General features: G+C 41.0%; 6 protein-coding genes and 1 pseudogene across 6 annotated transcripts; 2 read left to right on the top strand and 5 right to left on the bottom strand.

Annotated features, from left to right (window-relative positions):
- Positions 1-70,024: 70,024 nt before the first annotated feature.
- On the bottom strand, positions 70,025-72,400 carry LOC122012626. Its single transcript, XM_042569231.1, has 6 exons — positions 72,123-72,400; positions 71,856-72,047; positions 71,018-71,184; positions 70,691-70,772; positions 70,504-70,572; positions 70,025-70,315 (listed from the first exon to the last, which is right to left on the bottom strand). The coding sequence occupies exons 1-6, from the start codon at positions 72,228-72,230 to the stop codon at positions 70,145-70,147; spliced, it is 789 nt and encodes a 262-aa protein (XP_042425165.1). The 5' UTR covers positions 72,231-72,400; the 3' UTR covers positions 70,025-70,144.
- A 388-nt stretch (positions 72,401-72,788) lies between these two features.
- Positions 72,789-76,024, top strand: LOC122012361 (heat stress transcription factor A-1-like). Its single transcript, XM_042568880.1, has 2 exons — positions 72,789-73,199; positions 74,504-76,024. Exons 1-2 carry the CDS (start codon positions 72,936-72,938, stop codon positions 75,653-75,655), a joined length of 1,416 nt encoding a protein of 471 aa, XP_042424814.1. The 5' UTR covers positions 72,789-72,935; the 3' UTR covers positions 75,656-76,024.
- Positions 76,025-78,516: 2,492 nt separating this feature from the next.
- On the bottom strand, positions 78,517-84,947 carry LOC122012360 (GTP-binding protein 4-like). Its single transcript, XM_042568879.1, has 14 exons — positions 84,783-84,947; positions 84,200-84,291; positions 83,502-83,622; positions 83,329-83,393; positions 83,122-83,235; positions 81,953-82,027; positions 80,503-80,541; positions 80,327-80,398; positions 79,975-80,088; positions 79,747-79,818; positions 79,630-79,666; positions 79,232-79,344; positions 78,827-79,015; positions 78,517-78,722 (listed from the first exon to the last, which is right to left on the bottom strand). The coding sequence occupies exons 1-14, from the start codon at positions 84,886-84,888 to the stop codon at positions 78,654-78,656; spliced, it is 1,278 nt and encodes a 425-aa protein (XP_042424813.1). The 5' UTR covers positions 84,889-84,947; the 3' UTR covers positions 78,517-78,653.
- Positions 84,948-85,337: 390 nt separating this feature from the next.
- Positions 85,338-91,123, bottom strand: LOC122012359 (stomatin-like protein 2, mitochondrial). The gene is made up of 9 exons (XM_042568878.1): positions 90,909-91,123; positions 90,520-90,766; positions 90,263-90,412; positions 89,539-89,596; positions 89,355-89,447; positions 89,075-89,173; positions 86,108-86,199; positions 85,924-85,983; positions 85,338-85,838 (listed from the first exon to the last, which is right to left on the bottom strand). Exons 1-9 carry the CDS (start codon positions 91,082-91,084, stop codon positions 85,575-85,577), a joined length of 1,239 nt encoding a protein of 412 aa, XP_042424812.1. The 5' UTR covers positions 91,085-91,123; the 3' UTR covers positions 85,338-85,574.
- A 666-nt stretch (positions 91,124-91,789) lies between these two features.
- On the bottom strand, positions 91,790-94,265 carry LOC122010496 (annotated as a pseudogene).
- Positions 94,266-105,822: 11,557 nt separating this feature from the next.
- Positions 105,823-106,794, top strand: LOC122011515 (dehydration-responsive element-binding protein 2C-like). The gene has a single exon (XM_042567909.1). It carries the CDS (start codon positions 106,116-106,118, stop codon positions 106,698-106,700), a length of 585 nt encoding a protein of 194 aa, XP_042423843.1. The 5' UTR covers positions 105,823-106,115; the 3' UTR covers positions 106,701-106,794.
- A 658-nt stretch (positions 106,795-107,452) lies between these two features.
- Positions 107,453-111,052, bottom strand: LOC122012358 (probable pectate lyase 8). The gene is made up of 7 exons (XM_042568877.1): positions 110,874-111,052; positions 110,625-110,702; positions 110,203-110,268; positions 108,780-109,422; positions 108,342-108,445; positions 108,123-108,261; positions 107,453-108,024 (listed from the first exon to the last, which is right to left on the bottom strand). Exons 1-7 carry the CDS (start codon positions 110,999-111,001, stop codon positions 107,803-107,805), a joined length of 1,380 nt encoding a protein of 459 aa, XP_042424811.1. The 5' UTR covers positions 111,002-111,052; the 3' UTR covers positions 107,453-107,802.
- Between the last annotated feature and the right edge of the window lie 33,127 nt (positions 111,053-144,179).

Genomic DNA, 144,179 nt, shown 5'->3' with positions numbered 1-144,179 from the left:
GTGGGCAACGATCTTCCGAGATGAGAAACCACCAACCACCTTCTTCTCCTCCAAGCAAGGTTCGGCCACAAAGGAAAAACTTCACCAAGAAGGAAAACCAAAATACTAACCAAGCTCCAAGAGATGCTAGCTTTCTCTCCTTCTTCTTCTTCTTCTCCGAGTAGTATCCGACCACCACAAGAGCTCCAATGGAAGAGAAGGGTTCGGCCACCACAAGAGGAAGAGAGGGAGAGGATGGTGGCCACACCAAGGAACAAAAGAGGGAGAGGAATAATAGATGTTGTATCTCATGAAGGCACCCCTACCCCTTCTTTTATATTCCTTGGCCTAGGCAAATTAGGAAATTTAATTACAATAAAATTTCCTCAATTTCCTTGACATGATTTAATTGAGAAAAATAAAATAAAATTTCCCAAATTACAATCTCATGGCCGGCCACATCATTGGAGAACAAATTGGACAAGTTTTAATCAACAATTAAAACTTCCTAATTTGTTTCCGGAAATTTTAAAAAATAAAATTTCTCTTTAAAATCTCTTCATGGTTGATAAAGGAAATTTCTATAATTTTAATTTTATCAACATGTGAATAATTTTTAAAGAGAAAATAAAACATCTCTCCAATCTACAAATAAGGAAAGAGATCTAATCTCTTTCTTTAATCTTTTGTAGATCTTTTACAAGAGAGATATTTTAATTTTAATTCTCTTTAAATTATATCTTCCACATAATAATAAAAATTAAAATTAAATTTCTTTTTTAATTTAATTTGGCCGGCCCTACTAGCTTGGGTTCAAGCTAGGGCCGGCCACCCAAATTCATACCTAGGCCGGCCCTAGCTTGTTCCCAAGCTAGCTTGGCCGGCCCCTATTGGGTGGGTATAGAAGGTGGGTATAGGTGGGTATAGAACTCTATAAATAAGAGGCTACGATAGGGACCGAGAGGAGGAATTGGTTTTGGTCTCCCGATAAAATTAAGCATCCCGTGTTCGCCCCGAACACACAACTTAATTTTATCAATGATAATTCATTCCACTAGAGAACTATCATTGAACTACCGCACCAATCCCAAATTATATTTTTGGGCTCCTTCTTATTATGAGTGTGTTAGTCTTCCTGTGTTTAAGATATCAAATGTCCACTAATTAAGTGAGTTACTGACAACTCATTTAATTAATATCTAAGTCCAAGAGTAGTACCACTCAACCTTATCGTCATGTCGGACTAAGTCCACCTGCAGGGTTTAACATGACAATCCTTATGAGCTCCTCTTGGGGACATTATCAACCTAGTATCTCTAGGACACAGTTTCCTTCTATAATCAACAACACACACTATAAGTGATACCATTTCCCAACTTATCGGGCTTATTGATTCATCGAACTAAATCTCACCCTTTGATAAATTAAAGAAATAAATATCAAATATATGTGCTTGTTATTATATTAGGATTAAGAGCACACACTTCCATAATAACCGAGGTCTTTGTCTCTTTATAAAATCAGTATAAAAGAAACGACCTCAAATGGTCCTACTCAATACACTCTAAGTGTACTAGTGTAATTATACAGTCAAGATAAACTGATACCTAATTACACTACGACCTTCTAATGGTTTGTTCCTTTCCATTTTGGTCGTGAGCTATTGTTTATAATTTATAAGGAACCGATAACATAATCTTCTGTATGTGACACCACACACCATGTTATCTACAATATAAATTAATTGAGCAACTACATTTATCATAAATTTAGACATTTGACCAATGTGATTCTTATTTCTAGATAAATGTTTATACCAAAAGCTAGGCTTTTAGTATACACTCTAACAAAGACAGCATTCTTTAATGGAAGTCTTGAAGAAAGCATTCATATAAAGCAACCAGAAGGGTTCATTGCAAAGGGCTAAGAGCATCTTGTGTGTAAGCTCAATCAGTCTATGGACTGAGGCAAAGCTTCAAGGTCTTGGAATATCCGGTTTATCAAAGTAATCCAGATCTATGGATTTAGTAACCGGATAAGTCTTGTGTATACAAAAGATGTGATGGAAACGTGGTGGTATTTTTTGTACTATACTTAGATAACATTTTTGGTAGTTGGAAACAATATCAAAATGTTGTCAGAAGTAAGGGTATGGTTGCCCAAACAATTCGATATAAAGGACTTGGGAGAATGTATATATTCCTGAGATCAAAGTAATAAGGGATCGCAAGAAAAGAATATTTTACTTATCCCAAGCTTCATACATCGGAAAAATCCTTGTTCGTTTTAAGCATACAAAACTCCAAGAAAGGTTTCTTACCTTTTCAGGATGGAGTAACTTTATCTAAAGATATGTCTCTGTAGACATCAAAGGAGATAAAGGAAATATAGGCAGTTCTTTATGCTACGGCTGTTGAAAGCCTAATGTATGCTTTGCCAAAGGCATAGTTAGCAGATATCAAAGTAACCCTGGACAAGGACAGTGGACTGCAGTAAAGCATATATTGTAGTACCTTAGAGGCACTAGAGATTATATGCTAGCTTACAAGACAGTTAATTTGGTCCTTGTGGGTTGCATGGATTTTGACTTCCAATCGGATAGGGACAATAATAAGTCAACCTCGGGGTTTTGTGTTTACTTTAGGAGGTAAAGTCATAACTATGGAAGAGTGATAAGCATAGGTGTTTTTCTGGACTCCACCATAGAAGCTTAGTATATGGCAAGCCTCTGAGGTAGCTATAAAAGCTGAATGACTCAATAATCTCAAGATAGACTTAGATATGATTTCTGGTTTGTCCAAAGATTATTACAATTTATTGTAATAATATTGGTGCAGTAGCAAACTCGAAGAAACCATAAGTCTATAAAGGCAAGTAAACACAAAAGAGCGCAAGTACCACCCAATACGAGAAATCGTATAAACGAGGAGAAGTTGTTGCTGCCTAGATTGCATCAGGTGATGACCTATAGATCCTTCCACCGAGGTCCTTAAGGCAAGAGCTTTTGATGGACATGTTGAAGGGTTAGGAATCAGCAGCAGATATAACAGCTTAGTCTTTTAGTATAAGTGGGAGATTGTTAGAGTGTATACTAAAAGCCTAGCTTTTGGTATAAACATTTATCTAGAAATAAGAATCACATTGGTCAAATGTCTACATTTGTGATAAATGTAGTTGTTCAATTAATTTATATTATAGATAACATGGTGTGTGGTGTCACACACAGAGGATCATGTTATCAGTACCTTATAAATTATAAACAGTAGCTCACAACCAAAATGGAAAGGAACAAACCATTAGAAGGTCGTAGTGTAATTAGGTATCAGTTTATCTTGACTGTATAATTACACTAGTACACTTAGAGTGTATTGACCATTTGAGGTCGTTTCTTTTATACTGATTTTATAAAGAGACAAAGACCTCGGTTATTATGGAAGTGTGTGCTCTTAATCCTAATATAATAACAAGCACATATATTTGATATTTATTTCTTTAATTTATCAAAGGGTGAGATTTAGTTCGATGAATCAATAAACCCGATAAGTTGGGAAATGGTATCACTTATAGTGTGTGTTGTTGATTATAGAAGGAAACTGTGTCCTAGAGATACTAGGTTGATAATGTCCTCAAGAGGAGCTCATAAGGATTGTCATGTTAAACCCTGCAGGTGGACCTAGTCCGACATGATGATAAGGTTGAATGGTACTACTCTTGGACTAAGATATTAATTAAATGAGTTGTCAGTAACTCACTTAATTAGTGGACATTCGATATCTTAAACACAGGGAGACTAACACACTCATGATAAGAAGGAGCCCAAAATGTAATTTGGGATTGGTGCGGTAGTTCAATAATAGTTCTCTAGTGGAATGAATTATTATTGATAAAATTAAGTTGTGTGTTCGGGGCGAGCACGGGATGCTTAATTTTATCGGGAGACCAAAACCAATTCCTCCTCTCGGTCCCTATCGTAGCCTCTTGTATATAGAGATTTATACCCACCACATACCCACCTTCTTACCCAACCAATAGGGGCCGGCCAAGCTAAGCTTGAAGCTCAAGCTTAGGGCCGGCCAAGCCTAAAGGTTGGCCTTAAGGTGGCCGGCCAATAGCTTGGAGCCCAAGCTTAGGTGGCCGCAATATTTTTTATTAAAATTATTTCTTATGTGGATATCATAGTTTTAAAAGAGAGTTTAAAAATTAAATCTTTCCTTTTAAAGCTTTCTACAAAAGATTAAGAAAAGATTTGAAATCTTTCCTTATTTGTAGATTGAAAGGAGATTTTATTTTTAAGAAAAACTTTCCTTTTTAACCATGATAATAATTTAAAAGAGAAGTTTAAAAATTAAATATTCTCTTTTATTAGTTTCTACAAAAGATTAAGAAAAGATTTGATATCTTTCCTTATTTGTAGATTGAAAAGAGATTTTAATTTTTAGAAATAACTTTCCTTTTGGAAATTATCCACATGTTTAAAAGAAGAATTTTAATTTATAAAATTTCCTTTTTATTAACCACCATGAAAGGAAAATTATTGGAGAAATTTTTTATAAATTTCTGGAGACAAATTAGGAAGTTTTAATTAATTAAAACTCTCCTTGTTTATAGCTTGATGGTGGCCGGCCATGTAAATTGAGAATAGGAAAATTGTTTTTAATTAAATAAATTTTTCTTTTTCATGGCAAAAGAATTAAGGAAGTTTTTAATTAAATTTCCTTATTTGCCAAGACCAAGGATTATAAAAGAGGGGGTAGAGGTGTCTTCATGGGTGATCAACTCTATTATTCTTCTCCTCTCTTTTCCTCCTTGGTGGTCGGCCCTAGCTTCTTCCTCTTCTCTTCTTCTTATGGCCGGCGGCAACCTCTCTTGGAGCTCTTGATGGTGGCCGGTTCTAGCTAGGAGAAGAAGGAGAGAAAGGTGGTTTTGTTTCTTGCATCCCTTGGAGCTTGGTGGTGGTGGTCGGACCTCTACTTCTCTTGGAGAATTGTGGTGGCCGAAACTTGTAAGGAAGAAGAAGGTGCTTGGTGGTTCTCATCTCGGAATATCGTTGCCCACACAACGTCCGAGGTTAGAAGAGGAATACGGTAGAAGATCAAGAGGTCTTTTAGAAGGTATAACTAGTAATTTTTCCTTTCCGCATCATGCTAGTTATTTATGGAAATAATACTAAATACAAGAGGCATACGATTCTAGAGTTTCGAATTTGTTTTCGATATAGTGTTCTTTTGTTTTTCTTTTCCTTGTGATTTGATTGTTCTTTTCGGTTAACCTAAAGTTATTTTAGGAAATTAAATATTAGCTTTCTATAAAAGGTTTTGTCTAGTCGGTGGTGGTTGCTCCCATATCCAAGAAGGCCATGTGCCTCGCCACGTCAGTACTGGGAACCGATTATGGAAATTAATATTTAATGGAATTAATAACTTAAGGTGACTTGGGTCGAACGTGTTAAGTTCCGCAGGAGATCCAAGTCAAAACCTAAAAGAACAAATAGATTAAGTTTTGGATCAAACGTGTTAAGTTCCGCAGGCGATCCAAAATTTAATTTAAAAGAACACATGGTAGCTAGGAAAAGGTTCAGACCTTTGTACAAAATTTTTGTACAGTGGAACCTCTAGGCTTTCTGAGTAGCAACCATCAACCTTATCCTGATCGGTCTGTAGACCGATCAGTGTTTGATACTGAAATTTCTCCAGTAATTTCAGTAACTGAAATTCGTAGAGGTGTTCGATAATTCGTAGAAGTTTCTCCAGTAAAACTTTCAAATTCAGTACCTAGTCCCTGAAGAATCTACATGCATAACTATTTCCTAAAGATTATGGTCTGAGATTGTTTATAGCCTGAGAGTTTCAGACATTTCGAAAAACAGACAACTCAAAGCTTGAGAATTGAAATTTTCGACCTTGTTATGTTCAGTTTCAAGTTTGTCAAAATACAACTAAATTGCTATCATTACCTCAATAGCTGGTCTTATTTTCAATCAAAATCATGAAAGGTATCGATCAAAAATATCAATCAACACATTAACCAAAGTTAGATAAAATCTAGGTAAAGGCCCAACCAAGTTTCCTTGGTTGGAATATATGAGTAAGATCTAGGAACCAAATACACATGAATTATGTAATGGTCTTCCCCATGTTGGTTGCTACTCGGAAAGCCTAGAGGTTCCACTGTACAAAAATTTTGTACAAAAGTCTGAACCTTTTCCTAGCTACCATGTGTTCTTTTAAATTAAATTTTGGATCGCCTGCGGAACTTAACACGTTTGATCCAAAACTTAATCTATTTGTTCTTTTAGGTTTTGACTTGGATCTCCTGCGGAACTTAACACGTTCGACCCAAATCACCTTAAGTTATTAATTCCATTAAATATTAATTTCCATAATCGGTTCCCAGTACTGACGTGGCGAGGCACATGACCTTCTTGGATATGGGAGCAACCACCACCGACTAGACAAAACCTTTTATAGAAATCTAATATTTAATTTCCTAAAATAACTTTGGGTTAACCGAAAAGAACAATCAAATCACAAGGAAAAATAAAACAAAAGAACACAACTTCGAAAAAACATATTCGAAATACTAGAACGTATGCCTCTTGTATTTGGTATTATTTCCATAAATAACTAGTATGATGCGGAAAAGGAAAAACTACTAGTTATACCTTCTAGAAAGACCTCTTGATCTTCTACCGTATTCCTCTTCTAACCTCGGACGTTGTGTGGGCAACGATCTTCCAAGATGAGAAACCACCAATCACCTTCTTCTCCTCCTAGCTAGGTTCGGCCAAAACAAAAGAGCTTCACCAAGGAAGAAGAAAAACACCAACCAAACTCCAAGGGATGCAAGCTTTCTCTCCTTCTTCTTCTTCTTCTCCAAGTAGTATCCGGCCAACACAAGAACTCCAAGCAAGAGGGAAGTTTCGGCCACCACAAAGAGGAAGAGAGGGAGAGGATGTTGGCCGGCCACACCAAGGAATAGGAGAGGGAGAATAATAGAGGTTATCACCCATGAAGGCATCCCTACCCCTTCTTTTATATTCCTTGGCTTTAGCAAATAAGGAAATTTATTTATAATAAAATTTCCTTAACTTTCTTTGACAAAAATTAATTAAGAAAAATTTAATGAAATTTCTTAATCAACTAATCATGGCCGGCCACCTCAAATAGAAAAATTAGGAGAGTTTCAATCAACAATTAAAACTTCCTTATTTGTCTTTGGAAATTTTAAAAAATAAAATTTCCTTTTAAAATCCCTTCATGGTTGATAAAAAGAAATTTCTATAATTTTAATTTTCTACATGTGAATAATTTTCAAAGAGAAAAAATAAAATATTTTTCCAATCTACAAATAAGGAAAGAGATCTAATCTCTTTCTTTTAATCTTTTGTAAATCTTTTAAAGAGAGATATTTTAATTTTAATTCTCTGTAATAAATTATATCTTCCACATAATAAAAATTAAAATTAAAATTCTTTTTAAATTTAATGTGGCCGGCCCCTTCTAGCTTGGGTTCAAGCTAGGGCCGGCCACCCTAAACCATGCTTAGGCCGGCCCTAGCTTGGTTCCCAAGCTAGCTTGGCCGACCCCTTTAGGTGGGTATAGAAGGTGGGTATAGGTGAGTATAGTACTCTATAAATAAGAGGCTACGATAGGGACCGAGAGGAGGAATTGGTTTTGGTCTCCCGATAAAATTATGCATCCCGTGTTCGCCCCGAACACACAACTTAATTTTATCAATAATAATTCATTCCACTAGAGAACTATTATTGAACTACCGCACCAATCCCAAATTACATTTTTGGGCTCCTTCTTATTATGAGTGTGTTAGTCTCCCTGTGTTTAAGATGTCGAATGCCCACTAATTAAGTGAGTTACTGACAACTCATTTAATTAATATCTTAATCCAAGAGTAGTACCACTCAACCTTATCATCATGTCGGACTAAGTCCACCTGCAGGGTTTAACATGACAATCCTTATGAGCTCCTCTTGGGGACATTATCAACCTAGTATCTCTAGGACACAGTTTCCTTCTATAATCAACAACACACACTATAAGTGATATCATTTCCCAACTTATCGGGCTTATTGATTCATCGAACTAAATCTCACCCATTGATAAATTAAAGAAATAAATATCAAATATATGTGCTTGTTATTATATTAGGATTAAGAGCACACACTTCCATAATAACTGAGGTCTTTGTTTTGTTATAAAGTCAGTATAAAAGAAACGACCTTTAATGGTCCTACTCAATACACTCTAAGTGTACTAGTGTAATTATATAGTTAAGATAAACTAATTCCTAATTACACTACGACCTTACAATGGTTTGTTCTTTTCCATTTTGGTCGTGAGCTACTGTTTATAATTTATAAGGTACTGATAACATGATCCTCTGTGTGTGACACCACACATCATGTTATCTACAATATAAATTAATTGAACAACTACATTTATCATAAATGTAGACATTTGACCAATGTGATTCTTATTTCTAGATAAATGTTTATACCAAAAGCTAGGCTTTTAGTATACATCCTAACAATCTCCCACTTATACTAAAAGACTAAGCTGCCATATCTGCTACCATACATCTGATTCCCAACCCTTCAACATGCCCATCAAAAGCTCTTGCCTTAAGGACCTTAGTGAAAGGATCTATAGATCATCACCTGATGCAATCTAGGCGGCAACAACTTCTCCTCGTTTATACGATTTCTCGTATTGGGTGGTACTTGCGCTCTATTGTGTTTACTTGCCTTATAGACTTATGGTTTCTTCGAGTTTGCTACTGCACCAATATCATTACAATAAATTGTAATAATCTTTGGACAAACCAGAAATCATATCTAAGTCTATCTTGAGGTTATTGAGTCATTCAGCTTTTATGGCTACCTCAGAGGCTTGCCATATACTAAACTTCTATGGTAGAGTCCAGAAAAACACCTATGCTTATCACTCTTCCATAGTTATGACTTTACCTCCTAAAGTAAACACAAAACCCCGAGGTTGACTTACTATTGTCCCTTTCCGATTGGATGTTAAAATCCATGCAACCCACAGGAAACAAATTATCTGCCTTATAAGCTAGCATATAATCTCTAGTGCCTATAAGGTACTTCAATATATGCTTTACCGCAGATCAATGTCCTTGTCCAGAGTTGCTTTGATATCTACTAACTATGCCCGTAAATAGAATTGCATACATTAGGCTTCCCATAGCCGAAGTATAAGGAACTGCCTTCATGTCCTTTATCTCCTTTGATGTCTACGGAGACATTTCTTTAGATAAAGTTACTCCATGCTAAAAAGGTAAGAAACCTTTCTTGGAGTTTTGCATGCTTAAAACGAGCAAGGATTTTTTTCCAATATATGAAGCTAGGGATAAGTAAAATATTATTTTCTTGCGATCCCTTATTACTTTGATCTCAAAAATATATACATTCTCCCAAGTCCTTTATATCAAATTATTTGGACAACCATACCCTTACTTCTGACAATATTTTGATATTGTTTCCAACTACCAAAAATGTTATCTACGTATAGTACAAGAAATACCACCACGTTTCCATCACACCTTTTATATACACAAGACTTATCCGTTTACTCAATAATTTCAAAGGTCTGGATTACTTTGATAAACCGGATGTTCCAAGACCTTGAAGCTTTGCCTCAGTCCATAGACTGATTGAGCTTGCACACAAGATGCTCTTAGCCCTTTGCAATGAACCCTTCTGGTTGCTTTATATGGATGCTTTCATCAAGACTTCCATTAAGGAATGTTGTCTTGACATCCACTTGCCAAATAGATAAAAGAATCCGGATAGATTTAAGCATGGCTACCAGTGAAAAAGTTTCCTTTTTCATCAAGCCTTGCTTTGAAAGTTACTACCTTCCTTTCTATCCCTCTTTTCCTATTATAGACCTTTTTACACCCAAAGGCTTTTACACCATTTGGTGGTTCTACAAGCTTCCAGATTTTATTAGAATACATATATTCTAATTCTGTTATTCATTACTCTTTGCCAAGATGTTGCATCTTTATCTTGGAGTGTTTCGTCATATGTCCGGAGATCAGGTTCATGTCCTCCAGGGATCGAGTCCAAAAACTCTCCCAAAACATGAATCTTTTTAGGTTGCATAACAACCCTCCCACTACGACAAGACACTTTCTGCAATTGTGTATCATTTGTGATACGTGTTGCAGTTTCCTTATGGTATCTTATCTTGTGCAGTTGGTACTAGATTAGACATGCCTTTTATTATTTCCTTAAGAACAAATTTTCTTATGGGCACATGGTTTATTACATAGTCCTTTTCTAAAAATCGGTCATTGATGCTAACAATGACTTTTTAATTTTTAAGACTATAAACCTACTTTCATTTTACTAGGATAACCCACAAACAAGTGAATTCCTGTCCAACTTATCATTGTCTCTCTTCTGTATATGTGCTGGACTACCCGAATCCGAATATGCTTCGAAATAGGCTTCCGCCTATTCAGCAATTCTATATGAGTAGAGAGTTCTGACTTTAGAAGGTACTATATTCACTCCCGTTTCCAGAGTATATCCTTAAAATGATTTTGATAATATTCTTAATAACTCATCAATCTACTTATTTCCATAAGAGTCCTATACCCTCCTTTTCCTACACCATTCTGTTGGAGTGTACCAGGTGCAGTTAGTTTGGATTGAATCCCTACTTCTGATAAATGACTCCTAAATTCTCCCAAGAGGTACTTGCCACTACGATCTTACCGTAGTATCTTGATACTTTTACTTTGTCGTTTCTCCACATCAGCCTCGTATTCTTTGAACTAATCAAAGCACTTAGACTTGCGACACATCAAGTAAATATATCCGTATCTCAAATAGTTGTCTATAAAATAGATGAAATATTTGAAACAACCTCTTGCCTGGATGCTCATAGGATCACACAAATCAGAATGAACCAATTCCAATATATCTTTGTCTCCATACCCCTTAGACTTAAAAGCTTTTTGGTTATTTTTCCTTCTAAGTAAGACTCGTAGGTTGGAAAGATTTCCACTACTAATGAACCCAAAAGTTCATCAGCTACCAATGAATCCTACTTAAGTTAATATAACCTAGCTTTAGATGCCAAAGATATAATTGGATCATTTTCGAAGGTTGCTTTCTCTTAAAGTTAGAAGATGTGTTACTAATTTCTATTTGTTGCATCGTGGGAGTTATTGGATTATAAATTTTCAACCAACATACCAGAATAGATAACTTCCCTATTTTTCTTGATAACAACTTTGTTATCAAAATAGACACAATATCTATTCTATAATAGTTTAGAAACTGAAATCAGGTTCTTTCTAAACTTAGTATGTAAAGATAATTTCTAATAATCCATATTTTATTCCTATTAGAGAATAAACCTCTCCCACTGCAACAGCTGCTATTTTTGCAGTAATGCCCATGTGGACGGTGTTTTTATTTTCATTTAGTTGTCGGGTTTCCTGGAACCCTGCAATGAATTGCAGATATGATTAATGACATCTGTATCTACACTCCAGGTTCTGGTAGATAACACCACTAGACATGTTTCAACTAATGAATTAAATACACCTAAATTGTTCTTAGTTCTAAGAGGACAGTCTACCTTAATGTCCAAATCCTATTTCCAATCAATTATTATTGGGACCACTAAGTCTATCCTAAAGTATATCAGCTAGGGATTGACCATCATCCTAAGAATCACAAAAATATTTGGTTAAGACCAACTCCTTAAAAATCCCCATGAATTTTGTATGCCACGTTAGTGTGGACGTATACAAATTCAAAGAGGAAATTTTATCATTTAATTTTATTATCTCGTCAACCTTACTTTATGACAAATAAAATTAATAGTTGGTCTATCTTTAATCAAATATTTGGTCAAGACTCTAAATTTAAAATAATATTGATTCCTCTAACAATACTATTTAAATTTATCAACACCTCAAAACTCCGTGAATTTTGCATGCCACGTTAGTGTGGACGTATACAAAATCAACATTTGTAAGAGGAGGGTTTTACCCATTAACTATCTTGTCAACGTAACTTTATGACAAATAAAATTATCTCAAACACCGTTAATTTTGTATGCCACGTTAGTGTGGACGTATACAAAATCAATCATTTGTAAGAGGGGTTTTAACCCTTTAATTTTATTATCTTGTCAACCTAGTTTTATGACAAATTAATAGTTGGTTTCATTTGGTCACACAAATAATAGCAGTGACTCCGATGGGGAGGATACTATTAGATGTGTCTAAGTGTATACCATTACTTGACACTAAGTCCATTAATAAGATTATGCCCCTTCCGTTGGGGAAGATCACACGCTCTTAATTAACTTCCTATAGTCATCCAAAAATGGAAGTCTGTTCTAGTGATCTGCAAACAAGCTCATCCGTTATGGAGGAAGGCACTCAGAGCCAACGCGCAAACTTGTTTACATCACTTACAAACCAGTAATGGAGACCATGGGATTTACTTAAAAATCCCTCTCCCACTTAGTTATTTATTAATGAGGAATTTTAACTATGCTAGCCTACTAAACTTGTAAACTAACATGCACACACAGCATAATATAAAAGCAATAAATAGAAAATCTAATTTTCAACTATTATGGCTTTTATCTCTAGTTGTCCTCCGTGTGTTGTCATCCCAAGCTGCTGTCATATTTGGCCACCGCCACCGGGTCTAGCTGTCGCCTCTATCTTGCTCCTAGTTCCGCTGCGCCTCTGGTCCTTAGAAGATTCCACGCTTTGCAAGATTCGATCCGCGACATAAATAGAATTTTACATTTTTGATCCTATATTCCATAAAAGGAATGTACATATATCTAGATCAAAAATAAAATCCTAATAAAACTAAATACAGCTCCTGCTGTATTTTAATACAATCATGCACACACATATAAATGCCCTTGACATGTCCAAGGGTCCAATCACACACATAATAATTAAAAGCCATAATAGTTGGATCCTGCATCCACAAAGTTAGCACATCCTACTATTAACCTGCCTAAATTATGTATGACATGTGTATAATTAACCTAATACCAAATACACAGAGGCAAAACCCTAGCTCTGATACCAATTGTTGGTTGCTACTCGGAAAACCTATAGGTTCCTGCAAAAATTTTGTACAAAGGTCGAACCTTTCCTAGCTACCATGTGTTCTTTTAAATTAAATTTTGGATCACCTGCGGAACTTAACACGTTTGATCCAAAACTTAATCTATTTGTTCTTTTAGGTTTTGACTTGGATCTCCTGCGGAACTTAACACGTTCGACCCAAATCACCTTAAGTTATTAATTCCATTAAATATTAATTTCCATAATCGGTTCCCAGTACTGACGTGGCGAGGCACATGGCCTTCTTGGATATGGGAGCAACCACCACCGACTAGACAAAACCTTTTATAGAAATCTAATATTTAATTTCCTAAAATAACTTTGGGTTAACCGAAAAGAACAATCAAATCACAAGGAAAAATAAAACAAAAGAACACAACTTCGAAAAAACATATTCGAAATACTAGAACGTATGCATCTTGTATTTGGTATTATTTCCATAAATAATTAGTATGATGCGGAAAAGGAAAAACTACTAGTTATACCTTCTAGAAAGACCTCTTGATCTTCTACCGTATTCCTCTTCTAACCTCGGACGTTGTGTGGGCAACGATCTTCCAAGATGAGAAACCACCAATCACCTTCTTCTCCTCCTAGCTAGGTTCGGCCAAAACAAAAGAGCTTCACCAAGGAAGAAGAAAAACACCAACCAAACTCCAAGGGATGCAAGCTTTCTCTCCTTCTTCTTCTTCTTCTTCTCCAAGTAGTATCCGGCCAACACAAGAACTCCAAGCAAGAGGGAAGTTTCGGCCACCACAAAGAGGAAGAGAGGGAGAGGATGTTGGCCGGCCACACCAAGGAATAGGAGAGGGAGAATAATAGAGGTTATCACCCATGAAGGCATCCCTACCCCTTCTTTTATATTCCTTGGCTTTAGCAAATAAGGAAATTTATTTATAATAAAATTTCCTTAACTTTCTTTGACAAAAATTAATTAAGAAAAATTTAATGAAATTTCTTAATCAACTAATCATGGCCGGCCACCTCAAATAGAAAAATTAGGAGAGTTTCAATCAACAATTAAAACTTCCTTATTTGTCTTTGGAAATTTTAAAAAATAAAATTTCCTTTTAAAATCCCTTCATGGTTGATAAAAAGAAATTTCTATAATTTTAATTTTCTACATGTGAATAATTTTCAAAGAGAAAAAATAAAATATTTTTCCAATCTACAAATAAGGAAAGAGATCTAATCTCTTTCTTTTAATCTTTTGTAAATATTTTAAAGAGAGATATTTTAATTTTAATTCTCTGTAATAAATTATATCTTCCACATAATAAAAATTAAAATTAAAATTCTTTTTAAATTTAATGTGGCCGGCCCCTTCTAGCTTGGGTTCAAGCTAGGGCCGGGCACCCTAAACCATGCTTAGGCCGACCCTAGCTTGGTTCCCAAGCTAGCTTGGCCGGCCCCTTTAGGTGGGTATAGAAAGTGGGTATAGGTGAGTATAGTACTCTATAAATAAGAGGCTACGATAGGGACCGAGAGGAGGAATTGGTTTTGGTCTCCCGATAAAATTATGCATCCCGTGTTCGCCCCGAACACACAACTTAATTTTATCAATAATAATTCATTCCACTAGAGAACTATTATTGAACTACCGCACCAATCCCAAATTACATTTTTGGGCTCCTTCTTATTATGAGTGTGTTAGTCTCCCTGTGTTTAAGATGTCGAATGCCCACTAATTAAGTGAGTTACTGACAACTCATTTAATTAATATCTTAATCCAAGAGTAGTACCACTCAACCTTATCATCATGTCGGACTAAGTCCACCTGCAGGGTTTAACATGACAATCCTTATGAGCTCCTCTTGGGGACATTATCAACCTAGTATCTCTAGGACACAGTTTCCTTCTATAATCAACAACACACACTATAAGTGATATCATTTCCCAACTTATCGGGCTTATTGATTCATCGAACTAAATCTCACCCATTGATAAATTAAAGAAATAAATATCAAATATATGTGCTTGTTATTATATTAGGATTAAGAGCACACACTTCCATAATAACTGAGGTCTTTGTTTTGTTATAAAGTCAGTATAAAAGAAACGACCTTTAATGGTCCTACTCAATACACTCTAAGTGTACTAGTGTAATTATATAGTTAAGATAAACTAATTCCTAATTACACTACGACCTTACAATGGTTTGTTCCTTTCCATTTTGGTCGTGAGCTACTGTTTATAATTTATAAGGTACTGATAACATGATCCTCTGTATGTGACACCACACACCATGTTATCTACAATATAAATTAATTGAACAACTACATTTATCATAAATGTAGACATTTGACCAATGTGATTCTTATTTCTAAATAAATGTTTATACCAAAAGCTAGGCTTTTAGTATACATCCTAACACCCCATACTCAATTTATGTCTCTTCAACCTTATTATTCAAGGGATGCATAATATATTTTAAATAATTCGGCTGATCCTAGCATCTCACCCCATTTCTAGCAAACAAAAATCATTTGTTAAACCTTATAGTTTGTGTGAGATGTTCCCAAGTTGCCCAAATTAATTTTCCAATTTCTCTTGTTGTTTTAATTGTCCTAATTGATCATAATGGGGTCCTAATGGCCTATTGAGTCAAACACATTCCCAATTCTCTCCTCAAATGACTAAATTCATTTTCCGGAAGAGGTTTGGTGAAAATATCGGCTAGGTTTGACTTTGACTCAACATATGTGAGTGCAATGTCTCCCCTAGCTACGTGATCTCTAATAAAGTGATGACGCACTTTAATATGTTTGGTCCTTGAATGATGGACTGGATTTTTCGTTAGGTTTATTGTGCTGATGTTGTCACACAACACTTGCACTCCCTTATACGAAAGTCCATAATCTTCTAGGGTGTGGATCATCCACAACAATTGTGATACACTCTCTCCCATGGCAATGTATTCAGCCTCGGTTGTGGAGAGAGCAACGCAATGTTGCTTCCGACTTGACCAACTAACCAATGATGAACCTAAAAATTGACAACCCCCACTAGTGCTTTTCCGATCCAATTTGCACCCAGCATAATCGGAGTCGGTATAACCTATCAAATCAAAAGACTCAGTACGAGGGTACTAGAGACCTACACTAATTGTGCCCTTAAGATATCTCAGAATCCTTTTAACTGCAATTAAATGAGATTCCTTGGCACATACTTGATATCTAGCACACATACCCACAGCAAAAAGTATGTCCGGTCGACTAGCTGTGAGATATAGAAGACTACCAATCATGCTTCTATATTGCGTTAGATTAACTGGTTTTCCATTCTCATCATTGTCAAGGCGAGTGTTAGTCGCCATTGGAGTGGATACTTCCTTAGAGTCACTCATTTTGAATTTCTTGAGCATCTCTTGAGTGTATTTTGTCTGATGGACATAAATGTCATCTCGAGTTTGTTTGATTTCAAGTCCAAGGAAGAATGTCAATTCTCCCACCAGACTCATCTCAAACTCACTTTCCATGTGAGTGATAAATTCATTCAAATAGCCCTTGTTATTTGAGCCATAAATTATGTCATCGACATACACCTGGGCTACAAATATGTTTTCATCATCTCTACGCAGAAATACTGTTGGGTCTATTTGACCTCTTACAAAACCCTTTTCTAGTAAGTAAGTTGACAACCTTTCGTACCAAACTCGAGGTGCTTGTTTAAGCCCATAAAGAGCTTTCTTGAGCTTGTACACGTGGTTTGGAGCTTCGGTATTCACAAACCCCGGTGGTTGTTCAACATAGACCTCTTCTTTAATGAAACCATTTAAGAAGGCCGATTTAACGTCCATTTGATAGAGCTTGAAGCCTCTATGTGCAGCAAAAGCTAGCATTAAACGAATTGACTCTAATCGGACCACGGGAGCATAGGTCTCATCATAATCGAGGCCTTCGACTTGACTATAGCCCTTGGCTACAAGTCTTGCCTTATTTCTTACGACTTCTCCCTTTTGATTTAACTTATTTTTGAAGACCCATTTGGTTCCAATAATGGTGGTCTTCTTAGGCCTAGGAACTAAGTCTCACACTTGGCTCCTTTCAAATTGACCTAACTCATCTTGCATAGCTATGATCCAATCAGGATCGTGCAATGCCTCATCAACTAATTTTGGTTTGATTTCTGAGATCAAGGCGACCTCATTAGACTCATTTCTAAAGAATGATCTAGTCCTAACCCCTTGTTGAATGTCTCCCACAATCTAGTCTTGGGGATGACTAGAGGCTATCCTAGATTGCCTTGGTGTTGGCGGTGCCTCATGAGTGGTCTCACTAGACACGGGCAAGGGCTCAGTAACAGTCATAGGATCAGACTGAGCCCTCTCTTGCCTTTGCTCATCATCATCGGAGTCAATTTCGACTCTTTCTATGTTTTGATCATTTAAACTTAGATTTCTAAGTTCAAATTGAATTTCTCCTATATCCCTTGATCTATCATTTGATTTAGGAATTTCTTCAAACGCTACATCCGAGGATTCTTCAATCAATTTAGTCATATTGTTGTAGACTCGATAGGCTTTGCTGGTGAGAGAGTACCCGACCAGTATCCCTTCATCAGCCTTAGCTGTGAACTTTCCAAGATGATCCTTGGTGTTCAAGATAAACACCTTACAACCAAACACCCTAAGATGTTTAATTGTAGGGGGTTTCCCAAACCAAAGTTCATGGGGAGTCTTTCCTAAAAACCTATGTATCAAGACTCGGTTTTGCACATAGCAAGCGGTATTTACAGCTTCAGCCCATAAGTAGCTCGGTAGTGAGTACTCATTGAGCATGCTTCGTGCAGCCTCTTGCAAGACTCGGTTCTTTCTCTCCACAACCCCATTTTGTTGTGGGGTCCTTGGAGTAGAGAACTCATGCCTATATCCTTTTTCTTGACAAAACTCTAAAAATCTATGATTTTGAAATTCTCCACCATAATCACTTCTAATTGTCTTAATTGTTGTTGATTTTTCATTTTCAGTTCTTCTACAAAAAGAAACAAAAACATCTATGGTTTGATCCTTATTTTTCAAAAAGAAGGTCCATGTATATCTAATAAAATCATCAATGATTACTAAGCAGTATCTACTTCCATTCAATGAAATAACATTGCTGCAATCAAACAAATCCATATGTAATAAATCTAAAGCAGTAGATGTACTTACAGCGCTTTTACCTTTATGAGACGCTTTTGTTTGCTTATCCTTTTGACATGCATCACATAATTTTGTCTTTTGGTACTTGATGCTTGGTAAGTCTCGCACTAATCCTTTGTTGACTAGTTTTCGAATATTCTTCATGTTCACATGGGCCAACCTCCTATGCCACAGCCATGATTCTTCTTCTTTTGACATGAAACACTTAGCAGAGGCATTAGTAGCACTTTTAAAAGATACTTGGTAAATGTTATCTACCTTTGTGCCTACTAGTACCGTGTCAAGTGTGTCAATGTGTTTGACCAGACATTGACTTGAATGAAACTCAATTGTGTAACCCGTATCACACAATTGGCTGACACTTAGGAGATTAAAGGTCATCCCCTTGACTAGAAGGACATTTTTGATTTGGAGACATTCGGATATATGGATATCTCCAACTCCTATAACCTTAAGGCTACCATTATTACCAAAGGACACATTACCTCTATTTTTGTTTTGAAGGGTAGTAAAGAGTGACTTGTCCCCGTTCATGTGCTTGGAGCATCCACTATCAACAAACCAAGTTGATAGATGCTCCCCCTTGACAAATGCCTACAAGACACGAAAGATAGATGTTTTAGGTACCCAAATCTTGGGACCTAATGCATCTACAATGAAAGACCTAGGAACCCATGCCTTGGTCACACCCTTCCTAGTCTCATGAACCCTAGAAGCATGTGATCTATGAAATTGGGTTCTAGACACTAAGGAAATGAAACTAGACTCCTTAGGTTGATATCCTAACCCAGCCTTGTTGTAGACTGCCCTTTGGGCATTTAGAATCATATCTAAGGTCTTAGAGCTAGTTGAGAATTTCTCAAGCATTTTCTTGAGTTTCTCAACTTCACTCTTTAAGGCTTTGTTTTCATCCTCAAGAAGCTCTTGATGTAGGTCATCAACCTCATCTTCCCTAAGAGTCTTCAATTGTTCTACTTCATCTTTTAATGATTTAATTTCAGTTTTTGATTTCTTAAGCAAAGTAGATAAATGTGCAATAGTTTTATAGCATTTTTCTAAGTGAGGAGAAGTTACCTCTTCATCATCCGAAGATGATGAAGCCGAGGCTGATGTATCACTTCCGGAATCCGATTCCTCCCTTGCCATGAGTGCTAACTGACGGGTGCTTTTCTCCTTCTTCTCTTCCTCCGCTGAGCTTGAAGAGGATTCATCCCAAGTAGATTTTAGAGCTTTCTTCTTCTTGGCCCTTTCCTCCTTCTTCTTGAGTTTCGGACACTCGCTCCGATAGTGTCCTTTCTTGCTACACTCATAACATGTAATATTAGTCTTATCAACATTTTGATCAATAGACTTACCCTTCCCTTTGTATCTCCGGCTCCTTCTCATGATTCTCCTTACGAAGTTGGTCATCTCGCTTGATGATGATCCACCTTCATCATCGGACTCGAAGGAGGATGAGGATGTAGGAACCTCCTTTTCCTTCTTCTTTTCTTTCTTCCTTCTTCCATCCTTGCTCTTTTCTCCTGCAACTAAGGCAATACCTTTCTCTTTTTGACCCTTGTTAGCAAGTTCATGAAGTTCCATTTCACAAAAGAATTCATCTAATTTAACAATTGAAAGGTCCTTGGAGACCTTGTAGGCATCTACCATAGATGACCACAAGGTATTCCTCGGAAAGGCTTTGAGAGCGTACCTTACGAGATCGCGATTCTCTACGCGTTCATCTACGGAATGAAGACCATTGATGATCTCTTTGAACCTTCCGTGGAGTTCACTTACCGTTTCGTTCTCCTTCATGGTGAGATTTTGTAGTTGGTTTAGGAACAAGTCTCTCTTGGCGATCCGAGAGTCTTGGGTTCCTTCTTGGAGCTCGATGAGCTTGTTCCACAAATCTTTTGCACTCACAAATGGACCTACCTTGACAAGTTGATCTTTGGCTATCCCACATTGTAGAGTGACCACCGCCTTGGCATCGGCTTGTCCTTTGCGAGTTTGCTCGGCGGACCACCTTGACGATTCTAGTTCCTTACCTTCTTCGTCCTTCGGAGGTGTGAACCCTTCCTTGACCGAGAACCACATGGAGATGTCGGTCTTGAGATAGTACTCCATACGGCTCTTCCAATATTGGAAGTCCGCTCCGTCGAAGTAGGGTGGGCGATTGGTGTTAAAACCTTCCTTCATAGCCATCTTCTTGCTCTTTCGGATGTTACTCCGGATGAAGAGCACCAAGCTCTGATACCACTTGTTAGGACCTTCGGATGGCTAGAGAGGGGGGTGTGAATAGCCTCCTTTAAAACTTAAAGACTTTTCTTGCAAGAGTTTGTTAGCACAGCGGAAATAAGTAAAATGAAAACTGATGCAAGGAAAAGTAACAAACCACCACTAACAAAACGATGTACGAGGTTCGGGGATAACTTGCCCCTACTCCTCGGCGTGTCCGTAAGGTGGACGATCCCTTGATCTTTCGGTAGATCACACCCCGGACAAAATCCGGCTAAGTATCTCTCCTTCTCGGTGGAGTAACCTCTCCACAAAGTCACAGAAATGATTTGAAACGAAGCACAAGACTTACAGAGTTTTGTGGCTAAAAGAATGAACAAATGAAACTTACAACCACGAAGCAAAATGCAAAGACAGAAGGATTCCACAGCCAAGAGCCCAACAACACAACACACCTTGCTTCGGTCGACAGAGAGTTTTCAAAAAATCTTCCCAAACCTCTCTTCTGCCTTCTTCTTATTCTGCTTCTTTCTCACTGTCTTCAGCCAGAGCCGAATCACTGTCACCTGTATCGAATCACTGCGACCAACTCAGGCGTTGCCAATCACTCTTCCTCCTCATCTGGTTCTCTGAACTCACACCAATACCATCCATTGTCTTCACTGGTGTCTCTGAGCTCGAACCAATAAGCAAGAGTCAAGCTGTAGCCACTGATAGCAGCCAGTGAACGTTGATGCTCCAAATGCACCATTTGCAGCGAAACACAGTGGAAAGATCACTTGGTCTTATTCTTCTGATGGAACTTAATTTGAAATTAACCATTGGCACGACACCTGCAACCTGTAACTTAAAAAAATCTCACAACAGATGATTTGATTAGTGAATCAGAAATCACAGAGAAACAGCAGAAGACAAACGACATCGTTGTGGATCGGTCATCAGACCGATCCATAGCCTTCCGGACCGATCAGGACACATCCTGATCAGTCTGGGATGATTCTGATCGGTCTGTGGACCGATCAGCCTATAGGTGGATCGGCCCACAAACTGATCCCCTATAGTTTTCCAGAAATCATCGCTTCCTTCTGATCGGTCTGTAGACCGATCAGATAACCCACAGAATGCTTCTGTGTGGTTACTAATCAGTCACGAGACCGATCAGATCACTCGAGTATCACTGGATCAGTCTGTCGACCGATCCAGTCAACCAAAGTATCATTGGATCGGTCAACAGATCGATCCAATGTCTCTGTGTTAGTTTTAGAGCTTCCCAGCCCTAAACCCTAACGTCTTCCTGGTCCAGAGAACGAGCTACCAAGCCCTCTCTGACCTAGTCCGGAGAACGAGCTGCCGAGCCCTCTCCGACTTCCACGTCCGGTCCAGAGATCGAGCTACCGAGCCCTCTCTGACCTAGTCTGGAGAATGAGTTGCCGAGCCCTCTCCGACTTCTACGTCCGGTCCAGAGACCGAGCTACCGAGCCCTCTCTGACCTAGTCCAGAGAACGAGCTGTCGAGTCCTCTCCGACTTCGTCCGGTCCAGAGAACGAGCTACCGAGCCCTCTTCGACTTTGCGTGCTAAGTATCCGTACTTGGACTTTTCCTCTCCACATGATCAACTTTGATCATTAATCAGTCTAAGTTTAATTAACATCTGATACAAACTTAAATCAGTGTCAACATCAAAACAACAGCCAGGTCAGACTGTATTAACACTCCTCGGACCCTGCGTCGCCTTAGACGATTGGGCGACCATCCTTCCACAATTGGCGAGTCGTCGGGCACAGCAGCTGCGCCCTAAGATGATCCGAGCGGCTCGCGGGTGATAAAAACTGTTTTGCGATTTCCGTCGGAGGAATACTTATTGGCTGCTGATCGGCCAACGGTTCCCGAACAGCAAATCACTCTCACAGGTCCTCTTGCCAAAGCTTGGGAGGACGCTCGGCTCCGCATCGCGCTTATGACCCCCAGCCAACTAGGAGACAACAATTTGCAGCAGGCGATTGGGGTATATCCTTTGTCTTGTTGGTTAATTTAGTTCAGCTTCTAACTTGATCATATCCGTTCGCAGAACTGGGTGGAGCAGATCGCTATCAGCAACCGCCTGGCCGAGCTGGAGGACGAGCTGAAAAAGCTCAAAACCTCGGGGGAAAGCAGAGGACAATCCACGGCTGCTTTGGAGAAAGCCAAGAAGCTCTTGGAAGCCGAACGGAATAGATCTTCTGACTTGGCAAGTGAAGTGACTCGGCTCAAGGCTCTGGTCAAGCAGCGCGATAAGGAAATAAAGCTCGCGACCAGCCGGAAGCTCAAGGCCATCGACGATATGGACATGATGAAGGTGGAAAACCGAGGGTTGGAACAGCGCGTGAAGGACTTGGACGCCTTGCTGACCACTGAACGGGAGGGCTGCTCGGCTGATCAAGCAAAATTTGAAGGGGATTTGAAAGATCTCCAGGCTGCCCTTGACACTTCTCGAGCCACGTTCAAAGAATATCAAGACGGGGAGCCTAGCCGGTCGGCTGAAGTGCGAAAAGCTTTCGTCCGCTCGAAAGAGTTTGGTGAAAAGTTCAGCGACAAGCTGTCCCTAACTTTTGAAGAGGCTATCAAGGTGGCGGTTGATTATTTGAAGACTAAGGGCCACCTACCAGCCGAACTGTCCGTCCCCCCCCCCGAAGATCTGGCTGTTATGATGGGCTCTATCCCTGACGCCCTTTTCAATTTCATTTCGATGAATAAGGAGTACTTGGACCATTTTTTGTACGTCCGTCGTTCGGCGCTAACACTCTTGTCATTACTACTTTTGTCTGTCCGCCGTTCGGCTTACATGAAATCTGTTTTTGGTTGTTATTTGCTTGCTAGACCAATATTCATCCTTAGCCTTTGCGTCAGTGATAATAATTTTTTCACGCTAACTGTTCTTTATAAGGGAGCCGCTCGGCCGTACGATGGCCTTATTCTTGTCTTAATAGTAGGACCGGTCAGGGGTAGACGCTTACAACCGGGTCGTATCACGCGAAAAGCTATCCGTTCGGCGGGTTTATAGAAGCCGGTTCGTCTCTTGATTTTTAACGTCAGATCTCGACGGTCTTCCGGCCGGCGGTTTTATAGACGCCGGTTCGTCTCTCGATTTTTAATGTTGGAGCTCGACGGTCTTCCGGCCGGCGAGTTTATAGACGCCGGTTCGTCTCTCAATTTTTAACGTCGGAGCTCGACGGTCTTCCGGCCGGCGGGTTTATAGACGCCGGTTCATCTCTCGATTTTTAACGTCGAAGCTCGACGGTCTTCCGGCCGGCGGGTTTATAGACGCCGGTTCGTCTCTCGATTTTTAACGTCGGAGCTCGACGGTCTTCCGGCCGGCGGGTTTATAGACGCCGGTTCGTCTCTCAATTTTTAACGTCGGAGCTCGACGGTCTTCCGGCCGGCGGGTTTATAGACGCCGGTTCGTCTCTCGATTTTTAACGTCGGAGCTCGACGGTCTTCCGGCCGGCGGGTTTATAGACGCCGGTTCGTCTCTCGATTTTTAACGTCGGAGCTCGACGGTCTTCCGGCCGGCGGGTTTATAGACGCCGGTTCGTCTCTCGATTTTTAACGTCGAAGCTCGACGGTCTTCGGCCGGTGGGTTTATAGACGCCGGTTCGTCTATCGATTTTTAACGTCGGAGCTCGACGGTCTTCCGACCGGCGGGTTTATAGACGCCGGTTCATCTGTCGATTTTAAACGTCGGAGCTCGACGGTCTTCCGGCCGACGGGTTTATAGACGCCAGTTCGTCTCTCGATTTTTAACGTCGGAGCTCGACGGCCTTCCGGCCGGCGGGTTTATAGACGCCGGTTCGTCTCTCGATTTTTAACATCGGAGCTCGACGGTCTTCCGGCCGACGGGTTTATAGACGCCGGTTCGTCTCTCGATTTTTAATGCCGGAGCTCGACGGTCTTCCGGCTGGCGGGTTTATAGACGTCGGTTCGTCTCTCGATTTTTAACGTCGGAGCTCGAAGATCTTCCGGCCGGCGAGTTTATAGACGCCGGTTCGTCTGTCGATTTTAAACGTCGGAGCTCGACGGTCTTCCGGCCGACGGGTTTATAGACGCCGGTTCGTCTCTCGATTTTTAACGTCGGAGCTCGACGGCCTTCCGGCCGGCGGGTTTATAGACGCCGGTTCGTCTCTCAATTTTTAACGTCGGAGCTCGACGGTCTTCCGGCCGGCGGGTTTATAGATGCCGGTTCGTCTCTCGATTTTTAACGTCGAAGCTCGACGGTCTTCCGGCCGGCGGGTTTATAGACGCCGGTTTGTCTCTCGATTTTTAACGTCGGAGCTCGACGGTCTTCCGGCCGGCGGGTTTATAGACGCCGGTTTGTCTCTCGATTTTTAACGTCGGAGCTCGACGGTCTTCCGCTCGGAGGGTTTATAGACGCTGGCTCGTCTCTCGATTTTTAACGTCAGAGCTCGACGACCATTAAGGCTAATTTGAACACTGCCGTTCGGCGAAGCCATTTGCCATCCTTTAATCTTTTTTGCATCCTGCATTACAATTACATAGGCGACCAAAGCGTATGTAAAATTACATCAGCGCACCTTTCACCCAGCTCGGTACGGCTGAAGATGATTTGCGCTCCATGGTCGATCTAGCTGCCGCCCGTCTTCATTCTCCAAATAATAAGCACCCGAGCGGAGCTTTTCGATGACTTTGAAGGGCCCGCCCAAGGAGCCTCCAACTTGCCGACGTCGCCGACCGGCTTTACTTTTTTCCAGACAAGGTCGCCAACTTGGAATGCTCTAGGGATCACGCGCCGATTGTAATTCTGCTTCATTCTTTGCCGGTACGCCATCAGCCGGACGGACGCCTTGGCTCGCTCCTCGTCGACCAAATCCAGCTCCATGTTCCTCCGCTTGGCGTTATCATCATCATAATTCTGGATCCGGACGGACTCGACGCCGACTTCAACCGGGATCACCGCTTCGCCGCCATACACCAAATGGAATGGCGTGACGCCCGTTCCCTCCTTCGGGGTCGTTCGGATGGCCCATAAGACGCCCGACACTTCATCCACCCAGCTTCCTCCCAAATGGTCGAGCCGAGCGCGCAGAATGCGAAGAATTTCCCGGTTGGCTACTTCGTCTTGACCATTGCTTTGGGGGTACGCCACAGACGTGAAGTGTTGCTCGATGTCATAGCTTTTGCACCAATCTTCGAGCAACTTTCCTGCGAACTGCCGCCCGTTATCGGAAACAAGTCGACGAGGGACGCCGAACCGGCAGATGATGTGTTGTCAGATAAACTTCTTGACCATCTGCTCGGTGATCTTGGCTAGCGGCTCGGCCTCCACCCATTTGGAAAAATAATCGACTGCCACTAGTAGAAATTTCCGCTGCCCGGTCGCCATAGGAAACGGACCCACAATATCCATTCCCCACTGGTCGAACGGACAGGACACGGTAGCTGCTTTCATTTCCTCCGCCGGTCGGTGGGAGAAGTTATGATACTTCTGGCAAGAAAGGCACGTCGCAATGGTCCGAGCAGCGTCTGCTTGCAGGGTTGGCCAAAAGTATCTGGCCAACAGGATCTTCTTAGCCAGCGATCGTCCGCCCGGATGCCCTCCGCACGATCCTTGATGCACTTCTTGGAGGATGTACGCCGCGTCTTCCGAGCTCACGCACTTCAAAAGCGGGCGGGAGAAAGCCTTCTAGTAGAGTTGGTCTCCAATGAGTGTGAACCGACCGGATCTCCTTCTTAATAGCTGGGCTTCCTCCCGATCGGAAGGTGTAGCACCCGAGCGGAGAAATTCCATAATGGGTGTCCTCCAATCACTTGGAAATGTGAGGCCCTCCATCCGGTCGACGTGCGCCACCAAAGATACTTGTTCAATTGGCTACTGGATGACGACCGGGGATATTGAACTTGCAAGTTTAGCTAGCTCATCTGCAGCCTGGTTCTCCGCTCGGGGTATCTTATGGATAATAACCTCTCTAAAGTTTGCCTTGAGCTTTTCAAAGGCTTCAACATAGAGCTTGAGCCGAGCGTTGTTAATTTCAAAAGCGCCAGAGAGTTGCTGAGCGGGCAACTGGGAGTCCGAATGAATTATCACCCGACCAGCCCCGACATGCCGAGCGGCCTATAAGCCGGCTATAAGGGCCTCATACTCTGCCTCGTTGTTCGTGGCTCTATAATCCAGCCGGACGGATAAATGCATCTTTTCTTCTTGTGGAGAGATTAATAACACGCCAATTCCGCTTCCGAGCCGAGTGGACGATCCATCTACAAATATTTTTCACATGGCTTCGGGCTCTGGTCTTTGTACTTCAGTGACAAAATCTGCCAAGGATTGCGCCTTTATCGCCGAACGGGGTTGATACTGAATGTCGAATTCGCTCAACTTCGTTGTCCATTTGATGAGTCGCCCGGACGCTTCTGGATTCAACAGCACTCTTCCCAATGGGCTATTCGTCCGGACAATGATAGTATGAGCCAAAAAATAGGGACGGAGGCGCCGAGCGGCGAGGACCAAAGCGAAAGCCAGCTTCTCGAGCCCAATGTAGCGAGATTCGGCATCTTTTAAAATATGGCTTAGAAAATATACAGGTTCTTCTCCACTCGCCCTTACTAGCTAGTGCTGAGCCGACTGCTTGCTCAGTTGAAGATAAATAGATACAAAGTGGCTCACCCATAGCTGGCTTGGCTAGCACAGGCAGAGAGTTCAAGTATGTCTTCAGATCTTCGAACGCCCGGTCGTATTCTTCGTCCCAGTGAAACTTAGTGGCTTTGCGCAAGATTTTGAAAAAAGGTAGGCTCCGGTCGGCTGTCTTCGAGATGAATCTAGACAAAGCAGTTATCCGACCGGTCAAGCGCTGCACCTCCCTTAGATTTCTTGGGGGCGGCATATCTTGTAGGGCTTTCACTTTGCTGGGATTTGCCTCGATGCCCCGCTCGATCACTATGTATCCCAAGAAACGCCCACCTTTTGCTCCGAACAGGCATTTTTGGGGGTTTAGCTTAACTCCATATTTCCGTAGCGTTCGGAAAGTCTCCTCCATGTCTTCGAAGAGATCGGCCGCTCGGACGGACTTGATAAGAATGTCGTCCACGTATACTTCCAGATTTCGCCCGATCTGCTCTTTGAACACTTTGTTCATCAAGCGCTGATAAGTGGCTCCCGCGTTCTTTAGGCCGAACGGCATCACATTATAGCAATAGGTGCCGTCGATTGTAACGAAGCTGACTTTTTCTTGATCTTCTCGGGCGAGCGGCACTGATGGTAGCCTTGATAAGCGTCGAGCATGCATATCAACTCGCAGCCGGCCGTGGAGTCTACCAGTTGATCGATCCGGGGCAAAGGATAAAAATCTTTAGAGCAGACCTTGTTAAGATCCCGGAAATCGATGCACACTCTCCATTTGTTGCCCGGCTTGGAGACTAGTACCACGTTCGCCAACCAGCTTGGGAACTGGACCTCGCGTATGTGGCCAGCCTCAAGGAGCTTCTCGACCTCTGCTCGGATGATGACATTTTGTTCGGCGCTGAAGTCTCTCTTCTTTTGCTTCACAGGCCGAGCGTCCGGTCGGACGTGGAGCTCGTGCTGCGCTATACTCGACGAAATTCCGGGCAGCTCATGCGTCGACCAGACGAAGACATCACAGTTTCTCTGGAGGCATTTGATCACTTCCTCTTTCTGGTTGGCCTCCAGATCGGCCGCAATAAACGTGGTGGCCTCCGATCGGGTCGGGTGAATCTGCACTTCCTCTTTTTCTTCATAAACCAAAGAGGGAGGTTTTTCAGTTATAGCGTTCACCTCGATCCGTGGCGTCTTCCGAGCGGAATTGGCTTCTGCTCGGACCATCTCGACGTAGCATCGCCGAGCCGCTAGTTGATCTCCTCGTACTTCTCCCACTTTGTCTTCGACCGAGAACTTGATTTTCTGGTGGAAGGTGGAGACGGCCGCTCGAAATTCACTGAGAGCCGGCCACCCCAAGATGACATTGTATGCTGATGGAGAATTTACCACCACGAAGTTTGCAGTCCGCGTCCTCCTGAGCGGCTCCTCCCCCAGCGAAATGCCCAGCCGGATTTGTCCGACCGGCAAAACTTCGTTGCCCGTAAACCCATAGAGGGGGGTTGTCATGGGCTGCAGCTCGGCTCGATCAATTTGTAGTTGGTCGAAAGCCTTTTTGAAGATAATATTGACCGAGCTCCCTGTATCAATGAAAATGCGGTGAATAGTGTAGTTGGCTATTACCGCTTTGATGAGGAGAGCGTCATCATGTGGCACTTCGACTCCTTCCAAGTCCTTGGGCCCGAAGCTGATTTCGGGTCCGCTCGCCCTTTCTTGGCTGTAGCCGACCGCATGGATCTAGAGCTGCCTGACGCTTGCCTTCCTCGCTCGGTTAGAGTCTCCTCTGGTCGGCCCGCCAACTATAATGTTGATTTCGCCTCGGGAAGTGTTGTTTCGATTTTCTTCTTCCCGAGCGGACGATCTAGGCCGCTCCCTAGACATCCGGGGATTCTCACGCCTCGGGGTATGATGCTGCTCGGGAGTCTGTCTTTGTCGCCTGTCGGGTACTATCCGGTCAGCTTCGTGAGTTCTCTGTCGCCTGTCGGATGATGGCGATCGATGGCCGCCACTCCGGGGAACGGGATGAGCGATCAAGGGAAGACTCCGGCAATCTCTTGTGTTGTGCGTGTCCGTCCGGTGGAATGAGTAAAACATAGGGGTCCACACCTTTTTCTTCGGTCTGGGCCGCTCTGCAGCTACCTCTTGTACATGGGACCTAGCATGGGGGGAGCGGATTGCTTCGGCCCTCGGTCCTCTGGGCGGCTGATGAGCAGTGTGCGGCTTCCGCTCAGCAGGGGGAGCCTGCTCGGTTGGAGTTTCCTTTCTTCGGGCCGCTTGGGCTTCCTCCACGTTGATGTATTCGTTGGCCCGGTGTAGCATATGATCGTAGTCTCAGGGCGGCTTCCGAATGAGCGATCGGAAGAAATCCCCGTCCACGAGGCCTTGTGTGAAGGCATTCATCATGGTCTCCGAGGTGGCCGTAGGAATATCCATGGCCACCCTGTTGAACCGCTGGATATAGGCTCGGAGCGATTCGCGGGCTTCTTGTTTGATGACAAACAGGCTGACACTTGTCTTCTGATAGCGCCGACTGCTTGCAAAGTGGTGAAGGAAGGCCGTGCGGAAATCTTTAAAGCTTGTGATGGATCCGTCCGGCAACCTCCGAAACCACCGTTGAGCCGATCCCGAGAGGGTGGTTAGAAAAACTCGACACTTCACTCCATCTGTGTATTGATGAAGGGTAGCCGTGTTATCGAACTTACCCAAATGATCATCCGGGTCGGTGGTTCCATTGTATTCACCGACCGCCGGGGGTACATAGTGCTTTGGCAGAGGGTCTCGTAGAATGACATCTGAGAATTGTCGGTTGATCCGCTCGGGCGAAGCGTCCGCTCGGGGGGCCTTGCCTTTCCTGTTGTCTCGTATCGGCACTTCGTCTGATGAAGACCCTCGATCACGATTAACTGCCGCAGCTTCCGGAGGCGTGCGGAATAGGGCCTGGTGAAACGGAACCATGGCCTGAGGTGCTTCCGCTCGGCCTCCTGATACTGATGTCGCTTGCTGCTCAATCCGCTCAGCTTGTGCCTTCTGTTTTTGTTCCACAAGTTTAGCTGCCCTCGACTCGATTAGAGCGTCGAGTTCCTCCGTGGAGAGCGTCACCGTATGTGGTCGTCCAGCTTCATCCATTGCTTCCGATCGGATGCAGGAGCGTTCCCACAGACGGCGCCAAATTGATCCTATCCGAATCACTGAATCAATGGACACTGGGTACGTGGCGCTCTCCGACTACTGACATAGATCTCCGACCACTTGTACCGACTTCCGGCGAACCTGCAAAGAAGTCGAGCCGGGAAGGGGTTCCCGGCGACGACCCTCCGACGCTCAAGTCAGGTAGACGAAAGAACAAGAAGGTGGCTTCCAGGATCAGAGATTTCATACCTCCGGTGAAGTCTAAGGGCTCTTATATAGAGCTATGAGAGCTTGGTGCACACAAACCGAGGTGTACACGTGTCCTATACCATACCGCAGCATGAGCTTGCCAGAAGAGCATGTCTGACGCCATACTGCTACAGTCTGAGCGTCTCCTTGATAGGACAGCAGAACCCTTTGTCGTACGATACTGAGTATGGTCTGGTCCTCGAACATGCCTGTTGTCAACAACAGGGGTTATTAAGTTGACGTACCCGCTGTCCCATACTTTTTGACTGTCTCTTCCCGGATCGGCCATCAAGCCGCTCGGCCGTAATATTCGCCTTTGGTCTGGCTTAGGTGGTCGTCCGTCCGGGAAGGTTCAGAGTCGTCGCCTGCTCGGCTCTCATAGCCTGACACCCTGGCCGAGCGGGCAACCGCTCGGCCTTTACTCTTGATTTGTAATGCGGCCGAGCGAACTATCCGCTCGGCCATATGATCCGAGCGGACTATCCGCTCGGCCATATGATCTTTTTCCCTTCATTGGAAATTTGGGCTCACGGCCAGATGGTTGCTATCTCGGATGAAGGTCATTGCCTAGTGATCGGCCTGCCCCGCCCGCTCGTCAAGCCCATGGGGTTGACCCCCCCTTTGACTGTTGACCTCCACGTGTCGTTGACCTTGCCCTCCTGAGGGCCCCCGGCCTTATCACCGGATCAGTGGTGAAAGAAACTATGAACATAATTAGTGTATATGCACCACAAGTAGGATTAGATGAAGCTACCAAATCAAGGTTTTGGGAGGACTTAGATGAAATATTACAAAATATTCCACCAAATGAAATGATTTTAATAGGAGGTGATTTAAATGAGCATGTTGGAGTGAAAAATGAGGAATATGAGAGAGTACATGGGAGTTATGAGTTTGGAACGAGGAATGAGGAAGGGAAAACTATATTAGATTTTGCGATAGCATATGACCTTATATTAGCTAATACGTTTTTTAAGAAAAGAGAAGAACACTTAGTCACATTCAAAAGTGAGAATAATAAATCACAAATTGACTTTCTTATGGTTAGGAAGAAGGATAGAAAGATTTGTAAAGATTGCAAAGTCATCACTGGAGAAAACTTAACTACCCAACATAGGGTAGTAGTGTTGGATATACGCCTCAAACATAGTATTAATAGAAAGAAAATATATACAATTCCTAGAATTAAGTGGTGGAAGTTAAAGAATGGGAAGCAAAATATATTTAAGGAGAAGGTAGAAGTACAAACATTAGGTGAAATATACGATGACTCTAATACAACATGGGATTGTTGGGACCGATTATGTAGCTAGAGGGGGGGTGAATAGCTCGGTGCGCTCGTCGTACTCTTCGTTGCTTGTTTCTTCAAAGATGTGCAGCGGAAATACAAAGAAACAAAATACACAAGGTTTACTTGGTATCCACCTCACAAGAGGTGACTAGTCCAAGGATCCACACCCACTCACGCACCCTCCACTAAGAAATCACTCTTTTTCGGTAACTACCGAAGGTGGAGAAGCCCTACAAGCTCACAGTACAAGAAGAAAGAAAGGAAAACAAGTACAAGCAATAGCTTACAGGTTTTACAACTAAAAACCCTAACCCTAGCTTTCTTCTTCAGCTGTAGATCCGCCTCTTGACTTGGAAGACCTCCAAGAGTCTTCAAGAACTGGTGATCTGAACTTTGTGGAGAAGCTCTGCGAGCACAGTGAAGATCTGAGATGAATCGATGAAGTTCTTCCGAAGGAATCGAACGCCTGCAGCTAAATATGATGCCAACGGTCGGATCCCGATCGATTGGATTGCTCTCAATCGATCGGGGAGGCTTTGAATCGATCGGCTGATCGATCCAGAGCGCCTCTGTGCTCTCAGGAATTGCTTGGATCGATCGGCTGATTGATCCAAGGCTTATCGTGTGAAACTTGTTGGTGCAATATCCTTTAGGTCAAGGTTGACTGAGTTGACCAAGCTTGGGTCTTGGTCATAGTTTCGATGTTTGACAATACATGTAGACACATGGACAATGCAGGTGCAGTTGTTCATGTGGGGAGATTCTGATCAGGGATTGATCAGTGTGATTGAAGGAGAGTCAAGTAGGTCAAGAGTGACCGGATACCTGACTAGGAAGTCCTAACTGGTATGTTAGGCAGCAGAAGTGAAAGTCCTGGTGAGTGAAGCCAGGCAGAAGGAAAGCCCTAGTGAGTGAAGCTAGGCAAATTGGAAATCCTGGTGAGTGAAGCCAGGTGAAAGTCCTAGTGAGTGAAGCTAGGCAGAAGGAAATCCTGGTGAGTGAAGCCAGGTGAAAGTCCTGGTGAGTGAAGCCAGGCAAGGGAAAATCCAGATGGATCAAGGATGATCAGACATCTGGTGGAAGTCCAAGTAGGACAAGAGAGTGACCGGATACTTGGCACGACGAGTAAAGTCCAAGTGGGTCAAAGGGATTGACCAGACACTTGGTGGGAAGTCCTAGCAGGTCAAAGGAGTGACCAGATGCTAGGCATGATGTATCAACAGGTCAAGGTTGACCGGATGTTGGTTTGAGAGGCTTGGGACTTGGTTTTGGGCAAAAACCAAGTGCTGGATCAATCAGTGGATCGATCCAGGCCTTTCCTAGCGAACAGAGAGCCTCTGGATCGATTCGTGGATCGATCCAGATGTCCAAATCGATCAGTGGATCGATTGGGACGCGGCTGCTTTGCGCGATCCAGGCTATTCCAGAGAGCACAGAGGCGCTCTGGATCGATCCGTGGATCGATCCAAAGCCTCCCCGATCGATTGGGAATATTCGAATCGATCGGGATCCGACCGTTGCGTCGTATTTGAGCTGCAGGCGTGCGTTGGCTGCAGTATCTCTTCTCAGATTCATCTCAGATCTCTCGCCAGCTCCTCCACAGCACTCACAAAGCTCAGATCGCCAGTTCTTGAAGGATCTTGGAAGTTCTCCAAGTCAAGAGGCGGATCAAAGCCAGGAAGAGAAGCTAGGGTTAGGGTTTTGTACTCATTGTAAGCTTGTATTTCTTGTATCTCTTCCTTCTCTTCTTGTATTGAGTCTTGTAGGGCTTCTCCGCCCTTGGTAGTTACCATAAAGGAGAGGTTTATTTAGTGGAGGGTGTGTGTGTTGGTGTGGATCCTTGGATTAGTCACCTCTTGTGAGGTGGATACCAAGTAAACCAACCGTGTTAGCCTTGTGTGATTGTTTCTTTGTATTTCCGCTGCACATCTTTGAATAAACAAGCACCGCCGAGCACCGAGCACACGCGAAGAGCTATTCACCCCCCCCCTCTAGCTACTTTTGGTCCTTACAAGTGGTATCAGAGCGAGGTTGCTCTTCACCGGAATCACCGCCGGAAGGGGCAAACATATCAAGAAAAGCTAGAGGGTGAAGAAGTTGGAGCAAATTCTTCAAGTTCAAGACTTTATCAAGCTCAACTTCAAGATGCAATTCCAAGATGGGCTTGGATTTGACACAAGGGTGGCTCTACCATACACTTCTACGAGTTTCGATTCTTGGAAATCAAGAATCGAAAATTTTCTTATGATGGAGATAGAGCAATGGTTTGCTCTAATGGAAGGCTTCAAGGCTCCAAGAAATTCAAAGGGCAAAGCTCTAAAGAAAAGCAAATGGAGCTCGGAGCAAGTCCAAAGGTGCGAGGCAAATGACAAAGTGACCAAGCTTTTGGTCAATTTATTGCCAAGCACCATTCTTTGTAAAATTGGAGAATTTGAAGATGCAAAGGAACTTTGGAGCAAATTGGCTAAACTTCATGAAGAGATCCCCTCCACTGTACAAGATCATGAAGAATCCAGAGAGGGTAACTCTTTGGAGCAAGACCAAGAGGAGGACTCCGAGGTTGAGAGATGCTCAACCTCCGAAGAAGAGGAAATCCAAGAAGCTTCATCCTCAAGGGAATGCACCGAAGGGAACAAGGAGGGAGCATACTCCTTGTTTCATGTTCAAGATGATGAAGCCTCCACCTCTAGGATTGAGGGGGAGCAATTCTTGGTGACGCCGGATCAAGAAGAAGGAGAAGCTTCTACATCCGGGTCAAGTGAAGAAGAAGAAGATGGTGCCACCTCCGAAATTCAAGAAATATCAAATGGAGGAGCAAGTGCCATCCCTATACAAGAAGGTATAAATGTTTCAATTAAAAATAAAAATCATATAATATGTTTTGAGTGTAGGGAAAGTGGGCACTACAAGAGCAAATGCCCTAAATTGGCCAAGAAGAAGGGCCAAGTGGCACAAAAGGGCAAGGAGAAGCCCAAGGAGACCATCCCCGGAACAAAGAAGAGCAAGGAGCACATCGTGTGCTTCTCTTGCAATCTAAAGGGGCATTACCGAAGTCAATGCCCTAAGGGGAAGAAGGTGGTCAAGGCTCATGGAGGAAGCTCTAGTCAAGGGGGAGCCTCTAAGGTAAAGAAGAAGGTAACATTTATTGAGCCTACTCCTTTACATTATGGTAAAAAGCATGATAGTTCAAATTTATATCATTTTAATGCTATTTACCATGAAAATAGAAAGCATGATAGCGTTAAAGAAAAACATATAGCTTTTCATGCTAAAACTACTACACCTAAGGCTAGGATTGTAGGTAAAAATCTAGGCGAAAACTCTAAGGATTTTAGATACAAGCCTAGAAACAAAAATGCTCATGGGTCAAATACTAAGGACTTAGTGAGAGAAAATCAAGTCTTGAGGTCAAGACTTGATAAAATGGAAAAGACCCTAAAAAGTATGGAAAATATCCTAAAAGGGAAAATTGAGCATAGCCTAGGTCTGGGAGCACATAGGTCATCTAATGGCCATAGAGGTTTGGGATACAAACCCAAGGCTAAGAAGGATGTGCCCTCTTACCATAGGGTTCCATATAGTTATGGAACAAACCCTAGGTCTCGTGGTCAAGTCAAAAATACTAGAGAAGTCATCCCTAAGAGTATTTTTACAACAAATGTGACTAAGACTTCTAAGAAGTCAAAGAAGGTCACAAAGAAGGTCACAAGGGAAGAAATCCCTACAGTTGACCTAGAAAAAGTGACCAAAGCTTCTAAGAAGCAAAACAAGGTCACTAGGAAGGTATCTAGGGAGGTTATCCCTAGTGAATACCTAGAGCATCCAAGGAGCACCAATAGGTTTTGGGTTCCTAGGAGCATCTTCTCTACCCCATAGATGGGTTAGAGAGTGTCAACTCCGATTAGAAGGGTAGTTAACCCAACTTTGAGGAAATTGACACTCAAGGAGCATTTTCAAGGTTGTGTTAACCTTTGAAAATGAAATGGAATTATTATTTACTCCTTGAAAGAGTAAAATGTGCCTAATGGTGGAAGAATTGATTTTAATCTTAAATGGCACATATTGGGAAATTCATAAGAACTATCAAGTTGGGATTTTGGTATGTTCTTAGGCAATTTAAGGCAATCCGGGCCTTAATTTAAAAGTGCTACTCTTGTGGAAAAATGGAATATGGCAACATTTGAGGAATATGCTTAATTTTAATTGGCATAAATTAATCAAGGGAATTAGAAATGCAAACTTAGGCTTTGGCATTTTCTTGAAGCACTTTAGGGCAATCTAGGTTTAAGTTGTAAGTTTAGCTAAGGTTTTAAGGATACTTAGATAGTTAATCTAGGTATATTTTATTAATGCTAAATCTTGCCATGATTGTTTGCCCATCATATGCCATGACATCAAGTCTATTTTTGCATTCATGTTTTATTATGAAAAAAAAAACAAAAATACAATGTCATGACATTCATACATCATGTAGTTATAGGATATTTTCTTTTGAAAAGTATTTCATTTTGATGTATGCCATAACATTATCATGCATTAAGTTTAACTCCTTGTAATTAAGGACCAATGGCATTTAACAACACTTATTAACGAGTGACATTCTAGGTGGATGTCTAATATCTCTAAAAATGCCTAGATAGATATGCATGATCCCTAGAATAGGGCAAAACTAAAATCTCACATCTCACAAGGACTATAAGGTGACTTGTATGTGTTTTAGTGCACATTAGATACAAGTGAGATGTTAGAAAGATGAACAAAACTCAAGATGTTGATTTAGTGCATTCTTTTGAGTTTTAGGTTCATCAAAACACATAGTTATGTGTTTTCCCATCATTGGGAAAGCTAATGTACAAGTCATGTGCATTAAGCCCAAGGAATGTGATGGGATATTGGTTTTGAAAATTATTTTAAAAGACTTTTGGAAAACCTTGGTGAAGGCTATCTTTTGATAGTAATCACCATTGAATAGTTAGACACAAACTTGAAGAAAACGCTAAAGTTTTAGCATGTTTTCAAGTTTGTGTCAATATTTGAAAATATGAAGTATTTTCATAGAAAACTATTTTTCCATGATAAAGTATGCCCTAAATAATGTCTACATGAAATTTCATGATTTTTAGATTTTTGTAGAATTTTCTAGGGGTTTCTGAAGTTGGCTGAATTTGAAATTCAGCAACTATCAGAGCTCCAATCGATCCATGGATCGATTGGAGTGCCTGAATCGATCCGTGGATCGATCCAGAAGGCAATTCTCGCGAGCAGAAGCTCACTGGATCGATCAGCCGATCGATCCACACATCCTGAATCGATCAGTGGATCGATTCAAATAGGTTGAATCGATTGGAACCCAACTCCAATCGATCCAGGACGCTGATTTTGGTTGGGAAGGTCTGATTTCAGCACTCTAAACCTATTTTAGTCAATGTAATCATTCCTAACCCCTCAAAATACATTTGTATACATAAAAAGGGTGTTTTCATGTTGAAAACAAGGATGGATTGATTAACGAAGACTAAGTAGAAGTTTAGGTTGAGGTTGTTTCAAATATTGAACATTTAAACCTCAAAACTTCTAAAATTTGGGTTTCCTAAAGGTTTAGGAATTCCAAGTCATTGTTGGTGCAATGATAGAAGTTACCACCATGTCTTTAGGGGGAGGGACTCTTTAAAGATATGAAAAATTATTTTTCATGAACCTTGGAAGGTGGTTAACCTTCTGTTAAGAACATGCTCAAGGTTGAGCGTTTGAACTTTAATGGGGAGTGGATATCCTCATTGTTCAAATGGGTTCTAGTGGATAATGCTTAAGGATGGGCATTTGCCTACATTGGGGGAGAATGTAAGGTTAAGGATAATGAAGGGTATGGGACCTTCATTATCGTGTTGACCACAACGAGTGAAGTTGTGAACAACGATGAGCAACTCTTCAGGGGGAGAGTTTTCAACAATGGGGCATTTGTTGAAGTGTGCCTAAAATTGAGGCATGGGTTGATGTGTGCTCAAAGATGGGTTGATGTGTGCCAATAGGGGGAGAATGTGTGGTTTAAGCTAGACTTTCATTACCTATGGGGGAGCTCATAGGGGGAGAATGAAGGGAACCAACATTCATACTTTTGGCATGAATGGAGTTAAGGCTATGGGACTAGCTTAACTCAGAATGGTCCTAACTTAAAGGTATTGTCAAACATCAAAAAGGGGGAGATTGTTGGTGCAATATCCTTTAGGTCAAGGTTGACTGAGTTGACCAAGCTTGGGTCTTGGTCATAGTTTCGATGTTTGACAATACATGTAGACACATGGACAATGCAGGTGCAGTTGTTCATGTGGGGAGATTCTGATCAGGGATTGATCAGTGTGATTGAAGGAGAGTCAAGTAGGTCAAGAGTGACCGGATACCTGACTAGGAAGTCCTAACTTAGGCAGCAGATTGAAAGTCCCGGTGAGTGAAGCCAGGCAGAAGGAAAGCCCTAGTGAGTGAAGCTAGGCAGATTGGAAATCCTGGTGAGTGAAGCCAGGTGAAAGTCCTAGTGAGTGAAGCTAGGCAGAAGGAAATCCTGGTGAGTGAAGCCAGGTGAAAGTCCTGGTGAGTGAAGCCAGGCAAGGGAAAATCCAGATGGATCAAGGATGATCAGACATCTGGTGGAAGTCCAAGTAGGACAAGAGAGTGACCGGATACTTGGCACGACGAGTAAAGTCCAAGTGGGTCAAAGGGATTGACCAGACACTTGGTGGGAAGTCCTAGCAGGTCAAAGGAGTGACCAGATGCTAGGCATGATGTATCAACAGGTCAAGGTTGACCGGATGTTGGTTTGAGAGGCTTGGGACTTGGTTTTGGGCAAAAACCAAGTGCTGGATCGATCAGTGGATCGATCCAGGCCTTTCCTAGCGAACAGAGAGCCTCTGGATCGATTCGTGGATCGATCCAGATGTCCAAATCGATCAGTGGATCGATTGGGACGCGGCTGCTTTGCGTGATAAGCGCTGGATCGATCCGTGGATCGATCTAGGCGTTTTTCCAGAGCATAGAGGCGCTCTGGATCGATCCGTGGATCGATCCAAAGCCTCCCCGATCGATTGGGAATATTCGAATCGATCGGGATCCGACCGTTGCGTCGTATTTGAGCTGCAGGCGTGCGTTGGCTGCAGTATCTCTTCTCAGATTCATCTCAGATCTCTCGCCAGCTCCTCCACAGCACTCACAAAGCTCAGATCGCCAGTTCTTGAAGGATCTTGGAAGTTCTCCAAGTCAAGAGGCGGATCAAAGCCAGGAAGAGAAGCTAGGGTTAGGGTTTTGTACTCATTGTAAGCTTGTATTTCTTGTATCCCTTCCCTCTCTTCTTGTATTGAGTCTTGTAGGGCTTCTCCGCCCTTGGTAGTTACCATAAAGGAGAGGTTTATTTAGTGGAGGGTGTGTGTGTTGGTGTGGATCCTTGGATTAGTCACCTCTTGTGAGGTGGATACCAAGTAAACCAACCGTGTTAGCGTTGTGTGATTGTTTCTTTGTATTTCCGCTGCACATCTTTGAAGAAACAAGCACTGCCGAACACCGAGCGCACGCGAAGAGCTATTCACCCCCCCCCCCCTCTAGCTACTTTTGGTCCTTACAAAAATCGCACTTCCCAATCGATCCACTGATCGATTGGGGGCTCTGGATCGATCGGCTGATCGATCTAGCACTGTTCTGTGTGATCGCGCACTCGTCCCAATCGATCCACTGATCGATTGGGAGGAGGCTTATCGTGAAGACTTGCCCAATCGATCGGCTGATCGATCCAGCTCATGATTTTCTCCCAAAAATCAAGTCTAAAGCCTCCTAAACCAACATCTGGTCAACTATGACCTATTGGTTCATAAAACCTAGCATCCGGTCACCCTTGACCAGCTAGGACTCTCTCACCAAGTATCCGGTCAATCCCTTTGACGTACTTGGACTTTTCTTTCTCGTGCCAGGTATCCGGTCAAATTCTTTGACCTACTTAGACTTTCACCAGATGTCTGGTCAACCTCGACCCATCTGGATTTCCCCGTGCCTGGCTTCACTCACCAGGACTTCCCTTCTGCCTAACTTCACTCACTAGGACTTCTCTTCTGCCTGGTTTCACTCACCAGGTCTTTCCTCTGCCTGGCTTCACTCACCAGGACTTTCACCTAGCTTCACTCACTAGGATTTCCTCACTGCCTAGCTTCACTCACCAGGACTTCCTTTGCCTAACCTCCAAGTTAGGACTTTCACCCGGCTTCACTTACCAGGATTTTCTAGTCAAGTATCCGGTCAACCTTGACCTACTTGACTTTTCTTGACAATCTCCCCACATGAAACAATTGCACCTACAATCTTCATGTGTTGTCTACGTGTATTGTCAAACATCGAAAACCACACATCATGACTCGAGCTTGACTCAATTCAAGCTTAGTCAACATGGTCAACCTTGACCTAGGGAATATTGCACTAACAATCTCCCCCTTTTTGATGTTTGAAAATACCTCCTTTAAGTTAGGCTAATCTCATAGCCTCAACTTCCTTCATGCCAATATGTGGATGATGGTTCCCTTCATTCTCCTCCGTTTCTAGAGGGCAAACTCCCACACTAGGTAACGAAGGCCTAACTTAACCACACTCATTCTCCCCCTATTGGCACACATCACAACCATTTCCCATCTTTGGGCACTCATTAAAAACAACCTCTCCCCCTGAAGAGTTGCTTATTGTTGTTCACAACTTCACTCGTTTTGATCAACACGATAATGAAGATCTCATATCCTTCATTATCATCAATGCTCACACTTGAGCATTAACCACTTGAATAACCCAAATGAAGGTCACATACCCTTCATTTGTATCGAATGCTCATCCATGAGCAAACATCACTTAAACAATGAGGATATCCATTCCCCATTAATTTCAACTGCTCTACCTTGAGCATTTTCACGACAGAAAATTAACCACCTTCCAAGGTGTATGAAAATTATATTTTCATGTCCTTAAAGAGTAGCTCCCCCTAAAGACATGGTCGTACCTTCTGTCATTGCACCAACAATGACTTGGAATCCCTAAACCTTTAGGAAACCCAAATTTAGAAGTTCTGAGGTTCAAAAATTCAATAATAAAACCAAACCTCAACCTAAACTTCTACTTAGTCTTCCTTAACCAATCCATTCTTGTTTTCATCATGAAAACTCCCCCTAAATGTATACAAATGTATTTTGAGGGGTTAGAAATGATTTCCTAGACTAAACTTGGTTTGGAATGCTGAAATCAGGCTTTCCCAGCCAAAATCAGCTTCCTCAATCAATTGGAGTTTGATCCCAATCGATTGAACCAGCTTGAATCGATCCACTGATCGATTCAGGAGGGCTGGATCAATCGGTGGATTGATTCAAGAAGATTTTGTTCGCGAGAAGCTTGCTCTCAATCGATCACCAGATCGATTGAGATCTCTCAATCGATCGGGTGATCGATTGAATGCCTGATAGTTCTGAAATTCACTTGCGGTGAATTTCAGAAACTCCCCAAAAATTTCCTAAAATTCTAAAATTCATGAAAATTTGTGTAGACATTGTTTAGGGCATATATTATCATGGAAAAATAGTTTTCTAAGAAAATACATCATATTTTCAAAGATTGACACAAACTTGGAAACTTGAAAAAAATTTAGTGTTTTCTTCAAGTTTGTGCTCAACTAATCAATGATGATTACTATCAAAAGATAGCCTTCACCAAGGTTTTCCAAAAGCATTTTAAAATGATTTTCAAAACCAATATCCAACCATGTTCCTTGGGCTCAATGCACATGACTTGTACATTAGCTTTCCCATGATTGGAAAACACATAACTATGTGTTTTGATGAATCTAAAACTCAAAAGAATGCACTAATTCAACATCTTGAGTTTTGTTCATCATTCTAACATCTCACTTGTATATAATGTATACTAAAACACATACAAGTCACCTTATAGTTCTTTAGTGAGATGTAACTTTGGTTTTGCCCTAATCTAGGGATCATGCATATCTATCAAGGCATTTTGAGGTTATGAACATCCACCAAGGATGTTACTTGTTAATGAATGCCATTTGTCCTTAATTTCAAAGGATTAAACAAAATGCATGATATGTTATGACATACATCAAAAAGAAATAATTTTCAAAAGAAAATATCCTATAACTACATGATGTATGTATGACATCACATGGTGTTTTTGTGATTTTCATAATAAAATATGAATGTAAATATAACTAAATAAATATGATGTCATGACATATGATGAGCAAACAAAGCATGACAATTTAGCATAAATAAAATACCTAGATTATCTACCTAAGTATCATTAATCCTTAGCTAAAATAAACTTTAAAACCTAGATTGCCCACTATTTCCCAAGAAAATGTCAATAATCCAATTTTGACATTTCTTTTGTTTTTCTTAATTTGTGTCAATTTAAATTAAGCATATTCTTCAAATTTTGGCACAATTTACTCCTTTAAAGAGTAACCACCTGAGTTAAGGCATAAGTTGCCTTTAATTTCGTAAGAACATATCAAAATTCCAACTTGGTAGTTCTTATTATTTTCCCAATTTGTGTCACTTAAAATATCATCCAATTTATCAAATTGTGACACATTTTACTCTTATAAGAGTAAATCATAATTTTTTTCATTTTCAAAGGTTAACAATAACCTTGAAAATGCTCTTAGAATGTCAACTTCATCATGATTGGATTAACTACCCTTTCAATTAGAGTTGACACTCTCTAACCCATTTATGGGGTAGAGAAAATGCTCCTAGGAACCCAAAACCTATTGGTGCTCCTTGGATGCTCTAGGTATTCACTAGGGATAACTTCCCTAGATACCTTTCTAGTGACCTTGTTTGGCTTCTTAGAAGCCCTGGTCACCTTTTCTAGGTCTACCCTAGGGATTTCTTCCCTTGTGACCTTTTTAGTGACTTTGTTAGACTTCTTAGAAGTCTTAGTCACTTTAGTTGTTAAAATACTTCTAGGGATAACTTTCCTTGTACTTTTGACTTGACCCTTAGACCTAGACTCGGTTCCATAGCTATATGGAATCCTATGGTAAGAAGTTACATCCTTCTTAGCCTTGGGTTTGTATCCCAAACCTCTATGATCATTGGATGACCTTTGTTGTACTCCTAGACCTAAGTTTTACTCATTTTGCCCTTTTAGGATATTTTTCATCCTTTTTAGGGTCTTTTCTATTTTATCAAGTCTTGACCTCAAGACTTGATTCTCTTCCCTTAATTCCCTGGATTTTGATTTTTCACTAAATCCTTGAGCATTTTTGTTTCTAGGCTTATAACTAAAATCCTTAGTTTTCTTGCCTAGATTTTCATCTACCTTTCTAAACCTAGGTGTGGTAGTTTTAGCATGTAGAGCCACATGTTTTTCTTTAAAGCTCTCATGCTTTCTATTCTTATGGTAAATAGCGTTAAAATGATAAAAATTAGAACTAGCATGCTTTTTACCATCATTCAGGGGAGTAGGCTCAATAAATGATACCTTCCTTTTTACCTTGGAGGCTCCCCCTTGACTTGTGCTTCCTCCCTTGACCGCCTTCTTCCCCTTGGAACACTGGCTCTGGTAGTGTCCCTTTTGATGGCACAAAAAGCACACAATGTGCTCCTTGCTCTTCTTTGTTGAGGGAGCGGTCTCTTTGGGCTTTTCTTTGCCCTTTAGTGCCACTTGACCCTTCTTCTTGGCCAACTTGGGACACTTGCTCTTGTAATGCCCATGCTCCCTACACTCAAAACATATGATATGATTTTTATTTTTAATTAAAATGTTTATACCTTCATGTGTAGGGATGACATCTTCTCCTTTTGATCCGGAGGTAGAGACTTCCTCTTGATCCGATATTGAGACTTCTCCTTCTTCTAGATCCGGTGTCGTCGAAAGTTGCTCCCCCTTAATCCTAGAGGTGGAGGCTTCTTCATCTTCATCTTGTACATGGAACAAGGAGTATGCCCTCTCCTTGCCCTCTTCATTGCATTCCTTTGAAGATGAGGCTTCTTGGACTTCTTCTTCTTCGGAAGTTGAGCATCTCTCAACTTCGGAGTCCTCTTGCTTTTGATCTTGCTCCAATGAGTCGCCCTCTTTGGATTCTCCATTATTTTGTACAGTGGAGGGGATCTCATGAATTGTTGCCAATTTGCTCCAAAGCTCCTTGGCATCTTTGAATTCTCCAACTTGAGCCAAAATATTGCTTGGCAATAAATTGACCAATAGTTTGGTCACTTTGTCATTTGCCTCGCTCCTTTGAATTTGCTCTTGGCTCCACTTGCTTCTCTTGAGAGTTTTACCCTTTGAATTTGTTGGAGCCTCAAAACCTTCCATAAGAGCAAACCATTGATCTATCTCCACCATCAAGAAATTTTTGATCCTTGATCTCCAAAGATTGAAGGTCATCATTGTGAATGGTGGAAGCACCCTTGTATCGAATCCAAGTCCGTCTTGGAATTCCATGTTGAAGTTGAGCCTTTTGATAAAGTCTTTGACTTGTAAAATTTGCTTCAACTTCTTCACCCTCTAGCTTTTTCCCTTTCCAGCGATGATTTCGGTGAAGAGCGGCCTCGTTCTGATACCACTTGTTGGGACCGATTATGTAGCTAGGGGGGGTGAATAGCTCGGTGTGCTCGTCGTGCTCTTCGTTGATTGTTTCTTCAAAGATGTGCAGCGGAAATACAAAGAAACAAAATACACAACGCTAACAAGGAGAGTTTACTTGGTATCCACCTCACAAGAGGTGACTAGTCCAAGGATCCACACACACTCACGCACCCTCCACTAAGAAATCACTCCTTTTCGGTAATTACCGAAGGCGGAGAAGCCCTACAAGCTTACAGTACAAGAAGAAAGAAAGGAAAACAAGTACAAGCAATAGCTTACAGGTTTTACAACTAAAAACCCTAACCCTAGCTTTCTTCTTCAGCTGTAGATCCGCCTCTTGACTTGGAAGACCTCCAAGAGCCTTCAAGAACTGGCGATCTAAACTTTGTGGAGAAGCTCTGGGAGCACAGTGAAGATCTGAGATGAATCGGTGAAGTTCTTCCAAAGGAATCGAACGCCTGCAGCTAAATACGATGCCAACGGTTGGATCCCGATCGATTTGATTGCTCCCAATCGATCGAGGAGGCTTTGGATCGATCGGCTGATCGATCCAGAGCGCCTCTGTGCTCTCAGGAATTGCTTGGATCGATCGGCTGATCGATCCAAGGCTTATCGTGCGAAGATCGCACTTCCCAATCGATCCACTGATCGATTGGGGGCTCTGGATCGATCGGCTGATCGATCCAGCGATGTTCTGTGTGATCGCGCACTCATCCCAATCGATCCACTAATCGATTGGGAGGAGGCTTGTCGCGAAGACTAGCCCAATCGATCGGTCGATCGATTGGGCATGAGCCAATCGATCGGCTGATCGATCCAGCTCATGATTTTCTCCCAAAAATCAAGTCTAAAGCCTCCTAAACCAACATCTGGTCAACTATGACCTGTTGGTTCATAAAACCTAACATCTGGTCACCCTTAACCAGCTAGGACTCTCTCACCAAGTATCCGGTCAATCCCTTTGACCTACTTGGACTTTTCTTCCTCGTGTCAGGTATCCGGTCAAATTCTTTGACCTACTTAGACTTTCACTAGATGTCTGGTCAACCTCGACCCATCTGGATTTCCCCGTGCCTAGCTTCACTCACCAGGACTTCCTTTCTGCCTAGCTTCACTCACTAAGACTTCTCTTCTGCCTGGCTGCACTCACCAGGTCTTTCCTCTGCCTGGCTTCACTCACCAGGATTTTCACCTAGCTTCACTCACTAGGATTTCCTCACTGCCTAGCTTCACTCACCAGGACTTCCTTTGCCTAACCTCCAAGTTAGGACTTTCACCTAGCTTCACTTACCAGGATTTTCTAGTCAAGTATCCGGTCAACCTTGACCTACTTGACTTTTATTCACAATCTCCCCACATGAAACAATTGCACCTGCAATCTTCATGTATTGTCAAACATTGAAACTCACACATCATGACTCGAGCTTGACTCAATTCAAGCTTAGTCAACATGATCAACCTTAACCTAGGGAATATTGCACCAACAGGGATAAGATGATATCAAAGTTGAAAATAGTAGCTAAGAGTGTACTCGGTGAGTCAAAAGGACATGCACCACTAGGTAAAGAATCTTGGTGGTGGAATAAGAAAGTACAAGAGAAAGTGAAGGAAAAACAAATAACTTATAAGGAATTATATATTTGTAAGAACGAGGAAAACTTAAAAAAAAATATACAAAAGCCAAGAAAGAAGCTAAGAAAGTAGTGCGTGAAGCAAAAAATGAAACTTTTGAACGATTATATCAAAAATTGGATACAAAAGAAGGGGAAAGAGACATTTATAGAATAGCTAAAGTGAGAGAAAGGAAAACAAGAGATCTTAGCCAAATAAAATGTATTAAAGATGAATGTAATAGGGTATTAGTAAATTGATGGAGAAATAAAAGAGCGGTAGAAGAGGTATTTTCATCAACTTTTTAATGAGGTTTAGGTGACCAACTTAACTTAGGTACTTTAATTAGGTCAAATGAGCATAGAAATTTTAATTTTTATCGTAGAATTCAAACTTCAGAAGTAAAACAAACTTTAAATGAGATGCACGATGGAAAAGCCATTAGACCATATGATATTCCGATAAAGGTATAGAAGTGCTTAGGGAAACAAGGTATTGAATGACTTACAAAATTATTTAACATGATATTGAAAATGAAAAAATGTCTGATCAATGGAGGATAAGTACTCTAGTTCCCTTATATAAGAACAAGGGTGACGTATAAATTGTGCAAACTATAGGGGTATTAAACTAATAAGTCATACTATGAAACTTTGGGAAAAGTAATAGAAAAAAGATTAAGGAAGGAGACCACAGTGACAGAAAATCAATTTGGGTTCATGCCTGGAAGGTCGACAATAGAAGCTATACATTTTCTTAGACAATTAATTGAAAAATATCGGGAGCAAAAACAAGCTCTACACATGGTATTCATTGACTTAGAAAAAGCTTATGATAGAGTCCCAAGAGAAATTATATGGAGAATTTTAGAAAAGAGAGGTGTTAGTGTAACATATATTAAACTAATTAAAGATATGTATGAGGATGTAAAGACCAGAGTAAAGACTTCAGGCGGAGTAACTGAAGCATTTCCAATAAAGATATGGGTACATCAAGGATCAGCTCTAAGTTGTTAGAGTGTATACTAAAAGCCTAGCTTTTGTAAATATTTATTTTTACAAAATTGCAACTGCTGCACTATACTCGGTGAAATTCCGGGCAGCTCATGCGTCGACCAGACGAAGACATCACGGTTTCTCTGGAGGCATTTGATCACTTCCTCTTTCTGGCTGGCCTCCAGATCGGCCGCAATGAACGTTGTGGCTTCCGATCGAGTCGGGTGAATCTGCACTTCCTCTTTTTCTTCATAAACCAAAGAGGGAGGTTTTTCAGTTATAGCGTTCACCTCGATCCGTGGCGTCTTCCGAGCGAAATTGGCTTCTGCTCGGACCATCTCGACGTAGCATCGTCGAGCCGCTAGTTGATCTCCTCGTACTTCTCCCACTTTGTCTTCAACCGGGAACTTGATTTTCTGGTGGAAGGTGAAGACGGTCGCTCGGAATTCACTGAGAGCCGGTCGCCCCAATATGACATTGTACGCCGACGGAGAGTCCACCACAACGAAGTTTGCAGTCCGCGCCCTTCTGAGCGGCTCCTCTCCCAGCGATATGGCCAGCCGGATCTGTCCGACCGGCTGAACTTCATTGCCTGTAAACCCGTAAAGCGATCCGGCGGTGATCCGGCGGTAAGAACAGGGGACCCCCGTTCCGGGGAGTCAACGCCACTTGGAAGTCAAAAGGCCAGGTGGTCGATCGGACAAGGATGGACCGACCGGACGACCGAGAAAAGGTTGGATACGTGGACCGACCGGGAAAAGGTGGGCCGACCGCCCGACCGACCGACCGGTGTCTAACTGATGGCAAAAGGCGCCCCGGCGGGAGTCGGGGTTCCGGCGCTCGTTGAACAGGATCGTAGGGCCGAGCGGATGACACACTCGACCGAAGACATAAGGTAGCATACTGCGAACAGTCTCCATAGAGCACATTACCGAGAATCTCCCAAGTAGACCACTATATATGACCGGCCGGACGTAAGGCGAGTGTTGGTCGGCCAGACGCCCGGCATGGAGTAAGCAGAAAAAAGGACAAGGAACATCTTCTGACAGCGGGCATGCTCTATGACCAGGCCATACTCCAAATCTTGCGACAAGGGGTTCCGCTGTCCCATTGAAGACATGCTTGGACTATGGCAGTATGGTGTCAGGTAAGCCTTCTGACAAGCCCTTACTGAGGTATGGGCTGGGGACACATATTCGCCTCGGTATGTGTGTAGGAGCTCCTTCCCATCTCTATATAAGGAGCCTCGCACTTCACCGGAGGTACGCACTCTTGCATAGTCGGAGCCATTTCCTTGCTATCTGCTTGCCTGACTTGAGCGTCGGAGGGTCATCGCCGGGAACCCCTTCCCAGCCCGACTTCTTTTGCAGGTTCGCCGGAGCTCTGTACGATCGGCGGGAGATCTACGTCATCCGTGCGGAGAGCGCCACGTGCCCAGCGTCCGTTGATTCAGCTTTCGGACAGGATCAGAATGTATAATGAAAGCCTAAGCTTTTGTAAACATTTATTTTGAATAAAGAATCACATTTGGTCAAATTGTCTACATTTAGTTGTAGTTGTTCAATTAATTTATATTTTAGATAACATAGTATGTGGTGCCACATACAGAAGAGGATGTTATCAATACCTTATAAATTATAAACAGTAGCTCACGACCAAAATGGAAAGGAACAAACCATTGGAAGGTCGTAGTGTAATTAAGAATTAATTTATCTTAACTATATAATTACACTAGTACACTTAGAGTGTATTGAGTAGGATCATTTGAGGTTGTTTCTTTTATACTGACTTTATAAAGGAACAAATACCTCAGTTATTATAGAAGTGTGTGCTCTTAATTCTAATATAATAACAAGCACATATATTTGATATTTATTTCTTTAATTTATCAATGGGTGAGATTTAGTTCGATGAATCAATAAGCCCGATAAGTTGGGAAATGATATCACTTATAGTGTGTGTTGTTGATTATAGAAGGAAACTGTGTCCTAGTAATCTAGGTTGATAATGTCCCCAAGATGAGCTTATAAAGATTATCACGTTAAACCCTGCAGGTGGACTTAGTCCGACATGATGATAAGGTTGAGTGGTACTATTCTTGGATTAAGATATTAATTAAATGAGTTGTCAGTAACTCACTTAATTAGTGGACATTCGACATCTTAAACACAGGGAGACTAACACACTCATAATAAGAAGGAGCCCAAAATGTAATTTGGGATTTGGTGCGGTAGTTCAATAATAGTTCTCTAGTGGAATGAATTATTATTGATAAAATTAAGTTGTGTGTTCGGGGCGGACACGAGATACTTAATTTTATCGGGAGACCAAAATCAATTCCTCCTCTCGGTCCCTATCATAGCCTCTAAATTATAGAGTACTATACCCACCTATACCCACCTTCTATACCCACCTAAAAGGGGTCGGCCAAGCTAGCTTGGGGATCAAGCTAGGGCCGGCCTAAGCATGGTTTATGGGTGGTCGACCCTAGCTTGAACCCAAGCTAAAGGGGGCCGACCCTAATGAAATTATAAAGAATTTTTATTTTTATTTTTCTTATGTGGAAAATATAATTTATTGGAGAGAATTAAAATTAAAATATCTCTTCTACAAAAGATTAAGAAAAGAGATTAAATCTCTTTCCTTATTTGTAAATAGGAAAGATATTTTATTTTTTTCTCTGAAAATTATTCACATGTTGAAAAATTAAAATTATAAAAATTTCTTTTTATCAACCATGAAGGGATTTTTGAAGAGAAATTTTATTTTTTAAAATTTCCGGAAACAAATTAGAAAGTTTTAATTTGTTGATTGAAACTCTCCTAATTTGTCTTTTTGATTGTGGCTGGCCATTGTATGGATAAAGAGGAAGTTTTATTTAATTCTTCCCAATTAATTCATGTCAAGGAAAGTTAAGGAAATTTTATTATAATTAAATTTCCTTATTTGCCAAAGCTAAGGAATATAAAAGAGAGGGTTGGGGTGCCTTCAAGGGACACAACTTCTATTATTCTTCTCCCTCTTTTCTTCCTTGGTGTGGCCGACCCCTTCAAGCTTTCTCTTCTCCTTGTTGTGGCCGAACCTCTTCTTCCTTTTGGAGATCAAGTTGTGGCCGGATACAAGCTTGGAGAAGAAGGAGAGAAAGCTTATATCCCTTGGAGCATTGGTGGTGTTTTCTCTTTATCCTTGGAGGTGCACTTGAGTTGGCCGAATCTTACAAGGAGGAGAAGAAGGTGTTTTGGTGGTTTCTCATCTCGGAAGATCGTTGCCCACACAACGTCCGAGGTTAGAAGAGGAATACGGTAGAAGATCAAGAGATTTTTCTAAAAGGTATAACTAGTATTTTTCCTTTCCGCATCATACTAGTTATTTTAGGAAATAATACCAAATACAAGAGGCATACGATTTTAGTGTTTCGAATTTATTTTCGATGTAGTGTTCTTTTGTTTGTTCTTTTCCTTGTGATTTGATTGTTCTTTTCGGTTGACCTAAAGTTATTTTAGGAAATTAAATATTAGCTTTCCTTAAAAGATTTTGTCTAGTCGGTGGTGGTTGCTCCCATATCCAAGAAGGTCGTGTGCCTCGCCACGTCAGTACTGGGAATCAATTATGGAAATTAATATTTAATGGAATTAATAACTTAGGTGATTTGGATCGAACGTGTTAAGTTCTGCAGGAGATCCAAGTCAAAACCTAAAAGAACATATAGATTAAATTTTGGATCAAACGTGTTAAGTTCCGCAGGCGATCCAAGTTTAATTTAAAAGAACACATGGTAGCTAGGAAAAAGGTTCGGACCTTTGTACAAAATTTTTGTACAGTGGAACCATTAGGTTTTCCGAGTAGCAACCAACAATTTGTATCAGAGCTAGAGTTTTGCCTCTATGTATTTTGGTATTAGTTTAATTATGCACATGGCATACATAATTTAGGCAGGTTAATAGTAGGATGTGCTAACTTTGTGGATGCAGGATCCAACTATTATGGCTTATAGTTTTCTTTATGTGTGTGATTGGACCCTTGGACATGTCAAGGGTAATTATATGTGTGTGCATGATTGTATTATAAAATACAGCAGGAGTTGTATTTAGTTTTTATTAGGATTTTATTTTTGATCTAGTTACATGTACATTCCTTTTATGGAATATAGGATCGATGGATGTAAAATTTTATTTTATGTTCGATCTAGTTTACATGTATATTCCTTCGAGGAATATAAGATCGGAAAATGTAAAATTCTATTTATGTCGCGGATCGAATCTTGCAAGGCGTGGAACCTTTTGAGGACCAGAGGCGCAGCGGAACAAGGAGCAAGATGGATGCGACATCTAGACCCGGTGGCGGTGGCCAAATATGACAACAGCTTGGGATGACAACACACGGAGGACAACCATAGATAAAAGTCATAATAGTTGAAAATTAGATTTTCTATTTATTGCTTTTATATTGTGCTGTGTGTGTATGTTAGTATACAGTTTTAGTAGGCTAGCATAGTTAAAATTCCTCATTTATAAATAACTAAGTGGGAGAGGGATTTTAAATAAATTCCATGGTCTCCATTACTGGTTTGTAAGTGATGCAAACAAGCTTGCGCGTTGGCTCTGAGTGCCTTCCTCCATATCGGATGAGCTTGTTTGTGGATCACTAGAACAAACTTCCATTTTGGATGACTATAGGAAGTTAATTAAGAGTGTGTGATCTTCCCCATCGGAAGGGGCACAATCATATTAATGGACTAAGTGTCAAGTAATGGTATACACTTAGGCACGTTTAATAGTATCCTCTCCATCAGAGTCACTGCTATTATTCGTGTGACCAAAGGATACCAACTATTAATTTTATTTGTCAAAAAGTTAGGTTGACAAGATAATAAAATTAATGGGTTGAAACCCTCCTTTTACAAATATTGAATTTGTATACGTCCACACTATCGTGGCATACAAAATTCACGGTATTTTGAGGTGTTGGTTAATTTAAAATAGTTTTGTTTGAGGAATCAATATTATTCTAAATTTAGAGTTCTGACCAAAAGTTATTTGTGATTCTTAGGATGACTTTCAATCCACTGTCCATCATACTACAACAGAATAGACTTACTGGTCCTAACTACATAGATTGGAAAAGGAACCTGGACATTGTTCTTACTGCGGAAAGCTATAAGTTTGTACTGACTGAGCCTTGTCCTGATGCACCCACTGGTGAATCTACACAAGAGGAGATTGAATATCATAGGAAATGGGTAAAGGCAGATGAGTTGGTGCGGTGTTACATTTTGGCTTCAATGTCAAATATATTGCAACATCAGCATCAAGATTTACCAACAGCTTATGATATTATGAACAATCTCAAGGAACTCTTTGGTCATCAGGATCGGGCTTCTAGACAAGAAGCCATGAGAAAGATAATGACAGCCACCATGCAAGAGGGTACTCCTGTGAGGGATCATATCCTAAAGATGATGGCTTATCTAAACGAAATACAGATCCTTAGAGGAGAAATTGATGGGGAAACCCAGATCGATATGATTCTCCAAACACTACCTAGAAGTTTTGAGCAATTCTACCTGAATTACAATATGAACAAAAGGGTATATTCATTGGCGGAACTACTGACAGAACTTCAGGTTGACCTAAGGTTTGTTTCGTCACAATTCTCATATTCACTATGCTGAAAATGGTTCTACTTCTAAACCGAAAGGAAAGAAGAAGAAGAAACAAGTTGGTTCAGCAAAGAAAGTGAATAAATCTCAGAGTACAGGACCTAAAGCTGGAATGAAGAAGCCGAAGGGCAAGTGCTTCATTTGCAAGCATTCCGAACTATCCTCGTAGGAATCAGAACAACAAAGGTATATCTCATGCTCTAGTTGTTGAAACATGTTTAGCGGTGTTATCTACCAGCACCTGGTGTGTAGATACGGGAGCCACTAATCATGTCTGCAATTCCTTGCAGGGGTTCCAGGAAACCCGACGACTAACTGAAGGAGAGATTACCATCTACATGGGCAATGCTACTAAGGTGGCGGCTGTTGCAGTGGGAGACGTCTACTTATCTTTTAATAGAAATAGAAATTTGGTTTTAAGAAATTGTCTTTATGTACCCAGTTTTAGAAAGAATTTAATTTCAGTTTCTAAACTGTTTTTAGATGGATATTCAGTTTCCTTTAGTAACGATGTAGTTATTAAGAGAAATAAAGTGATTATCTGTTCTGGTGCATTAGTTGGCAATTTGTATACTTTAAATCCAATTTCTCCCACAAAGCAAAACAAGGAAATTTATAACTCATCTTCTAACTCTAATAAGAGAAAAGAACCTTCAGAAATAAATCAAGCATATCTTTGGCATCTAAGGCTTGGTCATATTAACTTAAGTAGGATTCAGAGGCTTATAGCCGATGGACTTTTGGGTTCATTAGAGTTGGAAAATTTTCCAATTTGTGAATATTGCTTGGAAGGTAAAATGACCAAGAGGCATTTTAAGGTCAAGGGGTATAGAGCCAAAGAAGTGTTAGAATTGGTTCATTCTGATTTGTGTGGTCATATGTCTGTCCAGGCAAGAGGTGGTTTTGAATATTTTTTCTCTTTTATAGACGATTATTCAAGATACGGATACATTTACCTAATGCGCTACAAGTCCGAGTGCTTTGATAAGTTCAAAGAGTACAAGGCTGATGTGGAGAAACAACTAGGTAAAAGTATTAAAACACTATGGTCTGATCGTGGTGGCGAATACCTCTTAGGAGAGTTTAGGAATTACTTATCAGAGGCCGGGATTCAATCCCAACTGTCCGCACCTGGTACACCCCAACAGAATGGTGTGGCAGAACGAAGGAATAGGACTCTTATCGAAATGGTTAGATCGATGATGAGTTATTCAGAATTACCAAATTCGTTTTGGGGATACGCTCTAGAAACAACAGTGTACATTCTGAACATAGTACTTTCTAAATCAGTTTCTTCTACTCCCACAGAATTGTGGAATGGGCGAAAGCCCAGTCTAAGACATATTCGGATTTGGGGTAGTCCAGCACATGTGCTGAAACCAGATGCTGATAAGTTAGAATCTCGTACAGAAGTTCGTGTGTTTGTGGGGTATCTCAGAGGAACGAAAGGTGGTTTATTTTATAGTCCTAAAGACCAGAAGGTCATTGTTAGCACCAATGCCCAGTTTTTAGAAGAAGACTATATAATGGATCACAAGCCCAGTAGCAAAGTTGTTTTAGAAGAACTTAGAGAGAACACGTCTACTTCAGTACCAACAGTACAAGATGAAGTACCACAAGAGACTGCAACACGTGTCACACATGATACACAACCACAGACAGTGTCTCGTCGTAGTGGGAGGGTTGTAAGGCAGCCTGAAAGATTCATGTTTTTGGGAGAGTCTTCGGACTTGATCCCGGGTAAACATGAACCTGATCCCCGAACATATGACGAAGCACTTCAAGACATAGATGCAGCATCTTGGCAAAAGGCAATGAATTCTGAAATAGAGTCTATGTACTCTAATAAAGTCTGGGAGCTTGTAGAACCACCTGATGGTGTAAAATCCGTTAGATGCAAGTGGATCTACAAAAGGAAAAGAGGGACAGACGGGAAGGTAGAAACCTTCAAAACTAGGCTTGTTGCGAAAGGGTACACTCAGAAAGAGGGAATCGATTATGAGGAGACCTTTGTTGGTGCAACCTTAGGTCAAGGTTGACCTGGTTGACCCGACTCGAGGTGACTTGATTCGAGTTGTATTTTGATGTTTGACTTGGGAAGATTGTCGGTGCAACCTTAGGTCAAGGTTGACCTAGTTGAGTTGCATGTCGATGTTTGACGAGAAGAGAGTTGTATTCTTGATGTTTGACAAGAATAGGTGTTTGGGAGATTGTAGGTGCAACCTTAGGTCAAGGTTGACCTGGTTGACCTGATTCGTGAAAAGTCCAAGTATGGAGACTTAGCACTGGAAAAGTCCAAGTACGGAGACTTGGCACGGGGAAAAGTCCAAGCAGGTAGCTTGGCACGCGGAAAGTCCAAGTATGGAGACTTGGCACGGGGAAAGTCCTAACTGGGATGTTAGGCAGTTGGAAAGTCCTGGTGAGTGAAGCCAGGCAGTGAGAAAGTCCTAACTGGGATGTTAGGCAATGTGGAAAGTCCTGGTGAGTGAAGCCAGGCAGTGGGAAAGTCCTAACTGGGATGTTAGGCAGTTGGAAAGTCCTGGTGAGTAAAGCCAGGCAGTGAGAAAGTCCTAACTGGGATGTTAGGCAGTGTGAAAACCCTAGTGAGTGAAGGTAGGTGAAAGTCCTGGTGAGTGAAGCCGGGCAAGGGAAAATCCAGATGGATCAAGGATGATCGGACATCTGGTGTTGAGAAGGTCAAGTAGGTCAAGGTAGTGACCGGATACTTGACACGAAGAGAAAAGTCCAAGTGGGTCAAAGGGATTGACCGGACACTTGGTGAGGAGTCTTAGCAGGTCAAGGGAGTGACCGGATGCTAAGCATGATGTACCAATAGGTCAAGGTTGACCGGATATTGGTTTGGAAGGTTTGGGACTTGGTTTGGGCAAAAACCAAGCTCTGGATCGGTCTGCAGACCGATCCAGCGATACGTTTGTGTATCTGATCGATCTGGTGACCGATCAGATAACAAACAGAAGGCAAAGCGCAGTTCTGTGAGCTTACTGATCGGTCTGGGGACCGATCAGCATGAAGTCTGATCGGTCTCCACGACCGATCAGAGACACAGCCGAGAGAGGTAGGATCGGTCTGTGGACCGATCCAGCTGTGGCCTGATCGGTCCACAGACCGATCAGGAAACAAACAGAAAGTTGGGCAACTTTCTGTGGAGCAATCTGATCGGTCTAGGGACCGATCAGCCCAGGGCCTGAAGGGTCCTGGACCGATCAGGGTGGAGCTCGATCGATCCACGATTCGACCGTTGAGTCACAACGGGTCGCTCCGTCTTCTCCGCCGGCTTCTGTCTTCACCGTGCAGGTTCGCAGTTATAAAAGGAGATCAAGGCTTTGGTGCTTTTTCTTGCTTCCTTTTTCCTTCTCTTCTGATTGGGCTGCGATAAGAGCTCTGTTGAGTTCCTTCCGAAAGCTTCGCGTGAGCTTCCCCGACTGGAACAGCTGCTGCTGTTAGGGTTTTTGAAGCTGCTGCTTCATCCGGACTCCAGTCGATGAGAAAGCAAGTTTGGTAGAGTGCTTGTGTATTCTTATTGTATTTCTTGCTTATTCTTTGTACTTGTACTCCTGTTTGCTGTTGCAAACAAGTGTGGCGAGGTTTCTCCACCCAGAAGGAGTTTTTATTAGCCGGTTTTCCGGGGACTCATCCACCGACGGATTGATTGGGTTCGTCCACCTTACGGACACGCCGAGGAGTAGGAGCATCATCTCCGAACCTCGTACATCGCTGTGTTAAGGTTTGATATTCTTCCTTTCGTTTCTAGTTTATTTTTCCGCTGCGCTAACGAATTGTAGGAAGAAACGAGCGATTTGGGGCGGCTATTCACACCCCCCTCTCTAGCCGAGTACGAAGGATCCTAACAAGTGGTATCAGAGCAAGGTTGCTCTTCGACGGATCAACACCCGGGGGAGCACGGGCTAGAGATGGATCTCTATGGAGAAGATGTCACGGTTCAACCCTTCTACGAGTCTCACGACAACTTCACATATTGGAAGGTAAGGATGATGTATTTTCTTAGGACTAATATGTTAAATTGGTTTTGTGTACAAGAAGGGTTTTCCCCTCCGATGGATGAGGAAGGAAAACCTATCAAGAAGAAGGAGTGGACGAAGGAGCAAATCCACCAATCAACCATCAATGATGAGGTAACGAAAATCATTGAATCCTCTTTACCTAATGATGTGTTGTGTAGGATAGGTGAATACAATAATGCCAAGGAGTTGTGGAACAACTTGGCCAAACTCCATGAGGAGAGCCCCACTTCAAGCCATGAAGAGGAGCCTAGTGAGCCAAGTAGCTCACATCGTGGAGGTGAGGAATTAGAAGTTGAGGGCTACTCAACATCTAAAGAAGAAGAGGAGGTGAGTTCTTCTTCAAGATCGGAGTACGAAGAAGAAGCTTCTACCTCCGGGAGGGATGAAGAAGAGAGCATCCATCCATCCTCGACCCTAGGTAACTCAAACACTTTAAGTTCAAGTAAATTGCATATAATGTGTTTTGAGTGTAGGGAATTTGGACATTACAAGAGTAAATGTCCAAAGAAGACTAAGAAGACTCCACCGGCGCCAAAGATCAAGGAAGTCGGAGTCCCAAAACGCAAGGGCAAGGAGCACGTGGTGTGCTTCCAATGCAAGCAACGAGGACACTATAGGAGTCAATGTCCAAGGGGGAGGCAATCTCACAAGGACAAAAGACCAAGCACGTGTAAAGGGGGAGCGAAGGCAAACCCTAAGGTATCCTCTAAGGTTCATTCTTGCACTTCTAATAAGATACATGCTAGTAGTCTTATTGCAATTGTCAAGAATGATAAGCATGTTAACCTTAGAAATCAATACATGTGTTTAGGTGCTAAACATGTTAACTTAGATAAGGATAATACTAGGAAGGCCAACTCTAGGATTAACTCATCTAAGGCTAAGGAAAACCTAGGTAGAAATCCCAAGAAGACTAGACACATGCCTAGGAATATCTCAAGAGAAATGACAAATTAACACTTGAGGTATTAGAGAGGAAAATCAAGTCTTGAGGTCAAGACTTGATAATTTAGAAAAGGCTCTTAAAAACATGGAGAAGTCATCTCTAGGGTTTAAGAGTCAAAAACCCAAGTCCAAGGACAAGAAAGGTTTGGGTCACAAACCTAAGTCCCAAGTGGTCAAGCCCACTTATCATAGTGTTCCATTCGATTATGGAACAAAGCCTAGGGCTAGGAAGACCACCACCAAGGTCACAAGGGGAGTCACCCCTAGAGTTGATCTTGATGAGTCCCAAATGACCAAGGCTTCAAAGCCTAAGAGGGTTATTAGGAGGGTTGCTAGGGAAGTCATCCCTAGTGAATATTTAGTGAACCCAATGAGCTCACATAGATATTGGGTTCCTAGGAGCATCCTCTCTACCTCATAGATGAGTTAGAGAGTGTCAACTCCGCTTAGAAGGGTAGTTAGCCCAACTTTGAGGAAATTGACACTCAAGGAGCATTTTCAAGGTTTTGTTAACCTTTGAAAATGAAATAGAATTACTAGTTACTCCTTGAAGAGCTAAATGTGCCTAATGGTGGAAATATCATTTTTAATCTTAAGTGGCACAATTTGAGGAAAACCTAGAGAAATACCATAATTGGGATTTTGGTTTCTCTTAGGGATATAAGGGCAATCTAGGATTAGATGTTAAATTAGCTAAGTGATTAAGGATACTTAGATAGGTAATCTAGGTATTTCATTTGTGCTAACTTACCATGATTGTTTGCCATATGCCATGTCATGACATCATATTTAATTTATGATCATTTGAAATGTCATGATAATGATTAGGTTATTTATATGTCATGCTTTATTTAAGTTTTCAAACTTTATGCCATGACATCATGACATTGACACATGTTTTTACTTATGATATCATTTTATGCCATGTCATCATCTCTTGCATTATAATCAATGAAATTGATTTGAGGACAAACACAATTTGATATTGAGATCAAATTGGTGTTTAGAAAATGCATGATAACTTAGCCTAAGATGACCTAAACCCATATCTCACATCAAAATTGACTTGGATGTGTTTGATACACTTTAGATGTGTGTGAGATATTAGGATCATGAGTTAGGATCAAGGTGCATAGTTCTTGTACCTAGATGAGCCTAATTCAAGAAATTGGGGATCATAGGGAAAGCTTATGTACAAGTCATGTACATATAGCCCAAAGATTGTGGTCCCAAATTAAAGGGTTTAAAATCATTTCAAAATTGATTTGAAAAACCTTGATGAAGCTTTTCTAGTGATAGCATTCATCATTGAGCGAATTGATATAAAGTTGAGGTAAACTTGAACTATTTCAAAGTTTTTGAACTTTGTATCAAGATTTGAAAATGGAAGTTATTTTCAGATAAAACTATTTTTCCATGATAGTATGTGGTATGAGGAATGTATCCTCAAATTTTCATAATTTTTCGAATTTTCTATGATTTTCTAGAGGTTTCTGAATTTCGGAAGGAGAAAAATCAGAAACTTCTGATATCAGAGTTGTGGACCGATCAGAAGGGAGTCTGATCGGTCCAGGTCTGTGTGGATCGGTCACTATGACCGATCCAGGGAAGGCCTGATCGGTCCGGTGACCGATCAGGCGTGCTGAATTTCGACTGTGGTCTGAAATTTCAGCTGTGGGAGTTGAGTTTCGGGTTTCTAAAGGTTTGAAACTCTCCAAGACATTGTTGGTGCAATGGTCAAGGGGGAGTTGACTCTTAGGGGGAGTTTTTACTCCTTAAGACTTTTGAGGATTAGTGATATGGGATTATCACTAAGTTGATTGTTGAGTTTAGTATCAAGGGGGAAATTAAGAGTTTCAATGAAAGGTATGGGACTTTCATTAGGAAGAAACTCTTGACCTTGATACTCTCCTTTTTCTTTTTGATGTGTGTCAAAAAGGGGAGAGTGTTCATTGGAGAATTATTGGAGAACCTAAGTTAGGTTATCGGGTTAACCTAAGCTAGGGGAAGAATGTCAAGGAACGTTCGAGGAAGAACATTGGAATTCTTTTTGATGTGTGTCAAAAAGGGGGAGAATTATTGGAGAACCCAAGTTAGGTTATCGGGTTAACCTAAGGGGAGAATGTCCAGAGAATGTTCAAGGAAAGAACATTGGACATTGGAAGATGGTTGGAAAACCTAAGTTAGGTTATCGGGTTAACCTAACTTGATTATGGGTTTTGTCAAACATCAAAAAGGGGGAGATTGTTGGTGCAACCTTAGGTCAAGGTTGACCTGGTTGACCCGACTCGAGGTGACTTGACTCGAGTTGTATTTTGATGTTTGACTTGGGAAGATTGTCGGTGCAACCTTAGGTCAAGGTTGACCTAGTTGAGTTGCATGTCGATGTTTGACGAGAAGAGAGTTGTATTCTTGATGTTTGACAAGAATAGGTGTTTGGGAGATTGTAGGTGCAACCTTAGGTCAAGGTTGACCTGATTCGTGAAAAGTCCAAGTATGGAGACTTAGCACTGGAAAAGTCCAAGTACGGAGACTTGGCACGGGGAAAAGTCCAAGCAGGTAGCTTGGCACGCGGAAAGTCCAAGTATGGAGACTTGGCACGGGGAAAGTCCTAACTGGGATGTTAGGCAGTTGGAAAGTCCTGGTGAGTGAAGCCAGGCAGTGAGAAAGTCCTAACTGGGATGTTAGGCAATGTGGAAAGTCCTGGTGAGTGAAGCCAGGCAGTGGGAAAGTCCTAACTGGGATGTTAGGCAGTTGGAAAGTCCTGGTGAGTAAAGCCAGGCAGTGAGAAAGTCCTAACTGGGATGTTAGGCAGTGTGAAAACCCTAGTGAGTGAAGGTAGGTGAAAGTCCTGGTGAGTGAAGCCGGGCAAGGGAAAATCCAGATGGATCAAGGATGATCGGACATCTGGTGTTGAGAAGGTCAAATAGGTCAAGGTAGTGACCGGATACTTGACACGAAGAGAAAAGTCCAAGTGGGTCAAAGGGATTGACCGGACACTTGGTGAGGAGTCTTAGCAGGTCAAGGGAGTGACCGGATGCTAAGCATGATGTACCAATAGGTCAAGGTTGACCGGATATTGGTTTGGAAGGTTTGGGACTTGGTTTGGGCAAAAACCAAGCTCTGGATCGGTCTGCAGACCGATCCAGCGATACGTTTGTGTATCTGATCGATCTGGTGACCGATCAGATAACAAACAGAAGGCAAAGCGTAGTTCTGTGAGCTTACTGATCGGTCTGGGGACCGATCAGCATGAAGTCTGATCGGTCTCCACGACCGATCAAAGACGCAGCCGAGAGAGGTGGGATCGGTTTGTGGACCGATCCAGCTGTGGCCTGATCGGTCCACAGACCGATCAGGAAAAAGGTTGAGCGATCGACCGAACTCGGGTCGCGACGTGTCGCCCGGGGCCTGATCGGTCCGAGGAGGACGGCCGATTGTCCCGTCCGATCGATCCCACGATTCGACCGCTGAGTCACAACGGGTCGCTCCGCCTTCTCCGCCGGCTTCGTCTTCACTGTGCAGGTTCGCAGGTTATAAAAGGAGATCAAGGCTTTGGTGCTTTTCTTCTTCCTTCCTTCTCTTCTGCTGAAGATTTGTGGGCTGCGATAAGAGCTGAGTTCCTTCCGAAAGCTTCGCGTGAGCTTCCCCGACTGGAACAGCTGCTGCTGTTAGGGTTTTTGAAGCTGCTGCTTCATCCGGACTCCAGTCGATGAGAAAGCAAGTTTGGTAGAGTGCTTGTGTATTCTTATTGTATTTCTTGCTTATTCTTTGTACTTGTACTCCTGTTTGCTGTTGCAAACAAGTGTGGCGAGGTTTCTCCACCCAGAAGGAGTTTTTATTAGCCGGTTTTCCGGGGACTCATCCACCGACGGATTGATTGGGTTCGTCCACCTTACGGACACGCCGAGGAGTAGGATCATCATCCCCGAACCTCGTACATCGCTGTGTTAAGGTTTGATATTCTTCCTTTCGTTTCTAGTTTATTTTTCCGCTGCGCTAACGAATTGTAGGAAGAAACGAGCGATTTGGGGCGGCTATTCACACCCCCCTCTCTAGCCGAGTACGAAGGATCCTAACAACCTTTTCACCGGTAGTCATGCTTAAGTCTATCCGGATACTCTTATCCATTGCTGCTCATATGGATTATGAGATTTGGCAAATGGATGTCAAGACAGCTTTCCTTAATGGAAGAATTGAAGAGAACATCCATATGAAGCAACCAGAAGGGTTTATTGAAAAAGGCAAAGAGCATCTAGTGTGCAAGCTCAATCGGTCAATTTATGGACTAAAGCAAGCTTCAAGGTCTTGGAACATCCGGTTTAATGAAGTAATCCAGTCATATGGATTTATTCAGTGTCCGGATGAGTCTTGTGTATACAAGAAGTGTAACGGAAACGTGGTGGTATTTCTTGTACTATACGTAGATGATATTTTGTTAATTGGCAACAATGTCAAGGTATTATCAGACGTAAGGGTATGGTTGTCCAAACAATTTGATATGAAGGACTTAGGAGATTGTGCACACATTCTTGGGATCAAAGTTATAAGGGATCGCAAGAAAAGAATGTTGTGTCTGTCCCAAACTTCATATAGAGATACAATCTTTGCTCGTTTTAGCATGCAGGATTCCAAGAAAGGTTTCTTACCTTTTAGGCATAGAGTAGCTCTATCTAAAGAGATGTCTCCGAAGGCATCAAAGGAGATAGAGGACATGAAAGCAGTTCCTTATGCTTCGGCTGTAGGAAGCCTAATGTATGCAATGCTATGTACGAGACCTGATATTTGTTTTGTCGTGGGCATAGTTAGCAGATATCAGAGTAACCCTGGACAAGGACATTGGACTGCGGTAAAGCATATATTAAAGTACCTAAGAAGGACTAGAGATTATATGCTAGTTTACCAAGCAGACGATTTGCTCCCTGTGGGTTACACGGATTCAGATTTCCAATCAGATAGGGACAACAGTAAGTCTACATCAGGTTATGTGTTTACTTTGGGAGGTGGAGCCATTGCATGGAGGAGTGTTAAGCAGAAATGTGTTTCAGACTCAACCATGGAAGCTGAGTATGTAGCAGCCTCTGAGGCGGCTAAAGAAGCAGTATGGCTCAGGAACTTTCTAATGGACTTAGATGTGATTCCTGGTTTGCCCAAAATCATCACAATTTATTGTGATAATAGCGGTGCAGTTGCAAACTCGAAGGAACCACGAGCTCATAAGGCAAGTAAACATATAGAGCGCAAGTACCACCTGATACGAGATATCGTGAAGCGAGGAGAAGTTGTCATCGCCAAGATTGCATCAGCAGATAACCTGGCAGATCCTTTCACTAAGGCCCTTCCAGCAAAAGCTTTCGATCGGCATGTGGAGGGAATGAGAATCAGATGTATGGCAGAAGATATGATAGCTTAGTCATTAGTATAAGTGGGAGATTGTTAGAGTGTATACTAAAAGCCTAAGCTTTTGTAAACATTTATTTTGAATAAAGAATCACATTTGGTCAAATTGTCTACATTTAGTTGTAGTTGTTCAATTAATTTATATTGTAGATAACATAGTATGTGGTGCTACATACAGAAGAGGATGTTATCAATACCTTATAAATTATAAACAGTAGCTCACGATCAAAATGGAAAGGAACAAACCATTGGAAGGTCGTAGTGTAATTAGGAATTAGTTTATCTTAACTATATAATTACACTAGTACACTTAGAGTGTATTGAGTAGGACCATTTGAGGTTGTTTCTTTTATACTGACTTTATAAAGGAACAAATACCTCAGTTATTATAGAAGTGTGTGCTCTTAATTCTAATATAATAACAAGCACATATATTTGATATTTATTTCTTTAATTTATCAATGGGTGAGATTTAGTTCGATGAATCAATAAGTCCGATAAGTTGGGAAATGATATCACTTATAGTGTGTGTTGTTGATTATAGAAGGAAACTGTGTCCTAGTAATCTACGTTGATAATGTCCCCAAGATGAGCTCATAAAGATTGTCATGTTAAACCCTGCAGGTGGACTTAGTCCGACATGACGATAAGGTTGAGTGGTACTATTCTTGGATTAAGATATTAATTAAATGAGTTGTCAGTAACTCACTTAATTAGTGGACATTCGACATCTTAAACACAGGAAGACTAACACACTCATAATAAGAAGGAGCCCAAAATGTAATTTGGGATTGGTGCGGTAGTTCAATAATAGTTCTCTAGTGGAATGAATTATTATTGATAAAATTAAGTTGTGTGTTCGGGGCGGACACGGAATGCTTAATTTTATCGGGAGACCAAAACCAATTCCTCCTCTCGGTCCCTATCGTAGCCTCTAAATTATAGAGTACTATACCCACCTATACCCACCTTCTATACTCACCTAAAAGGGGTCGGCCAAGCTAGCTTGGGGATCAAGCTAGGGCCGGCCTAAGCATGGTTTATGGGTGGCCGGCCCTAGCTTGAACCCAAGCTAAAGGGGGTCGGCCCTAATGAAATTATAAAAAAAAATTATTTTTATTTTTCTTATGTGGAAGATATAATTTATTGGAGAGAATTAAAATTAAAATATCTCTTCTACAAAAGATTAAGAAAAGAGATTAAATCTCTTTCCTTATTTGTAGATAGGAAAGATATTTTATTTTTTTCTCTGAAAATTATTCACATGTTGAAAAATTAAAATTATAAAAATTTCTTTTTATCAACTATGAAGGGATTTTTGAAGAGAAATTTTATTTTTTAAAATTTCCGGAAACAAATTAGGAAGTTTTAATTTGTTGATTGAAACTCTCCTAATTTGTCTTTTTGATTGTGGCCGACCATTGTATGGATAAAGAGGAAGTTTTATTTAATTCTTCTCAATTAATTCATGTCAAGGAAAGTTAATGAAATTTTATTATAATTAAATTTCCTTATTTGCCAAAGCTAAGGAATATAAAAGAGGGGGTTGGGGTGCCTTCAAGGGACACAACTTCTATTATTCTTCTCCCTCTTTTCTTCTTTGGTGTGGCCGACCCCTTCAAGCTTTCTCTTCTCCTTGTTGTGGTCGAACCTCTTCTTCCTTTTGGAGATCAAGTTGTGGCCGGATACAAGCTTGGAGAAGAAGGAGAGAAAGCTTATATCCCTTAGAGCATTGGTGGTGTTTTCTCTTCATCCTTGGAGGTGCACTTGAGTTGGCCGAATCTTACAAGGAGGAGAAGAAGGTGTTTTGGTGGTTTCTCATCTCGGAAGATCGTTGCCCACACAACGTCCGAGGTTAGAAGAGGAATACGGTAGAAGATCAAGAGGTTTTTCTAAAAGGTATAACTAGTATTTTTCCTTTCCGCATCATACTAGTTATTTTAGGAAATAATACCAAATACAAGAGTCATACGATTTTAGTGTTTCGAATTTGTTTTCGATGTAGTGTTCTTTTGTTTGTTCTTTTCCTTATGATTTGATTGTTCTTTTCGGTTGACCTAAAGTTATTTTAGGAAATTAAATATTAGCTTTCCTTAAAAGGTTTTGTCTAGTCGGTGGTGGTTGCTCCCATATCCAAGAAGGTCGTGTGCCCCGGCACATCAGTACTGGGAACCAATTATGGAAATCAATATTTAATGGAATTAATAACTTAGGTGATTTGGATCGAACGTGTTAAGTTCTGCAGGAGATCCAAGTCAAAACCTAAAAGAACATATAGATTAAATTTTGAATCAAACGTGTTAAGTTCCGCAGGCGATCCAAGTTTAATTTAAAAGAACACATGGTAGCTAGGAAAAAGGTTCGGACCTTTGTACAAAATTTTTGTACAGTGGAACCATTAGGTTTTCCGAGTAGCAACCAACACCCTGACCTCTGATCCTGCACAAGACAATCACAGTGAGAGAAATTTACATCACAGTTATTATATACCAACTGCCCAACAGAAATTAAACTAGTAGACAATCCACGAGAGACAAATACATGACGAAAGGAAGGTCCAATATCACCAATGGTTGGAAGATTACTACCATTAGAAATTTGAATATTTTATTTACCAGTATACTTCTAAAGATTATACAACCAATTAGGTGATCCAGTCATATAATTTGATGCCCCAAAATCAACAAACCAACGAGAAGAAACAATCTTACCCTGACCATGAAGTCCAAGAGTAGAAAATGCTGTGATGATCATTTGTTGGACCATTTCTAGAGTAGCAAAAGATTGATTTGTGCCAGCAATTGTGGCTGTAGAGCTAATAGTGGAAGGGTTTGAGATAGCAGCCTGAAAAGCTTCGCCTCATCAATTTTCTGGGCGTGTAGGACATTGCTTGATAATGTGTCCATTTTGTTTACAATAATTGCAAAATTTCTTACCACAATTGCAGGCAATATACCCGAACTCTTTATAACTATAACATTGCATTTGTCCCTTTCCTTGGTTCTTCCCTTGAGCCACATAAGCAACATTAACAACCTCAGATATCTCCTTAGACGAACCTAGAACAACTTGTGTAGTCATTCTTTGTTCTTCACACAATAATTCTCCATGACATATATCCAAGGAAGGGACAGGATTTCTATTCAGTAATCCAGCCCGTGCAACTTCAAATTCTAGCCTCAGTTTCATCAAAAACTGATCGTGTCTACTATCTTCATGAATTGGTTGAAGGCTGGCTAAGGCCTCTTTAGGTACCTTTGAATAGATAAGACGAGAATATTCACTCCATAGAATAATAAATCCATAATAATGTTGCTCAATAGGGAGATTACCTTGACTAAAGTTACCAATCTAAAGTTCTAGTTGAAATCATCATGCAATGTTATCTTGATGTTATATGCGTTGCAAATAATCCCACATCTCCTTAGCCATACTAAAGGAACGCAAATTGTTCACCATATGAGGTTCAATAGAACCTGATCCTGTCCGAACCAGAAGTCAACAGACGCTGGGCACGTGACGCTCCAAGGCTCGCTGATGTAGGTCTCCAACTAGTGTCGAGATGCTCCGGCTATCCTGCACAGAAGTCGAGCCGGGAAGGGGATTCCCAGCGACGACCCTCCGACGCTCAAGTCAGGTAAATCACGATGAACAAGGTGGCTCCAGAAGTCTCAGAGTACATACCATCATCCTCTGTCGATGAAACCTGAGGTTCTTTATATAGAGCTGTGAAAGGTTTGGGCACGCGTACCAAGGTGCATAAGTGTCCCCTGTCCTATCCTAGGTATGCGGCTGTCAGAAAGCTTACCTGTCCTTTCCTAGGTACGCGGCTGTCAGAAAGTTTACCTGACCCATATCGCTACAGTCAAAGCATGCCCTCGATGGGACAGCAGAATCCCCTGTCACAAGATTTGGAGCATGACACACACGTGAAACCTACAGGTTGTCAGAGAAAGAAATCCTCTGGCCCTTTCCTTTGCTCCAAACTTGTAGTCCGAGCGGAAAGATACCTAAACATCCGACCGGACATCCGCAGTGGTTTACTTGTGCTTTGTGGAGACTAACAAACAGGGGTGCTTTATGACTGTGATCGGTCAAAAGGTCAGCTCGGTCCATGACCTTTTTAACTGAGCGTCGGAACCCCGATTTGACAGGGTGCCTACCAACTATAAGTGCAAACCGGCCGGACCCTTCCGGGTACTCGATTCCATCGGCCGGCCGGCAGTCCAGTGGGACCGGCCACCTATGGCCGTCCGTCCGGTCGGACCACACTCTCCTCTGGGTGGGCGGCTGTTCCGGTGACTTCCATTTGGCGTTGACTTTGCAAGAGAAGGGGGGGGCCCGCTCTTACTACCGGATCAGAACCTAAAATCCAAGAGATGAGCATCCTTTGCTTCCCATTGACTAAGTTCTATACCTTCTTTAGGAGCAAGAGTAGATCCGTCAATGTGATTCCAAAGCTCCCTCCCTTTCAGAAATATTCTGAACTGAAATTCTCATGCTACATAATTCTTTCCTGTGAATTTGATAGCCAAAGTCTCTGTAGACATTCTTCCAAGAAAATTCTCAGACATTCTTCCAAACAAATAAAATCTCAAAGCCAAAGTTGTTGATCAAAAATTAATCAACCCAAAAAAAATGATAGTAAACCAGAAAACCTTGTAAGACAAGCTAAAAGAAACTGACAAAGATTCGAAGATTCAGTTATGAATTTGCTTTGATACCATGACAATACTTGATAAAATGGCTAAATGCCTCTTTATTTAATGATCTTTTCTTTAGATAAGAATTACTGTACAACCTATTATAGACAAGAAAATATTTATAGCAATTACATTCATTACCGCTAATCTATTTTAGGTAAAAATATATACTGCTAATGCACAAATTATAGTAAATTAGATTTTTGAAATCTCAGCCATAATTTCTGCCATATCTTAACAATTGATAGTGAAATCTCAATCATAATTTCTTCCATAATCTTAGCAATTGATAGTGCCATAATATTTGCCATCGATATCTCTCTCTCTCTTGAATGCACACAACTTCGATTGTCTAGATAACTAGCATTGTAATCTCACTTAGTGTTTAATCAACATTCGTTATGGATCAATATTTTTATTACTTGACAATAAACCGTGCACTTGTGAAATTTTAACTGGTTGAAGGTTATGTAAATATGAAGCATATTTTTTTTCTACAAAAAAATGATTAAATTCAATGGCAGATAACAATGGACTTGTAGCTAGATTTTCAAGTGTTTTACTTGTTTTTTCCTTCCTCCAAAGTGTTTGTCACTAAAATGTTAGGCAATAGTTGTTAGAGGGTGTTTGGCTAAACTTATTAAAAATAGCTTATAATCTCATACAGCTTATAAGTTATTTTAGGAGCTTGTAAGTTGTTAGGTCTCATTTTAAAAATAAGTTGTTAAAGTGTTTGGATGAACTTATTACAATCAACTTAAATATATTGTTTGGTATTATAAGATCTTTTTATTAATAAAATTACCAAAAAGGGTATAATACTATTAATAGAGAGTTTTGAGATTTTTATTAATAGAGTGTTTTGGGCGAATTTCTGCACCGGGGGAGAGAAAATTAGAAAGATGCGTTAGCAGAGAAGATGATACAACGTTGGAAGAAAAGTCGCGGAGATAAAAAGATATTAGGCTTATAAAATTTATGGAGGATAAGATGGGGATTTATGAAATTATATAAGGATATTTTAGAGAAACAAATTATTAAAATAAGATTTTTTTTAAAAAAGTATGGTCTTCCATACTTTTTTAAAAACAGCTTATAAGTTCCAAAACAACTTATTTTGACAACTTATAAGCTGTTTGAAAAAAAATTTACCAAACAAATTTAAAGAGCTTATAAGTTCCAAAACAGCTTATAAGTTGTTTTAGAGAGGTTATAAACTCAGCTAAATACCCTGTGCATAAAAAACTCTAGTAGATAAAAAAAAAAGAAATATTTTGTAAACTAACAAGCTACTTATTGAGACCATTCTAAAAACTTGATTCAGTTTTCCTCATAAAGACCACCATAGCATCTAAATCTCCAAAATTAACGTTATTCACAATATTCCTCCCGCTGAAAAACCTCAAAAGAATGAAATTTCATCAGCTACGATTACCGGCTGGTTTGGTTTGCAAACGTACAGTAAATAATATACTAGTAAACTTTTTCATTTTCTTATAGTTCTATCATCATCGAAAGGGAGACAAGTATGAAAATGATAGCATTTACTATTATATACAGGGACTAACAACAAACAGGTTATCTGCATGACTTCAATCACGAAAGCAAGATATGAAACAGGTAGGCAAAGAAGGCCTTTTTACCAAACCATCACTTTTATATTCCTCCGTAGACTTAGCAGGAATTCCACTCATGGAACACAAGCTGGCATTAGCATGGTTGCTTTTACACGGGGAAAGAAAGCACTTCATCTCTTCGATCAATTAGCACAATGGTAGATTGTTCATATTATTTTGATCAAAGCGGAAAAAAAACCCCTCCCACTGCCTAGCCAATTTACCTCTTTTCATATAATCTGAAAACAAACTCTCAGGGATCGAGCATATCAACTTTTAACTTTTTGTTGATCAAAACCGAAACAATTCTCGGGCAGGGAATTATCTATGCGTCTGAGTGTGTGGTAATGAAAGTGATGCCCATTGGCACACGGCAAACCATGGGACCTTTTAACATTCCAGAGAAGTTTGATGAATCTCTTGTTTGAGTGTGAATTTCCCGTGAGCCAAAATTTAATAAAAATCTTGTTCAAATCGATATCCTTTTCAAAGATATTTAACAAAAGATTTTTGTTAGAATAAAAAAACTTTTGTGAAAGAAAAAAAGATGAATTACTGGTATGCTGTTGACGTTTCGACTAACAACTAATATTATTGAAATTACAAGGAATGTATACTCCAGCAGAAGAGCTACCGTCACACCACGAAAAACAGGTAGAAGTGTAAAACATTCTGATAAAATAAGATTTCCATACTAAAACATTTGCCAGGAGGAATTCATACAGAACATGAAGTGACATGAAACTTTCTTACATTCAAGAATCAAAATTCATATCAACATTTACTGGAGACCATAGACAACAAGCCCACCAACCGCAGCGATCCCGACCACTAGGCCAATTAGCACCCCAATGGGTGGCAACCCACTGCCGATTGTTTTTCCGGTAACAGCATTGTAGCGAGCAAACCGCTTCTTTGGTGCATTGCATTGCGGGCAAATGTATCCATCAGGCTGCAAATGTAAAACCACAAGCTTGCTATGTTAATGTGTTTTCGGAAGAAGAAAGGAAATGCTTATATATAAGCAAAGCTTGTGTTCCTCCTATTCTAATAAGTTGAAACTCATGATATATGTTGAGTAGTAGCAGAAAGAGTTTTGCAGAATGCAAAGCAATGGAAGATTTGCAAAATTGCGCTTGCCTGCTCTTCAAAGGGCTTTGACAGAAAGTAAATAAAGCCACAGTCGAGGCATATGTGAGTTGCTCTTTCCTGCAAAAGATGCATGTAGGAACCATTTGAACAACTATGAGCGGAAGTATGGAGTCTATACTAATGATAGCATCAGTCACAGGACAACATCGAGACTGAGGCAAAACGATTAGCTTGCCTTTTGTGCTTCAGTCAAGGTGCGACCAAATCGAGGAGGAGCAGGCCTCTTAGTTAGTCTTTTTACATCTACCTCTGCTCCCCTGTTGGAGTGTAAAGAAATGCAACAGGGAGAATAAGAATCAGATAAAAGATAAAGAACGTATTAGGAAAAGTGCAAACATTGTGTCTACAAACTCCCTAATATTCTGAACATTTAAATGTTCCTCTCTTCAAGAAGAAAAGTACATGGATATATTACTGGATGGAAAGCCCTAACAAATATTTTCACCATTTCATATTTAGGTATTTCTGCCAGACTTCACAACACGACCCCAGTAGATCATACCTGTTTACTACAAAATAAACAGAGTCTGGCTTTGCTTGGATAGCTGTTTTGGTAAAACCCAGCTTATCAGCAGGCCACAGCTCATCCCCAAAGAAGCTGCTTGTGTACAATACTTGGTCTCCAGCCCTAAGTCCTGCCTTTGCTGCATTTCCACCAGAATCTACTGCCTAGAAAATAATCAATCATGGTACATTAGTCAACCAAAAAAGATTAACCAAATGCCTATAGATATTATATCACTTGATTGGCGTTCTGTTTTATTATGTAGCATTAGAAGTGACAATAGTCTTGAATAGAATTCAATGCAAAAATAAGATTAACATATCATCATGATGAAAATGAGAGCATTATGGTAAGGTCAAGCTACTGTCTAACTTTACCTAGAAATGAAATCTATGCGAGAAACGGATACAAAATTTAATACACTGTTAAACTGACAAAATAAGTAAATATTAAGAGAAAGTAACTGGGAAAATAGCAAAGGAGATGTAAATTGAATGTACTTGGTTGCAACTTGAAATAGAATACAATGAAGCCATGTAATTTTTGGATAACTTCTTTTTTAATTTTTTCCCCAATTAAGCACAAAGAGAAAGAGATCCCTGTTCATTACTTACTTCTAAGAGCTAAAATAGTACTAATCTTTACAAGTGTCTTTAGAGTTTTCACTTTCCATTGAAATTGTTGATCATTAATGTCAAGAATGCAATTGTGCCACAAGCTATTAGGAAACGACCAATTTGTATGATTATGCAAAAACTATACTTCTACAGATCAAAACTGATTGACTTATCACAGTGAAATGCGTGCAATAGCAACCATAGAAAGATCATCTCACAGTGATAACGACTCCACCGGCGGGCTTCTGCCCCAGTGTTAGGCCCAAGGGCTTGTCGACCTCAACCTCGATGTTCTTCGACGTCCCAGCCGTCCTTGCGTTGACCTCGAGCCCTCGCCTTCCTTCGAGAGAAGCATTCCTCCTCCTGCCCTCGATCTTCACCCCCAATGACAAGCCAAGGAAAGAAGACTTCTACACAAGGCACAAACTTGAGGTCGATTAAGATCACGGGCTCATGTTTGAAGGGGCGGAGGAGAAGCACTTTACCTGTGCCGCGGCGCGCGAGGAGGGAGCAAGCAGAGCGCGCTTGGAAATGGAGGAAGCGGCGGCGACGGAGGAAGCGGAAGGTGGAGCTGCTGCCGCTGCTGCTGCCATTTAGTCGGGCGACGGTTGGAGTTGACGCGTGGGTGGGAGATGGGGATAAAGGATCAAGAAAAGGGAGGTCTGGTTGTGGATGGAGGAGCGCGCACGGAGAGGATAGATTGGAACCTCGTGTTGTGGAAGCAGTTCGGCCACCGGTCTCGTTGAAGGGCAAGCATGGTGTCAAATTTCCAAGTAAACAAAATCATCACCTTGTTTTATATTTTATCTTTCCAAGTAAACATAGCGGGTCAAATTTCCTTTGGAAATAAAAATGTGACAAAAGGCGATTCGCTAGCCTCCGCCAATCTGTCTTCAGGTCAACATGGAGGAGATAAATCACGGATGACTACTAGCGATGACTACTAACCATTAGTACAAATACCAAAACATGGGGAGGTCATGCTCGATCACGCTAAATTTTGATCCCAAAATCTCATATGATAAAATTTCATGTCTTAACCATGACACCGCCCGGGACTAAACACCCAATGTCCTTTGGAAATAAACAGTATCAGTTACCGGACAAATACTTTCCTTATTATTATTCTTTAGCCAAAACCCACCGAATGATAAACTCCTTTGCCGGTTGCCACTTCGAACACCATCTCTCTCTCTTTCTCTCTTTCTGTGGATCCTTTCTTCACTCTTCTCCTGATCGAATTACTGTTACCCAAACCCTAACGCGCGGCCTTTGTCTGCTTCCGATATCGGGAGAGAATGGTTGCGGCGAAGAACGCCGGTGGAGAGGCTGCGCCGACGGCAGCCACCGTTAATGCGAACCTAGTCAGCGGCGCGCCACCGCCGTTCCTCAGCAAGACGTATGAGATGGTGGATGACCTCTCTACTGACTCTATCGTCTCGTGGGGAGATGCGAACAATAGCTTCGTCGTTTGGAATCCGCCCGAGTTCGCGAGGAACCTCCTCCCCAAGTACTTCAAGCACGACAATTTCTCCAGCTTTGTTAGGCAGCTCAATACATATGTAAGCTTCTTTAAGCTCTGTCTTCCGTGCTTCTGGAGTTTCTGATCGAAGTGTTAATTTTAGCCAGAAGAGACTTTCAGTGAGGTTGGTCATCTAACAGAGATAGACACAAACAAATTGGATTTAGAAATACTATTAATTCCAAAGTTGGAAGTCGGATTAGTAGGTCGGGTGAGCATGGGAATCCGTCCGATCAATATGTTTGGATGGAAACTTAGATGGTGAGACATCCTTTATACGTAAGCCAGGGTTTAAGACCATTTGCAGCCGGAGTAAGCAACAGACACAATTGTCCAAAAATGTCACAGTGGTACAATCCTAGTTTGCACAAGCATGATGTAGGTTCCTTGGTCCTACAATCTGTCATCTAGGGTTTTAGAACAGCCACTTTCATAGGTGTAATTTATGGAATATATTTCTTCAAATTAATATGCATTTCTAAGATCAACCTAGCTGCTCTTTTGTGGTACATCAAGAAGCTTTTACTCTAGATATTTGACTTGTTGATGTTCACATCAAATGGACATGTGGTATTTGTTATTAGAAGAAAATAATTCAGGCTCGAAATGATAACAAACAAATACCTTTTGTCATTTTGTCTTGGAGCTTTTGGTTATTTCATTGTTATGCTTCACTTGCTCAACATCGCCCCACGGGGTTATCTAGAGCGGTTAGTGCGTAGAAGCTTGCCACTTGAGAGCGTGGGTTCGAACCGCGGGGTAGTCAGGGCGTAATTCCCTTGTCCCTGTGCACCTCTTCCCACTGCGCACTAACTTTTCCAGCTACTGTGATTTACCTCCCTCGTGAAGACCTTGGGCGTGGTGCGGCGGGGACGCTGAGGGCGAGCGATATCGCCTTTTGCCACTTCACTTGCTCAACATCTTTTTGCATGCTGTTTGAAGGTTTTCAAGTTATTCAATTTAGCTTGTATCCTGATTATCTATGAGAGCTATATCTAAGAATTTGTTTACAAGGTATGGACAATTCCAAGTTTGGTTCCAACAAATAACAAACTTACTTGATGTTCATAAAAGATTTTTCATTTGAATACTCCTTAGGCACTTCAATTAACTTTCTTGCTGTTATGTTAATTGATGTGCATAAATGATCTTAATACTTAACTTGAAGGTTCTAGCAATGTTTAAATGACAGTTGAATGTTAGAATCTTGTCTCCATTATGCATTATTATCAAATTAGCAGATATTTTAAAAAAAATTTAAATTTCAGTGGTGTTTGATATGCAGTTATTCTTTTTGAGCGGGGAGGAATCTTGAATCTGCTTATGTTCTAACTGGTTAAACAGGGTTTTAGAAAGGTTGATCCTGATCAATGGAAATTTGCAAATGAGGGGTTCTTAAGAGACCAGAAACATCTGTTGAAGACCATCAACAGGAGAAAAACTACACATACACAGAACCAACCTCAGGAGTTACAAACACAAAACGCTACTGGGGCAGCATGTGTCGAGTTAGGTAAGTTTGAATTGGTGAAGGAGATTGAGAGGCTTAAGAGGGATAAAAATGTGCTAATGCAAGAACTGGTTAGGCTTAGACAGCAGCAGCAATCCACTGATCATCATTTGAAGACCTTAGTGCAACGTCTTCAAGGCATGGAACATCACCAGCAGCAGATGATGTCATTCTTGGCAAAAGCTATGCAGAATCCTGGTTTCCTATCCCAGTTCGTGCAACAAAATGACTGCAGTCAGCGGATAGCTGGGGTTAATAAGAAACGTCGATATCCTAATCTGGATAGTACTAATGTTGAAAACTCACCGCATGAAGGTCAGATTATCAAATACGAGCTGTTGATAAATAAAGCAGCTAAAGCAATGATGATGCAGATTCTAAAGTATAGCACAACTCCCAGGCTGGAATCTGTCAGTGAATCTAGGAACACTTTGGTCGATGACATCCATTCCTCCGTGGAAACCTTAGATTGTGAAACTTTGAGGAACTCCAGAGTTACTCTATCTGAGGTCCCTTCAACATCTAGTGTTTCTTGCTCTCCTGCTCCCACAGAACATTCAATGATTTTTTCATCACCTGCTCCATCAGAGATTCAATCTTCTGAGCCCATGATTACACCAGCTGAGATGGCAAAAACAAATCTGGAACCTGGAATATCGGAGGCCATTGCTCTCAACCATTCTGATCCTTTTGCCGCACAAGTTTCCGCAATGCAAGGTAGGATACCAATTGGGGAAGCTAATGTTACTCAAAATTTAAGTTATTCAATACCCTTGGCAAAGAGCAATTACGTAAACACCAATCATGAATGTGATCTGGTTGTTGTTGAAGCTGGAAAGCTCCCTTCTGATATTGGTATGGATACCTTGAATGAAGATGACAAACTTCCAAGTATAAATGATCCTTTCTGGGAGCAATTCCTAGAAGCAAGTCCACTTTCTGTTGATCTAGAGTTGGTTGATTCGAGCAAAAATGAAGGGATGTAAGGCCAAAAACTTTGGAAACTTTTGGATAGCCTCGAGATAGATCAAGCATCATAGATTCAGCAATTCACATCAGAGGAAAAAAAAAAACTTATGATAATTACATGTGCAAATTTGCTTTGTTGGGGCATTTTTCTCACGTTATGCTTGTGCTGTGACTAGCATCTGAGCGCTATGTTGGTTTTGGTGAACGGCCAAGCGCTTATCTTGATAGTCATATCTTAAATAGTCGAGGACTCTAACTTGATCCCGTTACACTAGTCGTGAGTTTTATTTAGTCTATCAGTCTTGCTTTGTGCTTCCAAAATGTGTTTCGCAGTAGGACTTCTAATGTGTTGATACAAGCATAGTAATTGCAGAGTATTTGAAGTATAACTAAGAGTTGAGAACACATTTAACTTTGTGCTCGATTGTCAAATCTATGAGGCCAACTATCTTAGATTAAGGAAGACAAATTGTATGGGGTGGAAAGTTGAGGAAATATTTTAGACTTAGTGACATGAAAACTTGAAGAAAATGTTTTACTGTCAGCTTGGTTGGCCAATCCAAGATGGCTTTCAAAGATTAGCGAATGTGCGCACTTATTTTAATAGTTAATTTATTGGAATAGTCTTTCCACGGGCCTAATATAACAATTATTTTTATTATTATTAGGCTTTGCGATTTTGAAACTCTTATATTTAAGCGTCTTGTTTTGTTCGTAATTATATCAAACTTTATCAAAATCTCAGTTGGTTTCTTCATCTTAGTTATTCTTTTCATTACAATTTGATATTTCTATCAACATTATCAAGAACATTATCAATTTGATATTTCTTAGGCGTGTTTGATTCGGGGTTATCATTGATAACCTTAGTTGGTTATCAACGATAATTTTGTTTGGTTTAAGTAATTGATGATTCCTAGTAATGTAATATTCCCGCCACGTCAGCAATTAGGGAATAGATTCAGGAATCAAAAAACCCTGAAAATCTTAGATTTTCTACAATTCCGGAATTATCAATATATTTTTTCAAAATTATCCTTCAAAGAGCAGGAGATGAGCAGGGATGTCCATGAGATCTTCTGCCTCACCCTCCCGGAGTTTCTCGTGTGCGCTGAAGCTCCGATCACGGCAGCGGATGGCTCCTCACCTACAAGAAGAGGTTCCCTAGAGATTTTGTAGAATGAATGTGGGAGATGGCTCCTCATAGCAGTGATCATCTACAAGAAGAGGCTCTGTACCTGTTCGTTCTTCGTGGAGATGGCGCACCGGCGGCTTGCGGAGGAGGCGGCGCCGGTTGCTTGCGGAGGAGGCGGCGTCGACGGTTTGCAGAGGAGGCGGCGCGCGGTGCCGGTTGCTTGCGAAGGAGGCGGCGTCGGCGGCTTGCGGAGGAGGCGGCGCGGTTGCTTGCGGAGGAGGCGGCACCGTTGCTTGCGGTTGCGGAGGAGGTGGCGGCGGCGGCTTGCGGAGGAGGCAGCGTTACTGCGGGGACAAGTGGGGAGAAGATGCGTAAAAAAATTGAGGAGGATTAAAAGGAAAATAAAATATATTAAAATAATTAAAAAATTTAATCACATATCCAAATGTATATAAATTTAAAATCTATATAATAAGTTAATTACATATCTAATTATATTTTACAAATATATAAATTTACTTTAAAATTTATAAATCAATTTTATTTATTTATTATATATATTACCAACTTATTCATTAATATTATTATAATAATAATTATTATTAATAATTTAATTTAATTTATTTTATAAAATTAATCATATAATTAAATAAAAGATAATATAGGAAATGTTAAGTTAAATTATACCATTACGTAGTTGAACCAAACAAAATTAAGATTATATTGTATTCTCCAACTCGAACCAAACGTGCCTGAAGGTTAAGATTGATTCTCTCCACAAGGACCATTTGGCATATTCATACGGGAGAGAGAAAAAAAATTCTGATTGTTGTGATAAAGGCCTCATCGTGTTCATAAATGATCCTGGAAATATTTATTTACAATACTAAAGGTACCTGGTAGACGGAGAAAAAGAATAGATTGTACTTAAACAAAAATTGTTAAGTTTAAAAAATGCCAAAACAAAATGCGATGGGATGTAGCTCACATGGTAGAGCGCTAGTTTTGCATACGAGAGGTACGGAACTCGATACCCCGCATCTCCATTTTTTATTCAATTAAAGATATTGCCGGGTTTGGCTTTACCGTAAGTCAATGGTAAAGTAATAATTAAAGAATTAAAAACTCCTCCACTTTTTTACTTTTTGTGCTTTTTTACCACTATAATAATTGAAGAGTAGGGTCGCAGATTTCTTATAATATAATAATATGGATTAATTTTCGATGAACATGCTCTCGGAACAAATTCCGTCCCTAATAATCAAACTGATTAATCATAAAGATGACCAATCTAATCCTATAAAAAAAAAATTACCGAATTGAAAAGCGCTTCTCAATTGAAATTAGGTCCACTTCCCAATTGAAAGAAAAAAAAATTCCATACATGTTGCATCCAAGACTTAAAACTTAAATACTTTAATTATCCATTATAAAATCTAACACCCAAAAACAAGTGTAATAATCTTTTACTAGAAGAGTTAAATTTCTGGAGAATATTTTTTAATCTCAAAGAGATTTAAATGCATTCCTTCCTCCTTTTCTCAAGAAAGGAAAAGGAATATAGAGACGATTAAGAAGTATCGCATAATTTGTGAGTAATAATTTTATTATACTTTTGCTCTTCTTTTATATATTAAAATTCCATACAACAAAAGCCCAAAAACTAAAAGTGACATTAGAAGTTATTTGTTCTCTTAAAAAACGATAATTCATTTTTAAAGTCCCTGCAAATCTTATCTACGGTTGAATTCCTACAAAGCCATATTTTTAAAATACCAAAATAATTAGCGAGCGGGAAAAGAAAATGATTCCATGTTGATATAACCGTGAAACACAAGATTACAACAACGCACACTGAACTCCTTGTAGTCTTGAGTAAACTACCCAGATGGTGTACTTGAGATGCGAGCCATTTGGGAGAGAAGTAGGTCATGAACTCTGGCCTTCAGCTGATGATAGCAGATGAAAAAAAGAATCGCAATAGTATGGTGAAAAAAAATCTGGAAGAGAATTCAGAAATTCGTGTATCGTGCTTTTGTGATTTTGTGATTACCTCGTCGACACCTTGATTGCTCATTATGGAGACATGAATGGCGCCATCGGGTCCACACCTCTTATATCTAGCAAATTCATCATCTGGTAAAATGCAGGCAGGAGACTCTTGCAGGAGATCGCATTTGGAAACAACATCAAGCCAGAGATGATCCTTGAATCTCTCTCTCATCTCTTTGTATGTGACTAACTGCAGTAGCATCAACCATGATAGGAAATGCAAAAGCAAACAATGATGGGAAAAATTGTGATTTTAGATGCTAGCAAAAGAGTATGGCATCTGATTCAACATATGCACAAGTAGATACATTCATTAGTTGGTAGGAAAAACTTGAAGGTAATACAAATGTTAGAAAAAGCAACATCGAAATAAGCAGGCAAGTAATTAGCTTTATGCCTATCGTACCTGATTATTAGGTGAAGTCCCACATTCTCCAGACAGATCATGGACATACAATACGGCAGTTGGCAAATAAGAAAGGACAGAGATTGTCAACCTTTCTATATTGTTCCTCTCATCTGGGTTCATATGATATCATATTTTTGTCAATAGAAATAATCAGTAATTGTAGTAGAATACTTTGCTACCTCAGGTCACAAAGTAATGGTAGATACATCTCAAAGGTATCTGGTAAGGTAAAAACATCAGATGGAAAGGAGAAACGTCACACAACAGGACTTGCAAAATTTCTATAACAAGTCCAGAAGAAAATTTCACCCAAAAAACAAATGTCTCAGTATCATGATGATTCATTTTCAGTGCATGCTGAACTAAAAAAAAATGCTATTGTTTGGATCACTAACCATCATGTCTTGTAAGAAGACCAGGAGTATCTGTTACCTGCAGTTCAAATGTCTTATTGCTATATGAAGATAAGAGAACGCATCAAACGGGAAAATCAATATAACTGAAATACTAACCTGAAATCGTTCATAGTTCAACATGATATGACCCATTAGAATTCCTCTAGTGGTGAATGGATAATTACAAACCTACATTAAGAAAACCACCATTGAGGAGAACTCTTAGTAACAAGAAAACAAGATAGCAGAACAAATTGAATCTACTTCTCAATTAAACATTCATCAGATAGGTGATGTGTTTGGGCTCATGAAAAGCTAAATAACATGAAAAGGTAAAAAAGTTACCTCTGGTTTCCCTGTTGACAGAATACGTACTAGTGATGATTTCCCAACATTAGGTGATCCGACGAGACAAAGGGTAGGTGTTTGTAGGTCCACCACTGGCATCGCACGCAGAGTCTACAAAGCCAATGGTATAAGCAAACTCCGACAAAATGAAGGCAAAGCAAAAGTTAACGAACAAGAGAACCAGCATAGTTTTTCACATTAATGTACGGTAAATACTAATACATGCACTCAAGCATATTCACAATCTGGAAATGAAATCATGATATGAACCTACAAGAAAATCTTGCTAAAAAAATTGTCAGTCACTGATTTAGAAACATGATTTGGTAAAAAAAAAAAGTCATATTACCTTTGCAACATTTAACAAATCATCAATAGCAGTTTTTCCAACTTGAAAAGCTTCCTCAAGCTTTTTAAGGCCCTAAAAGTTGAAGTGAATCTATGATGAACATCAGGCAAGAAGCACAATAGAAGTAAATACTACAGATAAATGTGATACACAAATGAAATTGAATCAGAACAAACCTCATTTAGTCGCTCTTCTGCTTCACGTTTTGTTGTGGACTGTCAAGATTAAAGAGCCAACCTGAATAACAGTCTATGCATTCATACTACACATAGAGAGGTGAGCAGGAAAACATTGAAGTTTTGAAAACACAAAGTGCATCGGAAATGAACTTCAATTCAGGCAATTGTTTCTGGTGATAAATTACAAAGCAGTTCTTTGGGACAGATATTATGATATCCAGTCAAATGACAGATAACTAGCAAACTGACTGAAATCATAAGTTTGTGTTTCAAATATGAATTTGATTACAGCAGTACCATTTCTACTCCTAAAAACACACAATATAAGAATTTTTGGGATAGTAAATTTACATATGTAAACCCAAAACCTAAAAGCAGGCCTGGTAATTTAAAGACTAACCTCTATGTGCTCATTGATTTTGTTTTCAATCATGAATTAGAACTGTTACATTATGGGGAAACAAGAAGGGGAGCCTTGGCGCAACGGTAAAGTTGTTGTTGCCATGTGACCAAAAGGTCACGGGTTCGAATCCTAGAAACAACCTCTTGCAAAAAAAAAAAAAAGCAAGGTAAGGCTGCGTACAATGGATCCTTCCCCGGGATCCCGCATGACGGGAGCTTCGTGCACCGGGCTGCCCTTTTACATTATGGGGAAACAAATTATGTTTCTTTCTTAGGTAAACCCTCTATCTATATATGATATTGATCAATGAAAAATATTTCAGACAAGTCCTCATATTACAAGTATTTCCATTTTAATTGATTTATAATCCCCTCAAGTGGTTCAAATATGTGGAAATATGGCTTGTTATACATATAATCAAGTGTAGAACCCCTTCAAGATTGGATTAGCAAGTTTGTTAGTTACTTGTTGGAGCAAATGAGGTGACAATCTCATTGGATTGCACTTGCTCTCTAATGGAATGGCAATCTGTGTTTTTTTCATAGTCAAAATAGCAATATGGTTGAAAAATCGATATGGCAGTTAAAATAGATTAGTGCGCACTCAGGAATGTGATATGGCATCCTAAACAGACTTAAAGGTTGGACCAATTTAGTGTAGGCAAAGAGAGCATTATGGTTGAAAAATCATTTGAAATCTTTATGAGATTGTAGAACTTTGAACAAAGCCTATAAAATCAACAGTAAATTACACCAAGCAGACTGCAAAGGATGGATAAGTTGCAAAGCAAATGTTAGCCCAAAAGTAACTTTCGTGGTAGTAAATAACCAGGGAGCAATAGAAATTTGGATGAAGAACTGAACATGCAGAGATGGATATGTAATCAGCAAGCAATTGATACATCACCTAGGAAAAATTAAAAAAGAATAACAATCTCCTCTCATAATTGGAGCATTCTTTCGCTTTTGTTTAGACTCACTCCAAATACATAGACACAACACAAATAATCCACCATAAAAAAACAAATCTATAACAGAGTCAAACCTGAGCGCAAAGAGATGCATGCTGCTTTCCAACAGAAACAAGCTTCTTCCTCAAACAATCAACTCTTTCTAATACCTGATGAGATAGTGAGCATTATGAGCATTAAGGAATATCACACTGTAAGTTAAATGTGCAAAGAGAAATGTCATAAGAGGAAACCTGTTGATTTGGACAGAATGAATAGATTCTAAATCTAGTGTTACTTTTCACTCTTTGGCATATACAAGGAATTCTATATCAGAGAAAGTAACTTAATGATTATAATGGTAAGTTAATTTGGCAAAAAAAAAAAACATCTTACATGTAAAGGATTTATCTCTGAAAAAGATTTGCAGAAGATTATGAATTGCATGTACACTTTCTTATGATGCAAGACAGACATGGATTCCAAAGATGAAATAATGAATACAAGTCCAGAAGAGTATTGACAACTTCTGTTTTTCTAGTTGATCAGACTTAGCAACTGCTAAACTTCTGAACCTTTACTGCTTATGAAGATTTATCTTAAAATAACTTTGCTGGTCATATTTCAGTAAGAGCTCAAAAGTGTCAAACTGAACTCCTTTTAAAACCTGCCGAAGCCTTAACTGGTTCTAAGACAAACAGGAACAAAACTATCACGCTTTAGATTCAGTTATATATTACCAATGGTGTGGTCTCCTGAAATTAGAATATAAGCATGTTTCTAAGATGCACCAACATTGAATGCAAGGTTGTCTTTGAAAATATAAGAAAACAGCATTTGTTATGATTATGTCTCTAATTGATATGTGAAAAGCTAGTCGCAACAGGAGACATTTTCAGCCAATTGAACAATGGATTAAAATATCCAGCACTTGACAATGACAAGTTTAATATATTAAGCTAATTGAATAATGAACTTTAAATACCAAACATTTGGTGATGAAAAGTTTAGCATATTCAGCCAACTGAGATTGAACTAAAATTTCAGCACTCGGCAATGTGAACCCACAAAAGAAACTACTGAAGGCAATATGATTATTGGATCAATAGTAGTTGTGAAGAAAACACTTTTTAGTGCACAAGTAGTTGCATCATGAGAAAGGCAATTGCATCAACGAGTAGGTATCTAGTGTCAATTGATTAGTGTGCATATTAATGATGCTAGATCATTCATGTTGAGTGTAAAAGGAAGAATGTTAAACAACCTTTTCATAGTTTCCTTGGCCAAAAGTAAGCTCGATGAGAGATCTTTCATATGGATGTAAGTGTCGCTTGTCTGGGAAGGTTTCTGTGTATTGTCTTAAAGGAACAGCTAATTCCTGTAAAATAATTTTAAGTAGAGAACTGATTCAAATACTATTGACCACAAAGAAGTTGCATAAATAAAAAGGAAAAAAAAAATAGTATCTAACTTTCATCAGCGCATCAAGTTGTTTTGCGCCTCTATTTCTCTCTCGCTTTGCTATGTTCTGAATACCTATAAATTATTGAACATATGGCTATCAATAACCTAAATAAGCAAAACATCACATTGAATTATAATAAATTGTAATATGACCTAAGAGAAAATCACAAGATGCATTACCCTTAGTAGGAGAGATGTTCCTAGCTTTCCTTTGTGCTGAGGAAAGAATATTCATAGACGGCATCACCATAGGTAGCTTCTGAAATGCACCAGTTGTTTTATCTTTAAGTGAAGGTTCCACCTGAAGATAGTTACAAAGCATTTAAGCATAAAATGATGAAATGAGTCTATTCAATTAGTGGGATAATGGTTATAACTATAACAGTCCAAAACCATATTAAGAGAATAGAAGAACTAAGAAATAAACAACAAAAAGGTCATCCCATGGTTCAATAGTCAACAATATAGTTAAATGTCCTCAAAAAGACATGAAGAGAACCACAGTACTATTGATGCCACTAATATCATAATAACTCAAAAAGAATCTATGGATTTTCATTATCACCCAAACAGGAAGGTGTAGGCTAAAATTTTCAGGTGTGATATCAAATTTAAGGATCTCTTATGTCTTAACTATTAAATACGAAAACTTCACTAATTATTAAAGTTTGGAGAACGGGTGACACATAATAGCTGGAGGCACTAAATCAACAACCTTATAAGCACTACAAAGTGGGAAATATAGGTTTTCATACTGAGGCAATAAAGCACTGGATTTAATTATTACAATTGTTAAGATGTCATCGATCAAGAAAGGCATTTCAGAAGTCGGATATACCCAGTTGCATCTCATGGTCATTTTGGCAAAGGAAAATTACCATAATGATGTTTCCATCCTCAGTGGATCTCATCGGATTCTTGTTAGCGAACCCCGGACATGAAGCAGAGAACATTCTTCGCACTCCAAAACCTGACACGTGACATATAAGACAAAAATAGGAACATGCCGATCCAGACAATTAGCACCAGCAATCCAACAGCATGAAAAGAAAACGGGCAAATGCGTAAATTCATCATCGTCGAAACTTCCCATCCGAAAAACTCAATAAGTTTGCTTAAAACTATCCAAACAATCATTTACGCAGATAGAGGTGTCAAAATTAGCTTCTGAGATTCGAGTCTCAAAGTAACCACAAGACGAACCACAGATAAAAGTAGGGGTAAAGGGCACTGGTACAAACATCAAATGCTCGACGAAATGACGCAGTAAAGATATAAAAGGCGAACACAACATCTGAAACAAGAAAAAAATGACTACGTCTGGAGAAACGGGTGCAAGAACAAATAAATACAGACAAGAAAGCCAACGCTTTGCTAGGTGGCTCGTTCATCGACACTGCAAGGTGGGTGTTTGCTGAAATGGCAACAGGTGATGAAGACGCTGAGTAAAGTAACAACAACCTTTATGAGACGACGGAGAGCTCCTCCTTCCAATCCTTCCCCAGAGTAACTTGCCGGAAGGGACACGCCATTGCTGGAGGAGACCGAAGGCTCTGCCGCTGTTCATCTCCCTCCACAACCCCTCTTTGCTCGACTACTTCACCGTATCACTTCAGCCCGATGTTTATAGTGTGCTGACATGGGATCGGATCCATCCGACGGCCAGAAGGTTTTGACAATCTAACAAGGCCCAGCCCATTTATGGCCTATCACTGATCGGATCGACCGTAAAAATGTCCACAACGAAGTAAAGAAAGAAATAAAAGAAAACAAACGAGAAGGAAAGGAATCCTCCGTCGACCACCACCGACTCAGCCAGGCGAACTCGCGGCGAGACTGCACGAGTTCGCGGTGGTGGCCTCGAGTTCGGCCGCTTGTTTATTATTAATAATTTTTGTTTTTCAAAGCTGAAGTACTTGCTAACTATATTTGACAAACCCAATTATTTTTGGCATTTTCGATGTACTAGTGTGAGAATTTACAGTGAGATTAACGAGCATAAGAAACAGCACCATATGAAAAGTAAACGAAACAATCATCACAAATTCACAATTATTGTGTGATCAGACGCTTTCCGAGTGTATTTGCTCAACGCATTCAGATGACCGAGAGCCTGTGAGGTATTGTCCATTTCAAATTCTAGATTAGACCTCATCAAGAAAGTAAACAGATGCCAAACTACTACATCAGAACTAGAAGGTCATGCTTCTTTGACTTGCCAAAAATGATTGAGTTGACTTTAGAGAAGATAGATCAATCCCTTGGTGGGCTTTGGAGGGAGAATGTTTTTCCACTAGGATCTGAAAGAACTGGATCAGTTGCCTTGTTTATGGAAGTTTCAACGTCATCAATCACATGGCCAGTATAGGTTTTGCTATTGACAGAGGTCTCTGGATGGGAACTTTCTGCAGAGGAAGTAGAGAGATTGGCAGGATTAAGCTGCTTGTATATTGCTAGAGCCTGAGCTATCATGGAAGAAGGATTTTGGATGGCACTAGGGAGTAGAAGGGTAGTTCCCTGCACAAAGAGATGCATGATTTAAATCAGAAACTCTTGCATGTAAAAGGATTTCAATGAACTATTTTAAAATTTGGTTTCATACCTCCTTTGCTATGTGACCAAATGCTTTGATGTATTGCTCAGCAACTCTCAAACTTGCTGCCTGAACACAAACAAAGCACGTTTTAGAATCCAGATGTATGACCAAATTCAAATTTTAAGAACAAAATTTAAGTGACAATGTTTTTGCTCAGTCTGAGTGTGACGAGGAGGAAAGATGATCTCACCTCTGCACCACCATCAGCTTTGATGGCTTCTGACAATATCTTGAGACCTTGAGCAGTTGCCTGAGACCTAACAAGGATTGCCTCAGCTTCTCCTGATAAGAGGAGGATAAGGTGAATCTTTTAGAAGTTCAATCAATGTGGAATCTCAATATTAAAAAAGGAGTGAATCCTTACAGCAACACTGACATGTTTAGACAAAAATCAAGGATATAATGATAAAACTATGGGTTGTAAAGTGAATAGACCACACCACCTAAGTAGTTATACAACGTGTTCATTTCCAAAGGATAGTCTTTATTTCATACATTAGGCAGCATGCTCTAATGCATCACATAGATTTCTGTTTTCCTCAAATGTTGTTCTTTCACTTTAGAGTTTCCAGGTAACCAACGTGTGTTTGCATATGGTACTTCTTCCATGGTTCTTGTACGTGATATGCAAGTATTCGTTTGGAAAGTGATTTAAGAGACCTAAATCATGTTTAAAGTTACAGCATTGAAAATCAGAGAATAATTGTGGCCAATGAAGGATAATTCTTAGTAACTCAATGAAAATATTACCGCATTGAGATTAGTGGTAAAGTATAAACTACAATCCAGTAGTCACAAGTACACATCCTACATCGTAATCTCAGTCATGTAGAAGTCGAGGTCAGGACTGGAATAATACGAGATTAGTGACCTCTTGTATTAACCTCCAGTTAATGACAGGGCATCCAACTATACTCAATGTGTCAATATGATAAGGCCACAAATTTCAATAGTGTCGCAATCTCCCCCACTTGATGCTTATTTCCACTTCAAGGCCCATATCTACTAAGCCCTTCACTATTAGATATTTGGATTCCAACAACAAGAGGAGAATTAGGTCCATGGAGATACCAAAATTGTAACCAAGCAGCAGCAGCAAGAACAACAACAACCAAACTTATCCCACTAAGTGAGATTGGCTATATGGATCCTCTATCCCTTATTATATCATCATCTATATTTAAATGAATTTTCTCATTATTAAGTAAGTCTTATTTGATCTTCTTCTTTTTCTCGTTTAATGTGAATTTGTCATTCTCACATCGCCTAACTATAGTATTTATTGGTCGTCTGAGTACATATCGATACTATCTTAAATGTGCCTCTAGGAGTTTTTTCCTCAAGCACAACCCCGACTTTTTCTTTAATGTTGTATTTCTTATTCTGTCCATCCTCATATGTTTGCACAGCCATCTCCTCATATAGTCGCGCATCCACCTTAACATCTTCATCTCTGTGACTCTCACCTTTTGCTCGTGTGCTCGAGACAAAGCCCAACATTTAACTCCATATAACATTACAAATCTATCCATCATTTTTTAAACTTTCTTTTAAGTTTTAGAGATACCTTGCAATTACAAAGAACACCTAACGCTCTCCTCCATTTCGACCATCATATTTGTATTATATGTAAAATATCTCTCTCAACCCCTTCATTTTTTTGCAAAAAGAATCTTAAACACTTAAAGTTCTCAATTATAAGTAATTTGTTATTTCCTATTTTAACAATTGTCTTACTACGTCTAATATTGCAAAACTTAAATTTCATATATTCTGTTTTTATAGTATTAAAGCCTCAAACCTTTCACTTCAATATTTTCTGTTAAGATTCGAGCTTAACATTTAAGTCTTCACGTGTCTCGTCTACCAACAACATGCACGATGGTAACGTGTATTGGATATGTCCAATAAGTTCATCTATGATTAGTACAAAAAAAAAAAAGGAACTTTGAGCTGATCTTTGATATAAGCCTATCTATGTAGGAAACTCTTTGGTTAATCTTGTTGAAGCCTTCACTCTTATCATTACATTCTCATACATATCCTCAATTATTTTAATATATGTTACGTTAAAGCCTTTTTGTAAAAAATTTCTCCACATAATTTCCCTTATAACTCTGTCATAAGCTTTTTCTAATATGGTCTAATATGATGTTACATAAACCAAGCCCAATTAGAAAATTGAACATTGTCTACCATGCATAAAGCCAACTTGATGGCAGTTAACTTATCTAAGCCTAAACATTCTGACATGACTAGCTAATAAGTTTCCTTTTGAGATTAAATTGCAGTATCACAAAAGGAAGTAGTGAATATGGTAGAAATTATACAATAGAAAATTAATTTGATGATTGGAGAAGAAAATGGTACCATTGGCTGATCAATTCAGTAAATAAGAGCATTACAATTCCTAATGGTATCTATAATTAGAAGTAACTTAGATGTTGGTGCAAAAGTCAATGTTCTTTCTTTTTGAAAAAACACAAGTCTTTTCACATGTTATAGATTTTAAATATATACATGTATATGAAAGAATCTCTAGATAAAATTTATGATGGGTCTGAAGGAGAAAAAGTTGTGGAGAAATATGATTTTGTAACCATGCCCCGAAAAATTAGATGGAAGATATTTCTTAAATCGTGAGATTATGATTCTGTAAATTATGGGATATAATATTAGTTAGTTTGCATAAAAGGATGTTTAGTTTTTTAAAACAGTCTGAGTTTTTATTATAAATGTCTATTATTTTATAAAGAAAAGTCTTGACATCCATTTATAAAACAGGGTTATTAGGATCCCATGTATGGGAGAAGTTTTGAGTAAATACAATACTTAATTATAGTAAAAAATATCTAATATAATTATTATATCTATTTGATAAAAGCTATATAGGATAATGATGTTATAGTGTTAGAGCTACTGGAAGTGTGACACAAGAATTGTCTATAGCTATAGTAGCTATAGGTTTATCATCAACTGTCAACTCTGAGCTTCGATAAAACTTAAAGTTCTTTTATTATAAGTTTATGACAACAAGAGAGAACCAAGAATCTTTCTTTCCAAAAAGTAACAAAACCATAAAAGTAACTGCTTACATTAAGGCATGGTAACTTAATTCATATCAGAAAATAGGATAAAGCTAACTTATTAAAAGTACCTTTTGCCCTGTTAACCTGGTCCATCATTGCTGCTTCTGATTGTAGTATCACTGAATTTTTCTTTCCATCCGCAATGTTTATGTGAGCTTGTCTCTCTCCTGTTAAATATAAGTTTAAGTGTTTTACTTGAAATTGAATAGATGGCAGATGAAATAATTCAAAGATCTAATAGAGTTGATACTTTGACAAGATGAACTTTGTCCATAAACCTATCTATAATGGCATGCTACAGAAAACATTTTATAACAAAGGACATTACTTAGCACAGTACAGAAGTACCTTCAGATTCAAGAACTTGAGCACGTTTCCTTCTTTCTGCTTCAGCTTGCATCTCCATAGCTGCCTTAACTCCAGGTGGTGGAGATATATCCCCTGCAGAAAGAAAGCAATCCATATTTACAAAAGCAAGTGAAAGAAACTGACACAAGCACAAATATAAAAGAAAATAAATCCCTCAACTTACGGATTTCATAACGCAGACATTTAAGACCCCAATCAGAAGCAGCCTCATTGATTGCTCTCTGTTGAAGGGACAAACAGGGTAAAAATGAAGCCAAAAAAAAATACTGATTGAACTTTTGCAATCATGAGCACAACTGCACTGCTAGCAATCCTAGGCCTATCAAATGGACTTATTACCAGGTTACATTTGCTGAATTACTTCGGCTCAAAGAAGGATGCTACCCAAATATCTCTATAATACACTTAAGTCTATAAATAAAGCAGTTCATTGAAGAAACAAACAAGTGTAAAGTTCTAGCATAAAATATGAATGTAGAAGCTTTAAGATTAGTTCTGCAGAGATAAGGATGAATTATTCCAAGTTAAGACCATGTTGGGAGATGCTATATGAACATTGATTTTCTTACGGGGAGTGAAGTGTATGAGTAGATGTCATTGTGAAGGCATGAAATTTCATAGCATTTCCAAAAAATAGTGTGATGTAGAAAGCCATGAATCTCAACAAAATAATTTGACCTTGCTTTGCAAAGCATACAACCAACTCTAAAATACCACAAGTATGGAGGAAGCAAAAAAAGCATTTAACGAAATATCCAACAGAAGTAAAACAATGAAAATTAGTCAGACCCATAAAGGAATGCCATTTTCTTCTCTTTATAAAGGAATTTCCAAACAAAATTTTGCCCGAGAGATGAAATTGCATAGGAAGAAAAAGAAACACACACCACAATGTTCTCATTTAGAGCATCCCTTTCTTCAAAGGTTTTATCTAGAGTGATCTTCCCCAGCTCGCTCCTCATCGTTGTCTGTGCCAGCTGGATTACGGCATATAGTGGGTTCTCCACGCCATAAGAAGCAAGGATGGGATCAACAATCTATGTAAATTTATTTACAAACTATAAGAAACCCAAGTATAATCATCATAACAAGAAAAAACCCGCATTTAGACTAAAAAATGTCAGATAAAAAAAAAAATAACAACCTTAACATACAGAACCCCATCAATGAGTATGCTAACATTGTCCTTGGTAATGGCCGACTGGTCAGGAACGGGGATAGCCTCCTCCTTGAGTGAGTGCACATACGCGATCCGGTCAACGAACGGGAGAAGGATGTGAATCCCAGAGTCTAGCGTCCGCTGATACTTTCCGAACCTCTCCACAACATAAGCCTTTTTTTCAGGCACGATTCGGATGCCCCAATTGATAGGCAGCGACTGGTGCTCATACCTAAAAGAAACCCAAACTATCTTTACTATCTTTTTTAGCAATCACGCCTTGGAGAAAAAGAAACCCAAACTATCTTTACTTTCTTTTTTAGCAATCACGCAACTTGCTGAGAATATTAAAGAGGGAGAGAGGCGTGTCGCACCTGGAGGAAGGCAAGTCGTCGCGAGAGCGGCTGCTACGGTACTCGCGAATGGGAATCAGAGGAACTACTCGGCGGAGGAAGAAGGGTGATTGGATGGCAGCAGCCGCAGCGGCGGCGGCGGCGGCGGCGGCGGCGGGGCGGAGCGGAAGGCGTTTGGATCTCAGCAGCGTCGCCATCTCTCGTCAGTTCTTTATGCTGTCGAAAACCCAATTGGGTCCGAGATTGAACGAAGCTCCAAAATTTTATAGTCAAACCCTTACGGTAGAGCCAAAAAAAAAATACAAAATTGCTATATAAAATATTATAATTCAACCCCACAACTCTAAAATAAAATCTAATTAATATCAGAGAAAGTTTTCTACGGCACGGTAGAATCGAATTAACCGTTAACTTGATGTGAAACACAGAATTTAACCGTATTTTTAGCGAATGCATTATTATTTTCCATTTCTGATATTTCTCAAATTATTGTGTTTCTTGGGAAGCAAGTTAAAGGATAATAATAATAAAATGATTAAATAAATAAAAGAATAAAAGAAAGGAGAAATTGTTTCTTTCAAATGCAAAAGAAGAAGTTTTGAACCAATTTCGGCCAATATCCCTCAAGAGAAAAATGTTTTTTAAAAATAAAACTTATACGAAAAGATTCATTAAAAACTTATAAAAAATTCTTTCTTAAGAGTCAACTATTAACCAAAAGAGACAATTTAAAGTGATTCTTACTTTGATTAAAATAATTTAGAAAAAAAATAGTTCTGTGAAAGAAGTTTTGAGGTTTCGAAAAAAAAAGGTTTATTGTACGTATTAGAGATTATTTTTTTAATTAGAATTTGTGATTTGTGATTTAATGTTGCACCATCTAACTTCAAATTGAGCTTGACTTATTCTAGTACAAACTCGCTGAAGGATAACCTGGCACAGAGTACTGATACTCGTAAGGCTGTCCATATTGTCGTGGTGGTGCAGGCGTAAGGCTGCGCGTATTGGGGCGGCGGCGGCGGCGGCGGAGGGTAGCCTACATTTGGAGGAAGTGGGTGGTCTAAACGAGACATCTGCTGGAATGGGGGAGCAGCCATCACTGGGTGATCGACAAATTTGCCATCTCTTTTGTCCATTTCAATCTTGTGCTGTGTATGCGCTCATTTTATCATTCAATCAGTGACAAATTCATGATGAAAACTCATGGAAACGATTAAAACTCAAGCTTATACCTGCATGCACGCACAAACCCTGCAAAAAGAATTGAAGTGTTATTGCTTGAATATGAAGAAGAATTTTAGCATGGATATTAAACTTACGAGTAGTAAACTATATCAGCGCGCAGTTGAGTATTTGGGAAGCTTCTGAGAGCTCACCACTTCCAACAATCATTGCAACGATGGATTTTAGGGTTTTACCCCTGGATTTTATTTCACTCGGGAATTAAGCAGTTGGGCATAAATACATTTTTATGGAAAATAAACAAAACGCTATCACATTGTAAAGAATTATACATACAATGATGCAATTATCACATTGTGTTGTCTTTATGTTGAACTCATCTTGCAGCAAGAAGAGAGTTGATGCCACTGAGTTGCCAAAGCAGAGGAATACCTGCAAAGAATTAAAATTTAAAAAGTTCAATGATATATAATTAGTGATTTTATCCAATAATATTATAATAATAATCATTTTTGTGAACTGACAACTAAAGACCAAAATCTAATAAAACCTAGAACAGCTGGACTACCTCAGTAGCAAGACACAACTCTGGGCATCTGCTTTCACCACAATTTCCACTACAGGGAACATAACCAGCACAGCATACATACCTGCAAAAACAGGGACAAATTTTATGTTAGAAATTAAAAGATGTAAGTGTCTTCTGAATAATTAAAGGATGACATTTTATGAAGAGGGAGTGTGCCTTTTAAAAATAGATGTGATATACATTATCCAATTTAAAATGGATGGATAAGATTTAATTGAATCAAAAAATTCTTATACCCCGTCATTTAGTATAATAAAGTCTCTCGCATTATCATTTTACTCACTCAATATCTTCCAAGCAAAACAAACATTTCCATACTTACATTGGAGAGTTCGAGAAGCCTTCTTCGATTTAGAGGTGTTACGATTTGCAATGCTATTATCGAAAGCTAAAATTATTGTATCTTAGAAAATGATTGTCATGTTGCATGAGCACCGTGTGCGGGGTAAATTCATCTTAAAGAAATAGAGTCTAACTCTAACCTCGACTCAACCAAAATGATGATATACTATCATTCTACCTGCATTCAGATTACATCAACATAAAGATCCCAACATTTTATGAATAAATAATTACACCTTAATAATAACTCGAAGAAGGATTGAAACGAAGTGTTATTACCTTGACATGTCATTGTAAAGAGCCCTTTTCCTTAGCATGCATGACACACAAGGACCACGGCAAGAAACCAAGTCTTTTTATTCATGTTAAGTAAGGTAGATCAACAATGCTTTTGCTAATGGTAAAAAGAAGCTAAGCAGCTTTAACGTCCTTTCAAAGTTGGTAGTTTTAAGAAGTAGAAGCTTGAGAATAACAAAGAAGGCGAATGAAACAGAGCCAGCAAACACACTAACCACCAGAGCGCCAAAAAGCAATCTGAAATCACATGGCAGAAGGGTGAATTTCAAAAAGTATTTCAATTACATCCTTAAATAATTGTAGGAGCTGAATGTGTTCTTGTTTCTTAAATGTGTGTCGAATATATTCTTCTTGTTAATTCTGTCCTTTATAATTAACGGAATGAAGATGTGCTTTTCACGTGAGTCCGCTTTGTTAACCCTTTAGATCATGTTTCAAACTAAAAAAACTCAAATTCTTTAAGATAATCTGTAAATAAAAAATAAATACATAAAAATAAGTTTTATGAGTGCAATGCACCAAGAAATTAAACAACAAATATATAACTAAGATATTAAAAAAGATAGAAAATACCTAGGGTGAATTTCAAAAAGTATTTACTTCCTTTAATTAGTCATCACAACTCAATGCAAAAAAGCATCTTCACTATTTAATATAACAATAAAAAAAATACTAAAATGAGTTTTCAGGAATAAATAATAAATAATTTACTACTTTACAATACAGAAGGTTAGGAATTTGAACCCAAATTAAAATGAATTCAATTCCCTTAAATTCAATAATCAAATTATTCACAAAAGTTTTCTAGCTTGTAAGATTGAACACAAAAAATAGCTCTCAATTTCACTGATGAGCATAGAAAATTCAAGATTCATATCAAAAAGAAGAGAAAGATGAGCACAAATAAAATTATGTGGTTCGATAAAAATACCAACTACACGGCAGCCAATACCAATAGAATTTTTCATTATCGAAATTAAAAAGTTTATAAAATTTTACAACTTGTTCACTCCTATCCTAGGAATCGTCATAAAAATAACTAGTTCACTTTATAGTGGTTGAATGACATTGTTTTAGCTCCCGGCACCGTCGTCGCAGCCCATAATCGGAGGAAAGTCGGTGATTTGTAAAGAAATCAACAAGATCAGAAGGGATTTGGAATTAGGGCTCACATAGATAACTTACATGTGAAGATTGAATTTTTTAATTGATGTTGTAAACTCATGTGAGAAGCACATGCTTATTCTGTCAATTGTAAACAATAGTGTTAACAGAGAAAATATATTTGAGACACATTTAAACAAATAAGAGACGCATTTAATTTTAAAATTTTTTAAGGATATAATTGGACACGGTTGAAATCTTACTTATATATCTTACTATCTAATTAAAAATCTAGACTCTTTTATAACTAATTTTAGTAAAGCCTGAAATTAAATTATATTAATATTATATTTTTTTCATTGTGAAAATAATTTTAAGGCATATTAGTAATAGGATAATTATGCATACAATATTAATAATAGGATAATTATGCATACAATTTATCTAAAACAAATAGTGTCGATTAGTATTTAGTATTGAAAAAATGGTGAAAAAAAATCAATCAAAATTGTATGATTCATAATAAAGAATCAATGAAATTTTCTTTTTATAAAAAAGAAAAAAGATCGATCAATTCATTAAAAAAAAACAATGTGCATTGTCATGGTTTTAGATAGGTGTGAAATATATAGGGTTTTCATCATATTTTCACACTATATTTAAATCACTTTTGCATGCATAATTTGAGATAACTTGATATATGTTTTATTATTCCTGGATACTGCTCTCGTATATTTTGGATGACAAAAGCGAAGATTGGAGTGAAATAGGAAGCGGAAAGACTATGCTAAAGAAGCCTTGCTCTACCACGGGCGGCTATTACCAGTAGCATGACTCGTGGTCGGCTCTGCCTCCCTGCCACGATCCACGGCACGGGTTGTGGCACATTCGGTTGTTGTGCCACGGACACTCGTGCCCTACGGCACGAGTCATGCCTGGCTAGGTATAGAGATCCTGCACTTGACACGAGTACCCGTTCCCAGTGGCATGGGTCGCGTCACACGGCCAACCTCATCCCCTATAAAAGGGGATTCATCCCATTGGACTGGAGGGAGGAGAGTGGTTTGGATCGGAGGACTGGGTCCTCTAGGTCCTCCTCCTTGGAGAGGGTTTTCCCCTCTTAGGAGTTAGGGTTAGGGAAACCCTAGGGACACCACTTTCATCAACTACGACGCTTAATCCATCTCCGACGCAAAGAAACAACATCGAAGATACTAGGAATCTTCTCCTTAAGCATTTCTTATTCCTATTCTCTAATTTGAATTGTATGAATGCTTTCATTTATGTCTTTGGGTTGTAATTCCTTTGTTATGGAGTAACCCTCTAGATCTCAGATGTAGAAAGTAATTGTGATACATGTTTGATGAATGAACTATCTAGTTGGATATTTTCCAATGCAATGGTATGCTTGATAACTTGTTTTATCATGTTGTGCCTTGAATGTATTTGACGAAATGTGTGTGAGGGGCAATACATGTAGTTGTAGAGTTTTGATCACTATGTAGAAGAGGTGCTTTGGATTTTATAACAAGAAGCCCTGTGACAAAGGATATCCTTTACTTTCTATGACATCCCCTTGAAACAAAGGGCAATTCCCTATAAGGGAAGCCAATTGGAGTTTGTGAGTTTTCTCCATATTAATGTTAGGAAGTGATTTACGTAATCTAGAGATTGTATGACCAGGGAGACCCTTAGTAACAAAGGGTGGTCCTTTAATCGGACTTTCTATGTTACTGTTAGATTTTGAGGGATATCATAAGGTAATTGTCTTATGATTTTTACTAAATAAAGATTCATTATTTGAGTGCATATTATATGTTTGATTGTCTTAAACTCATTTACTGAATGTTTGCAATACAATTCATAGCATGAGAGAAATTGTGATTAGATCACAATTAGTGATTATCTCTACATGTGTAATTATGAACGTATTAGAATTTCTCTAGTCGTCAAATTGATGCATTCAGACATCATCAATTCTGAAAGACTAGCATGGGTTATACTTCTTAGTTCCCCAAGCAGTTGTTTTCTCACTGGCTGGAGAAATTGGGATGTTGAGAGTTAAATGTAGATGCTAGTTATGGTAACTAGTTCATTAGAGTGACTCATTGTAATACTTCATATGTTTATCTATATATATGGATATGTCTGCAAAGCTCTTACGGTAACTCTAATACAAGTTTCCTTCGACTTGACGTATACAAGTTATCTTGGTCATGGAGACTTATACCAGGCCCGGCTCAAGGCATAGGTCATTAAGGCCTATGCCTAGGGCCCCAATTTTATTGGGGCCTATTGATTAATTAATTAAAGATATTAAAAAAAATAAATTAGCATCATTAATATTAATTAATTATAAATGTATTGCTAATTCATTAATGACACCTTATCAATTAATTCATTATCGATTCCGCTTCCTATTTATACCTTGTAGTTATCTTTATTTCCTCATTAATTGTCTACCATAATTTTATATGAGATTTTATTCTACCTTAAATATAATTCATTTTTAAATTGATATATTTCTTTCTTTTTTTTATTATTACTCCGATTCCCATTTTATTTTGCAATTAGTAATATTATTCTTATAAAACCTAATGAATTCTTTTCTCCTTAATATTTCTTAAAAATCCTAATAGTTCTCTCATCAGTGTATTGTGTCATTTTCTTTTTTTTCATCAACGATTTTGTATGTTTCTCCTTCCTCATCGATAATACTCGGAGAGAACGTCTTTCTCTTCCTTTGCCGATAATATTTCTTCCTCGCTCTTTCTTTTTATTTCTCGATAATAATATGAATTAGAGATTTTTTATCATAAAATACAAAGTAAAATGCATTAGCAAAAATAAATTTTTTAAAATTAAAATTAATAAAATCTATTTGACATTCTAACTAAAAAGATTAAATAATTTAATAATTTTATTAATAAAAAATAAAATTATTATCAAAATAGCGATCAGAAAACTAAATTTTATATTAAAAATTAGTTTTTTTAAAAAAAATAATATTTAATTCTTTTTAATAACTAATTTTAAAAATATTTTTTAAATTATTATTTTCGGTCGCAAATCTAAATGAAAAATGTTAAAGAAAATTAAAAATATATTAAAAAAATTTATTTTTTAAATTTTTTGGCCTAGGGCCTCAAGGAATCTTGAGACGGCCTTAACTTATACTTTGACATTTTAAGTAAACACCTCATTGAGGTGTGGACCCAGGATGATTGGGTATAAGTCGAAATGCCCGAAGATGTTTGGATAGCTCACAGAGGATTCACCGCTTCTTGCGAGGAGACGTATACCCTATGATCACTTGTTAGAATTATTACTCAAAGTATTTGGTCAAAACATCACATGTTAAGAGTACGAGACTCTTGTACGCATGTACGAGTAATTTGAATCCATAGAACGAGGAATTATTACTTGGGCTAGGTGTGACGTAGTCAGTCTAGTGGGGACAGACATATATACCATGTCCTGAACCAAGTGGGTATAAGACGAGTGGAAAAAACAAGATACAGCTCACTATAGCTTAGAGTTAGTTCTAAGATCAACTATGATTTTTCAACTAATTGGGGATCATGATGTATTATTAGGTGTCACTCATGATCGTTCTATAATTAAGTAGTTAATTATGGACTGCCAAAATCAATCAGGAACCTATTAAGTCACACACACTAATGAGTCTCTAAAAGACGTAAAACAAGTTAAAGAATATAATTCTTAGATCAAGAGATAAATATTTGATTAGACCATATATAAGATAAATATGAAAATATTTGTCATGATGAAAGCGCGGATGGATTACATCTCTTATGGTAGAGTTGAATCATATTTGGTTTAATCATGAATTAGTCATGAATCAACTTGATTTAATTATGAATCAAACTAAGAGGTCAATGAGCTACTTTTGGTGAAGGGATAATGAGTTGGATTTGGAATTTATAATCTAACTCATTAAAGAGGATTATATATAGATGTAATTGGAAGAGAATTAGATACAAGTTTCATTATTTGGTTGATTGCCATTTGGAAACTCAATCCTCCTCTCCCTCTCCCTCTCCTCTCTCTCCCACCGCCAACAAGAGGGTGCTCCCTCTTGTTGCCATGACCACCACAAGGGGAAAAAACTCTCCCTTGTGTGTTTCTCTTCTTCTTTCTCTTGATCTCTCTTCTTCGCTTATGGCTAGTAACTTTTGAAGGAAAGACTTGTACTCAAAGAGTTATCTTGAAGAGCTCGGTGTGGATATGAATAGAGACGAGGTTCGACAACGTCGCTACGGGTGATGTCCTTCTCGTTACAGGTCATCCGTAAGGTATACCTAGCGTAAATTTACTTCCCGTAAAATTTTAATTATGCGATCATGTTTGACATGTTGTATCTATTGGAGTAATCTAGGTGTCATAGGTTTTAACGTTTGGGCAAAGGTTTAAATTAGGTTTATTATTGTATTTGATATGCATTGTGAGTGTGCAGGATACAGGTACAACAAGGAAAGTCCAAGTGTAATCTTGGCAAAAGAGGAAAGTCCAAGGATGAGTCTTGGCGGTGTAAGTCCAAGCATGTAGTCTTGGCAACGTAAGTCCAAGTGTGACTTGGCAATAGATGAAGTCCCGGAGGTAAGGAGCCTCTTGGCAAATGAAGACCCAACAATATAGACAAGGCCGAAGGAAGCTCCAGAAGGCAAGACATGAAGGATGGGGAGACATCCGAGGGACGAGAGGCTGATGGAGGAGGCTAGAAGGCTAGCTCTAGGTTGGTCGGGCGAGGACGAGTGCTGAGTGATTGTACTCAGGGCAAAATCCTATGTGTTTAGGATTTACTGTAGCAGTAATGTAGCAATACTGTTGTGACACTGTAACAATACTATAGCAGTCGACTGGTACACTGTAGCAGTCGACTGGTAGCCGACCGTTGAGTAACGGTCGGCTTCACTTAAAGAACCAGTCGACTGTGTTGGTGCAAGGTGCACCAGAATCAAACCTGAGTTTTGTTGTTGTCAAAGGTTCAAGTTAAGTCTTGTTATGATATGATATTTGGCTAAGTGTGCAGGCTATTTACTCAATCAGGAAAGCCCTAGTCATAGCTAGACAGTAAAGTCCAAACAGGTCTGGAGGACCTAACGTTTGGCAGGTAGGTTGAGGTAAATAACTAGAGGAGCGATAGTGAGGTCGGGTTCCTGAAGGGAACAACCTAAGGTCCCTGATCCAACTGAAGAAACCGGAAAGGTTTCCAAGTTGAGATCAAGACAGTCCTAACTGTTATACTCATGCATATTACTATTATAAGTGTGCTAACTTTGTTTTGTAGGAATATTTTTGTTATATCGAACTAACTTTGTGTTGCATAATCATATGACCCCTTGGACTTCAAATGGTCATAACTTTTGGCTCAGAACTCAGAATCAGGCTCTGTCAGAGGCCACGCGACCATCACTCAGAAACTTTCAATTTACCAAGGGTTCAGTCGACTGAACAGGAGGTTCAGTCAACCGATCAAGGCATTTTATCAGTCGACCGAAAAAAGGTTCGGTCGACCGAACAAGCAAATTTGGTAAAACAGTTCAGGCTCGCAAACATGATATCACAGCATGATCGGTCGACCGAAAATGAGGTTCGATCGACCGAACCAATAAAAGCATTAATGGAGCATTAAGTGTGAATCTCGGCGAGAAGGGAAATTCACTGTTCGGCCGACCGAACAAGGTTATCGGTCGACCGAACCATTAAAGATCAGTTAATGCAAAAGATCGAGCTAACGTCAGACTCCAGCCACGAAGGAAGGGAGCGGGTTCGGTCGATCGAACAGAGGGATCGGTTGACCGAACAACAATGGCACTTATAAAAGGACCTCGAGGTCGAGGCTCAGTAACTCTTCTCTGATCGACTCAAGTTCTGTTCTGCAAGAAAACCGTGCTACAAGCCTTCATCAGCTCAGCAAGCCACACTATCCGGAAGTGCCGACCAAAGCTTCAACTGCATTTACTTGTCGGTATATTTTATATAAGCTTGCATTGTAATTCACTTAAGCAAGATAGTAGGGTTGTTACTATCTTGCTCATTTGTATGATCTGCTTCTTTCCGAGGATCTCGGAAAGAAGAGCTATAGTGATTTGCCCATCGGTGTGATCAAGGATCGCGGGCCTTCGAGTAGGAGTCGAGCTAGGCTCTGAACGAAGTAAACGAACTTGTCCCTTTATATTTTCCGCTGCTTACTCGAATTGTTTTGAAATACGAAAAGAAAAGTTTTTAAAAGAGTACGATATTCACCCCCCCCCCTCTATCGTACTCATCCGATCTATCTGACTGATGCATACACCAGTCAACTGGTAGCAGGAAAACAGCTTAGTGTTTTCCTCTCAAGCTCTATTTAATAGAGCTCGGGGTGCTTGGGCATGGTTGACGAAATAGTGATGGTTAACCCCTATTAGTAGTCTTCCAAAGCCTCCAAGCTCTTCTTGTGATCTAAGAGTGTTTGGATCAAGATTGTGATGAGGTTTCTCTACCGAGAAGGAGGTTTGAGCTAGCCGGAGGTTTCCGAGGAGTCATCCACCGACGGATCGAGATCGCCCACCTTACGGACAATCATGGAGTAGGAGCCCTAATCTCCGAACCATGTAAATGCCTTGTGTTACGGTTTGTTTTGTCTTTTCTTATTGTTTATAGGGTTTAGCTTTCTTCTTGTTAATTTGTATTTTATTTTCCGCTGCGTATTAATAAGTGTAGGAAGTGACGATTTGGGTAAGACTCTATTCACCCCTCCCCCCATCTAGCGGACGTCAAGGTCGCAACAGTATCCTTGTATATGTATGGTATGTGTGATAATAATTAGGAATTATTGTTATTTTATTTTTCACTGCGCATGTTTACGAAATGTATTATGGCACACACCCGTATTGGGCATATCCCTACAATTACCTCTTTTACTTAATATCATTAATCTACCATTATAAAGTATATTAGATAACTCTAGTAATTATATGATCGGGCCTAAAGTAACCCTTTAATTGAATTTTCTAGAGTTACTTCTTACTTAATGGCGTTAGAGTTTGGGTAAACTCTTTGAAGTGATATTCGCGGGATTATGCCAAACTTTAGTAGAGGTCCTATAAGAATGTAAGTATAGAGCTAGGTAAATAAATAATGCATAGGGATATTAACTAGCATAATAGTGAAATCGAAATCCTAGGTCATTCCCAAATCTAACATCACTTTCTCCCATCGCTCACTTACGCTCACACTCTTTCCCTCTCTCTCTTCTCTCTCTCTCTCTCTCTCTCTACTCAATTCCTAGTTTCCAAGCGCTCGTAAACTAACCTTCGAACGTTTAAATAATTCAACGTACGAAATCAACTAGTGCTTAATCAACAGTCCTTGTGGATCGATATTTTATTACTTGACGACATCTCCATGCACTTGCGGATTTGCCACACATCAAGTTTTTAGTATCGTTGCCGAGACTGCTTAAATTAACATTAGTTGATTATCATATGAGTTAATCTAGACTTGTTAACAAATTTTTCATTACTTGTTTAATTTTATTTTTATATTTTTTCTTTCTTTCAATTTAAATTTTGCATTTCAATTTTTATAATAATTCTATTTTCATAAGATACAATGAGCACTAACATGTTAAGCATGCCTTTAGGAGAATTTTTCGCACCCTTTTATGGAAGATTCAGATCTCTCATTGTGTAACCTCAAATTAAAGCAGACAACTTCCAACTAAACCCAGAATTAATCTTCATAATACAATGCCACAAATTTTGAGGAAAAATTTTAGAGAACTCATACTTGCACCTTGAGGTATTTCTTAAATATTGCAATATGGTGAACTATGAAGGAGTTTCAGCAAATGTCATTTGGTTGATAACATTCCCTCTCAGTATCAAGGATAAAGCAAGAACTTGATTTTATTCTCTCCCTCCACAAAGCATAACAAGTTGGTGAAGGATCAGAATAACAATTGGGGGGGGGGGGGGGGGGGGGGGGCAGTGAATATTGCTCGTTAAAAATCGTTTCTTTTTCGTATTAAGACAAAATTCAAGTATACCAGCAGAATCAAAAATAATACACACGGAGATACAGTTGGTTATTTGGTTCGGGGTCTGTATTTGTTGGTGCAAGTAACACCAATGAATAAATCTAAGTTTTGATGAATGACAAATGAATTAAAGTTAGGTGTAGTGTGATTTAACCTTTCTACTAAGTGTATAGGACTTGACAGGTTTGACACCAAGCTGAAATCCAGCTAGGTCCAGATGACTTGATAGCTAGTGTAGAAGTCTAAATAGGCCGAAAAGTGACATGATATCTGGTGAAAATTTCGGCTGGGTCCGCGAGACCTGACAGCTAACCAAATCTAATTGAGTCTGCGGATCTGAAAACTGACGAGAAGACAAAATGGGTCGAAAGGGAACCAAGTGATTCTGTGTGGTAAGGTAAGTCATTGGAGGAGAGTGATCCAGTGAGGATGAGTCTCAATTAGGCACAAGTCCAGTTTATATCTATTTTAGAAACATAGACTAAGACCTTGACTGGATCCTAGTCTTAGAAAGAGAGGATCTAATTAATAATCTTTTATGTTATTATTATGCTAACTTCGTTTTGTAGGTTAAACTTATTTTTTGGACTAATACATTTTGTAGGAGCAAAAAGCGACTCAAGCCTCGGGTGAACAGTGACTCGAGGCGCCTCCCTCGAATGCTTCAGTCGAAGTCCCTGCATGGAAGGGCGCAAAGGCGCCTCCCATGCGGATAGAGGCGCCTTGAAACTTGCCGCTGGAGGCACCTTAGAGAATTTTAAAGGTGCCCTCAGAAGGATAAAATATTTAGGTTGCGGGTTTTATCGATTCTGAAGATAAGGGGATAAGAGTTGCTTCTGGAGGTGCCTCAGACGAAACTAGAGGCACCTTCAATAGTCTATATAAGTCATGTTCGAGTAGCCTTCATCATAAATCTTCTCTACGAACTGCAAAGAGCTTTCTGCTGCTATGAACACGTTCGACTGTTGTTGTGCTGCTGCTCCGCGACTTTCAACTGCTATCAGTAGATCGACACCAACTCCTGAGTGCATATGGATCCTCTTCCTGCGCGTTGGTAATGAAACTAATTACTGCATTTTTTTTATTACTTGTAAAAAGAGAGTGTAGACTGTTACACTTCCCTTTCTTCAATATCTCATATTTGATTTCCTCTTTCGGCGGTTCCAGAAGAGATTTATAATGGATTGTCCGTTGATATAGTCCGAGGAATTGTGGGTTTTGGAGTAAGAGTTGCCGAAGGTTCCGAACCAAATAACTCCTCGAGTTTTTGTTCGTATTTTTGTTTTTGTGTTGTGTTATTCCGCTGCGTATTCATTTTTAAAGTCAAAAAAGATTGATTTTTTAAAAGACACGTGATTCACCCCTCCCCTCTCACGTGCGCACCAATCCAACAATTAATATCAGAGCTATGTTAACTTTGAATTGGTACAACCACCCATCAAATAAGGGGTTTAATTTCTGTTATTTGATACCTAAATTAGCATTCATATCAATCTCAATCAGGCCTATAATGACTTTCTCAGTATATGAGAAGCGGGTATCATGTAATACTAATAAAACTTTTCCTCTTAATTTGGCTCAAGTTAAACCTCTTAATCCAAAGACAATAATGCTAAGATGTATATAGTTGTGTTTTCTAAGATAGAGGCTTTTAGAATAATTTAGTTTCCTTTGGCCAAATGAACTTGGTAGTTGTTCTAGTGGATGCCTTTGCCTAGATAAATGCTGCCCCCAATGGGCACAGCGGTGAAGGATCTTATGATTTTTTTGCCCACAAGTACCTTGAATGACTTGAGAACAAATGAGAAACCTCAAATCTGAGAGCAAATCTGATAGGAAATTGACCTCACAGAAAGACCCTATTGAGGCTATACAATGGCCATTAATGTCCATCTTGATTATAGACTTCTATTTTTATAGATGAACGATTATAGACTCTTCTTGATTCTAGTAAAATGTGATAAGCCCCGCCATTGAGGATGCACAATGGTCATCATAGTCCATTGGGCTTCTTGAACTATAGATGCATTGAGGTTGAGTATTTCCATATCCATGTAAAGCAATAACTGTCGCACGTTTCCCTAGTGTCTGCCTAAATCAATTTTCTAGTTTGATTTTTTCAAAAAAAAATTCTAAGGGAACATATCTTAGACAGATTCAGCCATTCAAACACCTATATTGGCCATTGATAGATTCTTCATCAATCCTCAGTGTCAATTTTGAACATCTGACATGACATCAGCATTTTGAGTTGGACATGACAATCACATTAACCTCCTAACAACATATTTCTTGCTAGTTCTGTTGAGGTTCTATGAGGTGCCTAGGAAATCCATGCCAGTTCTTATTATGATTTTTTTTTCCATGGCCAAAGTCCTTGGCATTTCCTCTATAGTGATGACTCCAAGCTACTCCTTAAGTAGTCAATTGAAAGCCTCTCGAAAACAAACAACAATGAACCTTCTTATTCAAGTTTTCATCAACGAATGATACTTGGTGTATGCTGTTGCACATTTCTTTGGCAAATGGCGCAGGATCAATTTCTCAACAGGTCATGTTGCCGCTCTGATCCGTTCGTCTTCATATGTATTCTACCAAAATAAAAAAACTGTGTGCTTTGTAATGTCTCAGGAACGACTGCAACAGGAAGAAGAGCTGAAGGCAACCGAATTGATGCGTGGATATCCATGGATAAATCTCAATAATTCAGCCTCCTTCAATGTCAAAAGAATATAAGAAGTGTATTGATTCGGTTCGGAATCTGAGTTAGACGGAGATTGACAAAAATAACATTAGTATTGACGGAGAAGCGATTTTGACGCATCTTATATATGCGTGTCTAAAAAAGTAAACCTCCATGTGGAACCTCCAAAGGTTATGGTAAGAGAATCGGTGATACCTAGACACTGCACGCACTTAGACAGATATACAGAATATTAGAGACCAGAAATTAAGGAAAAAATTTCCGATGCAAATCTTCCGACACTCAAATCATGTCAGTTTTCTCCAGAAAAATAATGTACTAAAAAAAATGGTTGAAAACTAGTACAGATATGTGCATACTTGATCAAGAAATAGAACCTTTCTTTTCATATGAGGCTGAATATTTTTAGAGTCTGATTGTTATTAGAAATTTCGAGTGTCAAGATTTATAATGGATCGGATAGTTAAGTTAGAATGTGCCATCTTTACTATAATATTTTATAAGCATCTTATGATTTTCTTTCACAGGTTAACTATTTTATATATTCTTTATGCGAACAATCAATTTTAAATTTTTTTAATAAATTTTTATTTTTTGTAATTTATAAAAGATAACTATTTTCAACTCTAGTTTTTTTTATATATATTTTGTTTCTGGTATATTTGATATGTTGTTGTGGTCTCTCTCTCCTCTCGAAATCTGACAAATTTGTTCTCTACGGCACCCCCGCGGCCGAATCCCACGAGGCGGAGCTCATGGCCGACTCGTGTCGCCTCCCCGCCCGCAACTCATATTCGCCGGCCATGTGCCCGCCCCTCCTCCGCTTAGTTGTCATCTCTCCCCCAGCTGTCCCTCTTCCCCCACTCCACGGCCCCAAAGGTCGCTCTTTTGTAAGAACTCCCCCTCCCCTCCCCACGATAGAAATACGCAAAAAATCCTAATTTCCCCTCGCCAATCCCAATCCATATGAGGTCGGAGGAGAACCCTAAGAAGCAGAGGAAATGCTGCTTGCTGAGGCAGTCGAGGAAGGGCTGCATGAAGGGGAAGGGCGGTCCGGAGAACCAGACCTGCCCCTTCCGAGGCGTGCGCCAGCGGACTTGGGGCAAGTGGGTGGCCGAGATCCGCGAGCCCAACCGCGGCGCCCGCCTCTGGCTCGGCACCTTTCCCTCCGCCCTCGAGGCGGCCCAGACCTACGACAACGCCGCCCGCACCCTCTACGGCGACTGCGCCCGCCTCAACCTCCACGCTCCGTCTCCGCCCCTCCCCAAGTTAGAGCGCACCTACTTGTCCGCCACTTGTTCGACGGAAGACGCCAGCGCCAGCGAGTCGGTGGCGAGCTTCCCTGGGATCCCTGGATCGTCGGCGGGCTATTTCTGCGGCGGGGAGTTGGACGACTTGGACGATTACGTGACGAGGTTACCTAAAGCAGGGAACTTTGGACTCGAAGCTTTCGTTCCGCTCTTCGATGACGACAGCGTTGGGTGGTCGGAGGTAGAGTCTGTGCCGGAATTGATGAACTCTGACGAAATGCAATTGTCTTGGTGTTCTTGAACGGGCACCTTCCTCGTCTCCAAAACCAAAACACGTCCTCTCTAGATATGTCCGCATGGCTTTAATCAGTGGTTATAGAACTGCTTTAAGAAGAGAAAAAACGGTGTAAAGTTTACAGCAAAAGATGAAGAATCTACTTGCGGTAGTAGGAGCAGTGGAAGTGACGCTGATAATCTATTCAAGCTGTTAAACTCTTGGTGTTCGTCAGTATAGATAAGCAATAAATGTTTCAGAAAACAGTGTAAAGATGTTTTTATTTTACATCAGAAAATTATCTGCTAGGAATGAAATATGCAATTCCTCTGGAATAATTGTTACGATGCTATAATTATGGTCATGAAAATTGACGTCTGTTGCAGCCGGTAGTTCGACTGGTTTGGTGTCGGTCGGTGTAGTTATTGCTGCTTCACATCACCTGACATCCATGGAGATTTGAAATCTTGTTCAACAGCAGACAAGTCGGGGAACATTCGTAATAAAGCTTGTGTTAGTTGAGGACTTTGCACTTTGTTATGTGGTGTAGAATATCCTATTTCAACTACTTCATTTAGTGTTTCGGTGACTGGTATCAGCAATTTTACAGACTCGTTGTGTTTCATCATTTTAACCTGTTAAAAGTTTGCAAGGACATTGTAGATTATCAGGGATGAACTTATTTCGGTTGTTCTTCCAGACCTTTCAGGGAGGTATGCCCTACTGTATTTCTTTTAGCAACAATTTCATTTGTTTTTTAAATTTGGGTAGGTCAATAGTTCACCAAAGTTTCCCCATTTTCTTCACCAAATCATCAAGACAGACGGCCATCTCGCCACCTACATTTTCATATATGTATATTTGTTTTTCCAACTGAAGAGAAACATAAACCTATAGATGGCTCATCACATATTGGAGGAGAACACACTTGTGTATATAGCATACTATTCAGGTAGAAATTATGCATATGGAGCTAAAATAGTATAGGTAAGAAGTCGAACAACACAACGCTTCCGCCGAGCTTATCCTTTAGAGCTGGCGGAGGTTGGGTGGATATGTAACTGCTAACAGTGTCATTAAAATATGACACTGAAGAATAATTTCCATCCTACTGATGCGTGGAATTGTATTAGCATTGGGTCCCTTCTTGGCACGCAAGAACTCCAGCATTAGAAGTCAATGTGCCAACCAGAGAAGAAGACCTAGCTCCGAGACTGGACGCTCTTGAGTAGCTAACTGAAGCACCTGCACCAGAGGGGGTGAAAAAAGCACCATTTAGCAGCAGGTCACCTTCTGACCTCCAATTCCAGTCCTTCCATGTGCTTTCGTCTGTGTCCACTCTCTTGGTTACCTGCTTATTCAAAGCATAATGAGACAAAATCCCATGTAAGAACAAGTTTCTGAGATCACAAAATGCAGGAAATAATATTTGTAGGTTGCTTCCTGTACCTCTTTTGCAAATGGATTAGAAGGGGCAAGATATCGGTTGCCCTGGCTGTTGATGGTTGGATTAGCACTCCCACCAATGGCATACATTTCCCAGTGTGTATAATCGTTGTTAACCACATGAAAGTAACCATGCCTGCACCTGCAGTTTCACAAAGCAATCAACAAGTAATTTAACACAGTATATCTTAGATGTGAATTTTCCAGAAATGCAAAAACTACCTGGGCATTCTCTGAATGAGTCCCTCGCCAAAATGGTTAAATGCAATTGTAACTTGCATAGATTTGTCCCTTTCATAAGAATCACTGTGGCCCAAAAGCATAACCTGAATTCACAAAAAAATGTTCTGGTAAGAAAACTTATGAACACATTGATAAATTCAAGCAGGCTAATTATCTGAGCATTATAAAATTATAATGAAATCGCACATAGCTTTCTTCAAGATAACTGATAAATTCAATCAGGCTTATTAACTAAACAGTGAAAATATGGATGACATTGTAAATAACTTTCTTCAAAGTAACTAATCATCTTCTATACTTGTTCCTTTTTTACCTGACCTTGCATCAACCTCAAGAAGCATATAATGCATTAACCCTGTGCAATAGATCCACCGCATTAAGTTAATTTAGGGGCAACTCAAGAATGGGAATTTATACCTCATTGTGGTGGGTGAAATAACTGTTGGAGACTGTAATAGCAGTAGAGCCCATTACCGCATCAACAAGTCCATCCGCACAGTTGGACAGAGAGCAATGGTCCACCCAGACATGGCTAGAACCAAAGATGGAAATTGCATCCCCATCAGCCATGGTTCTCCATCCATAATGGGAAGGAGAACTGCGAACCATAGCATTTCCAGTGGGTTTGCAGTCATGGATGTGGAGCCCATGGATGATGACATTGGAGATATATTGGATGGTAATGCAAGCTCCGTTGGCAATGTGGACATTTCTACCACGTCCATCAATTGTCTTAAAACTGTTCATGATAAGCTCCTCCTTGAGTGTGATCACCATGTCCTGCTTAAAAGTGATCCAGAGGGGTTCATCCTGGATGACTGCATATCTGAGTGTTCCTGGCCGTGGATTCACAGGATCATCATCGCCAGAGTCGGTCACCACATAGAAATTTCCATCCCGGCCACCAATGGCATTTCGACCAAAGCCAATCCCACAATCAGCAAGTCTTTTCCGATTGTTGTGCCAGTCAGGATCACACCGCCAGCAATCATCAATTGGGTTGCCTGTGCCACATGACAGGTAAGCAAGAGACCTGCGAGCTGTGTTGTTTCTTATGGACCTGATGAAATAAGTTCCACATCAAATTGTTGTTAACATTCTCATCCCTACTAATGGAGACGATGGAGCATTTGATAAATGCCAGATGAACTGATAGTCCAAGAACCCAACAATAGGAAAGGAATGCTATGATTGACGAACAATCCTACAATACTTCCAAACAGGAGGAGATTAAGTGTAGAAAAGTAAGTTGACATACAAAAACAGGGGAGGAGATGATACGTGAAATTAAAAGCAAAAGTTTTAGTCTAAAAAGCACAAATAAGAATGGAAGGTAGTGGTTGAAAGTAAGCTGTAAGTGTTCTTTGGGCCCACTAGAAGTCTTGGATCATATACCAATTGCAACTTACCATGTGAGGAATTAATGGAATAAGAGAGAACATGATGCTAAAGAAGAGATGGCCATTAATGCAACACGAGATTCTAGATTGTTTTAGTTAGCAAAACCAATGGTGATAGTGATCATAATAGATATGTTTAACAGGAACAAACGGTTCTCTGTTTGTAAGTTCATCTAGCATGTAATGCAGAGCAAAATGAGGTGAATACTCGAAAACTGAAACAAAGAACGCCGGTCACCAAGCCACTATAGATTACGAACTGGACAGGTTGAGGAGATTGACCCCATGAACACAAATGATGGTTCGGTCAAATAATTGTTGCCTTTGAAGTCAAATGACCCGTGTTGATGCCGTTGATTGTATTGCATTCTCTGATTGGTTGAAGTAAATTCTATCGACTTAAGGAGAGCTGGAACTGTGGAAGGAGAGATAAATCTTACATGATGACAGTAGAAGCAACCTCGTCAGGGTAATCAACTGCGGCTTCTGCAGTTTTGGTTTTAGCCCTGGTAGAAAGCGAAGAACCAAAGGGTCAGCTCAAAATCATACAAAACTATCTTCTTGATAACCAGTAATGTCAAGCATATATAACATAAGAGATCAAGCAAGAAAACAAATACAAATGCATCTGCACCGTGCCAATTCGTAGAACGAAATTAGAGCTAAAGAAAACCCAATTGTTATCCATAAAAAGGGGAATCTCCTATGTCAAAGCAACAAACGGAAAATGGATTTAAAGTTCAATTTCATAATTTTTCTCAAAGAACAACCAAGAAAGCGAAAGCGTGGCGAAGGTGAGGGTGGTGGCAGAACTAGAGATCCGACTGCTCGAATCTCTCCTAAAACGAGGAAAGAAACTCACCTCTCTTCGATGGAAGCAGCAGCCTCCCTCGGATTGCGTGTCGCCTCCCTCAAGCTCCTCCGAGAAGTGTGGTCGCTCCTGTATAAATCCAAAGAGAGGGTTAGTGAGAACCTTCTACGGCATTTGCTTACATACTCCATGTCTTCATCAAATCTCTTATTTTACTCTACTCTAGAACATAGGAGAAGCAATCGCCGAACACCAAATCGAGTAAAGAAAACAAACAAGAGGAGAGAAAAAAAAATGCACCTCGAATCCGACGACCTCTCGCTTCCAATCCGAATCCGCCCCACTGTTCCCCCGCCCAATAGCACTATGAGCCCTAGGAGCAGCAACAGCAGCAGAGGAGCTGCAATCGACCTTGAACCCCCCGCCATTGCCGCTCACTCTTCTTGCTATAGTGCAAAAGCAGGTACTCTTGGCGGAGCGAGGACGAAGAACAACAACCGGAAGCGCCATTTTTATAGCGCTCGCCGCTCCCTTAACCACGGTTACTCGCCTTCCCTCTCTTTGCTATCACGAGTTAACTGCCGTTAACCCAGACGGCGCCTGTAGGTGCGCCGCCACAGAGGCACTTGTGCCGTCAACTAACGTTAACGGCTTCCATAGGTGCATAGCATAACCGCTTCCTTTCATCAGGGCCACGGCGTTCGCCGTTCGCTGAGATCAATACTCAAAAATACTCTTGTTATTTTACATATTTGCAAAATTACACCCCTTAATTTCGACAGAAAAGGGCCGATGTGTCAGTTGATTACTTGATTTTGAAATTTTCCTTTCATTTAAAGATTCGCCACCATGTGACGAGCATGTTGGACTTGGACGGATCAGCTTTAAAGCAAAATAAGAAAAAACAAATGCAATTTTTTTTTTTGTAATAAGGAAAAAATTTCTAAATACAATTTTAATTTTACATGCAATCTCCCTCTTCAATAAAATTTTATTTCCACTCCATATGTATAAAATTTTATTTTTTTTAAACTCCTATAATCATTATCTAATTGCCCCTTATATTTTCTAGTTACAAAAATTATAAAAATAAATATATTTTTTTAAATTCAGCACTTTAAATTATAATCGAGTATATTTTATGTTAAATTGAGCATGATTTTTTCCCTGCTTAATATAATTTCTCTTAAATTCAGCATCATTTAAATATGATCTAGTATATTTAAAAAATAATCATGCTCAATTTGATAGAAAATATATTAAATTTTAATTTAATAAATTAAATTTAAGAGTAATTATACTCATTTTTAGATTTTTTATACCTAAAAATATGAGGGTCAATTAGATAAATTAGTATCTAATTGTGTTTAGTTAGAGAGTAGAAAATTGAGCACGATTTTTTTTTATTTAATATAATTCATCCTAAATTCAACACAACATAATTTAAAGAGAATTTAATATATTTTTTATCTAATTAAATGGAAAAAATTGTACTCAATTTAATATAAAAAATATATTAGATTTAAGTTTAATATGCTAAATTTTAAAAAAATATTTATTTTTAAATTTTTTATATTTAAAAATTAATAAATTTTTTATATCTAAAAATTATGAGGGGGCACTTAGTTGAATTGATATTTATTTAATTAAGAAGTAGAAATAAAATTTGTTGGCAAATCCTGGATTTTTAGACGGTGAATGGGAGTGCAGCCAAATTTTTTTAAAAAAATATTCTGTAGGATTTAAAATTGAAATCCATAATAATTTTAAATAATAATGAGAAAAATTGGCGAATATAAATTTTTCCCTTTTGCATTTTTTTTAGACACGTAAGGCTGCCGTTTCATTAATTGTCGACATCCCATGTGGTGAATAAATCGCTGAATCAGCGCCGCATGGTGATGCATTGCGCAAATTAATTTGTCCTCCAATCTTGTTGCAGCTTCACCCAAACCTACCTTGACACGTACACGAGTGCGGAGCCCCTTGGGGCCACCAGGCAACCGACAAGGGACTCAATGCCTGAATTGATCGAATAACAGATTCTGTGTACTTTTCCTTAATTTTCATCATTGTGGTCCGGTTTAGAATCCAGAAATTATCTACTACAAGTTAACGAATCATAAAATTTAAGTTTTACCGGACTTATCTAATTTTTTTTATTATATCTATCTTTTTAAGAATCTTTTGGTCAGTAAATTACGGATCAGAAGATGATTTATTGATATTGATCCTTAATTTGAATGGATCCTATCTATTTAAAGATGTGATCCTAATGGATCATCCTCATTTTTTTATTATATCTGTATTGTTAAATATTAATTCGGATATATCATATTCATTATGAATCAAAATTTTGAAATATATTTATTTTAAAAAATTACTTCTTTCTCTCACTATAATATATTGAGTTGATATTTGAAGATATAAATATAATTAAGAGAATTATGAGAGCATATATAATTTGATTCCATATTATTTCAAATTTTTTAGATTCGTCAGTCGATTTTATTTGAAATTGACTCATGGAACTAGAAAGTTCAACATGAAACTAGATCATAAGTATTCATCTAATTTTTCTGATTATATTTATATTCTTAAATACAAATTATATTTTTTAATCATTGCTACATAGTACTAATGGATTTGATATGTTTATGTGACCATGAACAATAACTTTAATCGATTGATATATTATTTTAAAAAACGATTAAAAATTTTTCTATGATCAAAATTTTGCTATTCTAATACAGTATATCAAGTTAATGTTTAAGGATAATCAAGAGAACTAGACGAATGTATTTGTCTAGTTCTCTTAATTATATCCATGCCATCAAACATCATTTCTATACGTCGTATTGATAACAATAATATTTTGAACACGAATGAAGAGCTCAAAATGATATAAAACAAGGTCATATATACTCGTCTAATTTTCATGATTATATCCATGTCCTCAAATATCAATTCGATATACTATATTAAGAATTGAAAATTTTTTATCATAAATGGCCAGAGTGTAGTAATTAATTAAAAATCTTATTTTGTTCATAATCTACTGAATCGATTGCTACATTCAGCGAGTGAAAGCCAATGAGCAAAGGGATAAAATGAGTATTAGGTATACAATTTAAACATTTCAAAGTTGCCTATGCAATTTGAATAATACAAGACTTAAACTATGTGGTGTAGTAATTTATCGAATTATCTATCTAGATCGGGAGACCATGAAAATGGTTTATACTAGATAAGTAGTAAGAGTCAGGCTCTCAATCATTTTATTCTAATATTTAGTAGATGGCATAAGGTGAAAAATTGCATTTAATTTATTTCATATTTTAAGATGAAAATATTCATTCTATCTTCATTAAAATTATTATTTTAATACTAAAATATAATAAAACCAGTGAACTGGCTAATAAAAATAATATGTTGGTTAAATAGTTTGAGTTGAGTAAATTGAGAAAATCAATTAGGCCATTCAAATCTAATAACTAAGTAAATTGATTGGATCAAATAGGATGATCAATTTAGGTGCTAAGATTAGACTAATTAGGTTGAGCAAATCAATTAAGTTGATTGAGTTGGTCAATCAAATAAGACACACTAATTAGGTTAATACTATTAATCGAGTTAATATGTGTATTTTGATGATAAGATTGATTGAGTTAGGTAGAATGATTTGGCCAAATCAATTATGTTAATCAACCTAGGTAGAATGATTTGGCCAAATCAATTATGTTAATCAACCCTAATGGATGAACATCCAATAATGAATTGATCAAAGCACATGCGTCCAACAAATGGTCTAAATTGGACGTTTCTAATATATTAAATAGACTCTACAAATAAAATAAACCAAACATCAAATGAATATATTAATTATATTATTATAAACAAAAATAATTACAATAAATCATTTCATTCAATCTTTTCTTTTATTTCACTTTATTATATCTCACTAGAATAACAAATTTACTCGATAAAGGGATCGGTACAATCCCACAAAAATTTCCCACTAATTATGAAAGTAAATTTAGAAGTCAGGTGACCGTTCATATAATGATTCAACGATGCTAGTAATTCAAATACGAGAGGTAAATTTCTTATATTCCATGCATTTTGAATCCTGAGTACACGAGAGCCCAAAATGTGTTTACCTCAGGGCGTTAGACCTGCCCACGAGTTGGACCCTAATCGGATATAGCCTATATTCGTAACCAGGTTAACAAGTTGATTACCCGTTGACCCAGGTTATGGGGTTGAATAGTCCCCTTAGGACGGTTTAGTGGTTAACACATGAAATGTTGTCACCATGAGACCTGAGATTCAAATCTCGACATAGTCGAGGTAAATACCTTCCTCATGCGTCAGTTATTATTCTAAAGACTTAGTAGTTATCCGTGATTTACCTCCTCTGTGTTGACTCTAGAACAGGTTGACGTGGGAATTGAGAATGAGCATAGTCATCTTTTACCACCAAATTATGGATTTGAATTGTAATAGTCTAACAAGATGCTAGGCTAGTTAAGGATCAGGGTTCCCGTTAAAAAGAAATTTGTTAGGGTTGGAATTCGAATTCAGATCTCTAGATGAGACCTAAGTATTGTAACTAACTGCACTCCAACTATTCATGTTTTTTTCATGGTAGTTTCTTTTTTTAGGATAATAATTTTAAACTATGACGTATCATAATAAATTGTGAATCAAACTATGAACTAGTGTTTCAGAAGTAGGAATGAACTGTAATTATTTTAGATAGTTAAACTTAAAGATCTAAGTTATTAGGAATCGTTGAATCGGTAATTTTAAACCGTCGAATGGTCGAACAATGGTCGATCTATCTACAGCGCGCAGCAAATTGACCCCGGCGCCCACTTTCTCGCCATCATAACCGTCTCTGACGCCGCAATCACCGTGCGTTCCACGGCACGCCCTGCGGTGCATTCTGCCGCTGCATTTTGTCTTTCGTGTCTCACCTTCGCTCCCCGACACACTCTGCCTTCGCATTTCTCTGTTGTCGCATTCTACATTTTGTCACCGCCATTTCCACTGTGGGGTGCCGCGTTCCCCTGCCTTGTCTCTCTGCCCACCTCATCCACTGTGACCATGTCCATCGCTGCTCAGCGCTTCTGGGTGGGGCCGAGGCAACGGCAAAAGGATGCGGGTTGCGGTGACCACCAAGGGCACAGCATTAAGCTAAAAAAACACTGGAATCTATCGCAAACGGGAGAGGAAATCAATTCCATTAAGATCGAAGTTATTGGGAAGGACAAGTGGAATTGGCTGTGAGGTGACGCAAGAACAGCAAGTAGGCGTTGTAGCAGGACTGCTCACCTCACTTTTTCATGATCATGCCTCGCACATGCAAATCTTCAGCTCCGTAATAAAACCAACCATGTGCTTTCAATGTGTCTACAAGGACTAAGCATCCACCCTACGAAAATTTTAAATAAAGATTAAAGAAAATGGAGAAAACTTGGCAATTTATCAAAATCTTGTCATGGTCGTCGAACATCCATGCAAATGGGTTGGTCCCAAAAGTTGCGTACTTTACTATCTTTCAATTAGAATGCATATGAGGTGTTTGCAAAAATGCATGTGTTGAGGAACACCTATCATGCTTCATACTAACTCGGGACTTAGCCAAGCATGATGAACATGCATATGGCCATATGGGTTGTTTGCATCTTTGCATGTGTACATATCTCGGGCAACAACGAACCATGGGGCTATCTTGCTCGCATCTTTTAACAAATGCAAAAACATTGACAGTTGGCCGAGGTGGAGACAAAACCTTACCTCATGCACCTTGATATCCGTTTCTAATATCCATGTCAATGTCAAGTGCATTTTGGCAGAGTTCATAATGTCCATCAAACTATAGTTAGTCTCACGGATGGATATAATAAGGTAGAAAGTCAAAAATTTCATATCGAATGACCAAAATATTTATGTTTATATTAAGAGGAGATGATCATGTTATTACCTCCCATTCATCTCTTTTTCATCCCTTATTTCTATACATCATACACTTCTTATATTTTTACTTATACTTAAAAATTATCCCCGGATACAATTGGTATCTATATAAATATTAATTTTAATAAATTTTAAAATTAATTTTTAGATGATGTAAAATGTCTCAATCCGTATATGATCTATTCATGTAAAATACCACTGTATTATAATAAAATATTCGGTGTGATTTATATATTTGTATTTTATAAGGAGCTTGATATTAGGTCGTTTGTTATATATATATATATATATATATATATATATATATATCAGATTTCATCTGCTGCGGTGCGTTTGGCGCGGTTTCATGCGGTTTCGTCCACGTCAGCACGGCAAGCACGTGAATCAAAACAAAAGTCAGCTAGCGAAAAAAAATGCACCGAAGTGATTTCCTCTGAGCCGTTCCCCAAGCCACCTCCTCAGCCCTAGCAGAAGCTCCGCGTTCCGCCGTCACAAGCTCTCTCCCTCGCCGCGAGCGCTGCTCTCTCCCTCGCGAGCTCTCTCTCCCTCGCGAGCTCTCACCCTCGCCGAGCTCTGCTCTCTCCCTCGTCGAGTGCTGCTCTCTTCCTCTCGAGCTCTCTCCCTCACTGAGCTCTGCTCTCTCCCCTCTCTTGCCGCCGCCGCAAGTCCCCTCCTACCTAAGCGAGTCCGCGACCGACCTCTCCCCCTCCTGTCGCCAGCCCTAGCAGAAGCGCCGAGCTCTCCCTCCTCTCTTCGCGAGGAAAATCCTTCTCCGATAAAAGTGGATCGCTTAACAGCATTGGTAAAAGACTGAAAACGTTTGTGAGCATTGCATATTTGCATTTAAGTTTATGGTGTGCTTTCTTCAGAGTTCATCCTTGCTGTTTGAACTTCAGTTCATCTGCTTTTTTATGTTGTACATATTTTTACATACTGCTGCCAAATCTCATGTTTTGATTGCCAGTGTAACTATAACCAGAAAACTCATGTTGGACAACAACAATTATGAATATTGAACTGTTACTTGGACAACAAAGCTTCAACTGGACGATATGATACCATGTTTTTTACTTGAACTGTTACTTGGACGATATGATGTAATTGATTTGATCAAATGAATTAGAACCATCATCTAATTTTACTGGTTCTCCATTGCACTTCAAATATGTGTTAATTGATATTGATGGACTGCCAGATCATCAATATATAGTGAACAAGGTGTCAAATGTCAGCAACATCCACATTTTCAAATTTGGTTCTCCATTGCACTTCAAAAAGACTTTTTGTATTGATTATTTTGAACTTTTTCATTGAATTTATTGTGGCATAATTTTATCTAACGGCATATGCATATTGCTATATTCATGTCTAGTAATTGCTTAGTCTTATTTAGTCTTAAGTATTTTCTAATGGATGTAGGTTGACAATGGTTACTGCAAGGATGGAAAGGATGCATCACTCATGTCCTCTCATTATGGATGCACTAATAATATTCTTCAAATGTAGTTTGCCATGGTTGTGGTTAAAAGTTACTTGATCCGGATGCAACTGACGGGAGCTAAATTTCACAAGCAAAGTTTACTAATGTAGCAAAGGATTCATGTTGCATTCCATAGCTCTAGTCTCCTACACTTAGTTATCGTACTAGATGATGTGTTATTCCTAGTTAGGCCATGTATTGTATTACAGTTGTTCAGACTTTTTGCTGTACTAATTTGGTGTCTGGTAAATTCTGTTTCTTTAGTGAAGACAAGTAATTCTAAATTAAGATTGATGGGAAGATACTTTTGTTTTGTTACAAGATTATTGATTTCAAACTCACATGCTGTATAGATTTCGAGTAATATTGCACCAAACATGACTAAGTTTGTAAAGGTGTAAAGATCAAATTTTGCCTTCTCCATTTGCATTGCCAGGCCATTGGACAAAAATGAACAACATTTTTAGAATGTTAAGCTGTTGTCAGGTGAGTCATGAAAGTTTTTTATTTTTATTTTTTCTCTTTTTATTTGGTCGAAAGGGACTTAAAATGATGCTAGTCAATGGCCAATGACCAATCTTGATGCTAGTCTTCGAAAAGGCTCATCATATTCTGAATGTTTTACAAAATGTTAACTGAGAGGCTCTAAAACTAGGACATTGGATCGGTCTGTTGACCGATCCAGCGATACTCTGGTTGTCTGGATCGGTCGGCAGACCGATCGAGTGATACATGAGTCACCTGATCGGTCTCGTGACCGATCACGAACCACACAGAAAGTTTCTGTGGGTTATCTGATCGGTCTGTGGACTGATAAGAAAGAAGCACTGGGATGCGCTGGGACTCAAAGCGCTAGGGGGGATCGGTCTGTGGACCGATCCACCCATAGGCTGATCGGTCCACAGACCGATCAGACACTTCCCAGACCGATCAGGATGAGTCCTGATCGGTCCAGAGAGCTATGGTGGTTTAGTGCCAAATACCTGTACACTAAGAAAGAGAAGTAACAAACTACAAGTAGAAGGCAAGATAAATGATGTCGAAGTAGGAAAGAACTGATCACCTCATTCTTTCCAACAAATGTAATGGTTCTAAACCTGCAACAAGAGGGACTCTAATTGTACAATATTAAATGTTAAATTACCATGCAGAAGTATGTCAAATACATTGATTCAACTCTGTCAAATACATTGATTCAACTAATAAAAAAGTCTACTGTCAAATACATTCATCCAATTAAATAAAAAAGTCTACCATAAATTACATTCATCCAACTAAATAAAGAAGTCTACCGATTAATCACTAATATTAACAGAGTCAATTTTTTTTTTAATCTCTTCACACATCTCGGCGATCTTAGCTGCATTACGACGATATTCATTAGCTAAATCTAGCTGGCTTTTTATCAACTTCGCTAGTTCTTCAGTCTGCTTCATTTTTTCACCAGAACTTGAGGATGGAGTTGAAGTTGAACCCAAAGTTGAGCTTGAACATTTTTGGAAAGTAGGGGCAAAGAAACCATGTTGTCTCTCCTTGTATGAACTAAAATCTCTTAATGCTTCCTCTTTACTCAGATATGAGCTATGCAATGCACCGCTATATCTGTTAACTTGAGTATGAGTTTCTTCCCAACTATCATAAACACCGGGATTCCGTCCAACAAAAACTACATATGTTTTTCCCTACATTACAATTAATAAACATTTCAAAAATAAATGCTAATCTTATAATACAGATTTTGAAATTCAAATAGGAAGCAAAAATCAAATCAAATGGCTAACCATTTGAGTAATGAAATCCAGCTACGGCATCAACCTATTTAATTCAATATAAAAGTTAAAATTCCATGAATCAAACATATTGCAAACAAATAGAGAATTACATAATCCAAATATAATTTCCATCTGATTCTGTTAAGTGTTCCATCTATCTTAACCTACTTGAACATTATTCATTGCACTTGTAATAACTTTGTCAAGTAACCAACACATGCACACTTGAGAAATCATATTAGTAACCACACAATATAGTCTGTCTTAAATTTTTAACCAAACATCAAGACTAGTTAGTTGAACTCGACCACTTGTGTGTGATTGTATCAAAGATCATCCTAATTTCTTAGTTTCTCCAAGTATCACTTAATTGATCGAACTCGACCACTTAGGGAACAATTGCATCAACATGTATAATCTTCCTTGAGTAGTATAAGGATTCTATCTATACCAATTTTGAAAAATTATTATTCAAACATTATGCTAAGTGTCAAAAATTATTATTCGACCACTATATATACATACATAGCAGAATCTGATGCGATTTTTGAAAATCTGAAACAATCACTTTAATTCCATGTCACAGGAAAAAAAATCATCAGATGAACTGAAGTTCAAACAGCAAGGATGAACTCTGAAGAAAGCACACCATAAACTTAAATGCAAATATGCAATGCTCACAAACGTTTTCAGTCTTTTACCAACGCTGTTAAGCGATCCACTTTTACCGGAGAAGGATTTTCCTCGCGAAGAGAGGAGGGAGAGCTCGGCGCTTCTGCTAGGGCTGGCGGTAGGAGGGGGAGAGGTCGGTCGCGGACTCGCTTAGGCAGGAGGGGACTCGCGACGGCAGAAGGAGAGGGGAGAGAGCAGAGCTCGGCGAGGGAGAGAGATCGCGAGGAAGAGAATAGCGCTCGGCGAGGGAGAGAGCAGAGCTCGGCGAGGGTGAGAGCTCGCGAGGAAGAGAGTAGCGCTCGGCGAGGGAGAGAGCAGAGCTCGGCGAGGGTGAGAGCTCGCGAGGGAGAGAGCAGCGCTCGCGGCGAGGGAGAGAGCTTGTGACGGCGGAATGCGGAGCTTCTGCTAGGGTTGAGGAGGTGGCTCGCGGAACGACTCAGAGGAAATCACTTCGGTGCGTTTTTTTTCGCTAGCTGACTTTTGTTTTGATTCACGCGCTTGCCGTGCTGACGTGGACGGAACCGCACGAAACCGCACCAAACGCACCGCAGCAGATGAAATCTGTATATATATATATATATGTTGTTCTCCTGCGCGGTGCGCACAGTGCGCGACTGTGCGCGTCGCGCAGGAGATAGCTTTGTTTTTTTTTATTTTTTTATTTTTTTTAATATTTTAAATTAAAAAAATCAATTAAAAAAATTAATATTTTCTTATATAAATTCTTAATACATTAATATATCTCCTTAACATATTACAATACTCAATAAATACTTAAATTAATTTTATTTTAATTTTTTTTTAAAACCAAACACTATAATTTGATTGGGAAGTCTGAACCCTATAGGTAAAATCTAAAAAAAATAGCTTTGATACTATAACCCAAAGTCTGAATCCTAAAAATAAAATTTTTAAAAAATATTTTAATTATTTATTTTAATTCAAAAATTTTAAAAAAAATTTAAAAAAACTAAAATCACTGATATCCTGCGCGCACACAGTCACGTACTGTGCAGACGCGCAGGATATCAAATTCCTCTATATATATTGATCCGGTGGTAAAAGCCCGGGACCCCCTAACGAGGGGTCAACGCCACGTGGAGGTCAAAAGGCCAGGTGGTCTGTCGAAGAAGGGTGAGCCGACCGTACTCATGAGAAAAGGGCAAGCCGATCGGTCTGCCAGTAAATATCTGATAGTAAAAGGCGCCCTGACAGGGATCGGGGTTCCGACGCTCAATGAAACAATAGCTAAGAGCCGAGCGGAAGGCCTAAGAGAAGGTGACATACTGCTAACAGTCCTTACGTAGCACCCGCCCGGAAGTCTCCCCAGCATATCAATGCAAATGACAGGCGGGACGTGATGGGTGTGCCTCCCGGCCGGCGCAGGGGATGAGGGTCGTCCGGACGACGCCTTTCATCCAGCCGGCCGGACGGACGTCCCGGCCGGAGGTGGGTAAAGAAGAACAAGAACATCCTCTGACAGCCGTCAAGTCCTATGACTAGGCCATACTCCAAGTCTGACAATGAGGTGTTCTGCTGTCCCATCGAAGACGTGATTGGACTGTAGCAGTATGGCGTCAGGTAAGCACTCTGACAAACACATACCGGGGTATGGGCTGCGGACACGTACGCGCCTCGGTGGGCGTGTAGAGGCTCTTTCACCGCAGGTACGCGTTCTACAAGCTTTGAAGCTGCTTTTTCCACCACTTGCTTGCCTGACTTGAGCGTCGGAGGGTCGCCGCCGGGAACCCCTTCCCGGCCCGACTTCTGTGCAGGTTCGCCGGAGCTTCGCGAGACTAGCCGGAGGCCCACGTCATCGACTGGGAGAGCGCCACGTGCCCAGCGTCCGTTGAGTCAGCGTTCGGACAGGATCAATTTGGCGCCGTCTGTGGGAACGCTCCTGCATCCGATCGGAAGCAATGGACGAGGCTGGACGACAACACATGGTGACGCTTTCGAACGAGGAACTCGACGCTCTAATCGAGATAAGGGCCGCCAAACTCGTGGAGCAAAAACAGAAAGCCACAGCCGAGCGGCCGGAGTAGCAAGCAACATCAGCGTCTGGTGGTCGAGCGGAAGCACCACCGGCCACTGTTGCATTTCATCGAGCCCTATTCCGCACCAGCTCATAGAGATAGGGGATCTTCTTCGGATGAGATGCCTAGACGAGATGACAGAAAGGGGAAAGCCCCCCGAGCGGACGCATCACCCGAGAGGATTAATCGCCAATTTTCAGAGGTTATTCTGAGAAATCCTCTGCCGAAGCACTATGTGCCTCCGACGATCGGCGAGTATAATGGGACAACCGACCCAGATGATCATCTGGGTAAGTTCGATAGCACAGCTACTCTCCATCAATACACAGATGGAGTAAAGTGCTGAGTTTTTCTTACTACTCTCTCGGGATCGGCTCAACGGTGGTTTCGGAGGCTGCCGGACGGATCCATCACAAGCTTCAAGGACTTCCGAACGGTCTTCCTCCACCATTTTGCGAGCAGTCGGCGCTACCAGAAAATGAGCGTGAGCCTGTTCGCCATCAAGCAAGAAGCCCGTGAATCGCTCCGAGCTTACATCCAGCGGTTCAACAAAGTGGCGATGGACATTCCAACGGCCACTTCGGAAACCATGATGAATGCCTTCACACAAGGCCTAGTGGATGGGGATTTTTTCCGATCACTCATCCGAAAGCCGCCCCGAGATTACGATCACATGCTACACCGGGCTAACGAATACATCAACGTGGAAGAAGCGCAAGCGGCCAGGAAAAAGAAAACTCCAGCCGAGCGGGCTCCTCCGGCCGAGCGGAAACAGCACGCCACTCATCAACCGCCTAGAGGACCAAGGGCTGAAGCAATCCGATCCCCCCACGCGAGGTCCCATGTGCAAGAGGTAGCTGCCGCCCGGCCCAAGCCAAAGAAGAGATGGACCCCGATGTTCTGCTCCTTCCACCGGACGGATACGCACAACACAAGGGATTGTCGAAGTTTTCCCTTCGTGGCTCATCCTGTGCCCCGGAATGCCGGACGACGGTCTCCCCCAGTCGACAGGAAACAGAGAACTCATGAAGCCGATCGGACGCAAGCTGATAGGCCACGACAACAGATTCCCGACCGGCATCGTTCTCCAAGGCAGGAGAATCGCCGAGCATCCAGAGAACGGTCTCGACCGTCCGCTCGGGAAGAGGAAAATAGAAGCAATACTTCCCGAGGTGAGATCAACGTTATTGCTGGCGGGTCGACCGGAGGAGACTCCAACCGAGCTAGAAAGGCGAGCGTCCGGTAGCTCCAGATTCATGCGGTCGGTTGTAGCCAAGAACGAGCGGAAGGACCCGAAATTAGTTTCGGGCCCGGGGACTTGGAAGGAGTTGAAGTACCCCACGACGATGCTCTGCTCATCAAAGCGGTAATAGCCAATTACACTATTCACCGCGTATTTGTTGACACAGGGAGCTTAGTCAACATCATATTCAAGAAGACGTTCGATCAGCTGCAAATTGATCGAGCCGAGCTGTTGCCCATGACAACTCCGCTCTACGGGTTTACGGGTAACGAAGTTCAGCCGGTCGGATAGATCCGGCTGGCTATCTCGCTGGGAGAAGAGCCGATCAGGAGGACAAGGACAACAAACTTCGTGGTGGTCGACTCTTCCTCGTCCTACAACGTCATTTTGGGACGACCGGCGCTCAGCGAATTCCGAGCGGTCATCTCAACCTTCCATCAGAAGATCAAGTTCCCCGTAGAGGACAAAGTGGGAGAAGTACGGGGAGATCAGCTAGCAGCTCGGCGATGCTACATCGAAATGGTCCGAGCAGAATCCAATTCCGCTCGGAAGGCGCCCCGGATTGAGGTAAACGCCATCACCGAAAAGCCACCCTCTTTAATTTATGAAGAAAAAAAGGAAGTGCAGATTCACCCAACCCGATCGGAGGCCGCGACTTTTATTGCGTCCGATCTGGAGGAGAAGCAGAAAGAGGAGCTGATCCAATGCCTCCGAAGAAATCACGATGCCTTCGTCTGGTCGACGCATGAGCTGCCTGGAATTTCGCCGAGCATAGCGCAGCATGAGCTACATGTCCGACCGGACGCACGACCCGTAAAGCAAAGAAAAAGGGACTTCAGTGCCGAGCAGAATTCCATCATCCGAGCAGAAGTGGAAAAACTTCTGGAGGCCGGCCATATACGAGAGGTGCAGTTCCCGAGCTGGTTGGCTAACGTAGTATTAGTCTCCAAGCCAGGCAACAAGTAGAGAGTGTGCATAGATTTTCGTGATCTCAACAAAGCTTGCCCGAAAGATTTTTATCCTCTGCCCCGGATAGATCAGCTGGTGGACTCTACGGCCTGATGCGAATTAATCTGTATGCTCGACGCCTACCAGGGCTATCACCAAGTGCCGCTCGCCCGTGAAGATCAAGAAAAAGTTAGCTTTGTGACAGCCGACGACACTTATTGCTATAATGTGATGTCGTTAGGATTGAAGAATGCGGGGGCCACCTATCAGCGCTTGATGAATAAAGTATTCAGAGGGCAGATCGGGCGGAATCTAGAAGTTTATGTGGACGACATTCTTATTAAGTCCGTCCGAGCGGCCGATCTCTTCAAGGACATGGAAGAAACCTTCCGAACGCTACGCAAATATGGAGTCAAGTTAAATCCCCAGAAGTGCCTGTTCGGAGCAAAAGGAGGGCGTTTCCCAGCAAGGTGAAAGCCCTACAAGATATGCCGCCTCCAAGAAATACAAGGGAAGTGCAGCGTTTGACCGGTCGGATAATCGCTCTGTCCAGATTCATCTCCAAAACCACCGACCGGAGCCTTCCTTTTTTCAAGATCTTACGAAAGGCTACAAAATTTCACTGGGACGAAGAATGCGACTGGGCGTTCGAAGATTTAAAGGCATATTTGAATTCGCTCCCGGTATTAGCCAAGCCGACTATTGGGGAGCCACTTTGTATTTATCTATCCTCGACCGAGCAAGCAATCGACTCAGCACTGGTGAGGGCGAGCGGAGAGGAGCCTGTGTATTTCCTTAGTCACATTTTAAAAGATGCTGAATCTCGCTACACTGGGCTCGAAAAGCTAGCTTTCGCTCTGGTCCTCGCCGCTCGGCGCCTTCGTCCATACTTCCTGGCGCATACGATCATTGTCAAAACCAATAGTCCGCTCGGACGTGTTCTACTAAATCCAGAGGCATCCGGACGGCTCATCAAATGGACGACGGAGTTAAGTGAATTCGATATCCAATACCAGCCCCGCTATCCTTGGCGGATTTTGTGACTGAAGTTCAGAATTCAGAGCCGGAAGCTATGTGGAGAATATATGTGGATGGGTCATCCACTCGGCTCGGAAGCGGGATTGGAATATTGTTGCTCTCCCCTCAAGAAGAAAAGATGCACTTATCCGTCCGGCTGGATTATAAAGCTACCAACAATGAAGCAGAGTATGTGGCCCTCATAGCTGGCTTGCAGGCCGCCCGGCATGTGGGAGCCGGTCGGGTAACACTTCACTCAGATTCGCAGTTGGCCGCTCAGCAGCTTTCTGGTACCTTCGAAATCAATAATGCTCGACTCAAGCTTTACGCTGAAGCCTTCGAGAAGCTCAAAGCCGATTTTAGAGAAGTTGTTGTCCAGAAGATACCCAGAGCAGAAAATCAAGCAGCTGATGAGTTAGCCAAACTCGCGAGCTCAATAACGCCGGTCGCCATTCAGCAGCCAATTGAAAGAGTACTGTTGGTGGCGCACGTCGACCGGATGGAAGGCCTCACATTTCCAAGCGACTAGCGGACACCCATCATAGAGTTCCTCCGTTCGGGCGCCACACCATCCAATGAGTATGAAGCCCAGCTGCTAAGGAGGAGAGCTGGTCGGTTCACACTCATCGGCGATCAGCTTTACAAAAAGGCTTTCTCACGCCCGTTGTTGAAATGCGTGAGCTCGGAGGACTCGGCTTACATCCTCCAAGAAGTACATCAAGGATCGTGCAGAGGACATCCGGGCGAATGATCGTTAGCCAAGAAGATCCTCTTGGCCGGGTACTTTTGGCCAACCTTACAAGCAGACGCCGCTCGGACAGTATCTACGTGCATTTCGTGCCAGAAGTATCACAACTTCTCCCACCGACCGGCAGAGGAAATGAAGGCATCAACCGTTTCATGTCCATTCGATCAATGGGGAATGGATATTGTCGGTCCATTTCCGATGGCGACCGGGCAGCGGAAATTTTTGCTAGTGGCGGTTGATTATTTTTCCAAGTGGGTGGAGGCCGAGCCGCTAGCCAAGATCACCGAACAGATGGTCAAAAAATTTATCTGGCAACACATCATCTGTCGGTTAGGCGTCCCTCGCCGATTGGTTTCCGACAATGGGCGGCAATTCACAGGGAAGATGCTAGAGGATTGGTGCAAAAGCTACGGCATCGAGCAACACTTCACGTCCGTGGCTTATCCCCAGAGCAACGGTCAAGCCGAAGTAGCCAATCGGGAAATTCTTCGCATTCTGCGCGCCCGGCTCGACCATTTGGGAGGAAGTTGGCCGGATGAAGTGCCAGGCGTCTTATGGGCCATTCGAACGACGCCGAAGGAAGGGACGGGCGTCACGTCGTTCCATTTGGTGTATGGCGGCGAGGCGGTCATTCCGGTCGAAGTCGGCGTCGAGTCCGCTCGGATCCAAAATTACGATGAGGACAATGCCGAGCGGAGGAACATGGAGCTGGATCTGGTCGAAGAAGAAAGAGCCAAGGCGTCCGTCCGGCTGATGGCGTACCGGCAACGGATGAAGCAAAATTACAACCGCCGTGTAATCCCCAGATCATTCCAAGTCGGCGATCTTGTCTGGAAGAAAGTCAAGCCGGTCGGCGACGTTGGCAAACTGGAGGCACCGTGGGCAGGCCCGTTCAAGGTTATTGAAAAGCTCCGCTCGGGCGCATATTATTTGGAGGATGAAGACGGGCGGCAGCTGGATCGACCGTGGAGTGCAAATCATCTCCAGCCTTATCGAGCTGGATGAAAGGTGCACGAATGTAACTCATTTTTGTGTATATGCTAGTCGCCCGTGTCCTTGTAATGTAGGAAGCAAAATTAATTCAAAGGATGGCCAAGGGTTCCGCCGATCGGCAGTATCGAAGTTAGCCGTAAAGGCCGTCGAGCTCCGACGTTAAATATCGAGAGACGAGCCGGCGTCTATAAACTTCCGAGCGGAAGACCGTCGAGCTCCGACGTTAAATATCGAGAGACGAGCCGGCGTCTATAAACGTCCGAGGGGAAGACCGTCGAGCTCCGACGTTAAATATCGAGAGACGAGCCGGCGTCTATAAACGTCCGAGCGGAAGACCGTCGAGCTCCGACGTTAAATATCGAGAGACGAGCCGGCGTCTATAAACTTCCGAGCGGAAGATCGTCGAGCTCTGACGTTAAATATCGAGAGACGAGCCGGCGTCTATAAACGTCCGAGCGGAAGACCGTCGAGCTCCGACGTTAAATATCGAGAGACGAGCCGGCGTCTATAAACGTCCGAGCGGAAGACCAGCGAGCTCGACGCTAAATATCGAGACGAGCCGCCTATAAACGCCCGAAGGAAGACCGCCGAGCTCGACGTTAAATATCGAGACGAGCCGGCGTCTATAAACGGCGTCTAAAACCGTAGCTCGACGTTAAATATCGAGAGACGAGCCGGCGTCTATAAACGTCCGAGCGGAAGACCGTCGAGCTCCGACGTTAAATATCGAGAGACGAGCCGGCGTCTATAAACGTCCGAGCGGAAGACCGTCGAGCTCCGACGTTAAATATCGAGAGACGAGCCGGCGTCTATAAACGTCCGAGCGGAAGACCGTCGAGCTCCGACGTTAAATATCGAGAGACGAGCCGGCGTCTATAAACGTCCGAGCGGCTCGCATTGCGAAAATCTAGCGAAAACCCCTTTGAGGTAAGGCGCGAAGCAAAAGATGGTTAATCGGAATTAAAAATGCGAGCAAGTGAACGAGTGACGTTCGCGCGTCGAAGGGCTGCTTAGTCGCATGATGAAAGACGTTATTAAAGACAATCGACTTTAGTCTGACAGAGCGTGGTGCCGAGCGGAGGAGTTTTAAAGAACACTTTAGTTATGACGAGAGAAAAATTTCTTGCCAAAACAAAAGTTGAAGGAAAGGAAAAGATTATCTATTAAGCACAGGGCTAACCAAAAAAGTTACAGCAAAAATAAGTTTGGCCGAACGGTGGGGATACAAAAAAGTTCATAAGAAACACTCCTCATGCGTCGAAATCAAAAAGAGCATCAGGGATGGCGCCCATCACGGTCGCGAGGTCCTCGGGAGGGATGGTCAGCTCGGCGGGCAGGTGACCTTTGGCCTTTAAGTGATCCACAGCCGCTTTGATCGCCTCTTCAAAGGTGAGGGAGATCTTGTCAGTAAATTTCTCCCCAAAGGCATCCGAGCGGACGAATGCCTTCCTCACCTCGTCGGAGCGAGCCGACTCCCCCTCTTGATACTCTTTGAGCTCGACATGGGCAGCGTCACTGGCGGCTTGAAGATCCTTCAAATCACCATCAAATCTTTGAAGATCGGCCGAGCGTCCCTCCTTCTCGGTGGCTAGAAGGGCATCCAGATCCTTGATGCGTTGCTCTAGCCCTCTGATCTCCACCTTCATTCGGTCCATGTCATCGATGGCCTGGCGCTTCCGGGTGATCGCCGTCTTGATCTCCTTATCTCGTTGTTTGACCATTGCTTCGAGCCGAACGACCTTGCTCGCTAGATCGGAAGCTTGTTTCCGTTCGGCTTCCAGTAATTTTTTGGCCTTCTCCAGAGCGGCCGTCGACTGCTGGCTGCCCCCCGCGGCCTTGAGTTTTTTCAATTCATCCTCCAGCTCGGCCAACCGATTACTAACGGCAATTTGCTCCACCCAATTCTACGAGCAAAACTGAACGGGTTAAAAACTTAATTCAAATACACGAACAAAGAAAAAGAGCATACCCCGGTGGCCTGGTGAAGGTTGCTGTCGCCGAGCTGCCCGGGAGTCATCGCTTTTATTCGGCGCCGAGCGTCCTCCCAAGCTTTTGCAAGAGGGCCCGTCAAGGTGATCTGCTGCTCGGGGACCACTGGCCGATCAGCAGCAGCCATGTATTCCTCTGAGGGGAGGCGCAGGACGATTTTAATTAAGTTCTGGCCGCTCGGCTCGCCCTGAGAAGCATCGGTCTTACCGGATGGCCCACCGGTGGACGAGGAAGGAAGATCACCCAAACGCCTGATACGGCGCAGAGTTCTTGAAGGGCTGGACGGTGGCACCTCGGAGCTTGCCCTCGAAGTGCCATGTGAGGTCGGGGTACTCTCTAGGGAAACCGTCCCGGACAACACCGGAGCATCCGCGCCCCGCTCGGGCTGTGGATCATCAAGTGGAATTGAGGCAGAGGCAGATTCCGGTCGTCGGCGCTTCCGAGTGACTAGCGGAACATCATCGGCCGACCAGCTTGGGTAGAAGGTTCTGTGCCGCCCGCTGCCTTGTCGTGAGAGGTAGTAGCTGCTAAGGCTTCAGGGGCATCCTGGGTCCCCTCGCCTAATTCGCCGGTCGAATCGGCTGGATCAAGGCCCCGCTCGGCGACCTCCTTGTTCTTCACCGCCTCAATCTGAGCGGCTTTCAATTTGAGCTTCTCGGTCGCCTTAGCACGCCACATAACTTCAGCTGCAGAAACAAAGATTAAATCAATTAGAACAAAAGAAAAAGGAGGGATGAGAATCGCTTACTCATGCTGCAAGGCAGATCGGCTGGGGTGGAAGACAGGCCAAATATATACATTACTCCTGGGAGGAGCAGCTTGTCAATGTGATAGCGTTGACCCACCAACCGCTCGGCCGCATGAAGGTAGGCCGCATCGCCTCTAAATTTGCCGAGCTCCGGTTGCGCCGGCATCGCCGTCTGCCACTTGGTGCGAAAAGTTGGCCGCTCGGGAAAACGCACATAGAAAAAGTGCTCCTTCCAATGTTTGTTGGAGCTCGGCATATTATCAAAGAGGACGAAGCCTATCCTAGATTGGAAATTAAAGGTACCCCACTCGGCTTGCTTGGGATAAAAAAAGTAGTGAAAAATCTTAGGGTCGAGGGGGATGTTGTTCAATTTAAAAAGGACTATCACTCCGCTCAGCAGCCTAATGGAGTTAGGGACTACCTGGCCGAGCGGAATGCGAAAATAATTGCAGATTTGTAAGAAGAACTTGTGGGGTGGAAAGCGTAGCCCGGCCAAAAATTGGTCTCGGAAGAATAAAACGGTGCCGGGCGGCGGTTCATGAGGCCGATCGACCGGTGTGGCTAACACTATTTGGTGGTCGGTCGGCAGATCATAGGTTCGAGTGAGGCGCAAGGCATCCTCCTCGTCGAACCGGCTTTCCATGGCCGAATACCAAAGACCCGGAGCATCGCCGGTCGGCTGTGAGGTATTGGTCATGGTATAAGGCCAGGGATGGACGTGTGATGGAAGGGGGGAGAAATAAAAACAGGGAAAGAATGCGGGAAATAGCTAATAGAGAGAAAAAAGGAGAGGCGACAAGGAAAAGGAATCCTTACGGGCAAAGAGGATGATCGAAGGGGGCTGTAGGGTCGCCGGAGAGCCGGAACGCAAGGTCGCCGGAGAAGAAAGGAGCAGCGAAACGTCGGGAGGAGATGAGGCCGAAATGCGGCGGAAAGCGGAAGTCGGCACTTTATAAGGGCGGCCGCTATTAATTTCAGCCGTCCGATCCAGGTCGTCGATATCGAGGTCGTCATCTAGTCGTTTATTTCAAACGGCGGCTGTCCCATCAGAAGTGACGCCACCGCCATACGCTGACAAACGCACGATTGCCACGTGTTAGCAGGATACTGGCCGCATTTAATGAGCTCCCCTTACCGTGCGCAGCGCACGTGATGGGCAGTAGGGGAGAGCATCAGACATGGATTCCAAGAGAACACAAGGCATGGACAAGATACCGCCGAACGGATGAGTATCCCTATGCCTGGCCGAACGGCCTAATGCAGTGATCGTTGCTTAGTCAGATCGGCAGTCTAGTCAGTCGGACTTCGCCTCCTTCGACTGGACTCGAGGGGAAGGCAAGTGATCCGGTGGTAAGAGCCCGGGACCCCCTAACGAGGGGTCAACGCCACGTGGAGGTCAAAATGCCAGGTGGTCTGTCGAAGAAGGGTGAGCCGACCGGACTCATGAGAAAAGGGCAAGCCGATCGGTCTGCCAGTAAATATCTGATAGTAAAAGGCGCCCTGACAGGGATCGGGGTTCCGACGCTCAATGAAACAATAGCTAAGAGCCGAGCGGAAGGCCTAAGAGAAGGTGACATATTGCTAACAGTCCTTACGTAGCACCCGCCCGGAAGTCTCCCCAGCATATCAATGCAAATGACAAGCGGGACGTGATGGGCGTGCCGCCCGGCCGGCGCAGGGGATGAGGGCCGTCCGGACGACGCCTTTCGTCTAGCCGGCCGGACGGACGTCCCGGCCGGAGGTGGGTAAAGAAGAACAAGAACATCCTCTGACAGCCGTCAAGTCCTATGGCTAGGCCATACTCCAAGTCTGACAACGAGGTGTTCTGCTATCCCATCGAAGACGTGATTGGACTGTAGCAGTATGGCGTCAGGTAAGCACTCTGACAAACACATACCGGGGTATGGGCTGCGGACACGTACGCGTCTCGGTGGGCGTGTAGAGGCTCTTTCACCGCTCTATATAAAGAGCCGCAGACTTCGCCGGAGGTACGCGTTCTACAAGCTTTGAAGCTACTTTTTCCACCACTTGCTTGCCTGACTTGAGCGTCGGAGGGTTGCCGCCGGGAACCTCTTCCCGGCCCGACTTCTGTGCAGGTTCGCCGGAGCTTCGCGAGACTAGCCGGAGGCCCACGTCATCGACTGGGAGAGTGCCACGTGCCCAGCGTCCGTTGAGTCAGCGTTCGGACAGGATCATATATATATATAGGAGTGATCTCCTGCGCGCTCGCACAGTGCGCGACTATGCGCGTGCGCAGGAGATCGCTCATTTTTTTTTATTTTTTTTATTTTTTTAATATTTTAAATTTAAAAAATCAATAAAAAAATTTAACATTTCCTTATATAAATTTTTAATACCTTAATATATCCCCTCAACATATTACAATACTCAATAAATACTTAAATTAATTTTATTTTTATTTTTATTTAAAACCAAACACTATAATCTAATTGGAAAGCCTAAATCCTATAGATAAAATCTAAAAAAAAAAAATAGCTTTTAACACTATAACCAAAGTCTGAACCCTATAAATAAACTTTTAAAAAAATATTTTATTTTTTATTTAATTATTTTTTAATTAATAAATTAAAAAAAAAACAGTTGTTATCCTGCGTGGTGCGCACAGTCGTGTACTGTGACGTCGCGCAGGATAACAAATTTCTATATATATATATATATATATATATATATATATAATGGAGAAAATTTGTAGACTCAGATTAAATAATTAGATATTATGTATTTTCAGTTTCATAGATATGAAGATGGATAAAATTCTACCCATACTTTATTTGTTATATATCCTTGTTATTTATTGAAAAAAAAAATTACAGCCCGCTTTCTGTCTTGAGAAAAAAAAAAAAAAAATTTACCTCTTTACCTGTGATCAATATCTCATCTTCATATATATAAGAAATCTTTATCCAATTGAAAGAGCAAAAAGTATAAGAATTTAATAACTATTATAAGTTCATTGAAATAATATTTTTTGTTTAAAAAAATTATGAGTAACAACAGTAGATCATCCTAATGAAATTACTTTTTTACCATCAGAATTTAGATAAAAAATTAGTAAAAATAAAAGTGTCAAAGATTTTATTTTAATAAAATTTAAAAATAAAAAAATAAAAAAAATAAAGAAAGTACAAATCTTATGTTAGATCCAAACAAACAAAAAAAACCTCTTGATTATACGAGATCTAGAAGTAAAAGAAAAAATGATACAAGAAAAGGAATTACAACTAGATTCATTCCTAAATAAATATTTAATTATTCAATTAAATGGAATAACTTAATTAGGATGATGCTGAAAATTAAATACCCTATGGATGAGAGAGTGTTGTCCTGGTCTTCTACTGGTTCACTTTGTAATTGGCACATCAGATCGTGGATATAATTTGGTCAATTGATTGTGATCTCTCTTAAATTTATCTTCTTTATCTTCTTATTCAGATTATAATTTGGGTTGAATTTATCGGCAGGAGGACACCGGCGATGAATGTGTCACACCCTCTTCTCAGCATCCGACAGTCTGCTCACCACCGGCGGCCTTCAATTGCCGAGCCCAACCTAAATTATAACTTGAGAGGAAAGGTAAACCTAGGAGAAATCGCAGCCAATTACAATCAAATTCTGATTACGATCTAATGTGCTAATTACCGAGTGGACTAGGAGCCAGGAGGAGACAAGGACAAGGGATCTAGAAGATCCCTCCTCCCTATATGTATAGAGTTAGGTATGCCAATAAATTTAATAAATAAAGATGAGTATGAAGGATTTAAAATCGAGTCTAAATCTTACTCATTATCATCCATATATGTTACTCATTTTATGTTACCAGTGCACACTTAGTATAATTTTTTTTAAAAAAATAATAATAATTGATCCGGTGGTGAAGGAGGGGCCCGGTCGTACAGTGGTCAACGGCACGTGGAAGTTAAAGTCAAGATGGTCAGCCCAATGGTCTTGCCGAGCGGGAAGGTCACCTCGCCGATCGACCGCGATAGTGCCCAGGCCAGCGCGAAGACAGCTCGATCGCAGGTCGGGTTTCCGATGCTCAGGAGTTCTCGTATAAAAGAGCTGATGCACCGAGCGGCATGTCCGCTCGGCCGAGCTACCGAACAACTAGGGCTGCATGCCCGTCCGAGTATGTGACCGAGCGGCTCTCCCGCTCGGCCTAGTAACGGACAAAAGAGAAGAGGACGAAATGGACAGCTGGCGATATCCTTCTCGAGACATGTGCCGTCGACAGATGGCATGGTCGGCGACCAGACCGGACAGAAGATCATACGGTGGAAGTTTCCACTGTCATGTCGGAGATATGCTCGGACGGTTGCAGTATGACGTCAGCCACATTTTTTTGACACATCCATTTTAAGGTATGCTTTGGGAAACATGCAAGCCTCGACGAGCGTGCACACGCCCCCTGGATCCTATATAAGGACCCCTAGACTTCAACGGAGGTACGCGATTTTTTTCACTGTAGCTACAGTCTTGTTACTTTGCTTCTACTTCATCTCGTCGTTTCCTGACTTGAGCGTTGGATGATCGTCGCCGGGAACCCTTTCTCGGCTCGGCTTTGCTGCAGGTTCGCCGGAGGTCCACATCATCTTGGAGGTCATCCGAAGATAGCCTAGAGCGTCGCGCCCCCAGCGTCCGTCGACTCGACTCTCGAACAGGATCAAATTGACGCCGTCTGTGGGAACACACCTGAATCCGAGCGGAGAAGATGGAAGGAGCTGGACGAACGCACGTCTTGACGCTCTCTCAAGAGGAGCTCGACGCTCTTATCGAGGCGAGAGCAGCAAAAATAGTGGAGCAGCAACAGTAAAAAGCGTTAGCCGAGCGGATGACACAGCAAGCGACCTCAACATCGGGCGGCCGAGCGGCCCAAGAAGATCGACCGGAGCAATACTCCACTTGGGCACAGAATAAAGGTCAGACTGGCACACCAGGAGACGCGGCGCCCGCCCCTATTCCGTTCCATCGGACACTGTTTCAGACTCCGTCCGAGTTAGCTCAAGCCAACCAAGGGTCATCTGATGAAGCCTCGCCCAAGATGTTAAAAAGGGCAAGACACCTCAGACCGAGTCATCTCCCGAGCGGATTAATCGCCAATTTTTTGAAGCAATCTTGCAGGACCCACTCCCGAGACACTACGCCCCACTAGCGATCGAGGAGTATAGCGGCGTAACCGACCCGGACGACCATCTCAGTAAGTTCGACAATGCCGCTACTCTCCACCAATATACTGACGGGGTTAAGTGCAGAGTCTTCCTTGTTAGGACCTTCGGATAGCGGCTAGAGAGGGGGGTGTGAATAGCCGACCTCAAATTTGCGTTTCTTTCTACAAATCAAGTTAGCGCAGCGGAAAAATAACAACAGAAACGTAAATGGAGAAATCAAACCTCAAGCACAGCGATGTAACGAGGTTCGGAGATGATACTCCTACTCCTCGGCGTGTCCGTAAGGTGGACGAAGCCTATCAATCCGTCGGTGGATGAAACCCCGGATAACCGGCTAATATGAACTCCTTCTGGGTGGAGAAACCTCACCACAAAGTCTTTGCAACAGCAAAACAGAGGAGTACAACAATAGAGGAAACAAACAAGAATAATAGAAATTGTAAACACACTTGCTTGCCTTCTCGTCGGAGTCCGTTGATGAAGCAGCAGCTTCACGGCTCCAGCAGCTAGAAAACCAGCATGAAGCTCACTCGAAACTTCAGCAAACCGAGAGCTCAGCAAAGCTCAAGTCGCAGTTAGGAGGAAGAAGAAGAAGATCCACTGTAGAAGCCCTCGACCTCTTTATAACCTGCACCTGCTCACCTGGTGACAGAGTTCTGCGAAGAAGACGGAGATAGCCGTTGTGACTCAACGGCTATTGCCTGGACCGATCACCTGATCGGTCCAGGAGAGCCTTGATCGGTCCACAGACCAATCAGGCTAAGCCTGGACCGATCAGACCATATCCTGATCGGTCCAGGAGGGATCTGATCGGTCCCTGGACCGATCAGTCCTTTCTCTCCTTTCCTCTGTGTTGCTTCTTGATCGGTCTCCAGACCGATCAGATAACTCACAGTACCACACTGACTGGTTACTGATCGGTCTGCAGACCGATCAGCCGTATCATTGGATCGGTCATCAGACCGATCCAGGTTTAGAGCTCCCAACCCTAACCCTACCTGGTCCTGAGAACGAGCTACCGAGCCCTCTCTGACCTAGTCCGGAGAACGAGCTACCGAGCCCTCTCCGACTTCGTCCGGTCCAGAGAACGAGCTACCGAGCCCTCTCTGACTTAGTCCAGAGAATGAGCTACCGAGCCCTCTCTGACCTAGTCCAGAGAACGAGCTACCGAGCCCTCTCTGACCTAGTCCGGAGAACGAGCTACCGAGCCCTCTCCGACTTCGTCCGGTCCAGAGAACGAGCTCCCGAGCCCTCTCTGACCTAGTCCGGAGAACGAGCTACCAAGCCCTCTCCGACTTCGTCCGGTCCAGAGAACGAGCTACCGAGCCCTCTCTGACCTAGTCCCGAGAACGAGCTACCGAGCCCTCTCCGACTTGCGTGCCAAGAACGAGCTCCCGAGCCCTCTCTGACCTAGTCCGGAGAACGAGCTGCCGAGCCCTCTCCGACTTCCCATGCCAAGCTTCCATACTTGGACTTCTCCCCTGCCAAGTCTCCATACTTGGACTTTTCCCGTGCCAAGCTCCCTGCTTGGACTTTTCCGTGCCAAGTCTCCATACTTGGACTTTTCCCGTGCCAAGCTCCCTGCTTGGACTTTTCCATGCCAAGTCTCCATACTTGGACTTTTCCCGTGCCAAGCTCCCTACTTGGACTTTTCCGTGCCAAGTCTCCATACTTGGACTTTTCCCGTGCCAAGTCTCCATACTTGGACTTTTCACCAGATGTCTGGTCAACCTTGACCTATCTGGATTTCCCTTGCCTGGCTTCACTCACCAGGACTTTCCAACTGTCTGGCTTCACTCACCAGGACTTTCACCTGGCTTCACTCACCAGGATAATCAGGTCGACTCACCTCGGGTCAACCAGGTCAACCTTGACCAAAGATTACACCCACAATCTCCCAAGTTTGTATTCTGTCAAACATCAGAATACAACTTTTCTACTCTCGTCAAACATCAGAATAGAGCTTTTCTATTCTTGTCAAACATCAAAATACAACTCGAGTCAGGTCAACTCGAGTCAGGTCAACCAGGTCAACCTTGACCTAAGGTTGCACCAACAATCTCCCCCTTTTTGATGTTTGACAAAACCATAAACAAGTTAGGTTAACCTGATAACCTAACTTAGGTTTTCCAATATTCTTCCTTGAACATTCTCCCCAAACTCTAATGTTCTTCCTTGAACATCCTTTGGATATTCTCCCATTCTCCCCCTTTTTGACACACATCAAAAAGAGTGAATCCAGGTCAAGAGTTTATTCCTAATGAAAGTCCCATACCTGTCATTGAAAACCCTTAATTTCCCCCTTGATACTAAAGTCAACAATCAACTTAGTGATAATCCCATATCACTCAAGTCTTTAGAGTAAAAACTCCCACTAAAAGTCAACTCCCCCTTGACTAATAGGTAAAACTCCCCCTAAAGGTCAACTCCCCCTTGACCATTGCACCAACAATGTCTTGGAGAGTTTCAAACCTTTAGAAATCCAAAACACAAACTGTGTTTTAACTTTCAGCTGAAATTTCAGAAATTCCAGACAGCATATTTCAGAAATTTCAGACAGAATTTGGCACGCCCGATCGGTCACCAGACCGATCAGGATCTCCCTGGATCGGTCCAGTGACCGATCCAGCATCCCCTGGACCGATCAGGGAACCTCCTGATCGGTCACACATCTGATTTCTGAATTTCTTCCTCCCGAAATTCAGAAACCCCTACAAAATTACAGAAAATTCCAAAAATTATAAAATTTTGAAGATACATTCCTCATAACATATACTATCATGGAAAAATAGTTTTCTATGAAAATAACTTCCATTTTCAAATCTTGATACAAAGTTCGAAAAGTTTTGAAATAGCTCAAAGTTTCAAAAACTTTGTATCAACTTGCTCAATGATGAATGCTATCACTAGAAAAGCTTCATCAAGGTTTTTCAAATCAATTTTGAAATGGTTTTAAACCATTTAATTTAGGACCACAATCTTAGGGCTAAGTGTACATGACTTGTACACAAGCTTTCCCTATGATCCTCCATTTTGAATTAGGCTCATCTAGGTACAAGAACTAAGCACCTTGATCCTAACTCATGATCCTAATATCTCACACACATCTAAGGTGTATCAAACACATCCAAGTCAATTTTGATGTGAGATATGGTTTAGGTCATCTTAATCTAAGTTCTCATGCATTTTCTAAACAACAATTTGATCTCCATATCAAATTGAGTTTTTATCCTTAAATCAATTTAATTGATAAATGCAAGAGATGATGACATGGCATAAAATAATATGATGTGCGTAGATTATATACTCTTTTATGCATACTTTGACGCACATCTACTTGTATTTCATTGGCATAATCTATGTTTATTGCACCCTATTTCATTAGAATATCATACTTTCATTATATTCTGTTCGGAGATCTACTCTTTGCTTATTTTGATTGACAGGACGTTTTTTGGAGTAAAAACAGAGTTTAAATGAAGTCTAGAGCTTCCAGAGTGACATGGGCATGCAAAACTATGTTTTCTTCATGTTCTGGCCGTGTAGAACTCACATGGGAGTGTTAAGGCCGTGTAGGGGTCATGTTGGGGCCGTGTGAACTTCACATGGCCGTGTGAAGGCCGTGTGAACCTCACACGGCCGTGTGAGGTTTTCTACACTGCAGACTAAAACTAAAACGGCCATAACTTTGTGCTCGGTTGGAGATTTGGGCTGTTCTTTATACCGGGTTGTAGATAACTTCAAGATCTGCAACTTATATGAAGACTTCAACCATAGAAAACCCCATATTGATGGTGTAAAAGACGCTGAAATGAAGCATTGCAATTTAGAGCTATGACAAGGGTCAGGCAAAGGGGTGTGCAAGGGCCATGCAAGGGGGTGTGACCTGTACACGGCCGTGTGAGGTTTCCAGAGGCCAAGCAGGACATGGCCGTGTAGATCTACATGGCCATGTGAGGTTTCCAGAGGCCAAGCAAGTGGTGGCCGTGTGGATCTACACTACTGCAGTGAGGTTTCCAGAGGCCAGCGGTGGTGGCTGTGCACCACACGTGTAGCATTTCCAGAGAGCAGAGGGCCTCTGGCCGTGTGCCCATGCAGCATCGGCAGAGAAGGAACTGGACATGGCCGTGTGGATCTCACACCGTGTCGGGCCGTGTGGCGCCCGATTCCTCCTCTATTTAAACCTTCCTTCATGAATTGAAAGGGGATCTCTCCCTTTGGGAGAAGGCAAGATTTGGTGGTTTCCTCCCATTCTTGGGAGGATTTCTGGGCGATTCTAAGGGAGATCTCGACGATTTCGACTCGGGAGCGAGGATTGGATCCGAAGACGAGGCTTCTTCGTAGATAAGTTTTCTCTTTCCCCCTCTTCTTGATTTCTTGGATTGGGGATTTAAGAAATGCTTGTATTCTCTATTTCTTCGGGTTTTCTTCCTCGATTCATGGAGTAGATCTTGTATTCTAGGATTAAGGGAGTATTTGTATGATGGATTGATGTAATCTCTAATGGATTTGCCATTTTCTTGTTTCAATGACATTGACTTGCTTGTATCAATTAGATCTTGAATGATTAATGGTGATTTGTGCTTAATTCTCATTCTTGATTGATTGTTTGAATTTCTTGTGGACTTTGTAAAGATAAACTCTCACTCGATCATCCGAGGGATCCACGTGACAGGTGCAAGCCCGTGTAAGGACGTTTGAGAGATAATCTTGAAGAGGAAATGGGAATATTCAAGAGAGTAGGATGGATCTTGTGATTAGTTTCTTGTATCTTGATAGATTAATGAGTTGTGGGCTTCTATGTTGATATCCGAGGAAGGCATAGTAATAGGTGCGCTTCTGTGTAAGGACAATGTAGGTTCATGTCTAATTAATCCTACTTAGATACATTTCTCAGTCCTTAGCCGGTTGTCTATTGCAAGAGAGAACCGGCAACTTTCTACATGTTTGGCAATTGAGGGATAAGAATTGGTGAACCATTTACATTCAAGAAATCTTACAAAGAAACCGAAACTCCTAGAATCTCCCTTTATCATAACCCAAAACACTAAACTCTTGTTTGTTGATCTTTAAGATTAGATTTGCTTATCTTTACTTTGCTTTTGAAACGATTGGATAGTTGTTTAGCTAATTCGCATTGAGACATTTCTAGTGCTTATTCCAGTCCCTGTGGATACGATAATATTTTATATTACTTGCGACATTTCCGTACACTTGCGGAGAGCTAACATAATATCATAAGTAAAAACATGTGCCAATGTCACGATGTCATGTCATAAAGTATGAAACTTAAATAAGGTATGACATATAGCTAACCTAAATATTATCATGACATTTCAAATGATAATAAATTAAATATGATGTCATGACATGACATATGACAAACAATACATGGCAAATAATATATAAAGGTATAGAAAATACCTAATTCTAGCCTTAGTTGTCATTTTTGATAATTTTGATCATTTTGCCATAAATTCCATATTCCTAAGTGTAATAGACCTAAAATCATATACTAAAGATTTTTAGATCACTATGTGCCAATTAGATTGACTCTAGGAAACTCCTCAAATGTGATTGGCACATCCTAATCACCTTAGGAATAACTTTCCATTTCATTTTCAAGGCTTGATTACACCTTGAAAATTCCTAAAGTGCCACCTTTTGCCATGATTAGGTTAACTACCTATTCAAGTAAGGTTGGCACACCCTAAACCATCTAGCGTGATGGAATCACGCTCTTAGGAACCCAATACCTATTTGAGCTCATTGGGTTCACTAAATATTCACTAGGGATGACTTCCCTAGCAACCCTCCTAATGACCCTCTTAGGCTTTAAAGCCTTGGCCATTTGGGACTCATCAAGATCAACTCTAGGGGTGACTCCCCTTGTGACCTTGGTGATGGTCTTCCTAACCCTAGGTCTTGTTCCATAATCGAATGGAACATTATGATAAGTGGGCTTGACCACTTGAGACTTAGGTTTGTGACTCAAACCTCTCATGTCCTTGGGCTTTTGCTTTTGACCCTTAGACCCTAGAGTTGACTTCTCCAAATTCTTAAGGGTCTTTTCTAAGGTGTCAAGTCTTGACCTCAAGACTTGATTTTCCTTTTCTAATACCTCAAGTTTTAATTTGTCATTTTTCTTTGAGGTATTCCTAGGCATATGTCTAGTTGTTTTGGGATTCCTGCCTAGGTTTTCCTTAACCTTAGATGAATTAGTCCTAGGGTTGGCATTTCTAGTATTGTTCTTGTCTAGGCTAACATGTTTTGCACCTAAGCACATGTATCGGTTTCTAAGATTATCATGCTTATCATTATTGACAATTGCAATAAAATTACTAGCATGTGTCTTATAAGGATTGCAAAAATGTGCCTTAAAGGATACCTTAGGGTTTTCCTTAGCTCCCCCTATAGATGTGTTTGGTCTCTTGTCCTTGTGAGGTTGCCTCCCTCTCGGACATTGACTTCTATAACGTCCCCTTCGCTTGCATTGGAAGCACACTACGTGCTCCTTGCTCTTGCGTTTCGGGACTCCGGCTTCCTTGACCTTTGGTGCCGGTGGAGTCTTCCTAATCCTCTTTGGACATTTACTCTTGTAATGCCCATATTCCCTACACTCAAAGCACATTATATGTAATTTACTTGAAATTAAATCACTTGAGTTACCTAGGGTTGAGGATGGATGTAAGCTCTCTTCTTCATCCCTTCCGGAGGAAGAAGCTTCTTCTTGCACCAATCTTGAAGAAGAACTCTCCTCCTCTTCTTCCATAGATGTTGAGTAGCCCTCAACTTCTAATTCCTTACCTCCATGATGTGAGCTACTTGGCTCACTTGACTCCTCTTCATGACTTGAATTGGAGCTCTCCTCATGGAACTTAGCCAAGTTGTTCCACAACTCCTTGGCATTGTTGTATCTACCTATCTTACACAAGATATCACTAGGTAATGAAAATTCAAGGATTTTCGTTACCTCGTCGTTGATTGTGGATTGGTGGATTTGTTCTTTCGTCCACTTCTTTTCCTTGAGAAGTTCTCCCTTTCTATCCACCGGAGGAATAAAACCTACTTGTACACAATTCCAATTTGCTAGGTTAGTCATAAGAAAATACTTCATTCTTACCTTCCAATACGCGAAGTCACAGCACTCGTAGAAGGGTGGAATCGTGATGTCTTCTCTGAGTCGATCCATTCTCTAGCTTGTGCTCCCCCGGGTGTTAATCCGACGAAGAGCAACCTCGCTCTGATACCACTTGTTAGGACCTTCGGATAGCGGCTAGAGAGGGGGGTGTGAATAGCCGACCTCAAATTTACGTTTCTTTCTACAAATCAAGTTAGCGCAGCGGAAAAATAACAACAGAAACGTAAATGGAGAAATCAAACCTCAAGCACAGCGATGTAACGAGGTTCGGAGATGATACTCCTACTCCTCGGCGTGTCCGTAAGGTGGACGAAGCCTATCAATCCATCGGTGGATGAAACCACGGATAACCGGCTAATATGAACTCCTTCTGGGTGGAGAAACCTCACCACAAAGTCTTTGCAACAGCAAAACAGAGGAGTACAACAATAGAGGAAACAAACAAGAACAATAGAAATTGTAAACACACTTGCTTGCCTTCTCGTCGGAGTCCGTTGATGAAGCAGCAGCTTCACGGCTCCAGCAGCTAGAAAACCAGAACGAAGCTCACTCGAAGCTTCAGCCAACCGAGAGCTCAGCAAAGCTCAAGTCGCAGTTAGGAGGAAGAAGAAGAAGATCCACTGTAGAAGCCCTCGACCTCTTTATAACCTGCACCTGCTCACCTGGTGACAGAGTTCTGCGAAGAAGACGGAGATAGCCGTTGTGACTCAACGGCTATTGCCTGGACCGATCACCTGATCGGTCCAGGAGAGCCCTGATCGGTCCACAGACCGATCAGGCTAAGCCTGGACCGATCAGACCATATTCTGATCGGTCCAGGAGGGATCTGATCGGTCCCTGGACCGATCAGTCCTTTCTCTCCTTTTCCTCTGTGTTGCTTCCTGATCGGTCTTCAGACCGATCAGATAACTCACAGTACCACACTGACTGGTTACTGATCAGCCGTATCATTGGATCGGTCACCAGACCGATCCAGGTTTAGAGCTCCCAGCCCTAACCCTACTTGGTCCTGAGAACGAGCTACCGAGCCCTCTCTGACCTAGTCCGGAGAACGAGCTACCAAGCCCTCTCCGACTTCGTCCGGTCCAGAGAACGAGCTACCGAGCCCTCTCTGACCTAGTCCGGAGAACGAGCTACCGAGCCCTCTCCGACTTCGTCCGGTCCAGAGAACGAGCTACCGAGCCCTCTCTGACCTAGTCTAGAGAACGAGCTACCGAGCCCTCTCTGACCTAGTCCGGAGAACGAGCTACCGAGCCCTCTCTGACCTAGTCCGGAGAACGAGCTACCGAGCCCTCTCCGACTTCGTCCGGTCCAGAGAACGAGCTACCGAGCCCTCTCTGACCTAGTCCGGAGAACGAGCTGCTGAGCCCTCTCCGACTTCGTCTGGTCCAGAGAACGAGCTCCCGAGCCCTCTCTGACCTAGTCCGGAGAATGAGCTGCCGAGCCCTCTCCGACTTCCCATGCCAAGCTTCCATACTTGGACTTCTCCCCTGCCAAGTCTCCATACTTGGACTTTTCCCGTGCCAAGCTCCCTGCTTGGACTTTTCCGTGCCAAGTCTCCATACTTGGACTTTTCCCGTGCCAAGCTCCCTGCTTGGACTTTTCCATGCCAAGTCTCCATACTTGGACTTTTCCCGTGCCAAGCTCCCTA

The sequence above is a fragment of the Zingiber officinale genome, chromosome 8A, assembly GCF_018446385.1.
Source record: "Zingiber officinale cultivar Zhangliang chromosome 8A, Zo_v1.1, whole genome shotgun sequence".
Taxonomy (NCBI): Eukaryota; Viridiplantae; Streptophyta; class Magnoliopsida; order Zingiberales; family Zingiberaceae; genus Zingiber; species Zingiber officinale.
The sequence above is the reverse complement of the archived record's forward strand: the minus strand, read 5'-3'. Positions and strand labels throughout refer to the sequence as shown.

What these genes read in the sequence shown, in the direction of transcription:
- LOC122012360 (XM_042568879.1), bottom strand. Translation starts at nt 84,888, where the DNA reads ATGAACAGCGGCAGAGCCTTCGGTCTCCTCCAGCAATGGCGTGTCCCT. An exon ending in TGAACTATGAACGATTTCAG is followed by an intron (nt 79,667 to 79,746) that starts GTTAGTATTTCA and finishes TTTGAACTGCAG; the next exon opens with GTAACAGATACTCCTGGTCT. An exon ending in GCAATCAAGGTGTCGACGAG is followed by an intron (nt 78,723 to 78,826) that starts GTAATCACAAAA and finishes TGCTATCATCAG; the next exon opens with CTGAAGGCCAGAGTTCATGA.
- LOC122012358 (XM_042568877.1), bottom strand. Translation starts at nt 111,001, where the DNA reads ATGGCGGGGGGTTCAAGGTCGATTGCAGCTCCTCTGCTGCTGTTGCTG. An exon ending in GTTGCTTCTACTGTCATCAT is followed by an intron (nt 109,423 to 110,202) that starts GTAAGATTTATC and finishes TTATTTCATCAG; the next exon opens with GTCCATAAGAAACAACACAG. An exon ending in CTCATTCAGAGAATGCCCAG is followed by an intron (nt 108,262 to 108,341) that starts GTAGTTTTTGCA and finishes GTGAAACTGCAG; the next exon opens with GTGCAGGCATGGTTACTTTC.
- LOC122012626 (XM_042569231.1), bottom strand. Translation starts at nt 72,230, where the DNA reads ATGGCAGCAGCAGCGGCAGCAGCTCCACCTTCCGCTTCCTCCGTCGCC. An exon ending in CCTCGCGCGCCGCGGCACAG is followed by an intron (nt 72,048 to 72,122) that starts GTAAAGTGCTTC and finishes TGCCTTGTGTAG; the next exon opens with AAGTCTTCTTTCCTTGGCTT. An exon ending in CAAAGCCCTTTGAAGAGCAG is followed by an intron (nt 70,316 to 70,503) that starts GCAAGCGCAATT and finishes TTACATTTGCAG; the next exon opens with CCTGATGGATACATTTGCCC.
- LOC122011515 (XM_042567909.1), top strand. Translation starts at nt 106,116, where the DNA reads ATGAGGTCGGAGGAGAACCCTAAGAAGCAGAGGAAATGCTGCTTGCTG.
- LOC122012361 (XM_042568880.1), top strand. Translation starts at nt 72,936, where the DNA reads ATGGTTGCGGCGAAGAACGCCGGTGGAGAGGCTGCGCCGACGGCAGCC. An exon ending in TTAGGCAGCTCAATACATAT is followed by an intron (nt 73,200 to 74,503) that starts GTAAGCTTCTTT and finishes CTGGTTAAACAG; the next exon opens with GGTTTTAGAAAGGTTGATCC.
- LOC122012359 (XM_042568878.1), bottom strand. Translation starts at nt 91,084, where the DNA reads ATGGCGACGCTGCTGAGATCCAAACGCCTTCCGCTCCGCCCCGCCGCC. An exon ending in TCAAGTTCTTGAATCTGAAG is followed by an intron (nt 89,174 to 89,354) that starts GTACTTCTGTAC and finishes TATATTTAACAG; the next exon opens with GAGAGAGACAAGCTCACATA. An exon ending in AAGCTGATGGTGGTGCAGAG is followed by an intron (nt 85,984 to 86,107) that starts GTGAGATCATCT and finishes GTTTGTGTTCAG; the next exon opens with GCAGCAAGTTTGAGAGTTGC.